General features: G+C 37.5%; 3 protein-coding genes and 1 pseudogene across 4 annotated transcripts in view; 3 read left to right on the forward strand and 1 right to left on the reverse strand.

Moving 5' to 3' along the window:
- The window catches only part of LOC117399928 (sperm-associated antigen 6), a 20534-nt gene extending 9184 nt beyond the window's left edge, over positions 1-11350 (forward strand). For both annotated transcript variants that reach the window (XM_033999384.3, XM_033999383.3), the window contains exons 3-11: positions 676-842; positions 1889-2072; positions 4939-5144; positions 6093-6266; positions 7283-7435; positions 8350-8541; positions 9693-9809; positions 10150-10295; positions 10997-11350. In XM_033999384.3, the coding sequence (XP_033855275.1) occupies positions 681-842; positions 1889-2072; positions 4939-5144; positions 6093-6266; positions 7283-7435; positions 8350-8541; positions 9693-9809; positions 10150-10295; positions 10997-11063 (1401 nt within the window). In that variant the 5' untranslated portion in view covers positions 676-680 and the 3' untranslated portion in view covers positions 11064-11350. The remainder of the gene's footprint in view (positions 1-675; positions 843-1888; positions 2073-4938; positions 5145-6092; positions 6267-7282; positions 7436-8349; positions 8542-9692; positions 9810-10149; positions 10296-10996) is intronic.
- Positions 11351-27323: 15973 nt separating this feature from the next.
- LOC117400329 (phosphatidylinositol 5-phosphate 4-kinase type-2 alpha-like) lies at positions 27324-111428 on the reverse strand (annotated as a pseudogene).
- A 12731-nt stretch (positions 111429-124159) lies between these two features.
- Positions 124160-136360, forward strand: LOC117400108 (armadillo repeat-containing protein 3-like). The gene is made up of 15 exons (XM_059023166.1): positions 124160-124187; positions 125742-125810; positions 126073-126248; positions 126931-127125; positions 127721-127904; positions 128633-128785; positions 129221-129329; positions 130268-130517; positions 130809-130945; positions 133712-133880; positions 133971-134071; positions 134159-134260; positions 134724-134918; positions 135082-135244; positions 135972-136360. Exons 1-15 carry the CDS (start codon positions 124175-124177, stop codon positions 136176-136178), a joined length of 2223 nt encoding a protein of 740 aa, XP_058879149.1. The 5' UTR covers positions 124160-124174; the 3' UTR covers positions 136179-136360.
- Positions 136361-139927: 3567 nt separating this feature from the next.
- Positions 139928-144179, forward strand: part of LOC117399603 (methionine-R-sulfoxide reductase B2, mitochondrial-like) — a 10653-nt gene continuing 6401 nt past the window's right edge. Inside the window, exon 1 of the mRNA XM_033998892.3 lies at positions 139928-140227. Coding sequence (XP_033854783.2) covers positions 140110-140227 — 118 coding nt within the window. The 5' untranslated portion in view covers positions 139928-140109. The remainder of the gene's footprint in view (positions 140228-144179) is intronic.

Raw genomic sequence — 144179 nt, forward strand, 5'->3', positions numbered from 1 at the left:
CAACTGTTAATATCTCAAATAGACTTCACATTTTCAGTGTTACAGAAACTTACAGAAGATGGCAATGTGACTTTTGTTTTCCAGATGATAAAGACTTAAGTCTTCGATATATTGGTTTCATACTTGATAAACAGCTGTATTCTTTGATTCTCTAAGTCAAGTTCGATTGAATTGTACAACAAAAATTAACCATTTCATATTAGTAATTTTACATAGCTGCAGCCCCCACAGTGTCGATACCTCATATCTCAGAAACCATTTGAGGTAGAGACTTTATATATGCAAAACTAAGCAAATTTCTATATCCCCTGGTTGGGATAAAAAGTATTTTGTATCTTACTAATAGCCCAGTGGTATCAAATATTGATTCTGATTTCTAGGTACTTTTTTATAAGTAAACTATTAAGTTATTATTTTGATAATATTTCCTTTTTCGTTTTTTATTGATTTTAACTGGTGTACACTGAACATATTTTAAAGAACTTTATATTTTGTTAATGATATGTCTTGGTTTATTATTGCAGGAATATCAATTAAACAATGACATGTAAAATAATGATTTGGTTCCGTTGGGTTATGTTTGTGTAGGTTTTTTGGGAAATAAGTCATAAAGAAGTATTTTCTTGAAGCCTTTTTTTCTTGCTCATGAGCAAAACCTTTCTTTGTTTGACTTAGGTGTAATGTCCCTGCTGAGGCCTCTTCTGTTGGATGTGGTCCCAACTATTCAGCAGACAGCAGCTTTGGCTCTGGGGAGGCTAGCCAATTATAACGATAACCTGGCAGAGGCAATTGTTAAGGGAGACATTCTTCCACAACTTGTGTACTCTTTGGCTGAGCAAAACGTAATAACTTTTTATTATTATTATTATTATTATTATTATTATTATTATTATTATTATTATTATTATTATTATTATTATTATTATTATTATAATAGAAAACATGTATACATCGTTCTTTTAAATAATTAGAAACATACAATACAATATGCAGTTACACTATAAAATAATACAATTTCATGAAAGAGAACATTAAAAAAAGAAGAAGAAAATACCAAGTGTTATGTTTAAGTACATTTGGGTAAATTTCAGGAAATGAAATAAAATATTGTGAGGTCTATTCAATTGTCAGATCTAAACACTGCCTGATTAAATCATTAAAATAAGGTGTCTTTGATACAACCAGCATCTCTGTCTGTATGAATCCTTCAAGATCTTTTTTTTTCTGAGGAAAATGCTAGGGGTTTGGTACTAATTTGCGGTGGTATTTAGATGTTCCACTGTTTTAATTTTATTAAACCAAAGGCTATATTTTAAAGCTGGAAATATGCCAATAAATGTATTTTGAAAAAGCAACATGTTTGATCGCTCGTTTACATGCAAGCCATTTATCATTACCAAGGCCCCTTAACAGCAGTGAGTCAATGTAAAGTACACAAAAAGACATTCTAACTTTGCAGACACTTCTTCCACAAAAAAACAAAAATAGATTTGCTAAACTGTTTATTTTAGTATTAAGGTTCAGCATTCTCTATTCAATGGTTAATTTTTAAAAATGTGTTTTTCTATTTGGCACGTTGAGTTGTGCATGCAACCTATCTACCTCTACGATACTGTACTAAGATATTATTTCTACCCCGTTATAAAAAGCATAAGGGATTCATTTGTCATTCAGTGATAAAAGTACTTGAGAAAAGGTTTTGCTACTGGTAAAATCTAAATGAACACAGAACCCCCTGTCAAAGGATACAAACACAAACATCAGTGTGAACACTGAAGTAATTGGTCATCAGATCTGTTATGCAATAGTACACATTTAGAAAGTGTAACATGCTAATTAACTGTATACATGTTAATTCAATATTAATCTTGTGTTTGTGTTCATTCAGAGGTTCTATAAGAAAGCTGCTGCATTTGTACTGAGGGCTGTGGCTAAGCACTCCCCCGAACTGGCCCAGGCAGTGGTGGACTGTGGTGCACTGGATGCCCTTGTCATTTCCCTGGAGGAATTTGATCCTGGAGTAAAGGAGGCAGCAGCCTGGGCTCTAGGATATATTGCAAGACACAATGGAGGTAAAAAAAAAAAAACTTACTAAATGAAAATGCACCTGTCTCTTAAAACCTCATGGATAGCTATTAACTCCATTTAAAATTGCAAGCTGTATGTTGACACACTTCTTGGCTTATGTGGTCACATGGTTAATCATTGGTATGATTGGTTGAGCAGATACTGTAGATGTTAGTCACTGAATAAAGGTTTTGATACTTAACAGTATGAAATATATGTGGTTAGAAAACATTCAGCTACAATCCAAAGAAAATTTAATAATAATAATTGCGAAGAATAACATGCTTAAAAATTTGATATAATGAATGTTAAAATGGGCAATAAGCAACTTGGAACAAGGACCTTTATATATCTTGGAACAAAGTTTGAAAAATCACCAGACATCACTAGTAATCAAGGGCTTAGACTTATACAATACAGAAATCTAAAATGAATATAAAATCCCCCGCCAAAGGACATAAACACAAAACTACAAAACTGATGTATACACTGCATTACACCTGTAATATGTGCATTTATATTATGTAAATGTAAATTATTTTCTAATATGTACTCATAATTTGTAATAGCATTTCCAAACAAAAACATGTTGGAATTAACTGTATATGTATACGGGCAGCAGTGTGGAGTAGTGGTTAGGGCTCTGGACTCTTGACCAGAGGGTCGTAGGTTCAATCCCCGGTGGGGGACACTGCTGCTGTACCCTTGAGCGAGGTACTTTACCTAGATTGCTCCACTAAAAACCCAACTGTATAAATGGGTAATTGTATGTAAAAGTAATGTGACATCTTGTAACAATTGTAAGTCGCCCTGGATAAGGGCGTCTTCTAAGAAATAAATAATAATAATAAATAAATAGTATGTGCTTTTAGAATGGTGTGATACTCTGTTGTTTGGCATAACTGTGGGTAAGTGAGAGTTCTCGGTGAACACACATTTTTGTCCGCTCACCCAGATCATTGATGAAAAGTTCAAGAACATTTTGTTCAGCATGTGATTAAGACAGCATACTTTACCAACGTTCATGGAGCACTTTTTAACCTTCATGGAGTACTGTAGTTTTTCCACAAATGAGGATAAATGAATACATGAAGTTGTGAACAGCCATCCTCATGTGTGAAATAATTACAGCACAGTTGTGAAAAAGAAAAATATATATGTTTAGACCTAAATTATTATAATTTGGAACAGTGTGATTAATCCAGTCATTCTGTCAGCATTCTGAATGAATGCAAGATAGATTTCAAAATGACATCTGGGCAACAAGATTTCTTTCAATTCTTGTTGTGCAACTGTAAAATACTGCATATAGAATTCCCTGGTGTTGTCCCAATAAGTCTATTTCTGGGAGCAAATTTTAATTAAGACAATTACTCTACTTACAAAACTAAATACTAATTTAATATAAAAATGAATCTGGCACAGACATGCAACTACACCCTTGCCCTGCTTTTGTAAATTACATAAGGATTAGCAAATCAAGTCCTAATAATAATTATAATTAATTAAATAATTACCATGACACATTTTTTTATATTATCTGAAATCCGCTCTCTTATTTTAGTTTTTCTGTGCCCCGTGCGTTTTCATTTCATTTAAACATATGTACAATGTTGCTTCCATGAATTACAGCTTCTTGTTTCTTCTTCCTAGAATCCTGCTGTCAAATGAATCAGGATTGTGTTTGGAAGTTTACCTCTTGATACTGTACACGATAATAGATTTAGTCCTCGAGAGGGGTGCTACTTTTCATCTTCATTAAGTATGTCTAGTGATTGATGAGTATCCTGTTGGAGCCAGATTGTCTTTGGATAATAGTAGTGTTTGCAGTTTCTATCTTTCTCTCTGAATCTCACATTTCCAGATCTCCCTTGCCACTGGAAACACAAAGAAAGGGTCTGGTGTATAAACAAGATGTGAGATGGCTAGATATTGGATAATTAAGCAATAATTTGTTTTTAATTGTAATGTACACAGTGATAAACATTCTATTTTAGAATATTCTTTTAGAATATGGTTATATCTGAGTTCACTGCACAGCCTGACATTATAGGGAATTATCATAAAACCCATTTTCATGCAGTTTTCTTCTATTTCTTAAATTATCTTTGTAATTCATTCTAGTTCTATTTCATACCATACTGAAATAAAAATAAAAAGTCGTGTGTCGTAACAAAATCTACTGCAACGGAACGATCGGATTAGTTAAAAAAACGTGTTATCCAAACTCTAACCATGTAATATCCCAGCAACATAATTACTGTATTGTTCAAACATTCTGTAATTAGTTTTCTAACACAACATCAAAATTATCCTAAAAGTTCTGTCAACATTTGGTTATACGCTTTTGCCTGTTATTTGTTATTTGTATTTTTTCACAGTAATTAAAAAACCATCAGTGTCGTTCAAAGATACATCTAAAATAAACATTTTAAAAAGCCATTAATCTGTACTGTAAACAGCACATAATATTGTCTAATTGGAATAATTGGAAAATCATTTTAAATTGGGCTGTACTGTTTGTTGTTCTTAGCTGCACATCGTCAATGTGTTTGCCTATTGACAATTGTAAAATACCCAGTGTTTAAACAGCTGAGATGTGCTCGCCTTCTTAACAGAATAACAAATTGTGGCAGCGCAATCTGCCTGAAATGTGTGCATGTTAATGGGGCCCATCCATTGACCTGTGTCCTTTTCATTTGATGATCAGTCCACATGCTGAATGAGGCAAGACCAGCTGATTTGAAATGCAGATGTGGTGGCGGGACGTACCCTTTTTTTCATTCGTCGCAGCATCTGTCAGGGTGAAAAATGGCCAGCACAAGGGTCATTCACCTCTACTCACTTCATTATTTTTCTTTTGGTCTACAGAGCTATCACAGGCTGTTGTAGATGCAGGAGCCATCCCTCTTTTAGTCCTGTGTATCCAAGAGCCGGAAGTTGCTTTGAAAAGGATTGCTGCTTCAGCCCTAAGTGACATCTCAAAGCACTCCCCAGAGCTGGCACAGACTGTGGTGGATGCTGGGGCTATTGCTCATTTATCCCAAATGATTCTCAACCCGGATGCTAAACTAAAAGTAAGGATATCTATATTTGTATTCATGTCTTAATTTACCATGCAAAGATTTGAATTATTTGTGAGCATTTATTTTATATAAACAAATTAAAAAAAAAAAAAAATTAGAATGTCATTTGTTATGCAAACTCAGGGCAGAGTTAGGTTATTATAATCTGTAATTACAAGTCAACATTTTTTTTGTATATATTTCAAAAACACACAAATCTTCTAGGAACATTAGCAATGGCTACATTTAGGGAATTATTTGTGTGTTTTCATAATAATGAAATCATATTCATTCTATAGTCAGATGCACACCATTTTTATACTTTTTTTTTACACCTTAGTTATAACTACTACTGACCCATCCAGTAATGTCACTGACAATTAGAATGCAACACGTGCCGTGCATGAGTGGTTTGAACCTTGGTTATGCCAAGTTTCTGATCTTGGCTAGAGACCAGTAATAAGTGTTGCATTGGCCTTTGCGCTGACACATGGTCAGGGAGGAAAAATGTGATGGGGCTTATTTGCATCATCATCATTATGTCCCTCCAGTGACCACTACTGGTCAGACACCCCACGAGTCTAGGCAGACTTCCAGGGTTTAGTAGCTTGGTAACATCCGCTGCTTAGTTTTGGCAGGTAAAAAAAGGGCTTGTCTGCAGGAACAGAGGTCAAGTAGATATTAGCTAGCCTGAAAGAGCAGGGGAGGTCTTCATTCAATGTGACGTCAGTTACCATGGTGCTGGCTAGAAATTGTTATTTCGCCCAGCACAGACCCGTAACCCTTCTACGCATTCCTTCAGAGAGTCTCTGCTAGAGGCGACAGACCTCTGCTCCGCTGGTAGAGTCAAAAGAATACAGTCATAGTGAGTGACTGTTATTGAGTTATGATAATATTCATCTACGTTTACTGTTCCCGTCTACCTGTTATCCTTTTTTATTTTTTATTTTTTTATTCCAGCGTCAGGTGTTTTCAGCCCTCAGCCAGATATCAAAACACTCTGTGGATCTTGCAGAAATGGTGGTTGAAGCTGAAATCTTCCCAGCTGTCCTCACATGCCTAAAGGATCCTGATGAATATGTGAAGAAAAACGTTGCAACTTTAATCAGGGAAATCACTAAGCACACTCCTGAGGTAAGTATTAGTGTAGAAAATAAAAGCACTATTTGTCTGTTTTAGGGCATATACTGCATTAGTGTGCTGGTGGTAATGAAATTGGTGCAGGGCTGAACAGTTTTATGAACAAAATGCATTTTATTTCAGAAGTGCTGTGAATTCCATTATAACTTTCCATTAACAGAGATCTGCTACAGACATGTAAAAATACTTTTTTTTCCCCAGGGGGTAGTTGATTTGAGAAGGTTTGAACTGCATAAATGAACAATCCATGGAGACTTCTAGCTTACAGCTGTGTGATAATGACAAACTTCAATATATAGTCCAACATCCTCTGAAGGAACTTGAAGGGATCACTGTAAACAGTTCATATATGTGAGGTTTAGTCAGAGATCCTGACTGTGGTGCTGTAAAGAGCAAATCTACTGTGTTATGGTTCATTTTAGATATGTTAAAATGCATGTGGTGATGATAAATTAAGGGGGATTACTGACTTGAAATGTAAATTACAATTATATAAATTCTAAATGAGTGATTAAGATTTTTAATGTGCTGATAACAAATCTAATTTCAAAAATTAGTTTTAAATTGCTTTCTTAACCAAAAATAATTATGTCTTAGAAAGTGTATATTACAGTTTCACAAATCCCTGTGCAGCACTTTTTTAAACTGTATTTTAAATAGGATAATTATGAAACTTATCTTTTTAGTATTACTTACAAATTAATCATTATAGACGTAGTTGTAAGAAGTCACATTATAATTTGTTTTTATATATAATTCAGTTAGTTGGTCTGCATGATATAATTCTTAACTCCCTACTTTCTGGTCACAACTCGAATGTATAAATATTGGTGTAAGAGAAATTGAGATGGCTTTACAAGTACAAATACAAGTGTCAGCAGTGTCAGCAAAAATGTATATTGTGCTAGAATATCTTTATTTAAGTGTGAAATTGAATTTTCCTTGTGATTGTCCTGTCTATGTTTTGTCTAATCTGTTTCTCTAAGACTAGTGTCTCTCACTTTTTGTAGCTCTCCCAACTCATTGTTAATGCTGGAGGAGTGGCTGCTGTCATTGATTACATCGGTGACTCTAGAGGGAATGTCAGATTGCCCGGTATTATGATGCTTGGTTATGTGGCAGCTCACTCGGAGAACCTGGCCATGGCAGTGATTGTGTCCAAGGTTAGTGCTTGCTTCATTATCTGCTGATTACCATTATAATGAGGGCCTCCAAAAGACTTAAATTAAACTTGTTCAGTGGGTATTGTGATTTTCTGCGGTCAATCTATGGAATAACCTACTACGTGTATTTAGTAATACAACAGTCCTTAGACTTCCAAAGATTCAACAACTGAAAATATTATTCTTGGGCCGGTAAAATTATTCTGTTATACTGTTAAATTATTTGTTTTAATCAGCTGCAGATTGAAGCAAAATATGTGGCCTAGTCTAGGTCACCAAATTTGCATTAACAGAAGCATCAAAGAAGTATTAATACAGTCCCTAGACCTAAGTTAAAATACGTTTTGCTTCATTGGTCAAGCCTGTCACTGGTGAAAAAGATCAAGCATAAAATAGTTAACAATACAGTATCATAATTTGAATAAGCAGTCTTTGATCATCAGTGCTGTATCTATTTAATGTAATGCAAATGTGTAACACAAAGTAGGCCTATTTTTCAGTAACAATCTTAGAGCTATTTACTATGGGGTTTGTTCTAATTAGTTTATTATAAATACAAATTGCAAAAATATCGTTCTTTCTTGATAATGTAAAATATTTATCACTAGTGTCTTTCTTTCTTTCCTGCAATCTATCCATTCCTTTCTTAACCATCTCACAAACCTGAAAAAGAAACAGAGGTACTGTCTCTATTATTTCCCGAATCTTTGTGTTTCTGTCATTCTGTCAGACAATCCGACCACACGGAGCAGCTGTGTGATAATCTGCTGCTCTTTAGCTTGCAGGAGATGTAGTGCAATAGGAAAAGTGGAAGTGTGCTTTCGCTAAACTTCCTTATTAGTATGAACCTATCAAAGATCTCCTGTCAGTGACTGGCATTGTGTGTGTGTTTGGTTTTTTGATGGGCACTGCAGGGGGTGCCACAGTTGGCTATCTGCCTGTCAGAGGAACCAGAGGACCACATTAAGGCAGCGACGGCCTGGTCCCTGGGGCAGATTGGAAGGCACACTCCAGAGCATGCACGTGCTGTTGCCGTGGCAAATGTTCTTCCCAGGATGCTTTCCCTTTACATGGAATCTGAAAGCTCAGAGGACCTTCAGGTTAAGGTAAAACAAGTAAAATGTGATGCCTTCTGATTCTTTGTCTGAAATGAGATGTGTCACTCGTGTGCCACTTGCCTAATAATGATACTGTATGTTATCTTTAAAAAACGTATTTATTTAGAATTAACTAGATTAGTTCAAAAGAAAACATTGGTATGGGAAAGTAATAATACTGTTTTTTTTAGATTCACTTTGAATCATTTTCTGTTTTAGGAGTCATATTATTTCTAAACTAAAGGTACATCAGGTACATCAGAGTCTAACCATTAACCAGTCCTCTTCAACACTTTGCTCCTAGTGTAAGAAATGTCACATTTGTTCTATGTGATATTTCTAACTGATGTATTAATTACACAGATTTGAGGCAGTGTGTTGCAGGGGGACAGATTAGTGGTTATAGTCTGGTGTACAAGACCTACTTTTAGGTCGAATGATGCCACAGGGGTGCTTAAATGTCTTGAGTTTTAAAAAGTCACATGAAACAGAAAATGATACAAAGTGAATCTTAACAAGAAGAGTAATACATTAGTAAAGATAAGTCTGATGTTTCAAATGGTATACCAAGTTGCTCTTTAAGACCTTATTGCTTTAGAGTTAAACTTCTTTTCACATATATTCCCCAATAATAGATATATTTCTTTACAATTCAGTTATCCATTACAAAAGATGTTTGGGTTAACCAAGTTTTTTTTTTTTTTTTAATGTATTCTTCTTTAATTATCTCCGTCCGATAGAATAAAATCAAAACATGTTGCTGGTAAACTGCCTGAAATTGATTCATTGGTATGGAAGCAGCTGTTTCATTCAGTTACTCTGTTGAAATGCCAGCTTCCTTAAGGCTGCTGGATATCATAAATACCTTAAATTCCATACCACATGTGCATTCTACTATTGTTGTTGTCATCTCTAATCCTGCATATGGAATACAGTAAACCATGAAGCATCTGAAGTGTGTTCTTGATCAGCTGACATAATTGGTATTTTGTTTCAGGCCGCTGTAGCTTTTTTGAAAATAGACACCAGTCTGTCTGAAGCAGTAAGCCGGCTCTCTAGCTTTCAAGGTCCAGGAATGCAGAACTCCATGGGCTGTGAATTCCTGTCATTGTTTTAGGCAGATGCCTAACAGTTTCCATTAATGTGTTTCACTAATACAGGCGAAAAAGGCCCTGAAGAGCATCCTGCAGAAATGTACATATCTGCCAGCGCTGGAACCCTTGTTACATGAGGCTCCTCCCAATATTCTAAAGCATGTAGTGGGGCAGTTCAGCAAGGTACGGAAAAAAATAATATGAATTCAATACAAAATGTGTTTTGCCATGAAATTAAAACATGAAAACACTGAAATAAGCTCAGTTGACTGGTTTCACTGAATCTGATTGGACAACTTACTTATTTACTGTAATTCCAAGATTAGTGCTAACCAGGGTTTGTGATACCAGTAGTAAGTGTTTTATAATATTTAATTGCCTTTTTCAAAAATAGTCTTGAAATGCTATGTTAAATAAAGTAATATACTGGTCTTAACAATATATATATATATATATATATATATATATATATATATATATATATAATGTTGTTTTTGATCAGTTATAAACCTTGTCTCTTAAGGTACTTCCACATGACAGTAAGGCTCGTCGACTCTTTGTAACCAGTGGTGGTCTCAGAAAGATTCAGGAGATCAAGAGTGAGCCAGGTTCAGTTCTACAAGAGTATATTAACTCAATAAACAACTGCTACCCAGAAGAAATAGTAAGGTAAGACTCACCAAGTGCCAAATGAATCTTCCTTTAGGGTTGTATTGAATTATGAAATGGCAGTGTTTTACTCGCATGTAAAGACAGTTATTCAAAGATCAATTGTCTGTTTTAACTTTATTACATGTTAATACTTGTGCTGTTTTTTTACTGGGTTTTTCTTTTGGAAAAAAAACGTTCCAAATAAAACATTGCATAAAGTCAACAAACAGGATCAACATGTTCTTACAAATGTCTTATTAAACAGTTACATGAGAAAACTACACTGGTTATTGAAAAATCAAATACCTACACATTATATATATCATTAACAGCTGCAGGTTTTCATATGACATATCCCAGCTCCTTTGCTGCATTGGAACACTGTCTAGTATTTTATTACAATACAGTATTAAAACCCTTCTCCTTGCTTATGGATCAGAGTTGATATTTTTTATTTATTAAAGCAGTTGAGATTTGTTTGCAAAAGCCTTAAGAACTGGACAGGGATACTAAAATGTGACTTAATACAAGTAAATAAGCTAATAATCAATTTCCTGTTTGATGGAAAGGTGTAGTTTTAGGCATCATTGATCAGCTACAAAATATGTTGAAATGCCAATTATGAAGTTCTGTTTATTGTACTTTATAGTAACAGTGATGTGTTCTAAGTGATAAAAAACGATTTAATCTCAGTACTGTAATAATCTTCATTTTTGTAGGTACTACTCCCCTGGATACTCGGATACACTGCTGGAAAGAGTGGATCATTATCAACCAGTCATGTAAAGCAGTTAAAGAGATCTGTACTTTGTGAATCAACTTTTAAGTATAGAAATGTGTTATTACTGACTGTTTTTCACAAGTTTAATACACATTAAAATATAACATAATAGAGTTGTTTTTTTTAACTTTATTTATCAATATATAAAATATGAATCCCATGTTTTATTAAGGCTATATTGTGTCATTTTTAGTAAAGAGTCTTTGGGAGTTGTTAGTACAGTTTCATAAAAAATGGAATACAATGTCCCTTTCATGTATTTGTATAAAAAATAACAAACATTTTACAAACACCTGGTCTATGCTTGATATAACTTTGGTTTTGCATCTTGATTCTTAATTGACAGATGGGAAGTAATACAATTCATTTTGGTTCAATAAAATCAGTCGAGATAGCAACATAGTAGTTGTATTACACAGAGAATTGTGAGGGTCTGGAACCAACTCCCCAGTAATGTTGTTGAAGCTGACACCCTGGGATCCTTCAAGAAGCTGCTTGATGAGATTCTAGGATCAATAAGCTACGAATAACCAAGCGAGCAAGATGGTCTGAATGGCCTCCTCTCGTTTGTAAACTTTCTTATGTTCTTATGTTCTTATGTATGGTGGGCTTTGATGCTATATTATGCTATTTTTAATATTGAGAACCGCTTTCGCCAAAACAAATGTGTCTATATTAAGAAAGTAGAAACGTGGTAAGCATAATGTGTTAATATGTGTAGATTTATGCCAAAAAGAAACACGTTTTTAAATATTTTTTTAAAAAGCTTGAACAGCCATACTTTCTTAAAAGCCAAGAATGCATGTTGTCACTTTTCTATTAAATTGTGCTGCTTTCATTTTTAGTGTTTGTTTCTTACAGCTAAAATGGTTCTCTGTTATTTCAAGTGGAGGAGCCTCCCTCTCGGCTCCACTTCTACATTCTGTAACAAAGCCCTCCTTTTAGCCTACGCCTTGTCTTTCATTAAGCTACTGCTTTAATGGCGGTCGCTGCTCCCCAAAATCTGCACGATCTATCATGCACACAGCTATTAAAAACAGTTCCCTTTTAAAACATTTCATAATTGATAGGGACTGCTGAACAGAGACTCATCGGTTGTATACTCTGCTAAGCAATACCTCTTAAACATCCGGGACTGCACAGGCTAAATGGTATGCCACGGTGAAATGGCTACACACTGAACCCGGGAAAATGTTCTTGTCTTATTCCAAATTAAGATACAGAAAAAAAAAAGAAAAGACAAATGACATTTTCCTGTCATTTCGCCTGAAGGTTAGCACGTGGAACTGACATAACTGACCAAAATGCTCGATCTGAATGATAAATCTGGTATCTCCAGCTGAATTATCCATTGACAGCGTTTAAAATATATATAAAGGGGGGGGGGGGGGGGGGGTGATAAATTTGAAGTCAAAATTATAATGGAACCTCGGTCGATCATGTGACGCCACCTACTGTGTCTCATCGCACATATAATATTGCTAAAAGTGTGTATTTAAACGCGCTCGTTCTTAGTCAATACGTTACTATGGTTATATTGCGATAAAACACGTTGTTGTAACTGCATTCTATTTCTTATCATTGGCTTATACAATACTGAGGAGCACACATTGTAACCATAATTGTATCTAATTTTTTTTTTTTTTTTTTTTTTTTGTTAGCCGACGCCCTTATCCAGGGCGACTTACAATTGTTACAAGATATCACATTATTTTTACATACAATTACCCATTTATACAGTTGGGTTTTTACTGGAGCAATCTAGGTAAAGTACCTTGCTCAAGGGTACAGCAGCAGTGTCCCTCACCTGGGATTGAACCCACGACCCTCCGGTCAAATGTCCAGAGCCCTAACCACTACTTCACACTGCTGCCTAATAATATAATGCTGCGTTGTACCATGATCAGCTTGTCAACGTATAATGAATCAAACAATGTTCATTTTTAATTAAAAAATGTTACCTGTAAATGTATAAATATTCCACAAAAAAAAAAAAAAAAACATACAATATAAGCTGCTGTAATGCAGACATGCCAATTTCTAATATTGTAGCCTGCTGTATTTGCTTATTTTAAAACAGAAACCGAGTTTATTGGTTCTGTAAGCTGTGTGGAACTGGGTATGACTGACATTATTTATAAAAATAAATAAATAAATACAATTCTTACTATTTCTGTTAAATACAGAACTACAGTGTGGTAAAGTTTTTTTTCTATATGTATATACAGACCCTACATACTTATTTAAAAAAAAAAATTACATTCATTTAAATTCAGTATATTGTGTTCAGTAGTTCTCTTTTAACAAATACAAATGCAATCACATATATGTATATATGAGAGGAATGGCTGATATTGAAGATTTGTAATTTCAATTACCGTTAGTAAATTATTAAAATAAATATAGAAGCAAACATTTGATAATTTAAACACGAACTAGCATTGTTTCTTAAACACGGATGTATTTAAGTCTGTGCTACATACATACATACATACATACATACATACATACATACATACATACATACATACATACATACATACATACATACATACATACATACATACATACATACATACATACATACATACATACATACATGAATGATTGGCTTGTATTTACCGATTAGGCTTTACAACAAAGAACTCTTATTCCTTTGTTCACCATACACTTATGTATTGCTAGTTGTTAATAGTGTGTATTAGATTATTTTTTAAAGATGTGTATTATCACGTGTAAACTAACTAGCATGCACATTTAAGATATCATAATGAGCGTTTAATAAAGCGAGATTAAAGGAAGAATCATGTGTTGCCAATGAAAGGATGGCATTAGGCCTTTTTCTGCTGATAAGAATAAATGATGCAAAATTCTCAATTGAGAGGCACCCATGTTTTTAAATATTACAACGGCTTGGTTTTAATATTAAGCATCCCTATAGCGATAGCAGCTCACATTTTAATTAATACTCTAATTCGTTCTCTCAAGGGGTAATCATTAGACATCATTTGTTTACAATATTAGAAAACAATAATAATACTAACTAACAAATACAGCAAAATTATATGAATTCTTAAAACATTCTGTAAACAAATTTGTTTAAAAAAAAAAATCGGTCTTTTTATTCCCTTTTTTACGACAAAGCACCCGAGCAGAATTGATTGACTACTGTATTGCCTTGCTCAAACAAACCTTCATCTCCCCCTTCTGGTAATATGAAGCTATAACACTCAGGAGACAAGCTTTGCATAGTTTCAAAAGTTATTTTTAAATAATTCGATTTTTTTTGTATTCGTTGTATGTTCTACAATAGTATACAACCCTGTCATTATTCTTTCAAATAAAACGTTCCTGTAGTGCACGTGCATTGCAAGATAGATTTCCCGCGGGCTGTTCTCTTATTCATTATTTATTTTCCAGTTTATATTTTTAAAGGATCTGGCGAGTGCACATACTCCTTTAGCTTTAATAAAATGTACGAGTTGCTTTTTGAAGTCTATTTAAAATCTAAATAGGCCTACATAGTTCAACTTTCTTTTACTCGGGATTTAAAAAAAAAAAAAAAATCGAACCAGGGCCCATCTCATAGCTGATAGATGTTAAAGAATCCAGGTGATTCTGCCTCAGCATCTTACCATACAGAGGTATTACCTCAGGTAACCCATGCATTCCATACCCTCTCTACACAGTTTCAGACAATGTATTTCATTAATCCTGTGACTGAAAATGATGATCAGTTTTACTGTACTAATAAAAATATCACGATGCTAAATGATAAAAAAAACACTACTTTAACGAATAAATACATAAACAAATACAGATAACATGTATTAATTATTACTTATTATTATTTATTTCTTAGCAGATGCCCTTATCCAGGGCGACTTACAATTGTTACAAGATATCACATTTATTTTTACATACAATTACCCATTTATACAGTAGGGTTTTTTACTGGAGCAATCTAGGTAAAGTACCTTGCTCAAGGGTACAGCAGCAGTGTCCCCCACTGGGGATTGAACCCACAACCCTCCGGTCAAGAGTCCAGAGCCCTAACCACTACTCCACACTGCTGCCCTCGATTTGTGTTTAATCTATTACAGAGAAATATGCGTGCGTCTTTGTACAGTCGTTCAAGAATAAAAATATCGACAAATGACAAGTACTTGCATCGTTGTACAAGAATGCAGGTTTTTCTCCTTGTCACGGCCCTTTGATCAGCTACATGTTCTTCAGCCATATGATTAGCGTATACGATACTAATTAAATGCATTTCATTTTAGGCTTAAACCCGTTCACAAGCCATGTTTTCGCTAACATAATTTCTAATATATTTATCATCGTCTGTTTTTCCTCAAAACACAATACACTCATCAGTGGAATTGAAAACAAAGACCTCAATGTATTATTTATGGGTCAGAGTTTACATTTGCTGGAAAGTTTATAAAAATTAGTGGAATTAAAAATACGTCAGTTGCGAATACAACTGCGCATCATAAGAGTTTATTTGAGGGAGCATGTAAGGCACTTTAAAGAGAACTATAATAAACACAATTACACTTTCAATTATATATATATATATATATATATATATATATATATATATATACACACACACACACACACACACACACACACACACACACACACACACACACACACACACACACACACACACACACACACGACATTGTTTGGCCTTTTTAAAATCACTTTGTAAGTGACTTGTATCAGGTTTTAAATCTGCGTCAGTTTTGTTCTCCTCCAAATTTAAAGTCTGTTAACTTGTGTTAAAATGTCTAATAGGCCCACACCAAAATCTATGTGGATGTCTCTGGAAGATTTTATACAATAAAATGACTACACTATGACATGCGGTTAACGGGTTTATCATCTCGTTTTATCTAATATCATAGAATACAAGTTTCCTACACCAGCTCTATTAATACTGGGGATTGCATCCAACCTGGATTTACCCAATACAAAGTGTAATACTATCAGCAAGCATATTGGCAGGAAAATAATTGCGTCACTGGAAAGAATCAAAACCTCTCTGTTGAAGAATGCTGGAATCATCTGACAGAAGAAGTGATAGGGTTTGAAAATATAGTATAGCAGTGACAAACCTAACCAGTTTACAAAATGATGGTCAAAAGCAATGGAGTAAATAAATACCAAAGCTTATCCATTAGATTAATGATCTAGCCATACAAACACACTTTGAACTCCTAGGTGTGGATACATATTGTTTGATCTTATCTGAACAGGAATAAGGGAGTGGTCAAAAGATGTAATCAATGAGACATGGCCTTACATTACTGGAAGAAGGCAGCTGTATTATATATAATAAAATGCTAAATGTATTAAAACCATTATTTTTATTTACTATTATGAACTAATGAATTTATTTTCTGCATACACATTAATTTTCCAAAACAATAAACTATTTTATTCACAAAAAAAAAAAAAAAAAAAAATCACATTGAGGAAATACTTTTGTGTTTGTTTTTTGCATCGGAGAGTGGCATGCTCTGTAATTCTTTAATGAAATACGCTTTCGCTTAATGTTACAAAGGCACAAAAACATATAGATTTTTTTTTTTTTTTAATCAAAGAAACGTTTTAGGCTTCGTCGGTTAAATCAAGTGATGTTTCAGTGGGACCACATGCATTCGTGGATAAGTGTTTCCAAATGCAAACAACACGGATGAAATAAAATAAAAAAAGGCCCAACAAGAAAGCCCATACGACTACCTTTTAAATGCTTCACTGTATGACCCTACCCGTGCACCACCACACGCTGTGAAACCAAACGCGTAGGAAACAAACACAAACAAACTTAGTGTTCCTTTGATTTGTAATGATAATATACTTTATCATAGGCACAAACGAGTTGCCAAAACGAACATTGCAATGTAAAGTATATACATGCTCAAGTGAGTTAAAAAAACAAACAAAAAAAAAACCGTTGCATGCGATTTTAGTGCATTGATTTATAAAGTAGCCTACAGTCGTATTTACGGCCTATAATGACCAATCAGTATGTTCTTTTATTTTGTAATTATTACTGCTGGGTTCAGAAAGTCATCCCAGTATCGCACACCCTTATGCAGCTAATAATTGGCACGTTGACACTTCACTGTAGTCCCTATACTGTAATTGGTCTGGTTATTCGCATTCACTTTCCCCGACACACTTCCAGCCATGTGTATTCTGAACTCCAGTATCATTCATTCAGAAGCTGCAGTAAATCAACCTGAGTACACGCAAGCAAGTATATATTTTTAAGAATAGCTAGATGGTGAATACAGCATGTCGGTCATATGGGTGTACTTTTGTAATCAACATTTTTGTCAAATTGAACTTCCCAACAATGCGTTGATTCGTTTTGGAATAATAAAAAATTAAAAAATTAAAAATCGTGGTTTGTTGGGGGAGCGGGTTAATTAGGTAAGCCTGTGCCTAATTGATTAATGCATGTAACATGGATCATTTAAAAAATGAATAATTAAATAGCAGATGAAGGTTACATTATAATATATTAATTATGCACACATGCACAAACATATAGCAACGGATATGAGTGCAGACTTGCAGGATAATCACATATTAGCGCATTCTTTTACCTAGAAATACTCAATTGCTGAAAGCCATTATGCCTATACTTTAAAATGATTAATTTTCCTTGATAACAGTGTAGCCGCATAGTGTGTAACCACTTTACTAAAAATACTACCCCCCCCCCCCCCCCCCTCCCTCCCTAGAAAAAGAAGACAATGAATTAAGTGTGTCTTGGTTATGAAATCTTCCAACATTAATTCACACAATCGCCCTTACTGTGCAATGCTCTTAATGCCAGTATATTAATTTAATGATCTTTGCTGATTAATGTCTCTGGGGAGCACTGGATCATTGCTCAACCGGAGTCACCAGCACGCCTGAGCCAGCGTAGTATAAATGTTGCCATAGTAACAGTGGGGCCCAAGTCCCAGAGGATTTCTTTCCTTTATTACATCACGTTGGAAAAGATATCGTCCATTGAGCAAGTCTTCGTTACTATTAGCCTATATTACATCCGTCTACAGCACACTATTGTCTTATTTAGTAGGTGCCTGTAATGTGTGAAAGTCGCACGTCAAGAAACCATTATACTGTTAGTTGTCACTGCCCGATTGAAATATGGCGAATACCGCCTTTTTAATCCTTTTTATTCAAAATGTAAAGTAAAAAAAACATACATACGAAAATCATTAAAACAAATACATTTTCAAATTATCTAAATATTGTATACATACACACACACTTATTGTAATATAAATATAGGTAAATATATCAATATTATAGTTACAATCATATTCACGTGGCTCTGTTCTCATTTTAATTCCGGAGGGGCATACAATAAAACAGGTGAATCATTTCTTCAGCCAAATTAAGGAGACTTGCCGGGTTTGTCATGGTGTGTTTATCCTAATAAATAAATGTCCAATACTTCAATAATATGTATACTACCAGAAAAACAGAGCTGTCAGCCTTTCATTGGACCTTAATTTGTCTCTCAAGTGTTTCCGATCCTGTTTAGACAGAGGAGAAAGATCTTACACAGCAGCGAGTTCTTAAAGAGGGAGGAGGGGGGGGGGGGGGGGGGGGGGGGCACACAGCTCTACATAGAACCCTGGTCCCTTGGGGAGATTATTAGAGAACAAGGGAGCACTTATAAATGGCATATATAATTACACAAAATAGGGGGAAATATGATTTCCACAGGGTGTTTTGCTTTGAATAGTTGATGGCATAGCATTAAAAAGGTTGCGCCATGATTCAGTGGTGTATATGCGATTGTATGGGTTTAAACACTGTTGGCGCTTAAATCGTTAAAATAGGACTCTGGCCGCCTATTTCTACAGGAATACATTCACAAAGGCTCCTGTTAGACAAAAGGCACGGTTAGATATTTAATTGTCATAACCTTACTTTATTATTATTATTATTATTATTATTATTATTATTATTATTATTATTATTATTATTATTATTATAGAAACATTTTAACACAAATTCCGGGGAAAATTACCCCAGAAAGGAGGAGAAACAAAAAACAAACAAACAAACAGCACAATTGAAAGACCACTGAATCACATAGTTCCTTTGGAATCAGTTGTTATTGTATTACTTTTGTAGTTCTCATAACCAGAGATGTGTGTCATTATAACTTTACAACCGTGTGGTTCTCACAGCAAATCATTTTTTTACCTTAAAAATGAACACTGTTGCTGAAACCACCTCCCAATTTGTATTTACCGCTATAATTCTAATGAGAGTTTAACTTAGAACACCATCTGGTGGCCAAATGTTGTATTTGTGGTTTCTATGAATTTGATTTTTTTCATAGAACACAGGCCAGCAAATGCCAAATGTTATAGTCCTGCTTCATGTTTTGCAGGGATCTTAAAGTAAATGTTAAATCCAGATTCTATTGCCCTAACATGTCTTTCTGACTTTGCACTGGTGCAACAGCACAATAACACAATACATTACAAAATCAACAGCTTAAGACATAAAGTACACGTGGAAGAAAAAATATATAACTTGAACTGAAAGGAAGAGCAACGTTTCAAACAAAATAGTTTTGTATATGACTCTCTCTCTATTGAAGATTTTGACATGATTCCATTACTAGTTTTCAGAATGAAAACACTACCCATCTGTTGCACACTGTAAATGACTTGTTGCTCACATGACTAATTAATTTGTTATGCAAATAGAACGTCTGAAACCATGCATAAATCTCCCCTTTGCAAAACAGTAGACAGACTTTGGTAGGGAGGTGATATTAGGCATTTGGTTGACCTCTGAAGGAAAGAGGGGCCATCATTGAGAAGTATGGACATGGATGGTATTGTAATGTTTGCAGAACTGTGTCTCATAGAGGGTGCTGTCATAACATGCCCATAAGTATTGATAATGAACAAAACACTACCCTCAGAGGCCAGGTGTCAGTCACCCTCATCATCCCTATTCCATTAATCATCTGTCCTGCCAAGCTTCACTGATCTACAGTGCATACTTTTCCCCTGCCATGTTTAACTGTGAACTGGTCAAGTGGCTTGAAGCACTCTGTTTATTGTCTCCATTGTAATTTGAGACAGCTTACACTCCTGTTGTTTTCTTACTTCCTGGGAAAGCACATGGAAGACATTTCCAGCCCCTATTTACAAGCCCGTGTTTGAAACACTAGAAATACTAATTACTAAATGTAGCGCAGCTTGCTTCCCCCAGGCTGTGCCAGTCCAATAGTTCTTTGAATTTTGACAGATTGTCAAATCAGCTGAATTAGCAATACTTGTGTGCAACCAATCAGTTTGAGCATCCTATGTTTTACATTGAAATCTGTAAATGTGTAATCTGTCATTCATTTTAAACCAGCCAGAACGGTTCCTGGCAGTGTGGCAGATAAAAGCTCCAGCTGTTTCAAATTAGGGGCAGGGCTAATGAGCCAGTACAACCCTTTCGATAGTAGTCAAGAGTGAGAGTTTCTTAATCTTGTAGGAATCATTAGTGGTGACTAAGAAAATAATGCATAACCAGTTTTTGAAATGTATGTCTTTGGTGAAAACTTGAAAATGTACATACCTCAGAAATCACATACTATGCTTACCATAGATTATGAAGTGACAGAGAAACTTCATTGGGATAATGTATTGTTAGTAGTTTTGCAAGACAAACTCTAATGACCAATGTGTCTAAAAGGCCAGCCAGTTTGGGGCTTTGATGAGATCTACAAATCACATGCCCAAGAATAAGTGGCGATGGTGGACATCAGAAAAAAGTAAGGCTTCCAAGTTTGGTACTAAGTTCATGCTTTCATGCTCTCAAAGCCACACATCCAGCTCAGTACTGTATGCTTAGTGACTGCTTAGGAAGGCATTCCTTGATCCTTTTCAAGATGAATGGTGCTGTAGGTTATAGTAAGACACAATTGTCATTAAGAGACAGTAAAAAGGGGGCCAGGCTTCGTGTCTGTGTACGTGCACAATGGTATTTTGTTACAAGCTGCTGGGTTTAATTAGAGTTCTTATTTGATGAATATACCCTAGAGAATGTATCGGGGTGTAGTCCTTCTGAAAAATATTACAAAAGAAGCAAAAATGTAATTTTTCTGCTGCCTAAGCTAGCAAGTGTTTGGCTCCAAATATGTTATTGTTTGTCAGCCAGTTTTCTGCTGGCGCATCAGTGATTATGGGGTGCAATGGGTGGGGATATGGGTGTATATCCTTGTGTCCATGCATTGTTCCAATTTCTGGAATAAGTACTAACTTTTCTTTCTTTCACTTACTGCTACTACTACATTTAGTCGTCCTATTTAATTAAGATTATTGTCAATGCATTGAACATGTTATACAAACAGATCACGTACACAGAGTGCTGTGTTTATCTCATCAGGAGGGACATTGGTTATTCATCTATCATATTTTTTTAAACAGCTACAGTACTTGATGAATGTTCATGGTGTAGCCCTAACCTTAGCTCTAACCCTCACCCTAGCTCTAGCCTTAGTCCCAGCTCTACTGCTAGTCCTAACTCTAAAGCTAAACCTAACCCTAGCCTTAGCTCTAGCCTGAAAGACTTTAAAAGTCAATTAAAATGTGTCATAATTTGAAACAAAAATACATTGGAAATGTGAAAAAACAGCAAGTTATCAAAAGTGCCCAGCCATTTAAAGTGGAGATAACAAAAACACAAGCCACTAACTTTGATGCAAGTTCGATCCACTTTCATTGTGCCTGAAAAACACAAGCCAAGTGTTTGACAGTTGTGCCTATTTGCTTGATGGTGGCCAAGGTTGCCCCAATTGTTTCTTCTAACTTAGCTTGTGTTTTTGATACAAGTTAGAAGAAACAGTTGGGGTAACCTTGGCCCCCATTGGTTTTACAGTTGTGTCTATTTCCTTTGTGCTGGACAAGGTTGCCCCAATGGTTTCTTGAAACTTGGCTTATGTTTTTTTATATCTCCCCTTTAAATGGCTGGGCACTTTTGATAACTTAGTGTTGTTTTCATATTTCTAATGTGTTTTTGTAAAAAATATATTTTTGCAGGCAAATGTTCCATTTTAAAACAGAAATAAAGTTCAGAGCTGGACTGCCTCCAGTCCCCAGGCTCATGCACCCCCTTATATAACCTCCCGTCGTTTCACGCCGCTGTCCGGCTCATCAACCAGTGACATCCATGCTCTGCAACCCCCGAAAACAACACACATTCTCCCCACTCATTCACTCACTCCCCTTTCCCATGCTAAGTAACAGCACGACCCGTTCCCCTTACAATACATGTAACATAAAAGACAGACTAGACAAACTGAACATACAACAAGTCATGCAACAAAGCAATTGTCAGGATCGTTACAATATATATACATTTTTAATTTGAAAGTAAATGTTCCATTTTAAAACAGAAGTAAAGAATTTAATATAAATGATACAGACGTCAAGATAAATGCATTCCCTAGTATATATCCATGTTGACCAAACAAGTTAATTGTCATTAAACTCGGGTGTCCTGTAATATACATATGCGTGGATAAAAGTGCCTGTGGTCTGCAAAAATGGAGAAGGAGAAGGCCATTTTTAACCTTACTTTGGTGACTTACTTCTCTTTCTACATTTCACCTAAGAGTGTTGGGAACTACAAATTAAAAGTGAAATGGTGCTTTTGGCTGATTTACTTTTGCTGCGCCAGTACCCTGAAAACACGTAAACTATCCTTGCTGTACAGAGAGAGAGAGTCTGGCAGTTCTCGCTGATAACTTGACACGAGGAAGTACCGTTCCTCTCAATCAATACTACACTCTTACTGTGACAATATACCATTTCCAGGTCTAGCTGACACCCTCTGCTCTCATTGGAATACTCCCCTTCCAAGTAGCCATATCATATTGGAGGGACCTGCATTACAGCCTACCTATCGTCCCTTTATGACAAAAATGCGTATGGTTCTTCCAACAATCTTTGAAAACGTCAACCCGCGGTACAGAATTCTGATGACCTCAAAACGCTCTGACCTCTTATATCACACATCATGTTTTCACTAACAGAATAAATATTTAAATAATTATGCAGGTGCTCCAAAACAAATTCTTGTATTTTGAAAATGTAAATTGTGCCAAATCTTGACTTCAAATCAAATTGCAAAATGTTACAATTAAAACATTGATTACTGCTATTCAATGTCACACTAGATTGAGAATATACCCATAAACACAAACTCCCCATCCCTAGTTGTACTGCTTTCCTAAAAAAAACATTTCGGGGTACCATTCTACTTGAAATGTCTTGCTCATTTAAAGAAGAGACGGTTTTCTATTCAGAGATACCAGGGTAGTTAGTAAGTAAGGGGTCTGAGTGAGGAGAATGGAAATACAATCCACACTCCTAGTCTTGCTGTAAATCACTAGTTGTTGCCATACTTTGTGCCGGTACTGTATATGCGGTACATATAATGAATGTATAGATGTATATTGAGTAGTGGGACATAGTGACATATACTGAATTTATGTATTATTATTATTATTATTATTATTATTATTATTATTTATTTCTTAGCAGACGCCCTTATCCAGGGCGACTTACAATCGTAAGCAAATACATTTCAAGTGTTACAATACAAGTAATACAATAAGAGCAAGAAATACAATAACTTTTGTTCAAGTGTGACAAACCACAATTCAATAATACAGCAGATAATAGTGATAGTTACATCAGGATATGATTAAATAGTGATAGTTACATCAGGATATGATTAAATACAAAATACTACAGGTTAAACACTTGGCAGATTACAGTATTCTGAAGTACAGGATTAAATGCAGTAAAATAGGGGGCAGATAAGAGCAAAATAAAGCACATTTAAATGAAGGGTGATAGTGTCCCAGGATACAAACAGAGGAGTTCTACAGGTGCTGTTTGAAGAGGTGAGTCTTAAGGAGGCGCCGGAATGTGGTCAGGGACTGGGTAGTCCTGACATCTGTAGGAAGGTCATTCCACCACTGCGGAGCAAGGGTGGAGAAGGAGCAGGCTCTGGAGGCAGGGGAGCGTAGCGGAGGTAGAGCCAGTCTTCAAGTGCAGGCGGAGCGGAGAGGTCGAGTGGGGGTGTAGGGAGAGATGAGGGTCTGGTCAAGGCATCTGTAGGCTAGTACAAGAGTCTTGAACTGGATGCGAGCGGTGATCGGGAGCCAGTGGAGCGAGTGGAGTAGTGGAGTAGCGTGGGGGAAACGAGGCAGAGAGAACACCAGGCGGGCAGCAGAGTTCTGGATGTACACTATATATATATATATATATATATATATATATATATATATATATATATATATATATATATATATATATAAAAGGGAGAAAGCAACATAACACAGGCGTTCAGGAAAACAGGTTAAAGGTCAAAGGACTTGGGTAGGTAATAAGGCAATATCTTTATTTTAGAATAGCAACATCATACATTTTGAATTAACATTACAAATTAGGAACTGGCTACTTTGAATACAGGTCATACAGTACCACAAGAAAACCCTGGTGTGAAGGGACTACATGGATCTCTCCACAGATAACTGTTTTACTCAAGGGCCGGTGGCCAGACAAGAATAGGCTGCATTGGTATTCGTGTTGGCTTTCACTAGCTCTTTGACATCATGGTCTATATTGAGCCACCACATGGTCAGCTTCACATTAAAGTTGGTTTGAAAAGTCTAGGTGATTTGGTTGCTAATTTCAAGCTTGCTTTTTCATCCCAGTTTGATAAATGCATCTATAGGATATTCTATTGATTTTCACAGATTATGTATAAGACTCACCGGTAAAGCAAAGATTGTGAAGATATTTACAACTGGTCAGCGTCACTTGAAAGTTGTTTTGAGAAAGGCAGGTGAAATGCTTGCAAATATCAAATGAATATAACTTCAAGCCAACTTTCCAATGGTTCTTACTGAACGCATTTGATAGTACCACTGCTTTGCTCAGCTTCGACATCACTGAAACAAGGTCATTTCTACCCATTGGCTCCAGTGAGGTGATTTACGGCAGACACAGAGGGTGTAAATAAAGCATGTGTGTTTTCAGGCATTTTCATTATGTATTTTTGTAAGGAAAGTATAGGACATAGTGGACTAGTAAAGTCTTCATACATCATTCTATGATTTCTTTAAGTGTGGGGATTTATGATTTGTTTTTTTAGTCTTGCATATCTTTTCCCTGACATCTGCTTTTACTGAAAACTCATCAGGTGTAGTACCTGCTTTATTGTAATGAGAGGGGTGCATGGAGTCCACGTTTTCTTCAGCTTCCCTATCTCCTTTTTGTTTCTGTTTACCTGTTAGCAGATTCACATTTCATTTTCAATATTTTGTGATGAGGCTCGTCATGGTGATGTTGTGTAATTATTTAATGGGTAGAAAGTGTACTTGACCAATCAGAAAGTAGCATCGCTGCCTACTGTTTTATCACACCTGTGTGATTGTTATTTTTTCAATAAAAAAAAAAAAAAATTTCAGAAATATTACCTCATGCTCCTTCGTTCGCTATGTCGATCAGTTTTGAAATCAGCTCATGATACAGCAAAACATGACTTGCTACTTGAAAAATGATAGCTGGTAACATTATTAAGGTAAACTAAGTTCTCCGTTTTCAAGTTGTATTTTCATCAGTCTGGTTAGGGGAAGAAGGAGCTGGTTGGTGAAAGTAAAGCATGCAAACTCAGAGCAAGATAACATGAAAATCCAGGTTTGCTATAACATTTGTTTCCTAAAACCTTATCTCACTTTGTAACTAAATTACGTTGGGTCAACTGCAGGTTGAACTTGAATTTACTTACTAGGGAACATTTACTTCAAGAATTGTATGACCTGCATTTTAGGAAGTCTAGTACAGAGTAATCAATGGAGAGAGTAGGTCTATTTTTTATAGTATGGATGTTCATTTTGTACCATCTTCCAAAATCAGGTAAACTTGCAAATACATATTTAATACCAACCAGGTAGACTTGCAAATACATATTTAATACCAAGAACCAAAAGAAAAGACAAACACTCTCTTCACACCGCATCAGATTTTTCAGTCACTGTACATGTATGACATATTTTCAATAAACCTATATTCTGCTGTAAGCACGGGCAACCCATTAGGCAGAATACAGGAGATTACACATCATTTGTTAAGATTTATGTTAGTGTTTGTCGAATAGATTTTCTGACAAACAAAAGAAAAGATCACTTTTCAAATAAGTTAAACTACCTGGGACTGCTAAGAAGATGGACGCTCTGAATTAATTCAGTGTGGTCTGGAAACACGAGGCTCAGTACAAGTGAACACTACCCCCCTTCCTTTGCTGTACGAATTTTAATTTAACAGATACCGTGATCTTCATAAGGGTTATAGAAGGGTAACAACTAGCGAGGATTCATCGGTAACCAGGGTTATCCCCAAGATTAGCACAAGCAATGCCAGACAACATTATGTATGTTTAAGGACTGAGTTACTGTATGTAGTGAAAAAAAAGACTTTTTTTGTACATTGTAACTGGTTTTACACTTCAGACACAGCAGTATAACAATGCTAATGTCATTCAACTTCATAAAACACCCTATTTTAATTGAAAATGAAAGATGAAGCAATACATTCAAAATGAGGTTGAATTATAAGCACATCGATTAGGTCATGGTACCAGGATGCTTTTGAAATACATGTTAGGGACCACATTCTTAGACATGCAGTAACACAAATGGGACACCCCACTACTCAACGAAATGGACACAACACATGTTTCCTGTGTTGAAGGAGCCATCACCGCTGATGGTAGAGGTGAATTCTGAAACTGCTTTACCAGACTGGAAGAGCGGATTCACGACTGTAATACAAGAAAAACTTACAAATGGAGGACAGCTCCAGGTTAATTAAAAAAAATCTGCATTCAGAGCATTGACACATAAAACTGCTGCCACATAAATGCTTTCAGTGTCGATTCTCCTCAAGACTCTGAAACAATATCTTCTGAGAATCGAAAAGTTGGTAAAAGCAGAGGCCACACCTTAAGGGGAATTTTTTGGTTTATTAACTATTAACAACTAGCTGTTCATTTTGTTTTAATTTATTTATTTTTTTAATCCGATTTCCTAACCATTACACGATCGTAACATTTTTAAAACTGGCCCCTTAAAACAAAGCAGAAACTAATTACTACAAATCAACTTGACCAAAGAATAACTCACATAAAAAAAACATCTGTACTGTACAAGTCTTCATTTTAATAAGATGTTGTGATAAGGTTCACAGGGCATTCTTTTTACAACTCCAGAATACAGAAAATATTTAAACGAATCCAGACACCAGGTTGAGCTGATAGCTGCTTTATTTTATAAAGCAATGCTTATGGATAGAGTGTGGCTGAGCACTAGAACATACCTGATGAGGCAGTGTCACCCTAAACAAACACATTATTCACAATAACGAACGACACAGAATGCTGCAGACAATAACACAGTGCATTTCTGAGCTGCTAAAAGCATTTCAAATACACATGCCAGGTACTCACTCCCCTTTAACCTTACAAATCTCTGAGCCTTTTACCATTTCCATACCGTGGTATGCTACAGAAAAATGAAGGGTAACAGCACAACAGTTATGAACAAAATAATAATAACGGCATCAACTGGTTGTTATGGTTTTCTTTTTTTTTTAAATACATAAAATACACATACTGTACATTTCCATTCTGGTGCTGTTAACATTACTATATCAAGAGTAACAACACAATGTTAACGTATTACACAGCCATGAGGATGAGCTTGCCTTTGGTCATTGAAGATGCAGTGGTTTGTTGCTGCTCACGTTATGTAATTATTATGCTACATACATTAAGTGTAGATGTAGTCTTAACGACACTCATATTAAATTACTGGGGACAACAAGGCATTCACGCACTCTGAGATTGCTTGGAGAAATTCAACCCCCACCCCACCAAAGAGAAGGACAAAACATAAAGACGAAAACAATACAAAATATTAAAAAAAGGAATAAAAATAAAAAGGCACAGCTGTTGCACAGTGTATACAGTATCAAGAATGTTTAGTAATATTCCGTAGAATACAGTAAAGAAAAAAAGAAAGAAAATTAAATGTAATGCTACACAATTATAGACGTTCCTGACAGCAAAGAAATGTCATAGTTTTAGGCAACTTTCTTGTTTTTACCATACTTCCGATATTTAATATGCTATATGTTTCAATGTTTTAATTATTATCCAAAAACGTTACATTTTTTTTTATTTATTTATTTTTTTTTAATAGTAGGAATCCATTTAAAGTGTTTACAAATAAATGTTTGGTACTATTCATTTTTTTTCTGAACTAATTAATGGAATGCATAACATGTTAAAATGTAGATCCTGTGTATGGATTTAATTTTCTATGTGTGTATAATACATATTCCTGCTTTGGAAAAGAAACTTACCTGCTGGCCAGAACTATGCATCACATCGTTACAGTATAAAGAATAAGGACTGTATTCATAAAGGTCAGCAGTCATTCTGAATGGTCTTTAAAGCGACATTTAAACAGGCCACCCTCTGACTGTATTAATAACTGGTTTCACCATGGGGGGGGGGGGGGGGACAGGGGGCGAGATTGACCACATAAGATTAAAGACAAAGCAAACGGAGTGAAACGAGGTCCCCTAAAGACCGTCTTTATACATTATGGGATGGCTGCTGTTAAATCATTAAAGAGACCCCAGTGTGTAATAGAAAGCTAAATATCGAGCACATTGCTAAAACACATGACATCCACACGTGTATCAAGGACCCAGCATTCAGATCAGCTGCTGTTCCAATCAGGGTGACACAATTCCCGTCGTCGAGGTCCGGAGCCCGTCTTGTCTTTGTTCCAACTGTACCCTAAATGACTATTATTTAACGTCATTTCAGGTGTTAAACAGTTATGTAAATGATACCTCCAAAACCCAGAAGACTCCGAACCCCCAGGACCGGATATGTGAACCCTGGGTTTAGATCACAACAAAAAGTCCTTGGTACATCCCTAACAGTATAACCATTAAAAAAAAAAAATGAATTGAGAAGCAAGCCACAAACGCGAGTCAAATAAGCCATTTAACATACTGCATCTTGGCAAAAAAAACAAAACAAACAAGGACAAAGTTTTAAATAGAGAGCAGTGTTATGGCATTAGTCTCTTGAAGAATAAGAGGAATATGGTATGCAATGAAGGTAATGAAGTGTGCCAGCGTGCAGAGGAAGAGAACGACATCCGTAGCATGAGCTGCACGAGCACTGTGATGCACCCTTCAGGTCAAGCAATAAACCGATCCACAGTTTCCAATACCCAGGGTTCTTTAAGGAGTAACGCTCAGCCTCTTAATCCTCTTCTTCTGCTCGACCTCTAGAAGTACCGATATTGATTGATTTTTTTTTCTGAGTAAAGCTTATCAGTGTTTTATTTTGTTTATTTGCAAAAAAAAAAGTTCAGCAATAGCAAGTAGTACACTGTGGGTATCAGGAAGCAGTTTAAAGCTAATTCCCCATGTGGGTCCCTATACTGTAAACAAATATAGAGCTGCTGCTGCTGCTGCTGCTGCTGCTTGGAGTGGAAGACGAGCACTACATCAAGTCCCTGCATTCATTCCCACGCTGGTGTTGCCCCGTCTGTCCACACTCCCTGCATCTGTCCTTTGTCATGGTGACAGGCTATGTCAGAATGTTGGTAATAAAGTCATACAAGCGCTTTGAGTACTGCTCTGGGTTAACAGTGGAGATTTCCGCACCAGCCTGTGAAAAAAACAAATCACAGCCCTCATTTCTCATATTACAAAACACTGTTAATGATGGCAGTTTTATGCATTCAGTTGCACCAAATTTTTTTAAATATCCATCGTTGTAAAAGCAGCGATTGATTGCCACAATGGTGTTGTTTCTTTTGGGAGCACAAGTCTAAAACATTTAGCACTGGGACATTTCTGTACATTAAACCTACAATTTGACAGTAATTCATATGAGGTAAAAAAAAAAAAAAAAGTTAAATTATTTTGTTAGCTCTGTGTGCTTTAATGCATGCTACACCTGGTTTTGTACAGGATAAACCAAACAAGGTTTTTAAAAAAGCACCTCCATAGAAACTGTAAAACAGAATGGAGGGGATGATGGGGAACGCTATCCCTTATAAAAGGAGGGGATGATGGGGAACGCTATCCCTTATAAAAGGAGGGGATGATGGGGAACGCTATCCCTTATAAAAGGAGGGGATGATGGGGAATGCTATCCCTTATAAAAGGAGGGGATGATGGGGAACGCTATCCCTTATAAAAGGAGGGGATGATGGGGAATGCTATCCCTTATAAAAGGAGGGGATGATGGGGAATGCGATCCCTTATAAAAGGAGGGGATGATGGGGAACGCGATCCCTTATAAAAGGAGGGGATGATGGGGAATGCTATCCCTTATAAAAGGAGGGGATGATGGGGAACGCTATCCCTTATAAAAGGAGGGGATGATGGGGAACGCTATCCCTTATAAAAGGAGGGGATGATGGGGAACGCTATCCCTTATAAAAGGAGGGGATGATGGGGAATGCTATTCCTTATAAAAGGAGAGGATGATGGGGAACGCTATCCCTTATAAAAGGAGGGGATGATGGAGAATGCTATCCCTTATAAAAGGAGGGGATGATGGGGAATGCTATCCCTTATAAAAGGAGGGGATGATGGGGAACGCTATCCCTTATAAAAGGAGGGGATGATGGGGAATGCGATCCCTTATAAAAGGAGGGGATGATGGGGAATGCCATTCCTTATAAAAGGAGGGGATGATGGGGAATGCCATCCCTTATAAAAGGAGGGGATGATGGGGAACGCTATCCCTTATAAAAGGAGGGGATGATGGGGAACGCTATCCCTTATAAAAGGAGGGGATGATGGTGAACGCTATCCCTTATAAAAGGAGGGGATGATGGAGAATGCTATCCCTTATAAAAGGAGGGGATGATGGGGAATGCGATCCCTTATAAAAGGAGGGGATGATGGGGAATGCGATCCCTTATAAAAGGAGGGGATGATGGGGAACGCTATCCCTTATAAAAGGAGGGGATGATGGGGAATGCTATCCCTTATAAAAGGAGGGGATGATGGGGAACGCTATCCCTTATAAAAGGAGGGGATGATGGGGAACGCTATCCCTTATAAAAGGAGGGGATGATGGGGAACGCTATCCCTTATAAAAGGAGGGGATGATGGGGAACGCGATCCCTTATAAAAGGAGGGGATGATGGGGAACGCTATCCCTTATAAAAGGAGGGGATGATGGGGAATGCGATCCCTTATAAAAGGAGGGGATGATGGGGAATGCTATTCCTTATAAAAGGAGGGGATGATGGTGAATGCTATCCCTTATAAAAGGAGGGGATGATGGGGAACGCTATCCCTTATAAAAGGAGGGGATGATGGTGAATGCTATCCCTTATAAAAGGAGGGGATGATGGGGAACGCTATCCCTTATAAAAGGAGGGGATGATGGGGAATGCTATCCCTTATAAAAGGAGGGGATGATGGGGAACGCTATCCCTTATAAAAGGAGGGGATGATGGGGAACGCTATCCCTTATAAAAGGAGAGGATGATGGGGAACGCTATCCCTTATAAAAGTTTACCACAGTATTTTTGCATTTAACATAGTTTATCCTGGATATGCTTTACCATATCCCACTCTTCTTTACTGCTTACTTATGCTTTACCATGTTTTAACTGTGCTTTATTACACTTCGCTGTGCTTTTAATGTGGGAAAACTTTATAAGGGATGCCTCTAGTTGAATGTGGTATAATTAGGGCTTCTGATTTTCTGTTTTACCACGACTTTTATACCCTCCTTTAAGAATTCAATTCATACCTGTTAAGCCATCCGTTTATCTCAATCACACACTGAGAAACGTGTTAACAGTAACATTGACTTAATTTACTGTTTTTTTCTGTGAAACAACTAAATGGGCTTTTAAATCGTCCAAGCCTTCATTTTTAATTGACAAGCAGAATATACAAATGAGATTGCAACATGTTAATAAGCGATTAATCTTTATTCAAGCTATAATGAAAAATAAAGTATTTTATGATGGACACACTATTAGTCATTATGCCTAGCTATTTACATTAATAGAGGATTCGCTTCTGCTTTGAAAAGAAAAAGTAAGGCAAGACAAATGCAGTTGTTTCACAGAAAAAAAAAAACAGTAAATTAAATCAATTTTACTATAAATGCATTTCTCAGTTGTGATTAAGATACATGAATGCCTTAACAGGTATTTAAGTCGAGGTAAAACACAGAAAATCAGAAGGTATAATCCAACCACTGGAATGACATCACCAGCTCCTACTTACCCCATGTTTGACAGTTTTGGCAGCGTGGGCAGCCTTCTTTTTTGCATCGTAATGTGTAAGGATATCAATTATTGCCATGAAGTACACTTCCTTTCTTGGAGCGTCTGTGAAACATACACAGGCATTTAGTGATGCACATCACTTTCCTCAAATATCAATTAACTAACCAAGGGCTATTTTTGAGGTTTCTCGCACGGAAAGCACTTTGAAAGTCTACCTTTCTTGTTCCTCTTACAGACATTCCCATTTAAAAGCATTAGACTGCTCACTGCAATTGTACACACAACTTACCAACGAGTCTATTCAATTTATCTCAACAGTGGCATATCTAAATACCGCCACTGTTACATTTTAAAAATACTTTAACATATTGGGAATGGTTTGTAACCAATTGTAAAAAAAAACATTATGAGAAGCCGTCCATTAAAATGCTATATGTATATGGAAAAGATATCAATAGTACTTTATAAATGTAGCTAAGCTCTATATTTGACATGGATATCTTTGACAATGGTTAAAAAACATTTTAGCGTCAAATGTTTAAACTCTAAACATCTGTTGCGCTGTAACATTTTGGTTTATTAACTGCTACAAAAAAAAAAAAATCTATAACAGAACAAGGATCTACATGACAGACGTAATACATTTAGAATAAAACGTTTTCTTTACAGCAGTTAAATTAAATTAAAAGTTCTAATTCTTTTTTTTTTTCTTCAAATGCAAGCACAAAATAAGTAACGTTGCATAACTATAGGGCAATTATTATTATTTTTTTTTCCCCCTGTTGGGCGTGGCGACCGAACCTATAGTTTGCTGCTAGCCTAATCCGATAATAATTTCATCCAGGACAGTAAGCCAAGACCAGTTCCTAAGGAGTACTTTTGTATAACTTACTGTCATGACTCTTTATGGCGTAAACGTCAATAGCTGGGTCAAACTCCCCGGGGGGCAGGGCTCTGTTGCTGTTGAGTGTGTTGCCTGGACTGTCAGGGGGTGTGCCCATGGGGTAGGTGCCGTCGCTCTCCACGTCCTCCTCACCCTCATTCTCCTCGCACTCCATCTCCTCCTGCTCCGCCCTCTCCACATCATGAATGCCAACCAGGAGGCTGTAGTCCATGAGCTTCAGCTGGGCCAGGAACTAAACACACACACAGGGTTGAAGTGTGCACCACAGAGCAGGGTAGGGAAATGGAATGCTATAGATAACAGCTGCATGTCATTTTCAGACACAACGGGTTAAAGAGGTCAACTGGAACACATCTGAAGTCCTGCTACTTTCATCATTCCACACAGCGGTGGTTGTAGAAGGCTTTTTTCTGTTGTTACAGAACTGCGTGATTGAATATGACATTTAGGCAATAACAGTGTTTTCTGTGCACGCTACAATTGCAGATTCTGCAGCAGTGGAATAAGTTCAAGATCAACTATTAAGTAGATTAAAAGAAAAATTAAACTGGCCATGTTTCAAAACTAGCAAAAACACATTTTCCAGATGTTTTGTAACATTAGAAGATGCAAAGTTCAACCTGGAGTTTGATAAACTGGGTCTGACTTCCTCTCAGGGCTCATTAGAGTGGCTACAGCCTATCTTGTCAATTCTTCTGCTAAGCTTTATTTAGCAGCTCTGCACTGGCTTAAGTAAAACTCTGAGTCAGCATGGGATCAAGGTCTGGAAACCTGCAGCATTCGCCACTATTTATTGACAAAGTGATTGTTCCCAGGATAGCCAAACTGAACGTCAGGCAAATCTCACTTCCTAAGATGTTGCTTCTATCCAGTGGCTGAGGTGACACAGTGAATAAGTGGCTGAACTGGGTCAAGCTGCCTGGATATCCAAGCTGTATGTTCCTCATTACAAGTTGCATCCCTTTCTAGTCCAGCAGAATGTAGTCTGTGGATTGAGACACCTCACTTTACGGCTGCATTTTTCAGAGTTGGTAGATGTTTCTAGATCTTGATTACACACAAACAGTGGTGGTTGGGGGTGCTGCAACAACTCAAACAGCGAGCTGTGCAACAAGCTTAAGAGTAGGTTATGTAGTTTCTTTAACTACTCAGTTCCAAGCACACTACAGGTATGTGATGCAACCTGTTAGCACTTCTGAAAATATAGCATTCAATAGTGCAGTAAAACTAGAGGTGAGAACCCACGCAGTGCTAGGCTTGTCTTGAGGACAGTTAAACTGGCCACAGTGCTACAAACATCAAGAAATCAAAGATTCTCCCTAAACGGGACATGTGCCAGATAATAAATCTGTTTTTAACAATCTGCTTTAAGACCACACAGTGATACAAAAAAGTACAACTCAGATTTTGGTTTTTGTTAAACATGTTAATTGAAGCTTTTGATTTTTCAATTTTCAAAATAAATGCTTTATCTGGAAAATGGAAGTTGCCAAGTGCTAAAAAAAACAAAGAGCCAGGTAACAGAATCCAAATGCTTCCCTGACCCATTTCATAACACCCAAAAACATTCAAAAACAAATGCTACGTGCCTTAAAGTAGCGGGTTCTGAATAATACAGTGTTATACATCCCCACGTGTTGCTACAACTGTTTAGATAATGTATCTGTAATTTTTCTTTTCATTGTTAACATCCTGACAACATTTTACACTTACAACTTTAAAGTCTGTTTCAAAGCTTTTTTCAAAATGTCCGCTCTAGTGCACTGGGGTGTCAGACCTGTTCTCTAAATCACTGCAGGAAGAGCGATTAAAACAACAACAACAACAAAAAAACATAACAAGTGCTCTGGCTTTTCATTTCAGTAACACATCATGAATTGTTATTGCTGTATTATCTGTTTGACAATGTGGGCAGTAATCCTATCAGTCCACTAGAGCGGCCATTTTGAAAAGAGCTTTGAAACGTTATACGTGTAAAAAGTTGTCAGGATGTTAACAATGAAAAGAAAAATGATCCTAGGTATATTATTTAAACAGTTGTAGCAACACGTGGGGACATATAACTCTATATTTTTCAGAACCCCGCTTCTTACTATTTAAGGCTCAATGAATCATTAAGCAAATAAACTAAAAATACAACAAACAAAAATATTTTATCCCGCACTATAAAAAAAAACTAAACTATCAGCACAGTCTCCACAGAAATCAAAGGCAGATGAAACTCGGAGAAAAAGAAAAGCAGCAAGCTAAGCCACGTTACCTCCACGTCTTTTTTTAATTTTTCAAGTAACATCTTTTTGTTGTTTTCATCGATGTAAATCTTTTGACCGTCGTTGATGAAGTCGTTGTCCTTGTAGGTCGGCAGTTCTTTGGCCTAAAAAATAAAAAAACAAACAAAAACCGGAAGCTTACAATCCCTTCTTAATGTGGTTTTCCTGTTGTCTGGGGAACACAAAACTAAAGTACACCAAAGAGCAGCTGCAAATCGTTTACAGGCCAGAGGGGGCGCTGATCAGCCCCCCTGTGCGATGCAGGAGATGACTTACAGTCAGTGGATGATGAGGGGGAAAATTCAGACTTCGAACAGGCTGTCAAAATACAAAAAACTGAAATGACCCTAACTGACTTACTGGTGAGTAATGGAAACATCACAGCCACTTACAAAAGCATAACACACAAAATGAATGGCTCTTTGGACACCTGCAAACAGATATCGATTCCTTTGGTGCCCAGGTCAGACAATACCTGAAAACTGCTGCTGTTATCAGGCATTGGTGCCTACTGAGCAGATCTCCTCAGTGGCTTTGTTTAGTTAGGATGGAGCAGACCTCCCTCATAGCCTTATAACATTATACACTTTTGCTAAGACGATAAAGTTTCCTTTCACTCACTTCTACTTAGATTTATTCTTACATTGGTAGTTCTTTACCAGTATAATTGCCATATTCTGAGCAATGTTACTGACCCGCACTTGCAATTTCAATAATTCACCCACTTCACCTTCATTACCCAACTTAGCTAAATATGTACAGAGAATAGCTTTGGTGTATGCTCATTAATTAACATGTGTCTTTTTTATGCATTTGATTCATATGTATTTGGGTGTACACTTTCTTGCTGTGGTATTGATGGCTCCTTTGTACAGCGGTGTTGGCGCTATGTTTTAGTGCGAGAGGTCCCGGGATCGCGCCTGCCCTCCGCCTGTGTGTGGACTGCCTCGCCCTGTGTGATGTGCCTGCCTGCGTTAACCGAGATCACTACAATATGAACAAATACTAAAAGGAAACTAACACAATTCTTTCACAAATTCATTTTATTTCTGAAAGGAGTCGTTATCAATGTCTGTAGTGTTTCTAGATAATGCAATCTGTATATTGTTAGGTATATTTTATATTTTTCTGTTTTTCATTAGTTTTCCCCAGTGTTGTTTTTATTTAATAAAAGGGCGCCCCTTGACTAAAGCATTCATTTTAAATCTGATTTATACGGTAAGAGCATCTTTCAACAGCCTCAAGTGGTTTTTATTCTACTGACACCCTGCTAGCACAGGGCTAAACAGCAGAGCTGAATATTCATCCACAAAGACACACACACACGCACGCACACACAGACACACGCACACGCACACGCACACGCACACTGTGGTTAATTTGGTTTACGAGTAATTCAAGGAAAACAACTCCGCCACACTATATACAATGTGAAGATAAATGTGACAAGCCAAGTTCAGCAGTGGGGCTACATACAGGATGTGCTGCAGACAGCAAAAAACGAACACACCACTGTATGAAAAAAACTCTCAGAGAAGCAAAGAGAATTTTCTGAATAAAAGAAAAGATTTTTATAGAGCGATATTACAAACGTTTAGGTACATATCCTGTTAATGTTTATGAGATCTGTTTGGTTGGTTTGTTGTGATCTGTTACCTTAAAAGTAGTATCTGCATCCCTAAATGAGGGGAGTGTTCATAGTAATCCTCATATTCATGTGCAATTTTCATAGTTTAATCTAGGAAGCGGTTATTTCTCAAGGTTTCTTAATTCTGCATTATTGTGTGTCGGGTTTCAGTTTTCTGAGTATATGTGACCTGAAGCCTGATGTGAAAATGGATACTGTGTGAGAGGAACTACAAATAACAAAACGCCTCAATAAAATTAAACCTGGAGCTTATTTTCAATAAACATGAACTGAACAGCACTGCCTCTCCCCCCTCACAAAAGCAGGATAAAACAGAGACTTCAACCTCCTCCCCCTCACACACACACACACACACCACCAATACCCAAAACGTTCTGATAAGAAACTAAACCACACATCACTAAGTATGTTAGTGACACACATATCCCACTACAGTCGACGATTCTGAATTAGACATACAGATACATAGACACATAAACCCCTCTATTACTATATGTAAGACGTAATACAGACGAGGGGCTTCAAAACACCATCAGATTCTTCTAAAATGATACGCATATGTAAATCTCTGAAGTGTCATACTCAGTACGTACAGAGTATGTCCACATGCATCCCCAGGAGACAATAAACCACCAATGAGCAGGAGCACAAGAATGAACCACATTTAAAAGCACAGCAGCAAATGCTTTCCATCCACTGTAGTGTCTTTCTGCTTCGAGTACGACTGGTTATGTCAAAAATGACTAAGTCAAAACTGCTGCATTAAGTTTGGCAATATTGGCCATCCATTTTACATTATTCTGAGATATGCACATGCGTCAGCGTTTCATTGCCTTTTGTCCGTGTGATTACTTACACTGTTATTAATGCATTTATCAATGTGGTTAAAACTTTTAAAACATCAAAACATCTCAAAATAATGCAAAATTCGGCATGACATTGCACTTAATTTTAGAGGTGTCGTGAGTCAGCATTTATACGCAGAGCAGCTGAAGATTCAATTACTTCCAGATTGGCTAGAAAATTAACAGCCCCGAAGTCTGTGCGCAGTGAAGTAAATATTTCGGTTTTGAGGTGGCTGATGATGGAATAGTAAAAAAATATAACAAGACCTTGTTTTTCTCCATGGATATTGTGAAGCAAAGCACCACTAAGTTAAAGTAAGCTATTGCTTTTCATATGTAGCCACCTGTTAATGTCTGTTATGTTATGTTTGGTATTGCAAACTTGTCATTATAATATTTCTGTGTTTTGGAAGACTAGGAATATTATTAACATTTTCATATCGTTGCCCACCACTATTAAGAAGTCACACAAATGCATTATGCCAGCCACCTTAGGTCACAGGTCAAAGTGAAGTAGGAGTTTCCAAATTTGAATCTTAAATGGCTTATGAACTATAAGCAGCTGAAGTAGCAGGCGAGTGGTAGAATGACAACTACATATAAACTCCCCTCACAGGGATGCTTAATGACAGACACCCACTGAAAAGTAATAACACAAAGGTTCAGTTTTGTCGTTGGCAAGTATGAGATATTTTCAGAACAGCCAATGAGAATATTGATAAAAACACTTTACTTTTCCTTCTTCTTTATCAGGTTTGCATATAAATAACAGGTTAAAATAAAATTCCTAAAGACCGTGACAATGATATTCACAATATTATCTGTATATACAGTGCCTTGCATAAGTATTCACCCCCCTTGGACTTTTCCACATTTTGTAGTGTTACAACCTGGAATTAAAATGGATTTAATTAGGATTTTTTGTCACTGATCTACACAAAATAGTCCATAATGTCGAAGTGGGGAAAAAAATCTACATATTTTTCAAAATTATTTACAAATAAAAAACTGAAAAGTCTTGATTGCATAAGTATTCACCCCCTTTGCTGTGACACCCCTAAATAAGCTCTGGTGCAATCAATTGCCTTCAGAAGTCACATAATTAGTTGAATTGTCACATGATCTCAGATTAAATACACCTGTTTCTGGTAGGCCCCAGAGTTTGTTAGAGAGCATATCTAAACAAACAGCATCATAAAGACCAAGGAGCTATCAAAACAAGTCCGGGATAAAGTTCTGGAGAAGCACCAATCAGGGCTGGGTTATAAAAAATATCCCAAACTTTGAACATCCCCCGGAGCACCATTAAATCCATTATTAAAAAAATGGAAAGAATATGGCACAACCGCGACTCTGCCTAGAGAAGGCCGTCCACCAAAACCAAGTGACCAGGTAAGGAGGGCATTAGTCAGAGAAGCAACCAAGAGGCCAATGGTAACTCTGAAGGAGCTGGAGAGATCCACAGCTGAGATGGGAGAAACCGTCCATGGGACAACTATAACCCGGACGCTCCACAAAGCTGGGCTTTATGGAAGAGTGGCGAGAAGAAAGCCATTGCTGAAAAAAACCCATATCAAATCCTGTTTGGATTTTGCCAAAAGGCATGTGGGAGACACAGCAAACATGTGGAAAAAGGTTCTCTGGTCTGATGAGACCAAAATTGAACTTTTTGGGCTTAGCGCAAAACGCTATGTGTGGCGCAAAGCCAAAACTGCTCATCACCCTGAGAACACCATCCCCACAGTGAAGCATGGTGGTGGCTGCATCATGTTATGGGGATGCTTTTCATCGGCAGGGACTGGGAAACTGGTCAGGATTGAGGGCAAGATGGATGGAGCCAAATACAGGGTAATTCTAGAGGAAAACCTGTTTCAGTCTGCAAGAGACCTGGGACTGGGGCGGAGGTTCACCTTCCAGCGCGACAATGACCCTAAACACACAGCCAAAGCTACACTGGAGTGAGTTTAAAAACAAGAACCTGAATGTCTTAGAATGGCCCAGTCAAAGCCCAGACCTCAATCCGATTGAGAATTTGTGGCAAGACTTGAAAATTGTTGTTCACCAACGGTCCCCATCCAACTTGACAGCGCTTGAGCAATTTTGCCAAGAAGAATGGGCAGAAATTGCAGGATCCAGATGTGCAAAGCTGGTAGAGACTTACCCAAAAAGACTCACAGCTGTAATTGCTGCCAAAGGTGCTTCTACCAAGTATTGACTCAGGGCGGTGAATACTTATGCAACCAACAAATGTCTTTTTTTTGTTTAATTAACTTTTGTGTCACAATAAAAAATATTTTGCACCTTCAAAGTGTTAACTATGTTGTGTAAATCAAATGGTAAAAATCCCAATTAAATCCATTTTAATTCCAGGTTGTAACACTACAAAATGTGGAAAAGTCCAAGGGGGGTGAATACTTATGCAAGGCACTGTATATCCACAGTGGATGTATTTCCTTATATAACCTCTTTGTAAATTATACAACCCTGGGGCCACAAAATGTAGTCTTGTGTAACAACACCACTATAGGCAATCCCCAGTACTGAATTCTTTCCATATAGACTATGTTCTAGCAAGCACTGGTACAATAATAATCGTTAGCTTAGAGCTATGCAAGTAAATATGATTACATGCACTGTTTTCACAGCCTCCCTATTACAGGGATATCATATTTTTGTTCTCCTCCAGAGATAAACTAAGACTCATCACTTGCACACCCCTGGCTGCCAATTATATACAGTAACACCTTCGCTGTTAGTATCGCAAGTCATAATGACCTTTATCCTCAGCATGTTGAACAGTATATAACAACAAACGCACACGCATAGTTTCATTAAAAACCTGATAAATGGTTCCTAAGATAGTGCCTTGGCAAGCTCCACCAATCAGGTGTCAGGTAGATAAATGTAACATACAGTACAGTGTGTGCACATATTCACACAGTACAGTGTGTGCACATAGTCATACAGTACAGTGTGTGCACATAGTCATACAGTACAGTGTGTACACATATCATACAGTACAGTGTGTGCACATATTCACACAGTACAGTGTGTGCACATAGTCATACAGTACAGTGTGTACACATATCATACAGTACAGTGTGTGCACATATTCACACAGTACAGTGTGTGCACATAGTCATACAGTACAGTGTGTACACATATCATACAGTACAGTGTGTACACATATCATACAGTACAGTGTGTGCACATATTCTTAATGGTACCTCCGCTATAAGACAAACGGGACTTCCACTAGATGACAGGCTTACATCTATCAATTCTGTAACCAGTTGTTTACCCACTATAACCACTGACTATGTTGACAAAAATATATTCCATCAGTCATTCATATTGGATGCCATACAGCAGCATAGCAGAGCAAAACTACATTTCTGCCTAGCAGCAGTGTCTTGGAAGTGCTAGCAGATTTGTTGATGTTAGTACACCCCAGAAAACCTGTTCTGTGAGTGGTTAGCTAAATTAATGAATTAATGGAGCGAACGTGGACCAGTGTTTTTATGGGTAAATTAACTAATTATCACTGATGTGTTTAATGATCGCCCATAATATTGGAATTTCATTTAGGTAAGGCAAGACTTCAGTTTAGACAAACCTGTGCTGTAATAAACATTCAACTTTACCTCTATCAAAAGCATCCATGTGGTCAGCTTGGTCTTTTCTATAATCACATCAATAAAACGGCTGGCGGATGATGGTAATTAGCAAATAACAAGGTTATTCGATGTGTATTACTGAAAATGCATGCCTTATGAGCTATTGTTCAGTACGGTTTCCTTACATTTTTGATGGAGCTGTAAAAACGCGCTGCAATCTTGATTGTTTGCAGCCTATGGCTCATACTGCTATGGCGCAACTTGGTGCCCTCATCCTGGAAGCGGTGCTGCCAAAACAGTGAAGGAGAAGAGTGGGCATTCATTCAGGCAGCGCTGCTAGAAAAGCTCACTTCTTACACAGGAGAACATTGTGCACAATACAGAGAGGCAGCCTGATCGTGAGCCATATATATTTCAGCCTGTGAGTGATGGTGGGTATGGAAATGGTTAGAAACCAGAGGGCTTGTGAACGCTTTATTAATAGATTAATCTTGTAAGTCTCATATGATAAGGATTACAGTACCAGCGATTAACTGATCAACAAAAAACGGCAATTTAAGATGTAGATTATGTACATTATATAAAACATTTTGTCTAATGTACTTTAAAGCAACCTCAAGTTACATTTTCTGGCACTTTAATAAACTGGAAACAAAACATTAACATTCCTGAAAAAAAGAGACTGAGACTATGATTGACACTGCCTTAGGTAAACTGCAAGCAAAACAAACTCGGTATATACTGTAGGGTTAAAGTTGATGTGCCATAATCCCCCCCCCCCCCCCCCCCCCCAAAAAAAAATTCCATGCAATTGGTAATTTAACAAATATATTCTGATAATGACTACTGATGCCTGACATAAAACAGCTATTGTGGGAACAGCAGTTGGGTTCTGTTCTGGCTGTTCTAGAATGATGCTAGTGGAACCTGTCTGGCTGCTTGGAACCTCTCCAAGGTCTCCAGAGAGCCCTGACAGTCACTGCTCCATTCTTGAAGCTCACTTATTTTTCCTTTCCTAGAACCTGGCAGCGAGCCCAGACTGTCTGCTTGACCAGCACAGGACTGCACTGAACCCAGTTTACTAATTTTATACCGTAACATTTACATCTGGAAACCAACGCCACCAGGGAGTCAAACATTTCTTTAAAAAAATAGGTCACCTGCTTGTCTGAGCCAGCTTTCACAAGCAGCTTTAAAAGCAGAGTCCTTATAACAAGTCAAATTGAAGGTTGTACCATGTAGCTATTCAAAACCAATTCAATGCAAACTGTAGATATTGTGACAAGTCATAAATAACAGGCTCTTTGGGTTTGCTATAAAACGATGTGAATGAAGACCCAGCAGACACTAAACGATATGAATGAAGACCGAGCAGACACTAAACGATGTGAATGAAGACCCCAGCAGACACTAAACGATGTGAATGAAGACCCAGCAGACACTAACGATGTGAATGAAGACCCAGCAGACACTAAACGATGTGAATGAAGACCCAGCAGACACTGCTTTTGCTTGGTTCTTGCTCAGTACCAGTCTGCTTCATCTCCAACAGATAAGATCAGGTAGCGCTGCAACTCCTGTTACATCACAACAGTGGGCAGGGCATATTTATTGGTATGTAATAGATGCAACTGATAAACATCTAAAAAGATGCAATACATAAAAAAAAAAAAAAAATAATAATATAATGTGAAATTGCTGCAGCTGAATAAACCCTCTCTATATGTAATCTATTTATTACATAATCATATGCAATTTCTTTTTAATTCAGTCTCCCTGAAACACCCACTGTGGCAACTGTACCAGTAATGAAATGCAATGAACTAGTAACTTCTTCTCAAGTGGGGAATAAAGTTGTATCCCATATAACCCAGCTGGCTGTGAGGAGACAGTGATAAGGATATTAGAAAAAAGGTCACAAGATATGAGAAAGAAATGGAAAAAAATAATAAAAGGATGATGATTCATGCCATTGTGAGAAAGAGCCAAATGATACAATCACTCCCGCAGTGCTTGCCTTCATCGCAGTGCTATTACAAAGGAAACTCCTGCACACACATACCCTTCATCACAGTGCTATTACAAAGGAAACTCCTGCACACACACACCCTCATCGCAGTGCTATTACAAAGGAAACCCGTGCACACACACACCCTTCATCGCAGTGCTATTACAAAGGAAACTCCTGCACACACACACCCTTCATCGCAGTGCTATTACAAAGGAAACTCCTGCACACACATACCCTTCATCACAGTGCTATTACAAAGGAAACTCCTGCACACACACACCCTTCATCGCAGTGCTATTACAAAGGAAACTCCTGCACACACATACCCTTCATCACAGTGCTATTACAAAGGAAACTCCTGCACACACACACCCTTCATCGCAGTGCTATTACAAGGAAACTCCTGCACACACACACCCTTCATCACAGTGCTATTACAAAGGAAACTCCTGCACACACATACCCTTCATCGCAGTGCTATTACAAAGGAAACTCCTGCACACACATACCCTTCATCGAAGTGCTATACATAAATAAATACATAGCCATATATGCTTGCCAAAAATACAATTTAATCTTGTTTTGTATCACTGTCCTTTATTCAAATATTAAAACACGACAAACATAAGCTGTTGGAAAAACTGAGAATTTAAATAAATAAATAAATAAATAAATACATCATGTATTACCTTTTCTTTGTCACTAGCTTCTCTAGCAACTGTGGAGCCCTGAAATACAAAACATATCAGCAAATGAATATACACTGAAACACAGGGACTTTCTTTAAACCCTTAAAAAAGCACAAACCAATGCTTTTTAAACATATACATCTTGTCTCTTATTAGCATTATTAATATTACCACACAATACATATAAACAAAGTTAAAAACAGCCCAAATCGCCCTTCAGAAAGTAACAGATACCTTGTTGTATGATGGATAAGATACAATTTTAACATAGTAAAATGCAGTATGCTACTCCTGCATAAAAATGAGGTGTATTCTGCATTACTGTGTCCAAAACACTGCAGGTCATTTTTGTAAGGGTTGCATGAATAACTTTATTAATAAACTGTAATGAAATGCCACTTATTATAGGATAGTGCACAATGCATATGAATGGCAATTCCATCAAGTTTAAAGGGTTTAATAATGAGAACTACATACAGACGTGCTCAAATTTGTTGGTACCCCTCCACAAAAAACGAAGAATGCACAATTTTCTCTGAAATAACTTGAAAACTGACAAAAGTAATTGGCATCCACCATTGTTTATTCCATATTTAATAGAAATCAGACTTTGCTTTTGATTTTTTATTCAACATAATATTGTAAATAAGAAAACAAATGAAAATGGCATGGACAAAAATGATGGGACCACTAACCTAATATTTTGTTGCACAAACCTTTAGAGGCAATCACTGCAATCAAACGTTTTCTGTAGCTCTCAATGAGACTTCTGCACCTGTTAACAGGTAGTTTGGCCCACTCTTCCTGAGCAAACTGCTCCAGCTGTCTCAGGTTTGATGGGTGCCTTCTCCAGACTGCAAGTTTCAGCTCTTTCCATAGATGTTCAATAGGATTCAGATCAGAACTCATAGAAGGCCACTTCAGAATAGTCCAATGTTTTGCTCTTATCCATTCTTGGGTGCTTTTAGCTGTGTGTTTTGGGTCATTATCCTGTTGGAGGACCCATGACCTGCGACTGAGACAGAGCTTTCTGACACTGGGCAGTACGTTTTGCTCCAGAATGCCTTGATAGTCTTGAGATTTCATTGTGCCCTGCACAGATTCAAGGCACCCAGTGCCAGGCACAGCAAAGCAGCCCCAAAACATAACTGAGCCTCCTCCATGTTTCACTGTAGGTATGGTGTTCTTTTCTTTGATAAGCTTCATTTTTCGTCTGTGAAATAGAGCTGATGTGACTTGCCAAAAAGCTCCAGTTTGACTCATCTGTCCAAAGGACATTCTCCCAGAAGGATTGTGGCTTTGTCAATATGCATTTTAGCAAATTCCAGTCTGGCTTTTTTATGTTTTTCTGTCAAAAGTGGAGTCCTCCTGGGTCTTCTTCCATGGAGCCCACTTTCGCTCAAAAAGCGATGGATGGTGCGATCAGAAACTGACGTACCTTCACCTTGGAGTTCAGCTTGTATCTCTTGGCAGTTATCCTTGGTTCTTTTTCTACCATTCGCACTATCCTTCTGTTCAATCTGGGGTCGATTTTCCTCTTGCGGCCGCGCCCAGGGAGGTTGGCTACAGTTCCATGGACCTTAAACTTCGTAATAATATTTGCAACTGTTGTCACAGGAACATCAAGCTGCTTGGAGATGGTCTTGTAGCCTTACCTTTACCATGCTTGTCTATTATTTTCTTTCTGATCTCCTCAGACAACTCTCTCCTTTGCTTTCTCTGGTCCATGTTCAGTGTGGTGCACACAATGATACCAAACAGCACAGTGACTACTTTTCTCCATTTAAATAGGCTGAATGACTGATTACAAGATTGGAGACATGTGTGATACTAATTAAAGAAACTAATTAGTTTGAAATATCACTATAATCCAATAATGTATTATCTTTTCTAAGGGGTACCAACAAATGTGTCCAGGCCATTTTAGAATATCTTTGTAGAATAAGCAATAATTCATCTCTTTCACAGCTTCTTTGCTTTACTCTATGACATACCAAAGGCATGCAAGTATACATGATAAAATAGCTTTTAATTTCATCACTTTTCAGGAGGAATGAAGCATTATTTCAATGAGCTGTAAGGGTACCAACAAATTTGAGCACGTCTGTATTTACTATAAGTTTCCTATAGGTTACTGTTTGTCATACACCAAAAATAGTGTGGAAACTCACATCTATACTGTGTAAGTGAGCTTCCAGTCTACTTTCAAACAGTTTGCTTTCTGAATAAGCACTAATTAGGCACAGTTAAGTGAGCACCACACTTCAGTGATGTTTCTGAATACGAGCGACAATGTTCTGTTTAATGCACTTAAATGTTTTTAAACTTAGCAAGCATTGTTTCTGTCATCCTTCTTTTTTTCCATACACTTAGTGTGTCCAATTATTATTTTCCTGCTGACTTTCTCCCAATTTGGAATGCCCAATCGCTTTTCCCCTCACTGCAGCAATTCCCCACATGGCTCAGGAGACCCCAAAGGTTCAGAGGGTGTCCTCCAACCCACGACCAAACCATCTTCCTTTTTCGCCCAGGAACTCGAGAGCGGATGTCAGCAAGCTACCGGCCTCTGAAGGACAAAGGCCAGCCCTGCAGGTGTCCGCTCTGAGCTCACTGGACGCCTGGCCAGCAGGATTCACTGTAAATAGGCCCCTGACGGTTTTGTCTTCGTAACCCACGGGAGTGCCAGAGCCAATGTGACACTCCCTTCGGAATCCACCATTCTCTTTCTCTATAGTCCTATAGGCATGCTTCTCTTGTATGAGCCTGTATGAGAGTGGAGACAGTTTGTTTGTGCTCTTGGGCACACTGTGTAAAAGATTTTGTTGCCAGGTAAATATTTAATATAGAAGACAAAATCCTTTGTGTGAGTTTGGCGAGTGTTTTGGACCTGTGTTGTGAACGGTTTTGTTTAAATGTAATGAAGGTGAATGCCGTGCCTACAAGTGATTTGTTCTGGTTTGTTTATTGTTCTTTTGTCCCCTGAGGGATAAATACTCACACAAAATAAACACGACACGAGGGGCCATAATAACAGGTTTAAACAAAAGAACAAAACACTTGTAGGCTGGGCATTCGCCTTCACTACATTTAAACAAACCCAATTGGGGAATGATCACACCTGTGATTGTTGGCAGGGGACAGATTTAACCCCATCCTGCCAACCTTACACTTATTTAAAACACAGTGTGCATTCGTTCCCAGTCAGTCTAAACAAAAAAGATGTCATGTGGATTGCTACATACTGCTTTGTTTGCTGAAACAAAAGCATTATTTTGTTGAGAAGGCCAATTTTGAACTGAAACAATGTTAAATATTGATATCAGAGAAGCTCTTTTCCCTTAAGCAAGGATTTGGTTTTCAGTAAATGCCCCAGCATCACGATTAACAGCAGTTTTGATCTCCAGTGGCTGTCAGCTGCACAAATGCCAAAAAAACAAATTATCACTGGCTCTCTTTCAAGGAACTTCCATAAATGAGAGTGATGTCACCCAATATGCTTGCAAGCTTTAACAGCAGTGGTTCTCATGTCAGCAGATGAGATAATAAAACAGGCTAAAGGCTAACTTTTATCCAGCATCCAATATCAACAGTCTGACATAGAATTCTCTCAGGGGTTAAACTTAGATTCTGTGAGTTAACAATGGCTTCTCACTCAAGTTTTCATACTGAGAATTCCTATGAATATTACAAACCTTTTGATATATATATATATATATATATATACAGTACTGTGCAAAAGTTTTAGGCAGGTGTGAAAAATGCTGTAAAGTAAGAATGCTTTCAAAAATAGACATGTTAATAGATTATATTTATCAATTAACTAAATGCAAAGTGAGTGAACAGAAGAAACATCTAATCAAATCCATATTTGGTGTGACCACCCTTTGCCTTCAAAACAGCATCAATTCTTCTAGGTACACTTGCACAAAGTCAGGGATTTTGTAGGCATATAGTCAGGTGTATGATTAAACAATTATACCAAACAGGTGCTAATGATCATCAATTCAATATGTAGGTTGAAACACAATCATTAACTGAAACAGAAACAGCTGTGTAGGAGGAATAAAACTGGGTGAGGAACAGCCAAACTCAGCTAACAGGTGAGGTTGCTGAAGACAGTGTACTGTCAAAGGTCATACACCATGGCAAGACTGAGCACAGTAACAAGACACAAGGTAGTTATACTGCATCAGCAAGGTCTCTCCCAGGCAGAAATTTCAAGGCAGACAGGGGTTTCCAGATGTGCAGTCCAAGCTCTTTTGAAGCACAAAGAAACGGGCAACGTTGAGGACCGTAGACGCAGTGGTCGGCCAAGGAAACTTACTGCAGCAGATGAAAGACACATCATGCTTACTTCCCTTCCCAATCGGAAGATGTCCAGCAGTGCCATCAGCTCAGAATTGGCAGAAAACAGTGGGACCCTGGTACACCCATCTACTGTCCAGAGAAGTCTGGTCAGAAGTGGCCTTCATGGAAGACTTGCGGCCAAAAAGCCATACCTCCGACGTGGAAACAAGGCCAAGCGACTCAACTATGCATGAAAACACAGGAACTGGGGTGCAGAAAATGGCAGCAGGTGCTCTGGACTGATGAGTCAAAATTTGAAATATTTGGCTGTAGTAGAAGGCAGTTTGTTCGCCGAAGGGCTGGAGAGTGGTACACGAATGAGTGTCTGCAGGCAACAGTGAAGCATGGTGGAGGTTCCTTGCAAGTTTGGGGCTGCATTTCTGCAAATGGAGTTGGGGATTTGGTCAGAATTAATGGTCTCCTCAATGCTGAGAAGTACAGGCAGATACTTATCCATCATGCAATACCATCAGGGAGGCATCTGATTGGCCCCAAATTTATTCTGCAGCATGACAACAACCCCAAACATACAGCGAAAGTCATTAAGAACTATCTTCAGCGTAAAGAAGAACAAGGAGTCTTGGAAGTGATGGTATGACCCCCACAGAGCCCTGATCTCAACATCATCGAGTCTGTCTGGGATTACATGAAGAGAGAGAAGCAACTGAGGCTGCCTAAATCCACAGAAGAACTGTGGTTAGTTCTCCAAGATATTTGGGCCAACCTACCTGCCGAGTTCCTTCAAAAACTGTGTGCAGTGTACCTAGAAGAATTGATGCTGTTTTGAAGGCAAAGGGTGGTCACACCAAATATTGATTTGATGTAGATTTTTCTTCTGTTCACTCACTTTGCATTTTGTTAATTGATAAATATAAACTATTAACATGTCTATTTTTGAAGCATTCTTACTTTACAGCATTTTTTCACACCTGCCTAAAACTTTTGCACAGTACTGTGTATATATATATATATATATATATATATATATATATATATATATATATATATATATATATATATATATATATATATATTTTTTTTTTTTTTTTTTAAAAGACAATACTTAGCAGGTTATTTGGTACATATGGTTTATATAACTGAGTAAGATAATTCAAAGTGTCTGGTGTGTCAGTGTGACAAATATGCAAATTTGAATGGTCTTTCAGTGAAAAACAAGTTGATAAACTGCAGATACAAGCACTCTGACAGAGAAGAGGAGACTGGGAAAGCTGTTCTGAGTGTCTATTTCTATACATTTCAAACAATAATGGGTGTTTTAACATTCTTTAAAGTTTAAAAGGTAGTCACATAACGTTAAATAATGCCTCCGCTCATGGAATTGAAAAATAAACTTCAACAAACTGTTCTAGCACTGCAGTATATCCTTCTGCAACCCCCACCCCCACCAGTACACTGTACAATACATTTTATAAGCACCAGGGGCCGCAAGAGGACACAGACCTTACTGTGCTGGCTGTTATGGGATGCAATGTTTATTCCATACCAGTAATTAAATGCAATGAACAAGTACTCTTTCCTCAAATGGGGAATAAAGTTGTATTCTATATAACCAGTTACAAATACGCCTATGTTGATTTCTGAGAGGAAGACAGGATACATTCTCTCCCACTGCTTACCTTCAGATCGTATTTCCGGTAAACAGACAGTCGATGCTGAATACGTTTCTTGTTACAATCATGTAGGTCTCAACACCGTCCACTGTAAGCCGGTACATGCCCAGGAACTGTGGCAGAAGCGTGTTTCCATGGCATTCTACAATGAACTGCATGGGGGAAGGTGAAACAGTGGAGTTACTGGAGGAACCCCACAGCACAGTGCCCCATGCTGAGCTGCTGCTTGAATTGGTGCCCAGACAGCCATCATCAATGGCTTTTCCATTGGATGTTACCCATCCATGTACTGATAAGCCCCAGCCTTCCTTACTGTGGCTTCTGAGAACTGATAAGGTAAGAATCCCAAGGGCAGGCATACTTATATACCTCGTTTCCATGAACACAGATTGACCGGCAATCCGAGCTGACCCGGGTTCTCCCGCATTCCTCCTGATCCCCCACCGATGGTCTACACGAGTTGAGTGAGAAGACTCCATGCAATGCGAGTTTGACGGATGTTGGCGGTTGTTTCCCAGCAAGCCTTGCGGCTAAGGTTGCATTCATTTGTTTACAAAACCAAAAGGATGGAGGCTATTGCTTTGTTTCTGATAATGCTGACAATTCTTTGGAGCTTTTTGTTAATAATAATAAATAAACACATACGAGAATATTAAAAGCACAGAGAAACCTGCTCCCCCTGCATGTGGATTCAATGTTTACACTCACTCACTCAGTCAGTGTTGTGTCGTAATTCTACCTATCCTGTTTAGCCCGCTTTGAGAAAGGCTCAGAAAAAAAAAAAATAATAATAATCAGGGGCAGCTTGGTGGCAGGCAATGCGGGCTGGCTAAATTAACAAGGCAATGCAGTGTCAGGGGCACCAAGGTTTCAGCCTCGGTTGAGTGGTGCATGGAAACTAGTAATATAGGACTAAGGGCAGAAGATTCAAAATTCAGACAATAACTTAAAGTATGACGTGGAAGTGAATAGCTTCCAGCATTAAATAAGCACAGGGACCACAAAAAGCTTCCAGCTAAGATTTTCTGTCGACCCCACAGGGGATCAGAATATTACAATGAAACCACTGCATAATCGAAAGAGCTGGCATGAGAGTCAACATTCAATGTTTTTAAAACATGCACTGCAGCAACACAATCAACACACATTGTGTTCTTATTTACCTGATGGTATTTCTTCAGTATATTGTGCATCTCTGCCACATCTTCACTTGTGATAGTTTTGACCACGTATCTCTTGTCGCACGAGGTGTGAAAGCGTGCGCCACTGCGTCCTTGTGAGTCATTTGTAAACAGGGAACTTCTTGTGAGCGAGTTCTGGAGCAAAAAAGGAAGACAGCGTTTTATACCACATCCATTTCACATAGTGAGTCTGGTGAACTGTGGACAAGCTAAAAAAAAAATAATAATGCATGTTTGATCGCAAGGCATGGTCTTTCTGGCTCAAATTTGACAACTGAGTTCAGATGCATCGAACATGTCATTGCAAACTTGAATCCTATTGATGCTTCCAGTACAAAGTTGTCTTTCTTATTCCAGTTACACAAGCACAGACCTTAACATCCTATCAATGAAACTGTATTCTACCCAGCTCAGGTCATTATTAGTTCATTTAATCTTGTTCTAGAAAGTCTGCATTTTTACTGCTGCATGTGTACTTATTTGGAATAAATGTCAGAACGCAATGGTGTTCATAAACATCTACATTTATTATCTCAACAAACATGAGCATTCATTAAAAGATACATTGAATAAGTGGAGTGAATGAGCTAACCTGTACACCAGCTACCTCTGCTAATCTACTGGTCACAAATTAGATTCTGCCTTGGCTCCAATGGACAGTAAATACTTCTAGATATGTGAGAAAATATATTTCTACATACAATTAAAAGTGCTGTTCTGGCAACACATGGCTAGCCTTTTCAAATAAGCATGTTGTAACCTCTCTTACCATCTCACGTCTCTCTCAATTATTGTGCAGCTGAAATTGTGCTTGGTGTATATTTTAAGCCTAGCTTCAGGAAACTTGCAGTTGTAATAAATACTGACACAAGTTAAAAGTGTGCATGTGACAGTTTTTATGGGCTGAAACAGTCTATAGTTTATCGGCCGAGGTCGGCTCTGAGGTAGCCCAAGTCCCAGGACCCAGGACCCTTGCTCTTAGGTGACCTATCCAGAGCCCAGCTGTCTCTGTTCCCTATTAAACTATTATCGTCTGGCTTAATAGCAGCCAAAAAGGCCATGTTGCAGTCTTGCAGTTATCCTCTAACTCCCCTGAGGTCTGCCTCCAGCTGAATCCAAATGAAGGAATCCACAGCAAGGATCAATACAGGACATCCGAATACCGTGTACTCAAATATATTATATATTATAAATACATGGTTTGAGGGACGGTGACAATTGCTCTGAACACAAAAACTGCACGAGACAGTAGCAACGTCATATGGAACGGCACTATTAGTATTACTAATAAAATCTACAGTGTACTAATTGTTCACGTTAAAAACCACTTCAAAACACATTCATTCTAGTTTGCCATGGTGTAAATGCTGTGTACATAGTTGCACATGCCTGGCCAGCTGTCTCCAGCCATGCAGAATGTGGACTGCTGAAGAGAACCCTGGGGATTACTGAAGCTTCTATTTCTGGACCCCAGCGTTCTCCACCATGTGTCCACGCATTTGGGTGTGCGCCTTGTGATTTCACAAACAGTTTGTTTACGCCGACAGGAATAGCACATCTAAGCCCCCTGATGACATCACCATATGGGAGAGTTCTGCATTTCAAATAACTTCTCGGAAATACAAATCCTGACACATCAAACAAATACACTGGCATACTGGAGTGTGATACTAGTCAAGCCCTTAACACCTTTGCTGGTTTGTGTTGTTACTATTTGCTTACTAACCATGTTAATGTCCCCGAGTAGATACTCTTCCCTTATTCAACAAAGGAAAAAGATGTTAATAAACGAGGTGCTGCTGCTTGGTGAGGCGTCTTCATATTTCAAGAGCAGCGTTCAATTCAGCTGTTTAAAGATATTAGTAAATAAGCAATTCAAGTGGTTAAAACAGGCTACACAATCCCATCCCCAAGCACCACAAACCTTTCCTCACAGACTGATTATTTTCACATTACCCACTTACAGCCATCACTTATCACAGTTCCAGAATAAAGCAAATATATGCTTTGGGTCTTTTTGTTATTTTCTGCTTTCGGAGAGTGTGTGTGTGGGGGGGGGGGAAGTATCACTATCAATGTAGCGACAGAATTTGAGAAAATGTCCCCACAAAGATAGTGACTCCTGAAAAACCGACGTTCTGGGGACGTCCCCACTTTGCAAAAACACCTTTTTAAGAACTAAATATGCCTTCAAAAAAATAAATAAAATTGCTAAAATATTTAGTTTGTTGTCGACTTTCACCCTGTGTGTAGTTTGTCTGACTGAAATAGTAAATAAAACATAGTGAGAGTCAATGAGAAGTCCCCACAAATACAGGAATACAAATGTGTGTGTGTGTGTGTGAGCTTTTGTAAACTGAAATCTCATACCTGTCAACTTTTGAAAATACAAAATCGAGAGCGCATGGTCCAGGTGTGTGGCTAAGTATGTGAACTTGCCTTGCGCACTGAATACAGTGCTGAATGTGCACTAAAGGCAGCAGTGTGGAGTAGTGGTTAGGGCTCTGGACTCTTGACTGGAGGGTCTCGTGGGTTCAATCCAGGTGGGGGACACTGCTGCTGTACCCTTGAGCAAGGTACTTTACCTAGATTGCTCCAGTAAAAACCCAACTGTATAAATGGGTAATTGTATGTAAAAATAATGTGTAAAAAATAATGTAATTGTATGTAAAAATAATGTGATCTCTTGTAACAATTGTAAGTCTGCTAAGAAATAAATTAAAAAAAAAAAAATTATAGAAAACCCGCCACCTAAGTTACACCTAGGTAGCCGCATTTTCTGTGTTCAATAAACTATGCAAAAGTTCATTTCTGCTGAAAGTTTTTAGAAATCATCCAGTTACAAAATAAATAACCAAGAGAGAAAGTGTGTCTGTGTCTGTCTGTCTGTCTGTGTCTGCATTTTAATTACATTCCAGTTTCTGTCTAATCAGTGCTTCATTCCATATTAATTCTGTCTAAAAGCAATTCATTTTGAGACGCTGAACCTGTGTGACTGATTTACTGATGTTCATTCATCTCCACTCTCCAGTGAGTTCAGCAAACCTCCCTCACAGCTTGTCTTACACACTGCAACAAAAATGTAGAGAGCAGTGCTGTTTATTAAAACAATTCAGTGCTGCACAGATTCCAAGGCTGCATTATCTCAAAGAGTGAGACTTTTTCCACAGGGTGCCCTTACATGTCATCTGATAAGCTCCACAAGTCCTTGTTTGGGAGGAACAGCACATATGAAGTGACACTGGGCAGCAGCACCACTCGCTCCTGCCCAAAGCACATTTTTTTTGTGCACTAAAATTGAATTTAGTATAAAACACACACGCACACGCACACACACACAGGTACTTGCCTTTTTTATTGACCTCTAGGATCACTCTATTATCCTCTATTCTACAGTGAAGTATGTGAGACACATTTTCCATATAACTTCTAAAAACAAGTATTTCTTTTTTTTTTTTTTACTTTTTTTATGTGTAAGATGAGCAAGACATGAGAGAGTGAGAGGACATGCAAATGCACAAGTCTCATGTAAGAATACTATTAAACATGTGCAGTCTACACCTGCTTTTAATATTTAATATTAAAGCAATATTAATGTTATAAAACAGCAAGAAGGAAACACCTCAGAAGAATAACTGCCCCTAATATACCTCTGCTAGTTTTACAGTATTGACAGAAGAAAATGAGGGTAAACTTTGCAACTGTAAGCCGGCACAATACTGTACCTGCAAAAATGTGTCTTAAAAATGTAGACATGTGGGCTATATCATTTGCATTCATGATCACAATCACTCCAGTCTGCACACTACTATACCTGTCTTAACTAAATCATAGTCAAACAGGATTGTTTTTTTATTAAAGGTGTAGAGTCCCATACAGCTAAAACTAAAACAAAACAAAATTATAAATATACTTAATGTAAAATGTTACTGATATAATAATAATAATAATAATAATAATAATAATAATAATAATAATAATAATAATAATAATGCAGTTTCTTTTTTGCTTTCAGAACGATATCAAGTTTGAATGTTTAATTGTAATCTTAGAAGGTAACCGTATTCACAGTTTTTTTTTGTAATTGCTCTTATTTGAAATCGTTCTTCCATTTATTGTGCTTACTGCTTGCTCTTAATGAAATGTACTCTTATAACCAAATATTTTTACTTTAAGTTTAACTGCTCTTATCGAAAACGCTCTGAAACATAACTACTTACTGTATTTTTCTATTTTCTCTTATTTAAATTTGCTCTTATTTACTACTGACTTTATTGGATTTTATAACTGCTCTTATCTGTACTGTGATATTTTGTAACATCCTGGATAAGGGCTAAATAATAATAATAATAATAATAATAATAATAATAATCTTCCAGGGCTGCACGTTTCAAAGAGTTATTGTGACAAGCCATTTCGTTGAAATGGCCCCAATTGATTACTTTCACTGTGAATTAATCCTCATCTCTTTCTTAGTAACTGCAGCAAATAGCTACACACTCCCTTTAGAAATCAATACAGTACATTCCTGAAAGCTATCAGTAATTCAGAGTGCAAAATATTTTCTTTTTACAGTACATTCCTGAAAGCGATCAGTAATTCAGAGTGCTAAATATTTTCTTTGTTCCCTAAAATTTGCCATTTTTTTCTACCCAGTAACTGAAAAACATGCTGATAAAGGAAACATAGTTCATTAATAATTAATTTTAAAATGCTTTGCGCTTGGGATGCTAATGCAGGTGTTTCACTGAAGCTAAGCCAGCTAGGGATGAAATTCGCTTCTCCTGCATTTTAGGACTGCATTGATTTTCCAAGGAGAAAAGGAGGAAACACTCGAGAGTTTGTAAAATGCCTGTTCTTTTTTAGTTTTTTAGTTTAGACAGATTGGATCCTGGACAGTAGCACTTCTAATACACACCATTTAAATTGGGTTTGAGCAAATGAGCTGTATATATCACTATGTAACACAATTTTTGTTCCTGGGTAGTAAGCGTTATTTCCTAATTGCTTATGCCTCAAAAGTATAGAAAATGGCTATTATTCCCCAGAAACTTTGCTTTTGTGACCAGGACAGTGATATTTTGAAATTTACCTATTTCCAATGAGAAAACGGGCGAATTTGTGTCTTTTCGTTCACATAAAGTCAGAAAAAAACAACATATGAATCCAAATTAACATGTATTTATACTAAAGTAATACAAAAATGACTACAAAAGATTTAGAAGTGAGTAGTTTTTCGAGATTTACGATTATACTGTAAATCACTTTCACGAATCAGCCCCCAAATGTAGTCTCCCATCATGTTCTCGTTATACTGTCCTTGGTAGCGGCGTTCAAAGTCCAGTATATCCTGGTGGAAGCGCTCGCCTTGCTCCTCCGAGTACGCTCCCATGTTCTCCTTGAATTTATCAAGATGCGCATCAAGGATATGGACTTTGAGGGACATCCTACAGCCCATTGTGCCGTAGTTCTTCACCAGAGTCTCAACCAGCTCCACATAGTTTTTGGCCTTGTGATTGCCCAGGAAGCCCCGAACCACTGCGACAAAGCTGTTCCAAGCCGCTTTCTCCTTACTAGTGAGCTTCTTGGGGAATTCATTGCACTCCAGGATCTTCTTTATCTGTGGTCCGACGAAGACACCGGCTTTGACCTTTGCCTCAGACAGCTTAGGGAAGAAGTCTTGAAGGTACTTGAAGGCTGCCGACTCCTTATCTAGAGCTCTGACAAATTGTTACATAAGGCCCAATCTGATGTGCAGTGGTGGCATCAGCACCTTCCGGGGGTCCACCAGTGGCTCCCACTTGACGTTGTTCCTCCCCACAGAGAACTCGGTCCGCTGTGGCCAGTCCCGCCTGTGGTAGTGCACCTTGGTGTCCCTGCTGTCCCAAAGGCAAAGATAGCAGGGAAACTTGGTAAAACCGCCTTGGAGACCCATCAGGAATGCCACCATTTTGAAGCCTCCTATGACCTTGATGCCATCTCAGAAAAATGCAGATATGTATCCACTTAGGCAGCTGGAACTAAACTGAACTGGTGGGCTTAAGGCCCCTGTACTTATACTACTATTTATATTACTGGAAAGTTCTAGAAGTTACTCCAAGTTTACTCAGCACTGAATCTATCTGGATTGTTCTGGAAAATAGGTAAATTTCAAAATATCACTGTCCTGGTCACAAAAGCAAAGTTTGTGGGGAATAATAGCCATTTTCTATACTTTTGAGGCATAAGCAATTAGGAAATAACACTTACTACCCAGGAACAAAAAAAAAAAAAGAATTTGTTACACAGTGTATTCAGAGCAATGTTTCCTGATGAGCCTTTTAATAAGCCTTCAGAGTCCTGAATTATTTTTGTCGAAAAGATTGAACTCCTTTATTGTGTATACATGAGAACAGGACAAACATTTTTTTTTTTTTTTAAATATATTGATACATTACCTCAGACTGGGACCTAGGAGTCCCGTGAGGTTCCAGCGTAATTTCCAATGGCATGTGTTAACATACAACACTACTGAAAGGGTTCGGCTGAAAGAAACTGGAATGAAATGTTGTCTTGCTTACTGTATAAAAAAACACCCCTAACACAATTTCACTATGACTTGGCACCCACATATATAACCACCATCATTAGAAGATGCACCCAAACACACACAATATCTGACTCTTTAAAGGAACTGTGTTATAATGAGTATGAGAGCACTCTTAATTTAAAGATCTCTGACAACCAAGCTATTCGTCAAAGACAGATATCAAGCCTCAGACACTTGAATAAATGTATGGCCTTTTCACACAGTATGAGCTGTATTCTTAATTTCAATATCCATAGTGGGAGACGTTGGATTAATAATCTTGGGCTCTTGAGGAAAAACTGCCTGAGGTCAATTCTATGAACTGGTAGCCATCATCACAGTGAGTCAAGTCTTTTAATGACAGCCCTGATAAATTATTCATTCTCATATCCACTGCAGGGCTAAAAAACCAATAAGTCACTTCTATTGTTACAGCAGCCTAGTTTGGAGACAGAAAGAGAGCATTATTATAGGGAAGAACAACAACAAACCAATCAATTACTAATGAGGCAAGCGCCTTCATAAGAACAATACAGGACATTGTTCGCATTTGTTACCTAACAAACTACTGTAGAAGGTGTCATTGCTTGTTATGCTGTTTGCAGTTTTCATTCCATTACAATCGTTTTATTCCTGAAAATGTGCCTTTGCACTTGCTTTAAATAGGGCCCATACCATTTTTGGGAAGGCAAATGGTACTCCAGAGTTACATAAAAAAAATTCAGACTCCCAAGGCAACAGCCTGCAATGCTGTAGGAGAATCTCTGATACTGCAGTGTGGAGCAGGCAGCCTACGCACAGACAAGTCAAAGAGAATGAATTCAAGCGTGGAAAATATGTTATGTTCACAGACAGATAAAGGATGTTGCAAGATGGTCCACTGCCTGATTGTGGAATATGAAATGGTACCTGTAATGTACTGTTAATGTTAATAGGTTAACGTTGTTTCATTACATTATTGAAATTGTGCATGACAGTGTGCACCCCTGCTCTTTGGATAAGCAGAGACTGCTGTCGTCGGTCATTAAACATTTTTAAACTCTTTGCTGCACGCTGGTCAAGCTTTTTTTTTTTTTTTAAATCAGTATTTATGCTTGAATTATTTTTATTTGATTGCAATCCATAACAGAGATATATATTCTATACATTCTGAATTTCTAAAATGCAGGGAAAAAATAATAAATGGCAAGTCCAGACTATTTGCCCTGGATAAGGGCGTCTGCTAAGAAATAAATGATATTTATATTTGACTAATGCATTTGGGTTGTGGGTCAGCCAATGTCCTTGCAATGCTGCTTTGAAACAACAGATCATGATTCCTGTACCCTGAGAGTTAACAGCTCCGTGATCGGACGTCACGCCTGGCTGATACAAATACAATTTGATATTCATGAAACTGTTCTACCATGTTGTTGGCTTCCTTACAATCTGTATGTAAGGTACATCAAAGACATATTCAGATATCCGCAGTCATTACATTACACAGGAAACATCATCATTGCCTCTGCGCTGTGCCTCGCGAAGGCAGGGGAGCGGAGAGAGGCTTTGTATTTGTAAAAAAAAGAAAAATTATTCAAATAATATCTAGTGCTTTGACAACAACATCAAAGTGGTGCATCTATGACTGTTATAACCTATTTCTGTTTCACAAAGTTGCTACAAAACAGTTATATTGGATAACTGGTGCTTTTGAGAGCTGGGTTTACCTGTGCGTTATACAGCATGTGAAGGACTGACAGACAGACAGAGAGCAGATTCATTATACTGCTCCTCTCTGTACGTGGCTTCAGAAACAAATAGGTCTTTTGGATATGAGAAGCTGAAATGGATCGCATTTCAATTACTTTCAGTTTGATTCATATTCTTCTTCATGCACAGGACTTACCGCTGAATCATTCCTGATTGAGAATACACAACTTTATTATTTAAAAACACTATTCATTTGTCAGCACAATTGGACTAGAAACAATATTAATATGTATTTACTGGACCACTAAAGGGCTACCTGGAAAACCTAACTGGCCATGGCAGCCACAAAATAGGGTTAACAATAACATGAGTGGGTGCAGATATTTTGAGGACCCTGACTGACTGATGCTATGCCAACACTGGGGAAACAGTGCTGGACAGAAAGAGCGACACAGGGTATTAGGGATTTAACTGCAGGTACTTCACTTACAAAGATTTTGAAAAAGAAAAACTCTTGAAATGGCATAGCAAGAGTACAGGCCGCAGTACAACGCATTTAATACATCATTTTTAAAGATCTTATACAAATTAAAGCTTGGTAAAACAGTAATAGGGCCTGTTGTTGCTTTATGGGTTTCAATACATAATGTGCACATTTGCTGAAGTAATTTATTACAAGTTAATGTATTTGTACTTTACTGTATAAAGCTATTTATTCTTTAGTATACACAACACAATGTATTCAAAAAACGAGGAACACATTCATGTTTGTAATGTTCTGTGAAAATGTGTGATACTCTGAAGATCCCAAGCTTGCAAAATATCTGCAAAATAACAGATCTACAGATCTACACTGATGAATAGCCACTGAGGAAATCAAAGACTGTGGTTGTCAGATATCGGTCTGCAGCGAGAGTATTAATCCAAGTGAGAGACAAGAATCATTAGAAGTCAGTCTTGAAGCAGCAGAACAGAGGCTGGTAGGTATTTTAAAGGCATACGTTTAATAGAAGCAGCTGTACTGCAGAAGCATCAGTGACCACAGGTGAGAGCTCCCCACAGCTCTAATGCTGTTACTCATTTACACAAACCAATGACATATGAAACAGGACTGTGGACTGATGAAATTATATTATACAGTACCATGTTTCTGTAGTATAATAAGGTGACAGTTTACTGTAGGTAACACTGACTTATTGTAGGCTCAGTCCTTTCATTCTGATTTCAAGAAGGAGGCTTGAAATCCTAAGTGGAAGGCTGGGGAGTATGGGGTCCTCCCCCAGTGTGGGTGCAGGTGGCAACACACCCCACCACCACCACCACAGATTTGGGGTCAATTCCATTTTTTCAATTCCAATCCCAGTTCCCTTTTATACAATTCCAATTCCTATTCCATTTTACGGCATCGTCTTTACTGAGGTTCATGCCGTAGGCTTCCTCAGGTTACCTGACAACTTCATTACGTTGTAAACAGTATTTGTTTGCTCAATAAAGTCTTTGTTGTAAAATGATTGGAATAGGAATTTGAATTGATTAAAAGGGAATTGGGATTAGAAATGGAATTGGAATGAACCCCAACGCCCCCCACCAAAAACGAATTTCAGGGTTTAATGTTTATGTAACACCCTGGAAAAGGGTTATTAATGTAGTTTGTATACACTATTGAAGATGTATACTGTTGCAGCTCAGTTTTGCCAAAATGTGTCGCCACAAGAGGCACTCGGATCGATGAGCCAACTATACAGCTGGTGGGTGTGTAGGAGTAAAAAGTTTCAAAGTGAAAGCAAACGCAGAGTTAACGCATTCATCAATGTCTACATTTTTATACTGTGCATCTATGTTTGCACCATGCCTTTTAGCACCCTAAAGGCCTGGACACGCCAGAGCTTCACTTTTTTTTTTTGGACGAGCAGTAGTAGACAGTGGAGACAGAAGAAGAAGAGATTCGCACTGTACATACATTTCCATTTGACTTGAACTTCTTAAAAAGGGATTTTAGATAGTCTTCTAAAATAAAGAACCTTTGTCTTTAATCATCTTTAGTACTGTGCCTATTTAAACACAGATAGATAACCACAGCATGTGTTCATGCGTATTTGTACGTGCGTGTGTGTACTTTTTATCTGTATATACATTTTGTGACTATGCAGCAAAAGATCTGACCGGTACCTTATGCAAATTGTACATTAAACAAAGTTAAACAATGTCATAACGCTGCTGTACAGTTACTGACTCAGGTATATGATTGTACAGTTCAGCCTTCATCACCAACATCGCTTGTAAGCTCGGAACGGATTGGTCCATTGAGATTCACAGTGTCCATGGAAACATAAGCCCGGAAACGAAATGCCCTCAGAGAAGGAATGTTTTACTCGACTTACATTCTTAACGAATTGTGGAAATTGCTGCTATTTTAATTGAAGAAAATTAACATTTTAAATAACATTCACTGGAACGTACGAGCACTTAAACTTTTTTTTTTTTTCTTTTTGAAATAACTATTTTAGGCGTCTCATCTGGTAAAGCAGACAGCAATTTAGCCGCTGGCTGGAAATGAGAAGGCTGTAGGTCTATTCTCCAATAATCTTACCTAACAAAATGTCAGGTCTGTTACACTGAATGGCTTTTCAAACCCCAATTTAATAAAAATGTGAATCCCAAGCATGAAAAATAATAACATCAGCTTCTTCAATTGGGAAAAGTTGAAAAGATTTATCTCCTTCAGTGACTCTGTTATTGCCCTCTAATGTCAATCAGATAACATATTGTTTCTTTAGGAGTGCAAAGGCTGCTCTAGGAGCCAAACAAATGTTCTTTTATTAAAAACAGCCGGCATATTTATATTTATTTAACCAACAACTAATGAGAAACTGAATTTACTGAATTTACTTCGTCTATCTCTAAAACAATATGATATGCCACAGAGTATTATCACAGCTGAGAGATGTTTTTTTTGTATTATTCTTATTTTTAAGCTTGCTGTATTGTTATACCTGTAAATCACCTTTATTGTGTGATGGAAATGGAAAACTAGTTCAATCTTAATATTCAATATAGGGTCTTCCTAGCTTAAGTGAGCCAGGAGGTTTAGGGCAGGGACACGCAACCCGCGGGCCGTGGGCCGCATGCAGCCCGTTTATCATGTGACTGCGGCCCAGTGTATTAATTCCATTTCACTTATGAATATATCGTCAATATTTTTTTTTAACTTTATTGACTTGCTCTTTCTCATTCTTTGTATAAAAAGCAGCACACCATTTTAATTTGTACTGCGGAGGGTAACTGCTTCTCATCAGCTTGTCTCCAACTAATAAATGAGTCTTCCTCTCCTTTCTTAAATGCACAAACCCGCTGCATTGAAAGAATCCAATCCCAACATAGGATGCTTGTTTCTACGGAAGTGACATCACTGCCCTGTGACTTTTGCTACACTGATGGCTGCTACAACTGAACAACTCGTCTACTAAAAAAAAAAAAAAAACGCTTCAGCAAGTAGACATTTAATTTGCTTTGTGTTACTGTGCAAAATCATGTGTATATGGTATAACAGTACGATATTAATGCTTTGTTTTTAATTGTTTTGTATATTTGTTTGTGATGTGTATTGTGCTATACAAAAAAAAATAACAGTAATCCTAAGGGAAATTGCCATTATACATATATATATATAAGAAAAAAGAAAAAAGGATATTTCAGGTACTTAAAAAGGTAGAATAATTTTTCTTTTTTCTTTTTTCTTATTGATCATTTTGATACACAGCAGTTTTCCTTTTTCTCAAACTATATATATATATATATATATATATATATATATATATTATATATATATATATATATATAATACACATATATAAAATGGTTATCGTATTCCTATGAATTTAGGACGTACCATTTAAAGTCATATTTTTCTTATAACAATAGCCCTGTGTAAGGGTGTTTAATACAGGTTTGAGTCCGTTGATGGGTAAGAGAATTGAGGTCGCTGGTCGCGTTGGACAGGTGGTCGCTTAATACAGTTAAATAAAAGCACAAATATCATTGGGAGGAATTTAAAGTGGTCACTTAGACCAGTGGTAACTTAGGCCCTGACAGCGTCCTAAGGAATGTCAAGAGAACGTTTCACAACAATTGTATGAGTGGTTCTGTAGATATGGGACAACCCCACTGGGAACAATAATAATAATAATAATAATAATAATAATAATAATAATAATAATAGCAATTTAATATTCTGGCACAATGAACCACTGCATTAATCGAATATTGCATACAGCCTGGACATGCAAATTGCCAATAAGAGAAGACTGTTTCTCTGGGATTTTGCAGCATTTCTGTAAAACACATAACGTTTTCACAGCCAGACACTTCTCACTTCAGTACATTTGCTTATCATAGAACGAGAATAAACTGTGAAGGTTACATTGTGTTTTATTGCCTGGCGTCTTGTTTTAAGTTGCTGTGAGGAGAATGTAAATGGTGGCTCAGTAAAGACAGCTTTAACAAGCACCACTGGGTGCATGTGTTCTACATGATGAATGATAAGAAGAAGTAGTATGAGGAGAGTCAATCACAATGAGCTGTTTCCACTGTACGCACATGTAAAAAAAGAATACTCCTACTTATCATACAGACTGTAGAACATCACGCTCTCTTAATGAACTAAAGAATAACCTTACCAAGTTCCATTAAGTGCTTAATAAAGGTTAATAAGGATGCATACAACAACTAGAGAAGCCAGCATGAAACCTCAAGCAAAAACGACCACCATCACAACCACTTTACCTTCCTGATAAACACTGGCATTCTTTTTAGACTTGCTAGAACATTTGAGAAACTGATGACAGCTTTGGCATTTAGGTAGCATTTACTACCAATGAAAGTAAATTACTGAATGTTTTTAGCAATACATAGTTGTCATTGCTGGTATTAAGCAGAACGGTTTATTAAATTGTACAGTGCAGCCCGGGAGGTGGGGGAGGAGGGGGCATTATTTTTTTAAATGTTACCAGTAGCAAATGTTTATGCTTCTTTTGTACCACCCCTCCTCACACACACACACACACATTGACACATACACTGTGTGTGTGTGGGGGGGGGGGTATGAATGCACCACGAAGAGATAAAAACAAGGGTACTGCACTTTTTGCAATTTTTTATTTGTCATTTATTGCAAAATGAACTATTTTCATTCCTGAAAAATGTTGTGTAGCTGCACAATGTCAATTGCCACGTTAGTTTAATAAACAGTAGTACTAAAAATACACACAGTTTTGACAAGAAGTCTTTGTCAAATGTCTTTCCTGTTATTGGTTTGATTGGAACATTCCCTTAATCTGCATATTTCTACCACCGCCTCCGGGAGGAAAATAAATCATCTGGAAATGTTCTAAATGACTTTTGGAAAACAAATGTTCTGCCTTTGCAAATTTGATTGTAGTTTGTTGAATGCCTAGCTCTTACTTGATGCCACTGTAGATCAAGTCACTATTGGTGGCAATGATTTTACAATTCAGAATTCATTTTATTAAGCCAAGACGAGATTGGGCCCACATACCTGGAAGTCTTGATCATCAATTGCAAATCTTTCTCTGAGATTTCGGAAGACCATTGGACAATATTCCTTCATCTTAAAGTGGCTTGGCATGTTTTCTCTGTAAAACACAGAGAAGGTAAATTTAAAAAAGCATCACCCTTTAAGTGTATTGAAAAGTATATATTTAATAAAGTAAAGTATGTGAATGTCCTTTTAATTGTATTTAAAAGACAGCATAAGAAAAGGGTACTATATTATGGGAGGGGAATCAAAAAATGCAATTTATAAAGCTTTTTTTTTTGCAGGTGGAAAAAATGTAGCTACTCTACAAACAAGTTTTTATTTGTTTTTTAGTTTGTTTTGTTGAATTAAAAAAAAAAAGTCCATGCATAATACGATAATAATAACTAATAATAAAAATGGGTTCTACATACATGGCTGCACAGTATAATGCACTCCAGTGGCTAGAAGATCAACATTAATATCCTTCAGTCTATTTAATAAGTGAGTCACAATTGCAGCACACTCACAGTATCCTTTTCAATTGTATCACTCAGATCTGCTTTATAATTATTAGCAATAAGCATATTGAATGCATTTTCCTCTCCGGGTTTGACTAACTATCGAAGTGGCACCTCACCTGACAAAGATGGTTTTCTTAATTTTAGGCCATGTAACATAAACCTCTTCAGGGCAATCTATCCTATCGGAAACATTTCAATGTTTTCTCTTCTGACACACAACAGTAATAGTCATCGGTCAATAAAAGCATATTATGACAAAAGGTTCAAGCTTGTGAGAAATATCATCAGCTGCTGCAAAATACATGATCAATACAAAATATTTTGCTACAGCTATTGGAAGAAAAATGCAGTATAATATCAAGCTATTTACTGTACTTACTTATTGAAAAGGTGATTATCCACCTTTATCTTGGAATAGGCTTTGAAGTCGTCTGGCATCAACATAACTGGGATCTGAACGTGACTCAATTCGTTGATCTGTTTGGAACACAAAAGAGGGGCTGGCTTTTTACAACTCATTTAAAACCCTCATTTTTATAACAGCCAAAAGCATTAGCCCAGCACTCAGTGAATGTCTTTCTATCAGGCTGATCACTGTAGACAGGCAGTCTTTCAATACAGTTTATTTTTATGTTTTGAATCATTACAGTAGGTACTGTAAAGGTCAAAGCGAAAGCCTGATCTAAATCTAAATGTGTGAAAAAAGTAGGTCAAGTGTAGCCAAAATGATGAAGGTATGCATTTCATGTAATGTTTTTGAATTTGGATTCCCATCTGGCTTCTTCTCAATGTGTCTGTTTCAATTCCCTGAAAATGGAATAATTCATATGAGTGATTTAAGAAGGGCAACAAATGCACCTCTTCAGTCGTTCTGCATTTATTATTGTGTCTCAGTATTTTTTTAGGTGCAGATGTCACAGGCTGGCACACAGATTGATACTGTGGGAGAGCAAGGAGGGGCAGTTATCAGCTTTTGATTGATAGGACAAGACTGAAATGATGTGGGATTAGTGTCTCAAGTCCTTAGAAAAAATGCTGCTGCTGTAAGAGGACTGCAACTCCTGTTTACAGAATCAAGACCTCAAGTAGGAGAAAGAAAAAATGAATCTGAATCTTAAAATGCCTTGTACTGTAAACAGGGGCATCTTCAGGACAACCTATTTTAAACACCTGCTTTGAAGTACAGTATTAACTTATTTAACGTTTGCACTTCAATAGGATCACAAAAAAGATTGCTTATAGTGAAAAAAAAAGCATATTCATCACAAGAATTTCACCCTATGCACTTACAGTGGGTACACACACACACACACACACTTTTATTCCAGCTATCCAGAAACTAGAAAGCTGCGTTTGACACGACTGCAGGAGTGTTTTTACAGTGCAGCAGCTATCCTGACGATATACTGTGGGGTCTGCCAACCTCAGGGCTGTCCTTTCCGATAACAGCACATTAATGACATTGTCAGCTATTCTTTCCCTGGCTATGACAAAAAAACTAAAACACTGTTTCCGGAGCTTCCTTTTTGGAGTGGAAAGTATGAAAGAAATACTTGATATGGAAAGTCTGCTAAAGGAAATCAGGGAAACTGATTACATGGAAGCCGCTATCGTTAATCGTGTTAGCTATCCTGTTAGTAAGAACTCCCACCAGGTAATTCTCCCCATAGGATAAAATTTCAGTATTGCAATTTCAGTATTTGGCCACCAGGCGTCTACAGTAAGTACATTCTTAATTTTGCATTAGTTAGTTTGCAATTGTTTTATGTTATTAAAAGTTGGAACAACTCCATGGTCAGCTTGATTTATTCTATATTTCCCAACTGTGTATCATCAAAGAAACTATTAAACAAGTCCACTGCAACCAACTCCAACAAACTGTGCCTTTCCTTTGTTTTTTTATCGTCCTGCATCATTTTTTTCCAGGGTTGTCAACTCCCATTTGCAGTAGTTGAGAACTAAAATATATTTAAATTAACCACATGGCAGACTGAAGCACAGTTTACCATCTCATCTGAGAGGTGTCACTTCCACACAGAACACTCTAACATGATGCTGGGACACTGGATGAGCTGCAGATGGACCTTAGAACAGCGTTAAAACTTATTTTCTCATAAAACCAAAAGGAATGTTAATTTCATTTTTTCACAACTATAAAAATGTGTCAGAGTGGGACTGGACCATTACCCAATATAACAACTAGATGTTAACAACTTTATGTAAAATACTGTAAAATACTTTCTGCCCGTGCCCAGATTACTCTGAGGACCACTGGTGTAGCATGATATACTGTATGTACATATAAAGACAGACAGACAGGTACTATACCTGTGTATATCTCCCGGTTCTTGATAATTACTTCTTAAGAATCACAAGGAATTACAGTTATCTAAAATAAAAGTTTGAAATGTGGCAAATCCATACACAGCCTCCATGTTGTTACCAGGGATTTGCTTTATCAGCCAGGGATAATAAACCCCAAACCCTGAGTTAGGGTTGGGTTAGGACCTTTGACACAGTGGTCACTCCGAGTTATTGTACATCCAGAAGCCACCATGCAAGTTGGTTAGGCAGAAGTATATTTCCTCAATTCTAAGGCAGTTACAAAAAAGTTACTAAGCAAACAATAAGCTGAAGACAAACTTAGATAATATATTGTTAGCTTTGGGGAACAATTTGAAGGTATTTTGTGGCATAGCGCTGTACCCTGGCTTTTAAAGTAAGTGCCAAACAAATAAAAAAACAACAACAACATAAACCCTATCATTACTCTCAATTACCTCCTCAAGCACCATTCAACAGTCAGTGCTGATTAGCACTGTTTGTGTGAAGCATTAGTGGAACCGTTTCAAAACTTTCCACTCAAAGTGCAATCGCTGATCTTGCCAAATGACACACAAATCTGCACTTCTGTCTAACAGCAGCAATGTTTATTTGGAACTGTAGTTGAATAACAATGACATAGGTATGCATTACTTATTTTAAGAACAGCAGAGCAATTACTGGTATAACACTATTCTTAAAAAAAAATATACAGAATGAAAGAGGAAGTGTTTTTATAACAAATGTAGCTGTCATAGTTGGTGACACTATGAAACAACAAAACTACAGCAACAAACGGATACAGTAGTACCCATCTGCAATAGAAACTTGAAATGGTCAATAATCTCTCCCAGGTTCTGGAGAGACACAATCCTACAGGCTTTCTGGGAATCTTTAAATCATCAATGGTTAAACACCTGGAAAAAGTTAGTGTTCACCAGTTAAGAAAATATTTGGTGCAATTAAGTACAGCAGAGAGTCTGTTATCTGATCTTTGATGAACCGTACTGTCTAATCAACCGAACGCACCTGTAATCACGTGATGCATTATGTGTGGTGTATTACGCACACAGCTTCTACTGCTAAAACAGCTACGAGATTTAACTGCCAAAAAAAGGACCAGCAGACTGAGGCAAATGAAAGTTACAGAATTGTTGCAGTTAAGCAAATTAAAACACAGTCACCTTGTTCTTGATTTTTCTTCTATTTTGTCAGTAAGGGCTGGAGATCCTGTCTATGTTATTGAGCAGCTAAGAACCTTTATTAATTTCAATTGCACGTTATTACAATGCCTTAACAGCAAGTATCAAAGTATAGAAACATTTTACTGAATTTCTGAAGTTTAATGATTCCTAAAGTTCTGGAATGTGTCAAAGTTGTACTGAATTCTTTCAAAGTTTGGTATATGGTATGTTTAATTACAGTATTTCATTACCTTAACTGTATGTGTTAAAGTTTTACTGAATTGCATGAATTTAATTATTTGTAAAGCTTTGTCATTTTGTATGCTTAATGTGATAGAATAGGTTACTTGCTATATATCAGCAGTAGGTACTTGTGTATGTTAACTTTATTCTATACATTATTGAAGGTACAGTAATTGTTATTAATACCTGTTTGATTATCCAGAATAACATAGGGAACAATTTAGTCAAAATATACAATAGTGCTGAGGCATACATTCAAATAAAGAGTTGAAAAGTAGGAGTTGTTATCATCAGATTTACCATGTGTAAACGGTATACTGGGCTTTTTGACATAGGCCTAGAGGTTAGTGACGGAGAATAAAAACCTATTCTCTAGGTTCAGAGACGAACACACATTTTAGATAAATAAGAAAACAAAATATTCACCTGAACTGTGAAAGAATAGTCAGATATTTAAAATGCAGTTTGTTCCAGCGCCTGGAAAAAGGAAACTATTACACTCTTTTAATCTAACTGTCAATTAGTTTCTTAAAGTTTTTTTTTATTTTTATTTTTTTAATATTCAATCCTCTATAACTGTAATAAAAACCTAGTAACACAGTCTCTGTCTGTTACTTACTGTAGGAAAATGACATTTCAGGATAAGAAAGAACCCTGGGATAGGCGAGTTAAAGGGTACATAAGGACCTTTTTGTTTTATTGTGTTACATGTTCCCATGTGTTGCTACAGCTGTTTACGTAAGGTGTCTGTATTGTTTTAAAAACTTTTCAGATATCTCCCCTTTTTTTCCTCGTTTCCCTCTTTACCTTTGACGAGCGTTTTGTCGAGCCTCACTATCATAACGTCTATTATTATCATAGCGTCTTAACGCCTATTATAATTATACGATTTTAAACCATCAAAAATGAAACCTGCCGAACCTCTGGTTGTGTTTCATTCAGCTATTAATGCTTTCAGTTTAACAGAAGGTTCATTCCCATTTATGATCTTTAGTACACATTTAGTTCTAATTGTTTCATTACAAACACTTATTTTTGGAAAGGCTTTTTTGGAGGCACGCCGTGTCATAATACCGAGCACAACTCTAACTATGCTTAGCCTAACATCTTTGAAATGAGTAGCCCTACAGGGAGCTTATTTTGTCAGCAAGTGTCAATGATGTAAAAAAAAAGAAACACAACTTACAAAAAAAGTGCAGTAAACTTGGTATTTTTCAAGAATTCCCAGATAACGTTATTATATATCTATATATGAATATGGAGTACTTTTTGTTCATTTAAAAACATGTGCTGCTGTTCTAAGATAAAGCGGCTACAGCTGTTCATTTCTTTAAGAGGAATTGCCATCTGTCTTCAATAAATGTTGGAGGATTGCACTTTCTACCCGGAAATTTTAAATAATCAATTTACAAAAAAACATTAACAAAATCAGGCTGCTAATTACCGTGTTTGTCCAACTGAATTAAATCTGTTCACCGCTTAGTAATGAGGACTTGATTGTTTAATTATTCAGAGAAAATTTGCTTTGAAGCACTTGAATGAAATGACAATCATTAATCCCCATTGTTGAGTTTGTCACACTGTTGTCTATGCTGTAAACCTTTGTGGTGCAGTATATTAATTAGTTCACTCATCTAATACCACATACAATCATGCCCCTATATAATGCATTAATGAATATATTCTGTATCATGTAAAGTTTCTACTATTTCATGTAATGATATGAAGAAGCAGTGAATTAACTAGACGTGGCATTGCAGTAACCAGTATACTTGACAGTAGAAACAACCTTGTAGCCATTGGGATAAGACTAGAAATGGGAGTTTTGTGAACAAAAACAAAGCATTCCTGGTAGAATAATCTAAAGGACATGTCCTATCAGATAGGATGGTTTGTAAAGACAAAGTTAGGTGGAAATGTGATAAAGATTGTGTCATTGATATGTCCAGAGGCGGCAGTGAAACGGTTAATTCTACGACACCACCTGTAATGAGCCGTTATTGAGAGAATCATAGAATACTGCACATCTTATAAAGGCACTGTCTGAAAGTGAGTGGTCTGTATCATTAATATGTTCATCAATGCATAGCATAAAGACTGCGTCTAGCCAGAGTTTAAAAGAAAGTAGCACTGAAATGGTTTCGATTTACTGGACGCCACCTTTTAATAGAACTTTACTGAGAGAATCACTGAATACAACAACTGTGCCCCAATTACAAAGACACTATGTCAAAAGCATGTGGTCTGTACCACTGACATGACCATGAGGTGCGTGATAGAGCAGAGTTTTAGGGAAATAACAGTTAGACCAGCCACTGTCTAGATTAAAAAAAACATCCCAAGGAGTGTGATTTGAATAATGCAGAAGCCTCAGAGAAATCAGTAAAGTTATATGCAAATTACAGTATTTATTTGATGCAGAACCGTTGTGAAAAATGCCTGCTAACAGACATTGCAGAAAGTAACTGAGCATGTGGGCAGAAAAAACAAACAAACAAACAAACAAACATGTAACATACAGTACGCTTGGCTATGTCAACACCGTCTTACTGTAACATTCAAATACAGTACAGTGTCACCTTTCTGTGTGCAGTGCAAATAACAGGTTTAAAGTTGCTGATAATAGCACTGAATGTATACTGTATCAAAATGACACAGTACTGTTTCTTAAAAAAAATCAGAAATTCTAAGCCATTCATAAGGAATTATCTGTGTGTTATGTGGTAATTTAGTTCAGTGCAATTATTTTTCTAATTTTCAAAATGAATTAAAATAAAATATAAAAATAACACCTACAGGCTTTTTCTGCTTCTGCTCTAGTCTTTAGTACATGCCAACTACTGTCTTATTAAAATGGAGACGGAGACTACCTTGTCCACTAAACAAATGCATCTATATAAAATCATACTGCAACTGCAAAGCCCTGTTTGAATGGCCGTATCCTTGATAACAATGGTTTGTGTGTTTCCTATTAGCTTTCATTGTTTTCACGCCCTTTCATTTGCAAGGCACTAGGGTATTTTCTGGATGTAGAAACAGTACAAAAGGTACTGTAATAGATTAGATAGATGTTGTAGATTTACGAAGCTTTGAAAACGTGATTATATCTAACGTAAGAACTTTGAAGCACTCTTTGAGCAGGCGTGAAAGGTGTGAAGAATAACACACAGCCCTTTGGATTTGATCTCGGACAGAGTCTTGACTTGTTCTGTATTTACAAAACATTTTGCAAGGGCTGTGTTACTGACAACGTAGTTCTTGAAACTTGTGGATTCATTTTGATAAAACATTAAGCTAGGTAACCACCAGACTAATTTCAAGATCTAGCAGTCATACAACAGGAAACCCTACATAAAACGCTGATAGTAATCAAAGCGGGCCTTGCCATTATATAGAGCAATGGTGACAGGAGGTCAAGTTGTTATTCATCAATTCCAAATATGTTTTATTATTACCTTTATTGAGGGTGGCGTAGTCGAAACATACAATTGATCATTTAACCTCTTGTTTGATTAATAACAAAATTCCAGTAACACACTACAGCAGGGATGCAGAGATACAACAATCAAGCGATATTCTTCAAAATAAAGTCACCGTCTGAGTAAGGATGCTTGGCACACGCTTTTCACTAAAAGCAGGCGTGAAAATACTGCCAAGAAACGAATTCAAATTAAAAAACCTGAAACTCTGACACAAAAAAAAACTGTCATGTGCTACTCTACCATCAACAGACTACAACAAACTATGGAAGAGAGAGAAGTGCAAATGTAAAACAAGCATTTTCTTTTTTACGGGTAGAAGGTTTTTGAAAACGGTCTAACCACAAATTTGCCTTTTTTTCCACTTTCTAAGTAACGAATGTGAATGAAACTTTCAGGACATGTACAGAAAGTTTAGCTGCACTCAACAATGACATTGCACATTACAAAAAAAAATTTAAAAAAAGATTCAGCCTTTTAGCATGACTTATTATAATGTCAAGAAACAACTTCCTGAATAAACAAAACTCTAATTTTTCCCTTTAAGTTGAAGCTAGTCTTGTGCACTGTACTGTAGCTAAAGCCCCAATCAATTTCAGCGTAGCCATTCAATTGCAATGCACTCCTTTTCAATTCATGTGTTTTTTATAGTCTGCAAAGCAGAATTCTAATACTTAGAATGATGCAGTCTCAAGAAAACAAATTAACAAACTAAAATTGCAAAAGTACAGAAAAAGGGAAACAGTAGCCCTCAGTACAGTACATCCCTGGCAGATTTGCTTTGACATGTTCTTAGTTTGCAGCGCACATTCCAGCTCTTATTTTGCCTGTTTTTTTGTGAGTCAAGTTTTCAAGAGGACATCACCATCACCATCACCATCATCATCATCACCATCACATATTAAATAGGAATGAAATGACTTTGGTCAACATGGATTACAAAATGAAGGACCACTTGAGGAAGAGCTTGTTTGAATTATCAGTGTAAAAAGGTTCACAATAACGTACGAACAACTATTAGGCCTACATCTCAACTATTTTATTTCGTGTTAGTGCTGAAGCGTTAATGACCTCTATGACTAAACCTTTCTCGCAGCTAAGGACCCGCAGAGGTACAGTAGGTCGGCCCACAGCTGCCATGCTGAGGGTGCTCAACAATCCCTGCCACGTAAAAGTGCTGGCAATGGACTGGCACAAGGTCATTAACTGCATTAGAAATGGTATTGTTTAGGTACTAAAGTATATCAAAACAATTAGGAACGTATCCAGAATAAGGGGTTAAATAACATAGCAGTGCATTTCTTTAAATATTAACCTTTTTGTTTTTGATATTGATGAGTCTTGTTAATTAAATGTTAATATTTAGTCCTATGTAAGCCTCAGCCAACAGCAGCATGAACACACGCACACACTCTGCTGAGCAAAGAAAGCAGCATCTATTAAGGTCAAAACTAACTATAGTGATACCATTTGGCACACCTACAGTACTGGGTGTACTACAGTCAGCACTCTAAAATTAAAAATTAAGCACAGATAATGGAAAATAAATATAGCGGTTTAAAAAAAAAAAAAAAAAAAAAAAAAAAAAGGCTGAATCACCTAACATTAAACATCCTATCCAACTTTTTAAGGGGAGAAAAAATCTAGTACTTCAAGATTTAAGAGTAATTCAGAATTCAGGTTTTAGTATGGAGAATTACAGTAATTAAAAACAGTTTTACCCACTGACATTTATGCATACAGTAAACTTGTGACCTCCAGGAAATATGTCAGATCATATTGCTAATGAATGAACTATGACATCACATATTCAGTATTCAACTAAGCTGCCCACTGACAGAAAAGTAATGCTTAGAGAAGTTTGTAGTCCGCTCAGTACCAAAAAAAATTAGAGGGAACATTGCTAGTAACCCAGACAAACAGTTATTAAAATCAGCCTGCTTCTGAAAATTGGTATTGTGCACTATTTCTATAGAGGCCAGACAGGTTTGCTGTAGAAGGTGGTAAAAATAGACCTGGTTGAGTCTGGTTATAGCCACTTCCTATTTTCAATAATAAGACCAAAATGAGTAACAACCTTGCAGCGAACCAAAAGAGATTATGTAGCAGAAGTGACAAAGTCATAAACAACAGGAATTAGGTCTCTCAGGCATCCCACAGAGCTAACACGGCCTTAACACATAAAACACATAAATACCATTGTTCAGCACCAGGGACCCTGCAAGAAAGGACTTCTGCAATACATCTGCAAAGAACTTTCAGAACACAGGAAGCGAGGGTGAGCAAACTTCCTGCTTCTGCCAAAAAGACTCCTACCCAGATGAAAAAACCGCGAGCGAGGCCTGTTTCAACTGCGGCCGCGGTTTCCATGCCATGAGCTCAACTTTGTGTTTAACTTCCTGTCAACCTGAGAGTTCTTGTAGCTGACAGCAAACCTGTGTTTCATAACTGTAGACAGCTGTCCAAATGAAATAAATAGGCAACAACTCTACTGTTGTGGTGTTTTCCCCTTTAGGGGCTAATTTTGGCCTCTCTAGTCTGACAAACTTTCACACATCATCCTGCTGCTCCTGCCTGTTTTTAAGTGTGTTTTTTTTCTGCAGTCTGAGTGATGAATACAAATAGTAAGTTGCTATGGAAACGTGCAACAGTTTGTCATGATATGACTGAACCTAATGTATACCGGTAGTTAGTTTTTAAGCATCTTTAAGGGATTTTGTGTAACCTGATCATTCTGAGCTCTAAAAAAAGCACCATTCAACTTTATTAGGCACTTCTTTCAAGGTAATTCACTGTAAAAACAGACAAGACTTTATATTTTGATGTATAAGCTATTTTAGCATTGTTTTATAACAGTATAAAAATTCACATGCTCTTTTGATAATAATACTAACACTAATCATCATCAACATCAAAAGATACACGTAAAAATGTAAATATGACATGCAGACCGAGACACCTCCATATATCCCGAAAATATGATACTACCAATAACTTATTATTTTAATATCAAGTTTGATTACAGTAAGTGGTTTTCCAGATATATGCAAAAATGTGTGACATACAGATAAACACATAAACGGACAGACAGACTTCGCCATGCACCATCAGAATCTTATATTCTCAACAACTTATGCTAAATAATGTAAATGCAGTTTTCCAGATACAGTATATGGATATTGTACATGCAGTTTTCCAGATACAGTATATGGATATTGTATGTACAAACACTACCAATACAGTATACTGTATCCCCATTGTCTGGGATTTCATCCCGTCCAGGGAACAGAGATCTTGCATATTTTGCAACAATCGTCTACAGTAGGTGTATTCACAGGTATTTGTTTGAGTGGAAGAATGTAGTGTCTATGATGGCTATGCAATGCTTTATTCCACTAGAATTAGTATTAAGAATTAGTAGAACTAGTATTACTTGCATAGCATTAAGATATTGTATTATGCTGCGAATCTGCCTTTTCTTTGATGATTTTTCTACAAATTCTTAAAAACTCTTACAAAATGTTCCTCTTCAGTGCTCTTATTCTGTATACCTATTTGCAACACAGGTGATTTTTTTTTTTTTTATATATTTGTACAGAAACAAGCACCAACATGCTAGGCACTAATGTTGCAGTATGCATGCACAAATACCTATCATATTTTCCTCCCAAAAGGCTGTACTGTATCCAAGCACAACCAACAAAAATAACGGTCCTTCTGAAGTGAACCGAGTCCTTTGTTCAAGTGAACTCAGTTCAGTTGGTTTGGAAACTAACCATATGTGAAAAGGCCCTTCAACTGAGAGGAGCGGGGTCATGGTATGGGAATTCTACATCCTAGCTTCCCAAGCAGCAGTGAAGCTGTGCTGTGTGATGTTAGCAATCCAATAGCAACTACAATCTGCAAGCAACTTTACGGCTTCCAAGGAGTTATTTCATTTTACTTTTAAGGTTTTGTGGCGGAAAGAAAAATAATAATAATAATAATAATAATAATAATAATAATAATCATCTTAACAACAACACTAGGCTTCCCCGCCATGGGCTTGTACGCCTAATAAACAGAATTCCTGGCAGTGAGTAATCATTGTAGCGCACTCCTAGGGCGATCAGTGTCCCCTGCCATCTTCACGTCACTTACTCTTCCATTATGCACCAATCACACATTATGTATTGGCTTTACACCTTTAAACTATTATTATTATTATTATTATTATTATTATTTATTTCTTAGCAGACGCCCTTATCCAGGGTGACTTACAATCATAAGCTACAGTTATATTGTAGCGCTATTTCAAGGCTCATATTCCTGCTGGGGAAAGTATAATGTAGAGCAGGGGTACTCAATTATTTAGTGAAGGTCCAAAAGTCTTGGTTACAGCAAGGTCAAGGTCCGGAGCACACTGTCACTCCCATCCCCACACCGACAAACAAAGAGCTACACAAATATAGTTTTTACACATGGTGTTGGTTTGAGAGTTCTTCACTAGGTTTAAAGGTGTTTTTTTTTAGGGGGAATCTCATTTTTACTAGTCTGCCTTCTTTGCTGATTTGTTACTGCATGAGTTCTTTCCCTGCCATAACCACAGAATTGTAAAACTACTGAGAGCCAAACACTGTGTTTCACCATTGAAAAAACAAAGCAAATTGCAGCAAACAAAATTGAAGCACAAGAAGAAAAAAGCTGAACTGAAATCACTGTGCTTTCTCTTTCAAGTGAATGAAAAACAAAAACACCTTAATAATACAAAATACAGTAAATTTCCATTCAGTACATTTATAAATCAGGTAATACTTTATTAAGTAAGTCCTTGAGTTACAGGTGAGCTCAGCTAGAGCAATACAGAGACGCAAAGATTTGCATCAGTCAGGACAGGACTCTGATATTAATATTAATAATGTTCGCCTTGGAGAACAAATATCCGTACACATAATGTGAACTGCACATACTTAAGACCGGAAACATTTTAACTGCATGTGTTGTAAGCCTGACTTGGATCGCAGAATTTGACAATTTTAAATCACCAATGCAATCAGCATACTCATTGCTAAGCTTTGCACATACAGCACATGGTGGATCGTGGAATGATGCGATATCTGTTGTGGCCGGGGTTCTGTACCATTGCTTGCAAAGTGAAGTTTCGTACACACGAGTAGTACAGTACGGTATCATACTGTGTGCGTTCCCTAAGTCAGGAGTACCAATAGTAACACAAATACACACCGACTCGTATGTGTTTTTAAAAAGAGCATTATATTGTATGTTTTACCGTTAATATATATATTTTTTTAAATCGGCTTGGAAAAGCTACTTAACAAAAATGGGCTTTGTAGCACCGGTACGTATCAATTTGTTTCTTTCGTCTTTGTGAAGTGCAATTTTCTGAACTCATACCATACAGTATGAAAATGGTATCTTTCTTGTGTACTTTCCAAAAAAATACTATTATTATTATTATTTGTTTATTTAGCAGACGCCTTTATCCAAGGCGACTTACAGAGACTAGGGTGTGTGAACTATGCATCAGCTGCAGAGTCACTTACAATTACGTCTCACCCGAAAGACGGCGCACAAGCAGGTTAAGTGACTTGCTAAGGGTCACACAATGAGTCAGTGGTTGAGGTGGGATGTGAACCGGGGACCTCCTGGTTACAAGCCCCTTTTCTTTAACCACTGGACCACACAGCCTAATGACAGTTGTTTTATTAGCCATACAGAAGGGATACGTTGACGTTTACAAAACAGGCCACAGCAGCCAACGCACTTTCACTTCATTTGAGCTGCCAATACTGTTGACTTGTTGTACATTTTGTTTCATTCATAGCTTGCACTGAATATCTGCTACGTACTATCACAGCAACACCTACTGTACCCTCGCGTACCACAGTCTGAAAAAATTCACAGCATTTCCAAGGTGAATGCAAGTAAAAACATAGATTGGCATATGACTTGTTGTGTCCGGTCAAAATGTACTTTTGGTCCGGATTCGGACCGGAGTCCGTGTATTGAGTAACCCTGGTGTAGAGTCAACGGAACATGACCTATCAGTTCAGCGGGTCAACACACCGCTCAGCTGGTGGGGGGAGAGGAGGGGAGGTGGGAGCCTCTGAAGTGGAACACATTTCGTTTTCTGTAGGTTCCTGCTCTGGCCATCAATGTAAAATTGGAAGTGAAGCAGCTTTTTAACAAATGAAAGGTGACAGAAAGCCACCTTGTAGCAGGGCGTAAGCCCTGCTCATGTAAAGTGTGGGTGTGGGACTATAAAGTTGGCAGGGATGGGATTACATTTGTCCCTACCAGCAATCACAGGTGTGGCCATTCCCTAAAAAATTAGGTATTTAGTGCTAATTGGGGAGTGGCCACACGTATAAACGGAACCAGAAATCCTGGAGGACTTTGGAGGTGAGTGCTTGTGCTGTTATTTTTGTAGTGGTGTTCAACGTGGTAGTAAAGGTTAATGCCCAGCCTACATGTAGTCATTCTTTTGTTTAAACCTTTCATTTAAACTGCAGCTTTGGGTCTCTTTCTTGCCGGTAACAGCTTGGGTCGTGATGCTGCCCTGTCACACACCTCTTTCGAAATCTGTCTGAATAAATCTGTTTTTCCCCAGACATTACTATAATTAGCCAGAGAAGGCAATTCCTTGTCTATATTCCAGCAATCTCTATTAATCTTACTGGGACAGCCTTTCTTGGCTCTGTATGAAATATGCATCTCATCTTGGCTCACAGTCAAAATACCACATTCCATTACTGCCAAAAGTGAATGAATATAAATATGAATAAATAAACACAAAAACCTGTGCACAGCCTGCTCTGTGAAGCATACACACACATTGCCAGAAGCTACAGTACCTTGCACACTCATGATATACAGCAGATATCCACATGTTACACATTTAGAATTTATACGTTTAAATGTTATTCAATTGTTAAACATTTAGAATTCTGTCTGAACTTTCTTATCAGGAATATGCATGTGAAATATATTGGAAAAAACAGGCAGGAGCTATTTTTACATTTGAAGAACTCCAAGTATTGCTTATTATACTTGTACTCTTAGTATGTTACTTAAAATTTACTAGCAAATGTGTTCCAAACTGCACTGAAAGGAACATTTCCTTAAAGTATGTTATACATTTGTTGAGGTGAGGTGGGGTCACAGGGAACCTTTTGAGTATCTTGAAGAATTTAGTGAACCAGTCTAGCTACAAGGCTAGATCCGCCCCTGTTAATCACCGATTGATTGATTGTGTTCACTGTTAAATAAAACCACAATCCTACAAGTTATATTCTTCTTTTTTGTGTCTGTTTTCATTTTTTTTTCGGGTTTGCTTCGGTTCCTTTCACACCAGTAAAAATTTAAGCGAACTGGAGTTTCTTTTAAAAGTGCATTTCCATGTGTTTGCCTGGTTCACTTGCAGCTTCATCCACGCTAGAGTTCTATTGGTTTCACATTGAATTTTTCCAAAACGCATTTTTGGTTTATTTGATGTTCACAACATTAAATCATTGCGGAAAAAAAAAAAAAGCAGCATGCCTAAAGAGATTATTTGTCGGATAAACACTGTCAATTGTGATTATCGATAATAATAATAATAATAATAATAATAATAATAATAATAATAGCTTCTTGTAAATGTTGTATGTGTGACAGTGTGGTGAGATACAGAAGCAACCGGAGCTGGTTTACTAAACTCAGGCGGAGCAGCGCAAATGCAAGTGTCTAATGCCTGTACAGACGGTACCACTTTGTATTGTTTTCCCTGTGAGTGTATATGGCAAAGTTATAATAAAGCCAGACGCAGTGCATGTGCTAAATCATTATTCAGTTGTCATTTCATATTTTTCATATGCCTTTTAATTTTGCCTTGTATTATGCTTAAATAACGTGCACGGGGGTAATAGTAAATCTCAAACATTGGTATATTCATGTAATGTCATTGAATGGCGCTGGTTGTTAAATCAGCCCCATAGTATTTTTTTTTGTGATGTGCTGTTATGTATGTGTGTGTGTTTTTTTTTTTTTTTTACTTTCCTTGGTGCTTACTGAAGTAGTGCGTCACTTCCACGATTTGCTTTGCTATTTGGAGTGGGTTGTTCCCACTTGAACTGGAATACGTTTGGTTTCACACTGCAAAAAGTTGAAACAGCCCAAAGTGGCAAACGTACCACGAAGACCATTTCAAGTGATCTCGGTTCACTTGGTTTGATGCGCATCCTGGTGTGATTACGTGGTTCTCAGAGGTTTCACATATCACTCCAAGCAAACCGAACTGCACTTAAATCTGCATTAAAGGGTCAAAGGAACTAGGTGTAAAAGTGCTCTCAGATCACCAGTGGTTTGTTGCTGTATCTTCCATTCTTCTTAATGCACTTGCAGATGCAAGGGTTGTTTGTGCGAAATGTGATTGGATAAAAATGTCACCAGACACACCCCCTTCCCGACTGCAAAACAAACATTCCACAGCATCAACACAGCACGCACACTGACAGAGCAGACTGAAAGAAACCCCACAGAATAGTGGGCAAACCTTGACATACACAGGTACGGCATGGTATTGCAAATACTCTGTCTTTTGACGTACCTCTAGAAGTCCTTGAGCTGAAGTGGTTAAGCACATCTAAATTGCATTAAGAAAACCAGCAATAAAACAGTTTTAATAATTTCCAGAGAGTGGAAATAAATTTTTGGTCTTCCAAAGATGAACTGTTACTACAGTACATGCAAATGATAAGTAACAATGTAGTTTTAAAGATGTTTTTGACGTGTTTTAAAGGGGTGAGACTAATGCAGCACAAATAAGAAATCACAATACCCTGAAATTGCTTGACTGCAGGCTGTTGGCCTCAACAAGGCCGAGCTAATGCCTCGGGTTTCACACACAATGGAACACTGGGAACCAAATTCTGTCAAGTTTTCCAAAACAAGTGGCAGTGGTTAAACTCAAGCAACACATTTTTAAGGCCTGCAACCTTTGTTGTCTTTGGCAGAAAATGAATGAATTTTCCTCACTCAATAGTTGTGATGCCCAACCTTTTTTGAGGCACCAACTTGTAGCGATTTATGTAGAATAAAAAAAAGGAATACTCACTAAAATGGATCTTTATTTACATTGGACAGTACTGTAATTGGTCAACTGCATACTATTTATCATATTAAATGTAGTGTCTCTTACAGCTACAGTATTACCTACAGTGCTGCCAAAGAAACTTACTGCTATTATTGCTGAAAAGTATAGGGCTGGCCTCATTCAATCAAATTCCTTCTGACAGCAGAGTATGTCTAAAAGATAAAGCCACAAATGCCCTAGAGTGCTTTTTGGCTGCCCTTGGCAACCATGTCAATGGAATTCCTCCAGCCTCTTTCATAAATCTACTTACTTTGCTAACACTGAAAACAAGGCTTGTATGATTTATGTAATCTTCCCTCCTCGGTAGCATTATAGGGTTGCACTTGATTTAATACAGTTACAAAACTCTGGTCCTCAATTGTACTTAAGAGTATCACTTCAGACCTTGATACCATGCAGTGTTTGCTGTAATCCATGGATAAATTAGGCTGACAATGTAATGGTTACCTACAACCACTCAGGACTGGTAGAAAGTTGGTATAACGGATTATGCATAAGAACAGTGAAAAAGGATCTGAAAAAGACATATTTGTAGAAACAGGCCTATTGCTTGAGTGCGTATGTCCGACAGTAGCTGATGCCATGAGAGAAGACTGTATACTGTATATTGCAATAGGCCTGTTTTTGTTGGTCAGTCTGTAGTCATCAGAGTTATACTTTTGCAATTAGCAACAACACTTTGATTATTATTTACTGCTCTTAGGGATGTGTACAGTACATCCAAAATAAAAACTGTTACAGTATACATGTTCTGGTCAGTTGTGCCCACATTATGATACAGTAACACTTGCATTTATTGGATTTTTTTTAGGCAAACTAAAAATGATAAATCATTTCTAATACAAACGGTGGTGTCAGCAGGATGATTTTTTGAGTACAAAGTGTAAAATGCCTAAGTGGTGTAGCAATAATAGTCTGTGCGATCACTGTATATAATACTGTGCTAGTCTTTTTTTTTTTTTTTTTTTTTACTTTAGTGTTTGAGATTTGAAAAAACCACGGGGACTATGACATGGCAGTGCCACAGTGTTAGACTTTCTGTGGCTGCTGCCAGTTTACAGGAGTACCCAATCCCTGCAGATTAAAAGCAGCTTTTAGAAAGAGGAAGAAGCAGCTGTCAGAAGGGTGCACCCTGGCCTTTGACATTCAAATGTTTTTGAGCTTAGTAAAATAACCACAGAATTTTCCTTCAGCAGTTACCTCACCGCTCAGTTGAGCACTGCTTCCTGTATGCTACAGTATGTAGACCGCAGGCTATAGTAGTTTTCTGAAGCAGGCACTCAAATGTACTTTTATTTAGTGTCAAACCTACTTCTTAAACTCAGTGGAGATACAATTTTGTATCTTATTGTCTTTTTTTTCTGTTGAAAAGCTTTTCTGTTTCTGAATCAACCCTTTAAGGTACAAGGGACATGTGTGTCCCACAAATAAAATGATGCTAACTTTCTCATTTTTGCAATGAGGTGCATGGAACAGATTTAAAATGTACTGAGAGGTTAGATCTGGTCATCCAAATGGTCAGTCCCTCTCAAATGTGTTTTAACCCTTTCCTGTCTAAATAGAATGACCACATACAGGCATAAATATGACCAGTTTGTGTTTTAGCATGTGTAGTTTGGCAACCTTAAATCAGAAGTGTAATATATCCACAGAAAGGCATTACAAAGCTGTTTCCAATGATATCATGTATTTTGTTGTGGATTGTATATTTATATTATATATATATATATATATGCCTCACCCCCCCAAAAAAATCATAAATTTATAATAATATTTTTAAAAACTGCCAATTTTGGCCCCTTTAAGTTAGATATAGAAAACAAAGTAGGATGTTAAATTTTATGAAGATTTCAAATAAAAAATCTGTACAAACAATGTCCAAGACGAGATTTCTTTGTTCAAGTTACTTGGTTTATTCAATAACCTGTAAATAATTCAAAACAAGGAACATACCAGGTTGTACAATGGTCAACAAATGCTGACGTTACTCCATCCAGTCATAGAAAGTCAACATCAGATGTTTTACATAGTTTTGCAGTCCAAAAACTACTGCTGTTTTCTCAGTCATTGCGGTGTTCTGCTTAGCATTTAGTATGTCTTTATATTCAACATAAAGCTAAATTAGCGTTCTAATTTCAATGTTACTAAAGTTGCACCTGCTATATCCATTTGTTTACAAATTTAAAGTTAGCCGGTGCAGTGCTCCCGAAAGCTGTTTCACGACTGCCTAGTGACAGCGGCTGCTTGCAGTCATTACAGGGGAACTCAAGCAGGGGATCTGTTAACATTAGCTGAAAACAAGGCAGCAAAATTGGCAACCATTTCAAACAGAATACGTTTACTGTAGAATGTTGCTGTTACAAGCATTGCATTTTTAATTAGAGTCGTTACGTCTAATATGCCAATCTCAATCACATAAACGCACAGGGTTTAACACTGACTTTGAACACTTGCCAAGCGGCAGCATTTATTAAAAAAAAAAGTTTTTTTATTTTTTATTTTCGTGTAATCGACTACACTGACCCATCCCTAATAGAAGCAGTAATCGTAAAGATAATGATGTGATGCAATAAGCGTGGCCACCACTGTAAGCAAACAAACAAACAAATACACGGCTTATTATTGCTGCGAGGCATCCTGGAAAACAGACTGCGTCATCGATGCTTAAGATCTGAAAATATAGTGGTGCGGAGTGTTGGGGTTAGAACAACAACCACTCAACTCCTCGTGTACCTTAAAGGGTTAAACTGAAGTGTGCTAAAATGGCCGTTTTGCTTAAAACAATCAAATTTCCAAACACTGGGCTCAACATACTTATTGCAAACAGAACTCAGGCACTGCAGAAAATGCAGATATTATCTAACTGCATCATTGGTGTGTTTGGTTATTTCTCCCGTCTCAATTTTAAGCCATTAAATTAGATTTTTACCGCCTTATTACAGTATGTTGGCATATTAGGCGAGTTTAAAGATAAAAATAGCACTAACCTATAATAAACGTTTAATCATAAATGTATACATGCAAGGTAAATCAAGGCTGCAAGCAAACATTTTTTATATTTTTGAGGTTATCATCTTTTCGTCTTTTTGTCCGACACTGCAAGTCTTCTCTTATATAAAAGCTAAATGTTTTGTTGGGAGGGGAGCCACTCCAGTACAAACGAATACTTTTACATGAACTTGTTGTTGTTAGTTGCCTGGCCCTTTATAAATCCAATAGAACATCAGTTACGAACACCTTAGTAATGGAGGTTGTTCGTAAATCTGAAATGTTTGTAACGCTGAAAATTACTTTTCAATGATTTAATTAAATGTGGACACCTGCTACCTACACCCTCAATCTGGCAAATAATACACGGATTCAGCACAGTAATGCAATACTCATATTGTTATGGTTCTAAAGTCTTTAAAACAGTACTATAAATGGAAAAAAAACCTACATTTAAATTACCACTGAAATCGTAACTGTAACAAAAACACAGATTTACACGTTCATGAAAACCTGGGTTAATGTCACGCTTGTTTTAAACAAAATGCATTCGTGCAGCTTGCCTCCTTGGCTTTGAAAAAAAAAACTGTGCTTTGTTTAAAACTAAAATGTCCCAGTAAAATTACCTGTGCAGTACCCGCTTTGAAATCTGCCCCACCTTTCTGAAGACATTTGCTGGTTCAGTAATTGTGCCATCTCCATGACCAGCACGCTGCTTATAGGAGCGCCTATGCGGTTGCATTGCACTCATGGTTGAGTGACTGCGTACTTCCAGTTGAAAGTGGGGTGTTCGGTAGACTGGTCAGTTTGTAACTGTGGTGTTCCCAACTCTGGGTTACTGCACTGTACTAACACACAGACTAACAGTGACCTGCAAACCACAACACTGCATCAATGACATACCACTGGAATGGGAAATTGGTCTGATAATTGTAATGTGAATAAAAGCTTTCAGTTTCTTCAGCTTCTAATAACCAATACCACATTTTTAAAAGTGACTAACATTACAGTACTTAAAAGTCTTAAATGATTGTACACAACAAGTGTTCAAAGATTTAGTGGTGAAGATCTTTAATATTTAATGCATAAATACATTTTTCTTTTTTTTTTTTTTACTGGGTCTCTGAAGCGATCGAAGTGGGTGAATCACACTCTTCCAAACTGTGCCACGTTGCAAAGCAGATGCAGAGATTCCCATTAGGAAAGTGGTTTCCTGATTAGATTTGAACACATGAACGTACTGTGTTTATTTCACTCATGAGGGTGGCTGTGATGAACCGAACGCCCCTCTTCGGGAGGTTACTGAAGTGGTTATTCAGTCCTTCTCACTTGTGAAATAACCACAGCGCTTAATGAACAGGACTCTCTTCTTTTCAGTTCAGTTCTATATGAAAGAAAGAACTGACACATTTCCAAATCTTTAATGCTATAAAACACACACACACACACACACCTGCGAGTCAGGGGACTGCATCCACTTGCCACCTTTAAATAAAGTTTAAGGAGGAAGCCCTGCTGCATACATTTTAAAATGATCTTTATTGAGATGCTTAAAGTTAGGTATTAGTTCTGTAGCATACAGTATAATGCAGAAATCCACAGTGCAATATTTTCAAAAAGGAAGCAGACAATGCCATTGTACAATGAATGATACAGCAAATGACCGATCATGTGCAGAGTTGTGTGTGCACACTGCGTGAAACCTTAGGGTTTGGTCAAACAGAAGGATGAAGTTGCTTGTTGCCAACTAAAGAACATGCAGAAAAGATGTGGACCTCGGATACAGTATAAATCATTAGCTGTGACGACGCATACTGTTCAGTATGAGCGTACTGCAGCAGGCAGCCTGTTTTATTTATGATGAGGACAGTGAATATGTCTCACACCTGCCAGCCTGTCTGCCAGCCCTCTGCTGCAGGCCAGAATTGACAGCCCTATAGTATATCCTACTGCCTGCACTGTACAGTAGCCAGGTGAAAGTTGTGCTTGTTTCATAACCACTCTTCAACTGAACCAACAAGTTTCACAATTTATTTTTTTTTTTAATTTTTTTAAACTGCCACCGTATTTACACTTAAATAAAAAAAGACTGGAATGTGCCAAGCTGAAGTGAAAATTGCACCCTAGTATTTTGTACTGTTTCGAATGACTGTACAGTACAGGCAATGTGTAAACTTTATACGTAGAGGATACTCCACGAACGTTCATGGAGTACTAGTTATTAAACAAATGAGGACGAGGACAAGGGTTGTTTACAGCCACCCTCATGAGTGAAATAACACATGGCACTCTGCTGCATGTACAGTATGTTCATGTGCTGTAGTATTCTGCGTTTCTGTAAGAAAGTCTGCTGTTGGATTTGAATACATGAAAAGAAAAAGGTTATAAAGAACCACTGCATTTTGTTTTTAGCAGGAAAAACAAAATTGGCTGAGAAAAGTGATTTTTAGTCTTAATGCAAAGCCACCACATTTAACTAATGACAACAGGACTGTACCTTGTATTATTATTCCTACTATTTAGACAATGCACCACTGCTACTGTGCCTCACCAATTACAAGAGAGAAAAGCCAATTGTATTTAACTATTCACAAAGCAGAAACATTAATTAAAAAAGGCTGCCTCTGTCTGTTTACATCCAGCGCTTTCACAGATCATTATGCAATGACCAGGGCTCTTCTAAAGGTAGGTCCACACAGCTGCTACTATAGGGCTCCAATACATGTTTGCAGTCCAATTATCTTTATCTGGCAATTGAAAAGCCAGCATGCTCTGTACTGAGCCTCGAGCTTTGGTAAATTAAACATTGCCGGCATTCTACGCTACTCTATAGATCTGAAAACCTACCATTTAGATTTGTATGTCAATAATCATACTGCAGCAGCATAACTTTAAGCCTGCTGAAAAAGAGAAAACTGTTGCTGGTATTTAGAAATCAAGCATCAAAAGAGGTACAATTCTGAATACAACGCTGAATACTAAGGCAATGGGAGACTTGGTTGATAAACTGAGCAGCACAATCAATGACACATTCAGGCCAGAACAGCACAAGATGGCACAGCATCAATACACGTCCTTTCAGCTGCTGCATGCTGGCAGGATAGCGTGCAGTTCACTGCAAGTTTGAATGTACATTTGTGGTCATGGCAAGGGCAGGACACTCAAAACAAAGCTGAAACCTAGGCTAAATGGAGTGTAAATGTCATTCTGTGTTGCCAGTGGTGCCAGTAATCCTGCTGCATCTTGTAGTCTTACTTTTGGGATGTATATATTGTTTTACTTTAATACAGTGTTACATATAATAGCTTTTATTAAGTTTTGCAAATAATTGAATATTCGAATACTTGTCTGAATTTTGATAAGGATATTCGAATATGAAAATGCCACGTCCGTCCCAACACAAAGTCTAAACGTATCTTACAGAGTCTGAGGTTTGCATAAATAATTACAGCCTAAATTATAAATGGAAGCAACAGGCTTACTGTAATAACCCAACAACTACTTAAGATGTGATTGAATGCAATTTATTTGGTTATTGTTCAGTAGTCGGTAATGCATATCTTAATGTTCATAATCATTCAGGTTTCCACATTTGTGTCCTTTACTTTATGTGGCAAGTGTAGGGTGCATTTTACTGTGTGTAATACACAGCAGAAAGGTGCTACTGTACTGCAGACACAGTAATCAATGGCTTCAGTTGGAACACCATTCTACTCTGTTAATACCCATCTACTTTAAAATATTTAGCACGTTGAGTAGCTAATTGGGACTACAGTACCTGCTGTAGCTCCTAATACACAGGGAAGCTCATTAACAGCACTAGTGTAGCAACAGCTTTTAAGGATGTAAACCCCATTCATACAATTAGCAGAAAAGCATGAGGATAAGCGGAACTGTTTAAGGGCTGAAATGAGTGAGGACAGGACGGTCCTAACACCAGCTCTAGATGACAACCCCGCCAATATATGAACTTGTGAACTACACCCCTGGTCATTCATATGTGAACTGAGGCCAGAAGGGACTTTCTGTGTTGATCCATTTATGAAGGTATAAAGTAGCAGTGAGCAGCAGACATGGCACATTTATTCAGTGTCACGGACAGCCTACTATTGTAATGTCTGGAGCAACAACAAACAAAAGAAAAAAGTACAATATCAACTCAGATGTGCAAATGCTCTCAGGGGGGGGGACTTTTCTGAAACCCGAAAAAAAAAAAGAACGGTCAGCTTGTAGAAAATCCTGAACACTGAAAATGTGAATGCTGTCTGCTGAACAATTCCAACATGCAAGACAAAATAATGTAACAAAGTTCAGGCAAAGACAGCAGTACAGTATATGCTCCATCATTTAACTTGGGAAAATATAAATAAATCACAAACCAAAACAATTAGCTTTCAATACAGCAAACTCATAACATCTGGATTCGAAGTGAGGCAGCTTTGAACTGCTGAGGACTTTCTTTTATCTTTTTATTTTTTGTTTGCAGAACGAAGGCTTTGACAGTCATTTCACAGAAGCAGGGCTTGTAGCTCTTCACAGAGTTTCCACTCAGGATATAATTATACGATATAAACTTGGCTCTGGTCCGCTGGCCCACTGGAAGGTCACAAAAGAAAGAAGCAGAACTAAAACAAGAAAAACAACCCACAGCACTCAATGGTCTTCTTTAACATTTTATGGCTTCCTGATTTCAAATTCTTTAGAAAAACTCTGCAGATAGAAATCTTCTCAAACATTCTACATTGTAAATGTGTCTTTTATTGTATTAGCACTGAACGTGTCACTGGTTTTGTTTTGTTTTTCCCCTGTTGGACGATTTTTTTAGTTTTGTTTCCAACCTCCATCTGCTGCACTGCATCCCAAAGATTAGAAAATATCAGGTTGCAGATAAAGCTTTAGGTAAAATGTAAATGTATTTTGCATAATACTGTAAGCTCTAAACCAGCACACTTGCCTTACTAAATGGTTGGTGCCACCTTATTAGCGAACAGTGTAAAATATGACAGAAAGCTTTAAAAGAGCCACCCTTTTCATTCCAGCAGAACAGCAAAGCAATGATAAAGCTACTGAGTGTAATACAAAGAAGAACATCTGAAATTTCATTAAAGCAAATATTATTGTAATTATTAAGCACTAACTAAGAATCACGTGTTAACCCACATTTTCTTTTTATCTTTAATGGATATTACAGCACATCAGCAAGGGGTGAATCTATTGTGGTGTTAACAGTTCCTATCACACATTAAAGACATAAAACAATACACACTTTCTAAAAAAAATTAAAAAAAATAAAAAACTGAATATTGAGTAAAATTGAATAAAACAGAATCCTACTTGAATTTCAAAGCTTATTACTGTATATCCCTGGAAGCTTTCACAATATCAGTGGCTTTCTTTTCTTGTCTTAAGAAACGTTGTTCAGCCGCAATAATTACTCCCACTCACTCGTTAATCGTGCACGGGGCACCCTGTACTTACATCTACTAAAGCATTGCATGCCCATATTGTTAATGGAACCACAGTTTCACTCAACCGAGATCAGTGCAGATCCTACCAAAGAAGTTGCCCAGGAATGTTGCTAAGCAATCATACTCCGATCGCTACAGTAGCCTCAGAACAAGAATGCAATACAACTCTCTGTTTATGAAACAATGCCTGGGGCAAGTACTAAAAACAGACAATGCTGAGAAATGTTCTGCACCATCATCTCTCGGTAACAGGACTTCCAGTTTTACTGTTGGAAACCCAACACAAATAACCCAGTACAGCATATCGGTGAACATGAAGCAACAAACAAGAGATAGATATAGTGTATGGTTTAAAAAAAAATAATACAAATAAATAAATAAATAAATAAATAAATAAATAAATGAGAAAATCTGAAAATATAAATACTACAACATTAAAACATATTTTACAATGTATTTATTATTTTAATTCACAGTAAGTCTACTTAAACCAAAGCACACCCCTCATGTCTACAGGGAATGCTGCATCCCAAACATTGACTTACTTGACCTTAGCTGGGTTATATGTCACTCTACCTTTTTTGTGTCTCAGTCAGTTAACTCGTCAGTGACCTGTAAATTCACTGATTATATTTGACACTGGAAACTGATCTTCAGTACGACTTTCCTAAACAATACATTTACTATGGTCAGTAGAGCACGGGCAGAAAGTCCCATCAGGAAAGGAGATCAATTTAAATGTTTTGACAGCGACAAGGCAAACTCCTGTAATAACGCACTTTTTGTTTGGCTCTTCAGCTCCTTGCAACCTTGGAATGAATATAGATCCGGTCTCTAATTAAACAAGTTGGGTTGTCTCCATTTAGAAAAGTAGAAGCTGCATAAAAAAAATAAAACAACCAACACACTTTGTTCAACTCCAGGTCTGTAGGAGATTGTAGACTGACAGACCCTGTCACAGTGGAGATTATAAAGCACTGCACACTGCTTCTCTAACCCACCAGGAGCACTCCAGAGAACACATGCTTGGATGCCCAATGTCCCAACCAAGGTCATGCACTAACAACATTAACCATGACCTTCAAAATGTAAAGGGCGGGTCTAGATTTATTTATTTATTTTCCTGAAGTAAAGCTTTCTTTTTATACACTGCCACTTCCTTTATCCCCGCAAGATACGGCTTTTACATTTTGTACAAAAATAACTTTGTCCTTGTACTGAAGATCGCTATTGTGGTACAGTATAAGAAACACCACTCAAAACAACAGACCTCTGAACTAATCTTGTATTTGCCATTATACACCACATATTTTTATTCCTTTTTTGTGTAAGACACATAAACTATTTAATTAGTTATCTAATTAAATCTTTCACATAGTGGAGGCTCTTTAGAGGAGGCAAAGTGAAAACACATATATATATATAAGTCTCCATTATAAACTCCTGCTATTAACCACAGTACTATCAGCAGCAGATCACGCAATCCGAACACAGGTTTTAATTGGAGGAGCCCAGAGAGTTTTTTTCTTCAGGAGACAAACCTCCGTTACAAACTTCGATCTGCTATAACCACACACAGTACAGTACTAGCAATGGCAGATGCCGTTCTAATACCTGGTTTTAATTGGAGGAGCAACTCAAACCCTCCCACCCCTGCTGAAGCACTGCTTTACTGATATGCTGGATGGGGATTTTGTTCCGAAAAAAAGAAAAAAAAGGAAATCCATCATAACAGTAGGAAAAAAACACACAACATCTGGGACAGTAGACAAAAAATAAACTGCATCCCTGCTCGATAGCGTGGAAAATCCCTTGACTGTTTAGTCCCATTATACCAAAGTTAATCGAAGCCAGCGTTGTTGACTTGTGTGGATTACGTTGATTGGAAACACCTTTCAGCATGTACCAGATAAACTACTATTCCCAGAAGACAGTGCGCGCCCGTATGCCCACTGCATTGTGACACTGGTAGCATCTACAGACGTCATATTTACATTATTTGAACCCGTCCCAAGTGCAGGCAAAACTATATCAGTATTTTGTTGGTCATTTATTTAAGTTTAGCAAATTAAGTCGATATGATGTGCTTAATTATGTGTCTGCCTTTTTCTCCTGCCTTATCAACTTTGTTTAGAAAATATTGTATGCAAAGTATGTTAGTGACGTAGTCTTGAAATCTAAATGCTATATATTTGTTGTATACAGTGCATTTTTAAACATATGCTGGCAGTGTGTAACAGTTAAGTATGTTATAATAATAAACTATGACAGGCTTCTGTTTTCTTTTCTCTGTTGGTTTCTCCCTACCTGTTCAAATGGTACAGTGAAAGAATCATGAGAGGCCGGCTTGAATGAGATGAGAGAAGGAGTGAAAATAGGAGGAAGAAAGCTTAACAACCTGTGTTATGCAGACAACACCACCTTATTGGCGGACAAGAAAGAGGACCTACAGACCCTGCTGGAGTCTGTGAAGAAAGCAAGTGAGAAAGCTGGCCTTTTCCTCAATCTCAAGAAAACAAAGGTGATGTCCAACTAGAAGATGGAGGATTTCAGAATTGTGAATGAACAGATAGAGGTGGTGAAGGGTTTTTCCTTTCCTGAGTCCACGATCGATGAAAATATAGATTGCAAAGATGAGATCAAGAGGTGTTTAGTGTTAGGAAGAGCAGCGATGATTGATCTGGTTAAGGATTTGGAAAGACAAAGATATAACAACGGAGACTAAGAAGAGGCTGGTGAAAGCGATGGTACTCCCTGTAACTTTGTCATGGACGATGAGGACAATCGAAAGAAGGAAGATCAATGCGTTTGAGATGTGGTGTTGGAGACGAATGCTAAGAGTGGCATGGACTGACAGAAGAACGAACGCTTCGATAATGGAACAAATTGGAGCAACCCTACCATTGGAGGCCATGATTGTGAAGCAGAAATTATATTACTTCGGCCATGTGATGAGAAACGAGGGGTTGGAGAAAACAGTTATGCCAGGAATCAGTGAAGGCAGGAGAAGGAGAGGCAGACCGCGGACGAGATGGTTGGACGAGATCAAAAGCATAACAGGACTATCTCTCTATGATCTCCGAGATGCAGTTATGGACAGAAATAGGTGAAGGGTGTTCGTCATGGAGGTCTCCAGAGGTCGTGTCTGACCCGACAGTACAAGGTTACAAGGCGAGTATTATTTGCACTTACTGTAAATTATATTGTATTTAAATATGAATCTTGCATTGTAACCCTGTACAGTACTGCCCTGTAACACCTGCAAGTCACCTTGGATAAAGGCATCTGTCAAATAAATTAATAATAATAATAATCATAATAATAATAATAATAATAATAATAATAATAATAATAAATAGTCTACTGTTGCTGACAGCTTAATGAGACCCCCCAAGCCTTCTGCCTTTTTTTTATCAGACAATGACCACTTAGACAGTTCCTAATTCTAGGGGTTGCAGCAAGACATGAATGGTCCAAGGTGTAAATCATCAGCCAGATACAGCAATAGAAACATGATATATTTTTCTGAAATATGCAGATAGTCTTTCTTTTTCCCACTTACTGGCTGATAGGTTTGCCTTTTCCAGGGATGCTCTAATTTATGGCTGACATTACCTCAATCGGAATTGGCAAGTAGAAAGCACCTCTTATTGAAACAGCAACTGCTGGTATTTCTTAACATTCACTGAGTGAGCATCCAGACCGCCTGGTAAGATATAGTCAAGTCATTGCTTACTGTCACAGTGTGTGCTCAGTTCATATGTACCACACAACTACAGTAAATGCACCTGGGATAAGCATGCTACATGTACTGGGCAGCAGTGTGGAGTAGTGGTTAGGGCTCTGGACTCTTGACCGGAGGGTCGTGGGTTCAGCCAGGTGGGGGACACTGCTGCTGTACCCTTGAGCAAGGTACTTTACCTAGATTACTCCAGTAAAAACCCAACTGTATAAATGGGTAATTGTATGTAAAAATAATGTGATTTCTTGTAACAATTGTAAGTCGCCCTGGATAAGGGCGTCTGCTAATAAATAAATAATAATAATACTGGGTTTTCTTCTGAGCAGCCATTGTCGTGACTGAAAGCTACAGTAATAGATCATATTACATTTCAAATGGTTATACTTTTCCATCTTATTGATGCAAGCCTGCTACTGATTACTTTTTAAGTTTTATAAGTTCAATGCAACCAACTGCTGTGGTTTTTTTTAGAAAACTGTTTTCAATTAATCAGGTTTACAGATTCAAGACAAAGCTACTGTAGTCAAGGTAGACTTGAAAATTGTTTTAAGGAAAGAAATTACTTGTTAGGAAAACATACCCTAACCAAGCTTTTTCATTTGTACTGGCAGTCAGAATGATGGGATCACCAGCCTTGATCAAGCCATCTCTCACGCGCAGTGGTATCCCTAAATCTTATCCATTTTTAGGAATGTAGATCGACCAGTGATGGGGCTTTGATCACCCATTTTTTAATATATGCAAAGGATTTTAAATAAAAATCCATCCCACAGGAGCAGTGGCCACATTCTGCAAAAACATGTGCAGAATGTGGCCAGGTTCTAATGAACTGATTGATTGTCAATTAGACCTGACCACATGGTATGAAAGAGGAGCTAGGAAACAGCTCCGGGGGTAAGTTACAGTAGGAATACATGCCAGAGCTACAAGCCGTGCTCTGGGTGTTACAACATTGTGACAGCCTCAGCTTGGGTGACTTTTGATTTGTATTTTTGTTTGTGTACTTTGTTTCAAATTGTTTAATAAAAGTGGTATTAATGGTATTTAATGCAGTTAGTGGAGTGAAATAGCTTTCTATTGCAAGAGGTCATGTGATGGAACAGCAAGCACTGAAATGCGTGCACCAGCGGAAAACCAGTCAGTGCTTACACAGGGCTTCTGATTAGGGTTTTGTTAAAGGAAAGAAGCAGCAGATTGAGAGAGGAAGAAGAGTCATAGTATAACTTTGAAACACTTCTAATCTCAGAAGCCACAGCACTTCTCTCTCCATAACCACTGGCTGCTTTTTCTTATGACTCGCGTGTTTTCAATGCTTCTGTGTTCCGTCATGTGACCTCTTGAAGTAGAAAGGCTAAGATAAAAACTAAAAACAGTGGCCAGACAATTTTACTTCACTAACCTAAAAAATACCATTACAAAACATTAAGAAGTACTGGAATTATTATTTTAGCTCCTATTTTTTAATACCCTTTAAGCAAGACATGATCTACATTGTACCAATATATCTTTCAGCAAACAGACAAACCTTGCAAGCAGTTTTATTTAAGCAATCAATATGATCGTTATCTACTCTCAAATGAGATAACCCTACCTTCTTTCTTATACAATGAAGACATTTATATTTTTGCAATGCTTTTTGGAAAATGTAGATATATTTACTGCAGTCATAAAGATATAGTTTATTTGCATTCTGAAAGATGTTTTCTACTGATACAAATCAAGCATGACAAAATGACATATATAATTATTTAAGATCTAACGTTCATATTGGTGGTTTAAATGTATTTTAATTCACTTAATAATGACCTGCTGTGAATCTTTTCATTATGTGCATGCTTGAAAAGCTACAACTGTGGCCCTCTCAGCATGCCACCAGGCAATCACAGTGAAGCTGATTGAATAATCTTGCCTTGGAGACAAGTCGATAGAAAAGAAACTTCATGTAAATCAGGTGCTGCTTCTTTCTAGTGAAACAAAAAAAGTGATATGGTTTGAGTTTAAAATTAAAAATTAAAAAATTAAATGAAATTGCAATGAAAACAAAAATCAGTCATTATACATTGTATCATTTGTTTTTAAAACAAGTACTATATTTTGGGTGTAAATACCATAAAAAAAAGATCTACATCCTTTTTTTTTTGTAAAGTGTGCTTACAGATGGACAGATTCCTCTAACATATTCCCATATTCAGATATTCAACACAACAAAAAAACTGCGTTTCTGGGAGTCATTTTACTGCAGTAAGACAGAAAAGATATGAATGAATTATAAAACAACATAGCAATGATTTTTTTAGAAGCTGGTCCACTGAGCTGTCACAGGGGTCATTTCATAATAGAGTGAATGTCTGGCCCTTGCACCGACCTGCGCAGCGGGGGGGGGGGGGGGGGGGGGGGGGGGGGTCCATGGAGGCACCAGATGGCCCTCCACTATGGGTCAGTGCCCTGCACAGTTCTACAGCATCTAGGGAGGACTGAGCTGGAGACGCAGTTGGCGGTTGACGGCTGACGGCAGCTTCACGCGCCTGGTACAGTAGTGGGGGGGGGGATGACCAGGATCAGAATCTTATTCTTACCGGTCAGGTTTCTGAGGCACACTTATCCCTGCCACTCCACCACGCTCCCACACAACACAAACACTTTTGCTCCAGAAGGCAAGCAGACATTAAAAACTGCACAGTTTCTTTGTGTTGAGTACATGCCTATGTGCATGAAGACAAGCTGACCGTGTTCTTGTGTAACTCAACCTCATAACGATCTGTCTGTATTTTAACTAATAGCTATGCTGTCAGTGCTCAATTATTTCCTTTGACAAGCTTTTCAACATCTCTAGTGAAATGCAAAGAGTAAGGCAACATTAGTCTACTAATCCTATTTACTTTGAAGTGTCACCCCCACCCCCACAGTTTTACCAGGAGTGGGCAAGATTTAAGTGTACAGCAGTCAATCACTTTAGACTACTGTGGCCTAAGGGGAATCTTTTTGAGAATGATGAAAAAGCCAAATGATATCATAAAGAACATCCTCCTCATTAGTTTCTTTTTTAAAATGTATTTCTTTTTTTATGTCGAACTAGCCAGTGCTTTTGCATGGTTTCATATTGGCTATTATGTTAATCAAGAATGGCTTGTTTAGCAGACATCTCATAATTCTGGTTCCGGTGTACTGAAATAAAACAGGCTGCTGCATAACAGCATGGAAGTTTGAATTCAGACATGGCTCCTTACTAACATTCAACTAATCTCTTTGATTTTATCTGGTGCAAATACAGTGCTGTAACCATGAAACTGGCTCTTTCCTTCCCAGCTTCTTGCTTCGCTTATTTTATTATTAAATGCTAACACCACAGATGTTTCACTAGTACAGAAGAGCATTTATGCCTAAGAGGAAGACAAAAATATTTTGGCAACAGCAGCACTTTCATCTGCCATATGGATACTATGAGATGTAGAATAGCTGGCACTTTAATTTTATTTTTATTTTTTTTGTGCTTAATTTTCTACTTGGCGCACACTGAGCAGATTCAGTCGATTCTGGGAAAGGCAGGCATGAGGTATCGATCAGCTAGGTTTCAGGTTTGCTGGTGGAATCTGAAATAAGCCAGATAAAGACCTTCCCTTAACAGGATTTCCATGGAGAGTGTAGGTTCTGGTTTGGGTTATAAACTCACACATGTACTGTACACAAGCTAGGCCCGTGCTGTGCCTTATTACATATCTGTGATGGAATCATTTGCATATAAAACTAGGGCTGTAAATGTTTCAAGAATGAACACAAAATGAAAAATGTAAATAGTATATTAATGGTCTTGCATTCATTTTCTCATCTTTTTAAAGTCACTTGTATTTGTACTGTAGCAGTGGGACTTTTGAGCAGTGAACGGTTAATCTATTAAAACATAGATTTCGTGCCTATTTTAAATGGCTCATATTTTTACTGCTTGTGCATGTAGAATTGACTCTGCATGATGCTTGCTGTCAAAATAATCTGAGTAAAATCAACTTTCCAGCCTGACAACTGTCAAAGGCATGTCCTGTTTGGCCAGGATATTAGCTTGGATTAAATGAAAACACTACAGACTTCAAAATTAAACTACAGCAACAAAGTAAAGAAAAAGCACTAAACACGTATGCTGTGTGAAGTATGGTTGTTGTTATCTGTGAAGGCTGCACAGGCAATCTTTGCCTAGTCGTTTAAGTTGAAAAGGGTAACAGTATTAGAAAATGTCTGGTTTGTTTAAACCTCTGAACTGCTCAAGAAATCATCCTGGAACTGCTGAAGATTCACACAAATAATTGTCAAAACTGGCATTGCAATCTTTTAGATGCTACTGCACAGAACATTTCAAGTCTATACTGTATTTATTATGGCAGAAATTCTACAGTGCAGCACAGTACACGCATTTTTAAATGCAATCAAATCATATTACTACTGCGTCGAAGTTCAAGGGTTCAAGATTCTGCAAACTGTTTCAGGATGTTTAATATTAATGAGGTCATTCATGGTAAATTTGTTCTTTAAATGTGATGTCAAATTCAGTGTGAAAATATCTTCATACTTTCATTTTAATTCTGCTCCAAAGTTCTGACCCTGATACTATTAAAAACTAGACCCAATTAGAGTACTTCTGGATATGATAGGAAAAACTACTGTACAAACCACCCGAAAAACTAAAAATTCACAAGCATCAGCAAGTTTCTGGCATTGATGCATAAAATACACTCCACACAATCTGCCTTTGGAATTGTAGTTGGGACGGATTGAGTCCATGCTTGCCTTCAATGGTTATCCAATGTTCTGGTGTTTTGCCACTACGCCAAATGAGATGTAGGCTACTGTATAAGACTGAAAAGTGCTGAAACCCCTGTGCATCATGGAGTAATATTGCAATACAGGGTTTATGTACTGTGATTCACAATGGCTCTTGAATGACAAACACACGTCAGCTTTTCAAACGTCTGTTTTGATGAATTAGGCCTACCTCTTTCAACACTGTAGACCTCTTCAATAAATCTGGGATTCTCCCTGCCATTTACTTCTATTGTGATTCTAAATCCAGTTAGCCAGCGACACAACAGCATGGTACAGATTGGATAAACGTCATAAAGAGATTGACAGCACACTGTAACAGCAGCCTGTTGCTAACTTACAGTAAATGACTGATTCTGTTGAAGTCAGACTCAGAGGGAATACAACGGAAGTGTCCTAGTTCCAATTAAAAAAAAAAAAAAAGCAGCTCCTACATATGACTTTATACCTCCTACGTAGGGCCTTTATATCTCCTGCATAGGGACTCTACATCTCCAAAGTAGGGACTCTACATCTCCTGCGTAGGGACTTTACATCTCCTGTGTAGGGACTTTATATCTCCAACGTAGGGACTTTACATCTCCTGCGGAGGGACTTTACATCTCCTGCGTAGGGACTTTACAACTCCTACGCGGGACTTTACATCTTCAACGTAGGGACTTTACATCTTCAACGTAGGGACTTTACATCTCCTGCGTAGGGACTTTACATCTCCTGCGTAGGGACTTTACATCTCCTGTGTAGGGACTTTATATCTCCAACGTAGGGACTTTACATCTCCTGCGGAGGGACTTTACATCTCCTGCGTAGGGACTTTACAACTCCTACGCGGGACTTTACATCTTCAACGTAGGGACTTTACATCTCCAACGTAGGGACTTTACATCTCCTGCGGAGGGACTTTACATCTCCTGCGGAGGGACTTTATATCTCCTACGCGGGACTTTACATCTCCTGCGTAGGGACTTTATATCTCCTGTGTAGGGACTTTATATCTCCAACGTAGGGACTTTACATCTTCAACGTAGGGACTTTACATCTCCAACGTAGGGACTTTACATCTCCTGCGGAGGGACTTTACATCTCCTGCGGAGGGACTTTATATCTCCTACGCGGGACTTTACATCTCCTGCGTAGGGACTTTACATCTCCTGTGTAGGGACTTTATATCTCCAACGTAGGGACTTTACATCTCCTGCGGAGGGACTTTACATCTCCTGCGTAGGGACTTTACAACTCCTACGCGGGACTTTACATCTTCAACGTAGGGACTTTACATCTCCTGCGTAGGGACTTTACATCTCCTGCGTAGGGACTTTACATCTCCTGCGTAGGGACTTTATATCTTCAACGTAGGGACTTTATATCTTCAACGTAGGGACTTTATATCTCCAACGTAGGGACTTTACATCTCCTGCGTAGGGACTTTACATCTCCTGCGTAGGGACTTTATATCTCCAACGTAGGGACTTTACATCTCCTGCGTAGGGACTTTACATCTCCTGCGGAGGGACTTTACATCTCCTGCGGAGGGACTTTACGTCTCCTGTGTAGGGACTTTATATCTCCTGTGTAGGGGCTTTACATCTCCTGCGGAGGGACTTTACATCTCCTGCGGAGGGACTTTACGTCTCCTGCGGAGGGACTTTACGTCTCCTGCGGAGGGACTTTATATCTCCTGCGGAGGGACTTTATATCTCCTGTGTAGGGACTTTACATCTCCAACGTAGGGACTTTACATCTCCTGCGTAGGGGCTTTACATCTCCTACGCAGGACTTTACATCTCCTGCGTAGGGACTTTACATCTCCTGCGGAGGGGCTTTACATCTCCTGCGTAGGGACTTTACATCCCCTGCGTAGGGACTTTACATCTCCTATGCGGGACTTTACATCTTCAACGTAGGGACTTTACATCTTCAACGTAGGGACTTTACATCTCCTGCGGAGGGACTTTATATCTCCTGCGGAGGGACTTTATATCTCCTACATAGGACTTTATATCTCCAACGTAGGGACTTTACATCTCCTGCGTAGGGACTTTATATCTCCAACATAGGGACTTTACATCTCCAACGTAGGGACTTTACATCTCCAACGTAGGGACTTTACATCTCCTGCGTAGGGACTTTATATCTCCAACATAGGGACTTTACATCTCCAACGTAGGGACTTTATATCTCCAACGTAGGGACTTTACATCTCCTGCGTAGGGACTTTACATCTCCTGCGTAGGGACTTTATATCTCCAACATAGGGACTTTACATCTCCAACGTAGGGACTTTACATCTCCAACGTAGGGACTTTACATCTCCTGCGTAGGGACTTTATATCTCCAACATAGGGACTTTACATCTCCAACGTAGGGACTTTATATCTCCAACGTAGGGACTTTATATCTCCTGCGGAGGGACTTTATATCTCCTGCGGAGGGACTTTACATCTCCTGCGGAGGGACTTTACATCTCCTGCGGAGGGACTTTACATCTCCTGCGGAGGGACTTTACATCTCCTGCGGAGGGACTTTACATCTCCTGCGTAGGGACTTTACATCTCATGCGTAGGGACTTTATATCTCCAACGTAGGGACTTTACATCTCATGCGTAGGGACTTTATATCTCCAACGTAGGGACTTTACATCTCCTGCGTAGGGACTTTACATCTCCTGCGTAGGGACTTTACATCTCCTGCGTAGGGGCTTTATATCTCCTACAAGGGGGCTTTTTTATTTTTAATTAGCACTAGGATGCTTCCGTAGAATACAGTACTTCACATAAAAAATGTTTTATTAAAATTGTGGACTGTTATAGTTTAATAATGCACAATTAAAACACACTTGTCCTGAATGCAACCTGAATCATTGTTTTTGTGAAAGGGAAATGTAACTATTATTGTTACAAAACAACACCCGAGGGTCATCCAAGGCAATAAAGGTAAGACAGGTGTTTGTTACCAGTTTAACAACATTAACACTGGAGTTTAATTTCCCCCAAAATGGTGCCACGTCTACTACAGCAGCAGAATAGCCTCAGCATGCCTTATTCTTTTGCAAGATGGTCGATTGTGTTTGTTTTCACATTTGGCATTTCAACATCTGCATGGCATTATCCCGAGACAAATTTATGAATTGAATTTAAAACTAAAATGCTCATGGGCATTTCCATGCTAATGGAAACTTTACACATATGTAAATGTTTGAGTAAATTGTCAAGTTGCAGCTTGATTTCTTTGAGATGAAAAATTAAAATTAGATAAAACACACACTGGAGATATAGTGTAGATAACTTTGTTTGAAAAAACGACGTTGAAGAAATCGTATCTGGACATGGAAGTGTATACTATTCCTCTCAAACATGATCCAAACATAACATGGCAAAACATGATGACTTACAGGGTGTTTATAAACAATATTGTCACATTTATGTCTAATTCAATTGATTATTCTAATCTAGAAAACTTAAAATATTATCCTGTTTTTTTAACACTGTAGCAAGCGATTATATATTCTAGATCAGTTTTTTTTAAAAGTGCTACTTTCATATCAGTTTCTGTCCACACTGTTACAAACATGAAAGTTATTATTTCAGCTCTTTAGAAGGAATAATACTCAGTTTTCTTTTTTGGGAGCCAACTTATACCTGTATATTTTTTATTAAAATGTGTTTTTTGGGGAAGCAGGATTTTGTTAATCACTAATAAAGAATTTAATCTTGTGTCCTGAAGTCTGTCCACTCATTTCTACGTTTGTAACAACCAGGAAGTCATTCATTATTCATTATCCGGAACTTTGACCCATGCCCTTTGACTTCTGACTGAAGAGAGTCGTCATCTTGCACCATAGTGTTATTATTGTTATTGATCTGTTGGTGTCGGTCCTTCGTGTTGCGAACGTGATTGTGGTTAGGAACTATCACTTACTTGTTGAAGTGTATAATTATTTCGTGGATTACATCTTCCATCTCTCTGGATTAATAAAGAAGGTAAGTTTCTTGATTTTTACAGCAAATTTGACCGAGATTGATGAAGTGTGTGTTTCAGTATATCTTGCAAAAAAGCTGTGTGGACGGAAGCGCATGTCTTTCCATGTAACCTTTCCATGTAATCATAGTAGTAATAATAATAATCCACTTGTAGGCAAAACATCTTCTGCCTTGATCTATTTATTTATGTCATGCAGAGGTGTTGTTTATACTACACATTATATATTACTGTTTGATAAGCACTGTAAGTTTGTGATGGAGAAATGTAATTCTCTCTCTGACTGTGTTAAGAGATGCTGTTTTTCCATCACTCAGCCAGACAGCGGCTCTCCGCCCACAGTAATGGTTTTGCTGGGGGAGGGACCTACCTGAGATAAGGTATAAAACAATATGAGGAGCTCCGGGTGGGCTGGTGGTTAGTACCTGAACTCTGTGGTAGCCTAGGTATATGATTGTGTTATCTGCCAATGTTTTTTTTTTGTTTTGTTTTGATCCAGGATCCAGGTGTAAATAGTTATTTGTTGAAACAACAAGCTTACTTTTGTTCACAAATAAAGTATTTGTTTCTTTTAACTTTTGGCTGTGCATCCTCCCTGTTTAACATCAGCCACTCGGCACACCCTCACAAAGTTGCCTTGGATAAAGGCTTCTGATAATTGTGTGCAAGCAACAAAACTTTGATTAAAGCATCATAAGGAATACCTTGGACTCCCATATTTGACTGTTTTTCATAATAAAATGTCAATAAATAACAAGTCATGCACAAAATTTTAACACAATTGTATTTTTTGGGGCTCTTTTCATGCCTTGTGTCCGTCCTCATTCGCAGCGTTACCATGCAGGGAGTATGAACTTCATGTGCCTGCAACATGAAAAGTTATCTTCCCTTCAATAATACTATGTCATTGAGACTCTAGAGTAAAGCTGAGTAAAATGTGTTCTCCTCTCAGACTTGGCTCATATCCCTTCCATTCTTAAAGATAAACCTCTTATCATCTAGCATCGCTAATGGAACAGTAACCGCCACCAGATAATCTCTCCACTTCGTCCGCACATCCTTCCCAATGAAATATTGCAGCGTTTTCCCTTCTGGTTACTGCTGTAAAAAGCTTGCTTGTTTTGCCAACAGCAGGGATTGTGAAATATGCAGATGTGGCGGCACATTTATTGTACAAGTTGAAAAACTCCTGAATCTGCCTTGCAATCACATTAAAGGCAATAACAGAACTGCTCTGCATTCCCATACATTAAAACAAATGATGATACAGTACTATCCTTGTAGACATGATCATTGCTATACTCCCCAAAGACAAAACACAACAGAAGGCAATTTATCCTTCAGACATGTGTGTGCTTGTTCCACCTTATTAAACAGTGGGAAGCAGCTTAACTGCAGGAGAATAGCCTGACCACCTCTCCAGTGCTCATTTCTTACACACCTTTTTAGGCTCCATCATTACTGGTCAGCTTGGTTTTGTAGAATGTATTTGTGCAGAAGTGATACAGCAACACTTATGCACAAATACAGCAACAATGCTGTATCACTGCTACATGTACAGTAATACCCAGTTTCCACTGCCAGCTGCAGCCCTAAAAAAGAGTGTTTCCACTGCTGGCCACGTCAGCCCTGGCCAGCCGCAGACGCTTGGCCTGGTTTGCTATATCATACCCGATGTGACCACATAGCCCCAGCCCGGAGTGGAAATGAGGCAGAAGTATTGAACTGTATTCAACTGCTCATACCATTTTGATCAAACATGGTAAAGACATGTTATTAGATGTGTATCATGTCATTAGATGTGTATCATGTTATTAGGCGTGTATCATTTTTAGGATACTGACTGATACAGCAGCACTGTTTTTATTTACAGCTGCTTCAGGGGTATGTTAGCAGCTTTTTGGTTTCACAGTGCCAGCAAATTAGCGACCCTCATCACTGCTAAATCCTCATGGGATGCTGCAGTACATACTGAAGTGAAAAATAAAGAGTATTAAGGAGCTACGGCAATGCTTTTGTCAATCAAACTGCCATTCTGTGGATAGACTGAGAAACAGCTCATTAACCTGGACCTTCTACTTATGCAAGCCTAGTGTATGTTCTGTCAGTAATATCCACCATGGTTAAAAAAATACTGTAAGTCAGTATTATAAAAACACAAGGAGCTATAACCTACATCCCCACTGTGCCTAATCTCAAAATAAGTTATCATGCATAACACTGATTAGCGTATAAACATGTTGGGTTAGATTCTCAAAGCTTTTTACTCCAAATCGCCATTAATTAGCATGTTATTTTCAGAAAGGAAACAAACACATCCAATTAAGTTATCAAACCAGATATAAACAACTCTATTAAGTTGGCTTCAGCTGTTTCAGGCAATTATCCAGTCCGTCCCGTCCAAAACTCCTCGCGATACAGCGGTGGTATTTTGATTTGCCGCTTACTTAAATAAAGTATATTCCCAGGTCTTTGGACCCACAGGAAAGTTCAGTTTGCACATCACTGGACCTCAGCATGTGATCAAGGCAAAATCGGAGCTGCTGCTCTTATCGAATGAGGTGGGACTCTTACAGGAGACGTCATTTCCACAGAGCGCATTGCAAGAGCAATCATTAGATTTTATTCACCTACAGAAAGAGCCTGGAATTTGCCTTAAAGGATGCAGCTCCCTGCATGACTGACTCTGCTTTTCTGTGATTTGTCTTGAACAGTACTTGCTGGTGTTAGGCATCATTGTATTAAGCTTCAGTAGGTGCATACAGCATTGTTCACAGGAAAGCGCACAGCTGAATTGAACTGTATATATACTGGAACACAAGGCACTTGATGCACTGGCACGACTGAAGTATTTTGGGCTGTATTCAAGTGCAAAATACATTTTACTTCCGAGTGGCGCATCCAGTAAAAGCACTCGAGTGCAGGATGCACTCTATAGTCTGTACGTCGCCGGTTCGAGTCCAGGCTATTCCACAGCCGACCGTGGACGGGAGCTCCCAGGGGGCGGCGCTCAATTGGCTGAGCGTCGTCCGGGGGGAGGGAGGGTTAAGTTGGCCAGGGTGTCCTCGGCTCACCGCGCACCAGCGACCCCTGTAGTCTGGCCGGGCACCTACGGGCTTGCCTGTAAGCTGCCCAGAGCTGCGTTGTCCTCCGACGCTGTAGCTTTGAGGCGGCTGCATGATGAGTCTGCAGAGTGTAAAGAAGCGGGCAGTTGACGGCACACGCTTCGGAGGACAGCGTGTGTTCATCTTCGCCCCGCCCGAGTCAGTGCAGGGGTGGTAGCGGTGAGCTGGGCCAAATTGGGGAGAAAATAATAAAAACTAATTGGCAACTACTAAAAAAATAAATAAATAAATAAATAAATAAATAAATAAAATAGAAATTGACTGGCACACTGTACTGTGCAGTAAGACTTATTAACAATGTCTCAGATCTGAGCGACAGATCCCTGCCCTACTACAGGCACGTGACATTCTTAGATGTTTAGAAGTATCAGTGGCAGGTAATATGTCACTTTCTGCAATAGATTTTCTGAAAGCACTGTGACAGACTGAAGGACCACAAAATGTTTGCAAGCATATCTCAGAAGGAAAAAAAAAAAAAAAACACATTTTATTCTCAGGCTTATTGTATTGTGTGTAGTTCCGTCACAGTATTTACATACAGCATAAAATCAATTCCCTATTGCCTAATTAGTTTCTAAACAAAGAAAAAGTTTGTGTTTGCAATGTTAGGTTACCATTAACACACACGCCACAACAATGATAGAAGCGTTGTGCATACTCTCAGTGCAAAATCCCTGCTGTGAAGTATCCTTCTTTCTGTTGTTGTGAGTCAGTATGGTGAGGAATGCATTCAGAATAAGTTCAAAGCACAGGAAAAGGTTTTCAAGGTTAACATTCATTTTAGATTATATGATCGAAATTGTATGTTTTTTTTTTTTACTTTTAAAACCACCTCGACCACTTAAGTATATGTTTATATGTGACCAAAGTGTTTATATTTATGCTTATTAATACTATAAGCCATTTTTTTAAAGAACATCTCTTCATTAAAAACAAAACGTTTGCATGTTCATTCTAGCCACGTCTCAACACTGTTTACTGCAAATCAGCAAACCTTGTTATTGCTTATATTCAAGCAAGGGGATCATTTGAGCATTTTTTCCCCCAGAGATGTTACAATAACAGTCGAATGCAACACTTGCAATAAAAAAATAAATAAATAAAAAACTGTTTTAAAACAAAATTGTTTTGGAATGCTTTCTATAGCAAAATTGACTTTGGCAAGGTTTTCTTAGAGGCGGTCGATTTGATAAGAATTTTAAACAGCTCATGTACTGTATGTTCTCCTTCCTCTGAATTATTCTAGCGTATAATTCCTTAACCTATTAAATATAAAACAGAGGAGGACCACATTTTATTGAAACCACTACATGTGGTTCATGAATGGGTTTAACAGCCCTTTTAGCTATCTTAGACACATTACAGTGTTAATCTACCAACGCTGTGTGCAAAGTCAGAGGGGAGCTCTAGCCCTCATGCAACTGTGCAATAGCCATACTGATACCCAGGAACATCACTACAGTAACTACTGAATGTCTCAGAAAATAAATGACATCTTCACCTGATATCATTTCAAGGCTTTACTATTCAGGCTTATAACAGGTAACTATCACCGGGTCTATTGCAGCCGTTTCAATCACATCAGTGACACCAGGAGACTCATTGTTATGTTGGAGTGGACTGTCTATATTTAGAGGCAAACCATCAATAATAACAGACTGTAATTCTAGAAACAGCAACAAAAGGTTAAACCCCCTATTGAGGGGGGTTTTCGTATTGAACTAATGAATATTACACACAAGCACTTTTAAATGGTAATGATACACACAATCACACAGGTAGGTTTCAAATGATTTTAATAAAACTCACATTGAAGCAAAACGTTACCTGCAGGAATGGAAATAAGACACACATTGTTTAATAAGACAAATCAGAGCTTGTTGTTACAGTACCTATTCACTTCACCTAATGAAGCATGTATTAAAACCTGGAACGGATGAACTGCTAAGCAATAGGAGTCTTATTTCCACCACTGAACTAGAATACTAATCAATGTTATCCCCCCTGAGAAATACTAACACTAAGTATCATGCAAGGTACAGTAATGAGAAAATAGTTAGCGCTCTCTCTCTCTCTCTCTCTCTCTCTCTCTCTCTCTCTCTCTCTCTCTCTCTCAAATTCAAATTCAAATTCAAAAATGCTTTATTGGCATGACGAGAGCGCTCAGGCATTGCCAAAGCTTTTATAATACAAAACAGAAATAATAAAACAGAAATAAAATTACAGAACATAACAAACACAAAAGCCATTGTCCCCTTCCCTTTGAACAATATAACTACCTCCCTCCCTCCTCAGAAGCTCTAGGGAGGAAACAGATTAACTTAGGCTGGCAGGAACCCTCATGCGAAGAAAGGGTATTGTATTTAAAAAAGGAGGTATCAAATGAGCCAAAGAATTTGCTTACTATCCGAAGATACCTTGATAAATGATGGAAGATATTGCTCAGTCTTCCTTCTCTGCCACCACATATGCTTCAAACCCTAATAAGGGATCTGTTCACAACACCTATTATGCAAGATTACAATGACGTTGCCCCTTCCGGTTTAATTTGTATTATTACCTGATGATCAACATTTTGAAAATATAGGCTGAAATGTGTACAGACCGATGCACAGTAGCAGCAAACGTGTTTCACTACCCCAAGCTCCCCCTGGGGTATGTATACAAACGGAGCTGATCGCTGTGGCTAAACCATGGAAGAATGCAGTAAACCAAAACATTTTAATATTCAAACAAACACTTCATGAAATGTGTCCAGAGGCAAAACGGACCAGATTCCTGTGTGTGTGCCTGTAACAGAACATAAAGCACTGGTGCTACTGTGCAAAGGAAATCATTGCACTCATATCTAAGTAAGTGCTAATTTGTGTGTTCAGAAGGTAATTTGTTCAGGTACTGTACCAGGTTTATCACACTACTGGGGATTTCATACTGTAATACGGCATTACAGTATTAGGCTATATGAAGAAAGGCTATTGTGATAACAGTTTCTACAGATTCACTAATTGAAACAAGTATATATAAACCTATTCCTATGCTTAGTTGAGTGACAAAGTGGCAAGAATGCATTAAGGGGGAGGCATATGTGTGGCTGCAGCAGAGACTACCTTTAGGGTATATAAACAAACTGGACAGCCAGCAAAGGCATACTGTATATTAAAATATGAAAATGGACACTGTGGGAAACGTCAGCTTAAAGAGGCTCCAAAACAAAATTGTGAAATCACTTTTCACGAGGGATGGAAACAAAGACCCCCACTCCACAGCAGTAAAATCAGTTCCAGGTTTCAGCATTTTTAATGACTGTATCCACCAACTACAAGTACTGTAACAAGCTAAACAAGAAAAAATGGAATGGCTAAACCTATGCAACTAAAACCATACGTGCCTGATCCTTTCTCTGAAAAGGAAACACATCTCTAGAGACTGTTCTGCATATTATGCATCCAGCACACCTGTGTAATAAAACAACTCAAATAAACACCCAATTCTCTTCGCATCCTGATGTCAGAAGACAGCCCTCCAACAATTTCTAGCTGACATACTGATGCCTGATTGGCCGACTGGTTTTTTCTGTTCGATTCAAAAGCCTTGTAATGCTGTAATAGGTCGTGCCGCATGTCTACGGTTAGAGTATGCCATCTCTTGCAGTACAGTAACCAAACCAGAGTTCCATCAGCAACCACACAGCCACATAAATGCAAATGCTGCATTCCTTACTCTGCCTGTACGCCTTCAAAATCAAAGAAACGCAGTGAGCCTAACTGCTACGCCGAATGAATTACCCTTACCTTACCTATAAACCTCATGACGAATTCTGTATAAATAAGACAGTATAGAATTAACAGAATCGCACAAAAAGCACTACAGTGTAAAATAACAAACATGCAGCGAGTGCTTCGTTCTATGCCAACCACACTTATGTTTCACCACACTATGTCCCAATAATAATGTATCGGAAAGGGAAAACCTACTGTACTTTACAAACTGTACATGCATTTATCAATCAACAAGTCACTTAAATGACTGCAATATAAATGGTTCATATACTGTAATGTAATGCGCATTAATTAATTAATTACGCGTGTTACTCAAAACACACACACACACATGCATCGTGTATTGTTTTATATAATTGCGACATTATTTTCTTGCATCATTTTCTTGTTCATAAGACTGGGCGAGGTGTCTGGTTCCGATCTGGCAGGTAAGATAAACGCACTTCGCGTGTTTTACTCACCGAATGGTTAACTCCCCACATTAGCACACTCAGCAGAGGGTCGCTGGCTCGGAACAGCTTCACTTTCTGTGCCACAAAATGTTTCTTCTTCGTCTTCGTTTTACTCGCAATCGACGAGGAAATGCTGCTGGTCGTAGCCATTTTTCTTACACGTTTATGCAATATTATTAACAGTTCTCTTCCAAACAATACTGCTATGTGTATTGATTCTGAAGTGTCAGTCAGAACCCGCTGTAGCAAAGGTATTTATTTTTTATTTATTTTTTTTTTTTAAAGCCCTGCTATGCTTGCTTGCACTGACAAATCACTAGCCCAGTCAGACAAGCTTTTTTTTTTTTTTTTTGCAGCAAAGGCAGCTGGCTATGTTCTGTGCTTACAACTAACAGTAATGCACCAATGTTAACCACCTGGACTCACGTCTGCTAAACCATGCTATCGATATTCTACTGACACATTAAATGACAATCTTATAACTGAAAATGCGTGTTTTAAAACAGCTGAGGTTTCTTCAACTACACTCACAAGACAGCCCGACTGTCAGTACCGATGGGCTTCCATGCCCCTGCACACCCCTCCTCACTGCGTTCCTTCTCCAAGACGTTCGTTTTCGCTTTTCTTTTTTGCACTTTCAGGAGTCCCTGACGGTTCACCTGGGTAGATGATATATATACAATAATAAAAGAAAAGATCCGTATTGCATTCGTTTAAAATGTTGAATCTTAAATGTTAAACCCGCAGCTTCCCAGCGCTTCCGGCCGGGTGCTGCTGAGGTGACTGACAGTATAGAGGGGCGGAGGCGAGGACTCCAACAACCAAAAAGATTGGTATTAAGTTTCTCATATAGGATTTTACAGAACAGCATCGGGTCGGTTAAAAAATTACCACACAACATGTAAAAAAAAACATACATATCCCACGCGAAAGTTAAACAAATACAAAATGTAAAATAGAATGAATATTACTATTTAAATGTTTAGTCTCAGGGCCCTTTTTTCAGCAGCTGAATGGAAAAACACTGTTTCAACTGTCGACACAGAGTACTCAATCTGCTTTATGGATTCTTGCTTATTTAATAGTGTTACTATTATTGCATTTCTCTCAGAAAACGTGCTTTTTGCTTGCTTCAAAAAAGGCCACGCGACTCAAAATGGAACAGTTGGACTTTAATAGAACGTAGTTCTAAGATATGCATTTGATCTGAAGTCACTCACGGGTCATTGCCATAAGTACACTCTCAGTGTGTAGAATATCTCAAATGCCCGTGCATGGATTAATGCAAATCAGATATTAACAATGTGAAGATACAGCGGAGACATTGGGGCACCTCAGAATAACAACATCCCATCCTCCAACATTTCATCACGTTCTGTTATATATATATATATATATATATATATATATATATATATATATATATATATATATATATATATATATAGTGCTTGTTATATTCAGGAAATGAACAAATTAGCAAAGAATAATTTTCTTAACTTTACCCTTAATTATACTAGCAATGGTAATTTAATAAAGTAATGGGGGGAAAATGACATTAAAATGAAAAACTAAAATGATTAAAAATACATATTTAGAAAAATAAAGCACAAAAACAAATTGGCCAGAGACTAGAAACTAGTTATATTATTTGTGTGTTCAAAAAAATGACACCAAAACGTGGGTCTTTAATGATGGGCAGGCCAATTTAACCAATCACAGGTTCGCTAATTATGAAATAAAGCAATAAATATGAGTCACCAAGCTGACAGAGGTTGGCATGGAGAGATGAAGTGCTGAACTTGAACGTGACTATGTGTCGTATGCGCAACGCGCGTCTTTTTCAGCAGCTGAGTAATTGAAAAGGTCTGGGATCCTATGAGTCAGAAGCACCCCCTACAAAAACGAGTATTGCACTGCTTTGACGTAGCTACTGTAACATTTTGGCACTTTTTACGCCTCTCAGAAATTAGACCAGGTTTACGCTAATGCTTACAATACATAGTCATTTTTTTTAGCGTGCTGTTTTCTTAACATTGATTAGAGCTTAAAGCTGTAACAGGATAGGGTAATGTTTTGATAATAAGGCTCCGAAAGCTTGTGTAATATTTTCCATTGCCATGACCTGTCAGATTTCTAACAGTCTGCAGAGGGAGTGAATCAATTACATTTTTTTTTTCACACGCTGAAAAGGTGCCATTATAATGTTTGAAATGACTTTATTACTAAATACATTGATGAGTGCTGCTCTGTTCTGTTCTGTTTTTCATGAACTCCAGAAAAGTCCAGTAAAATAAATCAATTTAATTTGAACAAGTCACAAAAAGTTAACTGAATGTTCAGTTTTCAAAATATTAAGATATTTCTTCATATAACTAACTCACTGGTATTAGTAACCCAACGGTATCTTTTCTGAAGGGCTGTAAATGTATAATGTGTTGTACCAAATATTTAAAAGCTAATAATTGTCATATTGTTTCTGTCTAGCAACGAATAAACTAGGAAGTTGGGGAGGACTCAAACCAGCAACCGGTGAAGCACCACGTGACCTAACACTACAGAAGAATACTACGCTAAAATGACAATTTTCCAAGTGATGTAACAGTACTGTATTACAGTAGTATTTTTAAAGCCCTAAAGCAATGTTGAGTTGTACTCAAAAACGATGCCAGTGGGAGTCCTACATTCTTTGGGGGGGAACGTACATTGGAATTCTCAAGTCTGAGATCGGTTTCCATTGCCGCTGCTGCTGCTGCTATCTTTATATCCACCTCAGCTGGAAGTTCCTTGTGCTGTGATTGGATGCACCCACAAGCTGCACCCAATCAGAAGTCTGAATGGAATGCTCAAATTCCAATGTGCATGGTGTCAGTACAGGTTCATATTGACACAGCATGAGAGTATCTGCATGTTTTACAGTTGTTGAAATACTGTACACTATTCCACAAACACTTTAACCCAACTGCAGTTTAAAAATTGTGATACTCTGGGGTGGAGAGAGTTATCTACAGTATCTAAAAATCAATAGAGGCAATGCTATGCAAATGAGTCATATGCTATATGTAGTATGTAAGGCCTAAGGCAGTGCTGTTTGTTAGTTCACAGTATAATGAATATAGAAGCAACACGTTCTAGGTGTTGGAAAGCAGGGAATGTTACAGTGTGTCTGCATTCCAGTCTGCAACCTCATAATAACTCAAACACAGAATCCAGGCAGTGAAGTGATTAAACTAGCAACCACAGGTGTATGGATGATGTCTGTGTTTAAGTGCTTTGATCTGTCCCTGTTGCCTGTCATACATCCTGATTTTCATTACATGAGAGTAGCTGTTATCTACTTTATGCTAATATTGGGCTCAGCTTTCGCCAGCATGGTGGTAATATAGGAGCCATCATTGCTTGTCCTCCGCCAGGTAACGTGGTTTTCCAATTGACCCAGTGTTGATGGCTGAAGTGTAATGTTGGTTGCAGGGATCAGCCTGCTTGTGGCCTCCCTGGCGCATCAGCACACACAACAGCGGTGATGCTGGCTCCGGAGATCAACCAAAGTGTAGCCTCCCTAGCGCCTCCGCATGGCAACCGTCTGGAATGGGCTGGATCGGGCACTTCGCAGGGGTCATCAGGTGGGCATATACAGTACTGCATCTATTGAGAAGATATGAAGGATACAGTTTTATTTTTTTTATTGCTGCCTAAAGACAGCAGTGCACTGGCTCTTACTAAAAAAATAACACTTTGGCTAATCTAGCCAGGCCTTCATGTGTCTATGGCAGGCAACTAGAACAGAAGTGCAGCTTAAAACAGAGTGTTCTGTGCGCTGTACTGTTTGTACAATGAAACAGTGTGTTCTGTGCGCTGTACTATTTGTACAATGAAACAATGTGTTCTGTGCGCTGTACTATTAGTACAATGAAACAATGTGTTCTGTGCACTGTACTGTTTGTACAAATGCAATAGGATATACAAAATGATTCGAAACAGCAAGAATATATTAGTTCAGATTACTGAGATAATTCAGACCTGTACCGAGCTGCTCTTTAAATATTAAGCTGGTAAACTTCCTTGACTGCTGGTTAGCCAGTATGGCTAATTGTAACTGTGTAAGGAAGACCTTGTCATTGGTGGGAATGTGTGTACATGCAGCCTCAGATTAATGCTGTTTTGCCTCTGGTTGTAACCACACAGACATAAATGAACCCCATTGTATTTGAAATGGCCTCTTTATCACTGATCATTAACAGTATCATTAAATTGCCTCGTTATCTCATAAAGAACATAAAGAAATCCACTCATCTGACTGCTTTATATATGAATCCTCTTGACAATGCTGAAACATTGAAGAGTCAATAAATACCATTTCGGTTATAATGTAAATCATAGTATTGGTTCTCAAATGAGCTTAATGTGCTTTCTATCTGTTTATTTTTTAAATTGTATTTATCATTCATTCATTTAAAATAACAGTAGTGCTGCAATTTCCCAATTAGGAGCTGTAATTTTATAACCCTGTGTAATTGTAACTGTAAGTGTAACATTGTTTACTGATGAATAGGCAATTCCTGACCTTGGACAGATAGCTTGCATGTCATGCCTTTCTGTGTTGAAGGTGCTGGTGCCGGGCTAGGTGGTGTCATTTAAGACAGTGAGTTACCATTATGGCTTGGAATTAAACCAATTAAAAATGTGCTCTGATGAATGTGAAAACCTCACTTGGAACAAGTCCAGGCATTCATAAACTATTCTCTAGTGTAGTTATGCACACATCAGCTTTTGCCCCACCCTAACATTAACAGGACAGCCCTTGTGAGTTTGTGATCAAATTAAAAAAAAAAAAAAAAAAAAAAATACAGAGAGGTACACTGGCAAAGTCTTGAAAACAGACAAACTTCACAATTTACCATGATGTCCAGTTTATCCTCAGGATTGTTAACAATGCCTCAGCCATGCTGGCAACGTTCAGTGGATCTCAACTTTGCCTGTGACAATGTCAAGCACTAACTCATTCCAGGCACATTCTGTGTGTGCTCAGAGCAAGCACATGAGCTGGCAAGCAATTTGTAACAAGGAGAGCAGAGTTATTACATCTGTCATTACTATTACCTCGATTAACACAGCAGAAATATCTTTCAACAAAAGAAAATAATGAATTAGGAAGAGCCCTAGAACATACATACAAATACATAATGCTGCACTCTTAAAAAAATGGGAAGCCCTTGCTACAATCTTGACAACAAACTGGGGGCAAAGTCATAAAAGGCATTTGATTGCCTGTGTTTGTCAATAAAAGTAGGCTGTATGCCACCATACTGAAAGTTTATAACTAAGCAGCCTATTTCATTGTTCAATGTAACTAATGAACCCTTCCACTCCATACCTGTGAATGTTTACTGCATCACTGTGTTAAATCTGAAATGAATACACTACTGAAGCAACAGGCAACAGTGTGCCCTTGTGAAAGGGTAGCGTCACGGCCCAGGCTGTTACCGGCTGGAATGAGACCTAGAGACAGGAAGCTGGACTTTAAGCACTGGTGCACATGTTTATTAACAAAACAAACATAAAAACAGGAACAAAATAAACTGGCACGAGGGCCAAAATAAAATGTTCAAACAAAAGAATACATCACTTGTATGTAGGCTGGGCATTAGCCTTCACTGCAGATAAAACAATACAAAAACCACAAACATCTCCCCCTCATGAAGGATTTTGTTTCCTTTTGTACATGTGGCCACTCCCCAATTAGCATAAATTACCTAATTGGGGAATGGGCACACCTGTGATTGCTGGCAGGGACAGATTTAACTCCATCCCTGCCAACCTTACATCCCCCCACACACACACTATTTACAGCAGCAGTTTACAACATTGTAATGTTTGGTAACCCTTTACATCAAGTGTCTCTAACAACACTGTAGTAACTCTGTAATTGCATGTGTGATTACATCCTAATTGCATTGTTAATGCACACCCATGTGTGGAAATAGGGTGCAATTGGATAAGATGCTTGCACAAGATGATAGATAACCTTGATGAATGTTAGATAATAGGAACAAGTGCAGCACCTCAAGGATGTGGCTGTATATCACAGGTTTAGGAAGAGGATAGATCACCCTGATGATCTGCAATCTCTTCTGTCATAGTTTAGCTTTATTCCACACACACACGCACAAGCACACGCACGCGCACACACACACGCACATGCACACGCACACGCACACACACACACACGCACGCACATTTACAGTTTCTCTTCTGTAAATAACAGTGTATTCTGTACATTTCTATCACATCAGAGCAGATGTGTTCATTGCCTTGTTCTGTGGCTCAGAGAGTGACACACACTATTAGAGAACAGTGGCTATGCAGTTTCTATAGTTAGATGAGGAATGACATCGCAAGTACAAATACACACACATTGTTCAATCACACCATCATTTGTTCATTGCAGTGAAAGACGACCGCCAGGTAGATTTAGAATAAGATAGAGCCTACATTGGTCTATTCTTTCTACTGAGGATGTCCACCTTATACTGGTTATTCACTTTTGTCACATATTAGGGGCCATAGAAACCACCCAATTGTCTGGCTATTTGGCAGAGTAAAGATTGTTGTATATCCCTTCAGGCCCATAGTCAAAAGGCAGCAAAGGTGCTAAATAAGCCTCTGGTTCAAGTGCAAGACAAAAAGAAGTATTGAAATAAGACTTCCATAATATGCCAATAAGTCATTATTTAGCCTACAGAAAGACAATCCAAAAATAACCACTGAAACAGTGTTGGGTTCTTGTACTAATACAGGTTGGCTTACAGTAGCATGTGCTGTATTAGTTTAGTGGTCTGCTGTTTTGTGTGGCATCATCTTTCCTATACTGCAAAAAAGGGTGTACTGTTTCCTGTCCTACACTTCTATTGTAATGAAAGAGTTAAGGCACAATGGACTAGGTGCACAATCGGTACAATATCCTCTTGGATAGTTCCTATTGTGAATGCTAAAGGCATTATGCAAACACTCCTATGGAGTTATCAGATTTGCAAATGTTTACATACTCCAGGTCCCTATACTAGAAGAAATGCATAAACAACGGTGAATAATGTCCTTACTGTTACATGAAAATGAGAGCTAGCAAATAATTCATTTCATGCCGTTCTGCTTTCTGGAGAAAACACCTGCCAGCCAATCATTTTCCCCTGATAAAGGGTTACGGCCGCATATCAGTGCATTTCAGTTTATAATATGTTTTGCATAACTTTCATATATAAAACATATGACAATATAGGTATAAATCACATAAAAGTATAGGGTCATAGTGTAAAGGCAACATTTCTCAAAATAATAAATCAGTCTTACCTAAATAATACATTCTTATTTGTTGTGTGGTTGGTGAAATAATTGAAGTCTGGTATTCATGACACTGTTATAGAATGATGCTGGCCGTTTCATGCACACAAACCTGTATTTATTCCTTCAACACACTACATAAACATTCTGTAAATGAGTTAACGCTTTGTGAATTGTAACCTACTGTATGTTTCACAACTCAATTACATCCCCTCTGTTTAGCCACAGTAGGAAGAACGATGTTGCCCCCTGCTGGTAAGGCAGGTTGGCTGCAGGCATGAAAAGTGCGCACTGTAATACGCCCCCTGCTGGTCAAACAAGGTAATGTGATCCTTTTTATTTATTTATTTATTTATTTATTTATTTATTTATTTATTTCTTAGCAGACGCCCTTGTAACAATTCTTATCCAGGACTTACAATTGTTACAAGATATCACATTATTTTTTACATACGATTACATTTTTTTTTTTTTTCTTTTTACAGTGGTTAATACACTGGCTTGGGAAGTATGATACCTTATATATATATATATATATATATATATATATATATATATATATATATATATATATATATATATATATATGAAGTATCACCACTGTGTAAATGCTCAGAAGATATTTCTTTACATTACACTCACTATACACTGAAATTTCTCTCTGTATTCTGCAATCTATGTATGTTTACTACTATCTGACAGCTGCCAGTAACAGAAAACCAATACTGTAACTGCAAATAAATTCTTACACAGTACAAACCAAACAGTATGACTGATGGATCATTTCATTTTGAGGACCTGATGGGAAAATATAGTTATTACTCCATCAGATTTCATTAATGTCTTAACATTATTATTAGTATATACTAACTAAAGTTAGAGAAAATATTGATTTGTGTATATAATCTGCCAGTGGGTTTATCTAGTTCATACAGCATATTTTAATGATTAAACACGGGCATGTGCGCACGCTGTATATTTTCTTTTTTTCTCTTTAATTCTTTTGATCTCTGTGCATATTTATTCCATTGTAACAGTATCAAAGTGGTAACATTTTTATTAAACCATTTCAGTACTAGTGTTCTCCCGTATTAGGCCCACTGTAAAATATTTCTTCCAGATTCACTGTGTTATCACTGCTGTTAATGTTGCAATCATTTGTTTTTTTAGGGCAATACACCATCATGAAGCTCTATCAATAGTATTTTTCAACCTTTTTTTCTGCAGACTCCCAGAACATCAAGTTAAAAGGACAATAAGCCAATACTCTCCTCCTAATCAATAGTTTGCATTAAATCGGTATTTTATCTTTTAGAGCATGCCTCAGCAAGACGTACATAAATACATTGTCAGCATAAATAATCTGATGCAGCCATTAATTCTCAATCTAAAAACAGTGCCATGAAAATATATGTCTGGGCTCTGCAAAGCCATTGAGTGCCATGATCAGCAGTGACTAACACTCCAGAGATTGACACTGATTACACCAAGATGAACTGCATGCGCTGGCTGCAAACAAGACTACACAGCAAAGCCAGACAGCAGGGATCTAGAAAGATGCACCCATTGAGAATCACTGCAGGAACTACGCAGCAAAGCCAGACAGCAGGGATCTAGAAAGATGCACCCATTGAGAATCACTGCAGGAACTACGCAGCGAAGCCAGACAGCAGGGATCTAGAAAGATGCACCCATTGAGAATCACTGCAGGAACTACGCAGCGAAGCCAGACAGCAGGGATCTAGAAAGATGCACCCATTGAGAATCACTGCAGGAACTATGCAGCGAAGCCAGACAGCAGGGATCTAGAAAGATGCACCCATTGAGAATCACTGCAGGAACTACGCAGTGAAGCCAGACAGCAGGGATCTAGAAAGGTGCACCAATTGAGAATCACTGCAGGAACTACGCAGCGAAGCCAGACAGCAGGGATCTAGAAAGGTGCACCAATTGAGAATCACTGCAGGAACTACGCAGCGAAGCCAGACAGCAGGGATCTAGAAAGATGCACCCATTGAGAATCACTGCAGGAACTACGCAGCGAAGCCAGACAGCAGGGATCTAGAAAGATGCACCCATTGAGAATCACTGCAGGAACTCTGTTAACAAGAGAAGCATTGTGATTTTCATTTGTTACAATTGTAGCTTTTACAAAGTTTCATTACAGGAAAGGAAGTTATGTTGCATACCCTCTCATTTCTACAGTATTTATCTGAGTACCTAACACTTCTAGTCCAGACTAGTTCTAGTTCTGAATCCATTGTCAGACAGTCTGCAAGTATAGAGCAGTTGGCTGATCTATTGAGAATAGTGGCAAAAGACACCCCAGACTTAGAACTATTCTCTACATAAGCAGCTAAAAAGGACGTTTTGTCATTTAAAGTAAATTCTGTATTTAATGAACTAGTGACAATCCAATCAGACAGCTTAAAGGTACAGTCCAATAAACAGGGTAACATTGCATACAGCTCTCAACTACATGGCATGGTTTCCAATTCTGTTTTGTATTACATACTTGAAACTTGTTTTTATAAAGTTTGATGTCAGCAGGTTATTAGCAATATTTTCTCTTCTCAAGATAATATTCCTCAGATTAGTACCCCACAGGGGTGTTGTGCATCTGAGTGTAAGAAAGTGAGACTAACTGGATTATCTCACTTTATAAATGTGTGCCAACTACCCTGTAATAATAATAAAGACAACACGAGACACATTACATGTTATTAGCAGTAGCAATCAACAAGTGGTGTCCTTTATACATTTCTTTCCTCTGTATATCGCACAGAACTTTCATTCACCAATAAGGAAGCTAATTTGTGAGCAGTACCTCATGGAGGTTGACCACAGGAACATTACAAAATACATGCTTTCAATAACACATTATTACTGGTGGAAATAATCTGCCTTTGGTAAATATTATAATGTCACTTCTGGAATCCTTCAATTCAAATCGGATTTAAGATATTTCTCCAGCAGGGAGAGCCTGTATCTCATGCTAAACATTATAATACGCTAGACTTTACTGTGACAAATGTTCTCTGTCATTGCGCAGTTGCTCATGAGTCCCCTTGTGTATTCATTATGCTGCACTTACAGTGCTTTGTGGTGCTTTTACTATTTACATTGTATTTTATTTGTTGTTCCTCCATGACCATCTTGTATGATTAAGCTGTTATCTGAGTTAGATAACGTCATAAAATGTCCTTGTATGGACTGTGTGGTCATTTTGTCCATAGAGATATTTTTTAAATATTTCGCTATTTTAATATTTAAGTAAATCATTTTCATGCAGCAGCAATATTATACTATTCCAAAGAATACCGTTTTGAATGATCAGGTGCATGGCTGATTAAACGTGATTGTTATTAAGCGGAGCCTAATAACCAAAGTGATATTATCAAGAGCATTGACTCTGCATTATATTCTGTCAATATGCGCAGCGAGACATTAACAGCAGTGACTATTTATAATTGGTCTAAGGACCAACTTAGAATATGGCTAGCGTAAGCGTAAGAATTGTTGAATTCAAAGTCGAATTTAAAGATGACTTTTTAAAAGCATTGATAACCCTTTTGATGGAAAACCCAGAGAGCACCGCTGTGTCGTTTGATGATTTTAAATGGTGATGCTGGTTCAAGAAAAATAGGTCAATTATTAATTAATTAATTAATTAATTAATTAATTAATTAATTAATAATTAATTAATTTTAAAAAACGTAATTGTAACGTTATAAAACTCCACTATGTTGTAGTACATACAAAATACGCGCCCAGTAAATAATTGTTCTCAATGGGTAGGCCTGAATCAAAAGGGGTGAGACTTTAGTTACGGGTCAGGCTTTTCATTGACGGGCCAGCTGAGATAACCTGAATACTGAGTTTAAGACTTAAATCAATTCTTAACTCTAAAAGCAACAGGTCAGAGAGCACGTTTCATATGTTTGAAAGAACGTAGACCAGCCCGTCTTTCTGCACCAGGTAAAGAGCGTGGCCCGTCTTTCTTTCTGCACCTACGCCCGTAATCATGTTGAGAAGAAAAAACTGTAAACCATAGTAATAACCAGTTCGGTTCTACAGTATTAACCGCTTAATACTCAAAACACTCATTTTGACTTATTCATCTATAAATCGACATTTTTGGATGTAAACCCAAACAAACATTTGACATTCTGACTTCTCGCTTTATTTTTTGTTTTGTTCTGAAACGCGTGCTCCGGTTTCTTAGCAACCACTGTCAACAGAAACAAGGAGTCCCGGTCACTGCACAGTTCTGCTGCAGAGCACGGTGTTGTATAGTACAATTAAGGTGAGCAAAATATAAATGATCTATGTGTGACATCTCCAGTTCAGATTTCACGTCCACATTTTAGTTAAACAACATTGCCTTTACCTCAGTTTAATCTTATGAATAAATATCATGTTGTATGTAATGTAGCTAATGTTTACAAAACGAAGCAGTGTTCCACCAAGCCACTGTGCTAATATAGCAATTCAGATACCGATGGGGGGAGAGGGAGGGGAATCAATAAATATTTTAAAGACTTGCTAACTAAAGTCTTACCTCTTTAAGATTTACTACACTTTTCCCCACGTTTTCCTAAACTTGCTTCTGTCCTGCCGGCTGTGTTGGCATAATGTAACTGATAGCTGCCCTTTTCAATGGGAGTATTAACTGAATAGATCAGATTGTTGCTTTAACCCACTGTGTTGAAACCCATGCCATTCTGTAAAAATTGTTACTTATGTCAAAAACAACATTGTTTCCCTAGATGAAGAAAAAGGGAAGGAAGATGTTATAACTAGCCACTGTCTTCACCTCCATCGGAAAAGTTTCCTTTTTGATTTATATTATATCTATATTTTTTAGTTTCTATATACAATTTTTAAATACAGTTTTCCAGTACAATATTTATTCACTCCACAAATGCAGAATATCTGAGTATGGTTAATGAAATTATATCTGTACATTGTTTAGGATGGGTAAGAAGGTGAAAAAAGAAGCAGAGCCTCTTCTAAAGAATGTGGTAAGAGTTACTCAGAAAAAAGATTCTTCTAGAATCTCAGCAGGGGTAGAAACAGCAGTGAGTGCTTCTAGAATCTCAGCAGGGGTAGAAACAGCAGTGAGTGCTTCTAGAATCTCTGCAGGGGTAGAAATAGCAGTGAGTGCTTCGCTCACAGCATGCCAGGGCTCTTAATAGGGTTAATAGCTTTATCTGTATAGTTTGTAATGAGCAGAACCATCTCAGCAGAATATAAATGTCACGCACATAATTCAAATGATACTGATTTACAACAATAACATATATAGCAGATGCATGTATAGTTATATGTTTATTGGGGACCACCCCCAATGGTTGAGTCTAGGATACAACTCAAATTCATAGTTTTGACAACATCAAGTGAAAATAACAAACAACTGAAAAACTGAGCCTTCAACTATGACCAATTCAAAGTTGTTGGTATTACTGAAGCTCATTAAAAAGCATTATAAAATGCTGTATAGTTTCATTGTTAACATTTTCAAAAAAATAAATACATAAATAAAATAATAAATAAATATACATATTTTTGACACATGGTAGAGAGAGCAATATCCAAATGTACAGTAGTAATATATACTGTGAAATAATGTATTTTTGTAAAATGTATACCGTGATAGAGCTTCAGATTTTGGTAAATACATGTGAAAATAGGCAAATGTTTCAGGGGTTTCAATCTACTGCTTCCTTGTTTGTACTCTTAACATTACTGATCAATGTAAATTGTGCCCTGAATACAAAGCCATGATGTATATTTTCCTTTAATAAGTTGACAGTGAAAGTCAAGATAATTTATTGTGAAGTCAGGGTAATTTATTGTGAAGTCAGGGTAATTTATTGTGAATTGTTATTTATTATTATTTATTTCTTAGCAGAAATATCTTAATGAAATTATATCTATATATTGTTTAGGATGGGTAAGAAGGTGAAAAAAGAAGCAGAGCCTCTTCCTTATCCAGGGCGACTTACAATTGTTACAAGATATCACATTATTTTTTTTTACATACAATTACCCATTTATACAGTTGGGTTTTTATTGGAGCAATCTAGGTAAAGTACCTTGCTCAAGGGTACAGCAGCAGTGTCCCCTACCAGGGATTGAACCCACAACCCTCTGGTCAAGAGTCCAAAGCCCTAACCACTACTCCACACTGCATTGGGAGTCATGGCTTCCCACAGTAAGCATAAACTACGTACATTGCGTAAGAAAAATAATTCAGGACGGCTTAGTACAAAGGTATAAAGTATGTGAATGAAAAGAGAGTCCCCACTTTAAATCTTCAACATACTTCTTCTTCTTCTTCTTATTCTTTTACTCCTCTTACACCTTTTAAGCTAGAAACGCCGTTTAAACTTTAAAACGTGTAGAACGGTCTGGAATAGTGTGCTATACAACTTTTTGATATCTTTTATACTTTTTAAACTATTAAGCTTTTTGTCCTTTTTTTGTCCATCTTCATTCACTTTAATGGGACTTTTTTCAACATTCTAAAGCTCCCCATTGTTTAAAAACTCCCAGACTTCCAACATTCTATTTACTGTAAATGATGTAACTTTTGACACAAATCAGCTACTTTGACCACTTTCCCAAAAGTAAAACAAAAAGTTAGAGCATATGGAATCTTCCTCTACTTCTCTGCTATTCAAATCTGAAATCAAAACAGAAATAACTTAATAATAATAATACCAATCAAGAGGTACAACTAGTAACCACACCAACTAAATTTTCTCTAACTTTTTATAAACAACTGAAATTTTGACCACTTTCCCAACAAGCTAGACAAAAAGTTAGAGGGGATGACATATTCCTCTACTTCTCTGCTATTCAAATGTGAAATAACTTTTACCAATCAAGAGGTACACCTGTTTTAGTAACCGCACCAACTACGTTTTCTGTGAACCTTTAGAAATAACTGCCGTTTTTACCACTTTCCCAACAAGTTAGACAAATAAATGTTAGAAATTAAATCTTCCTCTACTTCTCAGCTATTCAAATATGAAATCAAAACAGGAATGGCGTCTACCAATCAAGAGGTACAGCTGTTTTAGTAACCGCATCAACTTCTTTCAGTAGGCTACTTCCCACTGTTGAATTAACTGTCATAGAACTTTGAGAAATTTCAAATGAGCACATTCTAAGCATGAGACAATTAGTAAACAGTGTGACTTTTGATACAAATCAGCTACTTTGACCACTTTCCCAACAAGTTAGACAAAAAGTTAGTGTATGAAATCTTCCTCTACTTCTCTGCTATTCAAATCTGAAATCAGTTCAAAAAATATCTTCTACCAATCAAACGGTACATGTCTGATGAAATGTGTGATCTAACTGCCCCACAGTCCAAAGTAATAAGGTTGATATAGTAGTCTATCAAAGTAATCAGACCAATTATTTTACTAAATTTAACTTTGACTGTATGTAACTGCTTTGCTTTAAAAAGTAAAACTTTTTAAACTTCTTCCACTACCATAAAAATACTTTTAAAAAGCTAAAGCAAGCCCCACAACTTTACTTGTAAAGTTACCATCTAGTTCATAAAATGCAATTTGACATTCATGAAATTATTCTAGACTTAATACTACAGTAATAGTAAACACTACTAGCAACATGGTACATTATTTGTTTATATGTATAAACACTGTAGATATTAGAAATAAAGTTATTGTATTCATGCTTTCATTTATAGAATGTATTTATGGTCAATAAACAAATGTTATTCTTCTTTTTGTAGATGATGTTAAGAAGCTGTTGAAAAAGCTGGATGTTATACCATCCATTTTAGCAAGACTTGCACCAGCCGGTACGTTTCTCTTGACATTAGCAGAATCATTTTCCTTTGTGCCTTGTTTTAATGTGGATCCCCGGGGACAGCTTGCATATACAGTAGCCAGGGAAACTCATATGCTTGACGGTACTGGGACAAAAAAAGTGCAGTAATACTAATGTGTTTGTTTTCACAAAATAAATACATGAATACATCCTGCTTATAACTGCATCAACAGCAACACAGTAGTTGTTAAAATGTATTATACAATTTATTGTATGTTTGTTTCCTCTCACAGAAGACACACTTATCCATGAATTTGCAAGTCTGTGTCTGGCCTACCTGTCTGTTGAATACACAAGCAAAGTTCAAATATTTGAGCTAGATGGGTTAGATACTCTTTTCCGCCTTCTTTCAAGCCCTGATCCTGATGTCAAGAAGAACTCCCCTGAGTGCATTTACCAACTTGTTCAGGTTGTAGTTCATTTTATGCATTTAAATTTGATGTAGGCAAACATTATACATTTAATTGAAAATATACAATTTATATAAATGCATATGCAGCTATTTTCCTAAATTGTTTACAGTTTCACTGACCTTTTGTATAAATACAACAGCCTAGGGTCAGAAAGGCAAGTGGATGAGCCCAAATAGAAAGCTCTAGTCCTATTGTGCAGCCACTCAGTGAAGTATAAGGAGAGGAACAATCTTATTTGAAGTAGCATTCAGTTGTTAAAACTAAACTAAAAATCTTAGGTTTTTAAATGTCTTGCATTCTCCTCAGTCCTGGAGCGGCTTTTCTGTTCTAATTCCCTAGAGAAAGTAACATAGCGCTAAATCATCCAAAGTGTCTTTATAAAAGTAATAGCCAGCACCATTTGTTTTGCTGGCAATACACTGCTGTGCACTAGATGGCGCTGGCTCTGACACTTTGGCTAAACTGGCCTATATTACATATGCCTGTCGCAGGAAGTTGCTGTAGGACTGGAGAGCAACTCCTGAACTCATAAAAAGGGTAAGGGGACAGTAAAAAAACTAAGAACACAGTCCATGCCTACAGGAACTTTGACTGCATTCTGCCATAGGGTAATAAAGAAGTTGTGGGTGAGTGACCTGTACTTTGTTTTTGTCCTTTATGATAACTGTGTTTGTACAGGATTTCCCAAGCCGTGCTGCCATTCGGGAGCTGAATGGAGTTCCCCCCTTGCTTGAACTGCTCAAGTCTAAATATCCTGTTATCCAGAAGCTAGCGCTGAAAACTTTAGCAACAATTACCCACGATGCAGAAACCAGAGTGGCACTCAGAGAGAATCAGGGATTTGAACAGCTCATTGAAATCCTGGGAAATAATGTAAACAATACATAGATTTATTATGGATAACATCAATTATAAAACTACTATATAAAGTAAATACAAATACAATGAGTAATTTGATTTAAAGCATTTTGACTAATTTCCTCCAGCCTGATTTATGTGTGTATATGTATATATATATGTATAGGCTGTTGTTACCTTAAAACCTTGAGTTTTGCTTTCCTAACTATAACCAAACACATTCCTTGTTGCAAGTGGTAGCAGAGCAACAACTGTTTGGCTCACAGAGGAGGGTAGCTTAAAACTACCCTGGGAATTTAAACAAACTCATCTTTCTGATTTGGTAAAGAGCACAGAAGGCTACTATATATGGAGGAATATTGTGAACATAGATTTTTGTGAAAAATATAGCCTTCTGAGATACTGCAGGTGTCCGTGTCAGCTTCCCTGGATTCCTAAATTGTTTCACATACAAATTTTAAATACATTTTATAATAATTGTACAATTAAAGCACCCACCTTAACTAAGATGATATTAGATAGAAATATGTCAGCATTTTCCCTGTGACTGCATTAGCATTAATTAGCTCACTTTGGCAGTAATTAGCTCACTTGTTTTGCTTCCCACCAGGAATTGAATGACCTGCATGTAGAAACACTTGTGGTGGTTTCAAATTGCATGGAAGACATGGACACAGTGCAGCTGATTCAGCAGACTGGGGGTTTAGACAAACTTCTCCAATTAGCCGAAACATCCACCCTTCCAGAGGTCCAAATGAATGCAGCTAAAGCCATAACTAATACAGCACAGAGCAGTATGTCAAAATTGGAATTAAATAGTTATGGTAGCAGCAGTGGTCTGTGTTTCAGAGAATTGCATTCAGAGTGATATGTTGCCTCTGTTTGTAGAGAAATTCTGCCACCTAGAATGATTTATAAGTGAAATCAGCTGCGTTCATTTTCATCAGCAGCAGAATTAAAATCAAAGCAACTTCACCTGTGACTGTCTGCTCCAGTTAAGATTATGGCATGACCTTTAATTTTGACATGTGGTTATAAAGTGAATTGTAGAGGACAGATGGAACTGATGGCATCTCTTATTTTGATATTGGAACACGGTGAGATTGAGTTTTACAGCTGAGTTTTATACTGCGGATGGAAATGTAGCATTAGTCAGCAGAAAAAAGCAGATGTTAATATTTAATTTGAGTCACAAGTTAGTTATAGTAGATGTTCCAAATGGGCAATATAGTTCCTCTCACCCAGTAAGCCTCTTATACATGTATGAAGCATACTGAGCTTGAATCCCCAATAATTCATTACAGCATTTTTACAAAAAAAAAGTTTGTTTTTCCCTTTCAAAAAATTCAAAGAAATGTTTTGTGAATTTAGCACATTGTGGGAAAGTTTAGACAGTTTGAAGCTCTTCCATCAATACCTAGCTGATGCCACAAAGCACCGGGTTTGCCTTTGAAATGAACTTTTATGAATGTGAAATGTGTGCATTTGTGCACCAAAAGCTGTTTTTACATCTCTTTGAAAGATGAAAACAGGAAAATTCTGCATGAACAAGAAGTTGAGAAAACCCTGGTAACCCTTTTGAGAATGGACCACGAGGGACTCAGAACAGCAACCTGCCAGGCTATAGCCATTATGTGTGAGAACTTGGCAAGCAAGGATGAATTCAGGAAGCTTGGTGAGTGAGATAAAACAGTAAAACACAACAAAGAACTATAAGGACTGGCTTCCCTGTTTCTTTAACAGTAAAGTATAGTTTAGAGCTGAAAGAATATGGAAATTCAAGTCATTTAGTTTAGTTTTGTAAAATAATATGTTATCTGTAGTTTACAAATGATTTGCCTTTGACTGTTTCTCACTTTAAATGATTTCAATAACAAAAATAATTTTTATTACTATTGTAATTAACTGGACAGACACATTAGGGAGCTGCAGGACTACTGTTTTTATAACGGTTTTGATATATGTACTGCTTTTTCATTTAATAGCATGCTCTTTTTTTAATATAAAGCCGTGGTTTCTTTGTCACTTTCTTTCTGCTTTGTCTTCAGCACAGACAGTATAGGGGTCACTTTTTCTGTGAAGGTAATATGCTATGAATGTTGGTTTACAGCAGGAATTCAGCCCATTGTTCAGTTGCTAAACAGTGAAAATGCAGAGGTGAAGAAGGCTGCAGCCTTGGCATTATCAAATCTGACAAATGCAAATCACCTTAACGCTAAGTAAGTTTCAGTATGTAAAACTCTAAGCAGAAGATAAATAATGTGTTTTTTGTTTCAGTATTATCTGAAATACGATTTGCTGATTCTACTTTAAGGATTCAGATAATAGTGGAAACAATGTACGCGGCATTTTAATGGACAGAAGCAGAAATGAGGTGCCTTTTCTTTTGAGCAAGCAGTTTAACTGAGAGTTAAATCTTTACAAAATGTGTAGTAGCAGCATTTTAGAGATCGATTTAAATGGTGTAATGATCTTAAGCAGTTTCTTTGGCATGACAGTATATTAAAAGCATGTTCGGTTTAACAACTTGTGAACCCAGTAATGTAATATATTGTATTTGCAATGAAACCTACTTAATAAAAGAGTGCTTAGATACTATCAGCTTGTCTGTGAAAAATAGTCTTAAGTTGCCTTCTGTTGGACAGATAAAGGTATAATATTTCCTATTAAAATGGAAACTACAGTGTCATTCTTATGGAGTGTTTGTACAGCACACACTTTGCCCTGATTGAGGTAGCATATTTGAATAAGGTTGTAATCCAAGGTTTGAATGAAGCTGTATGTAAATTGATTAACAACCATGTATAATTAATGCTTAATTACTGCTATCAACAGTTAGTCAATATGATGAAAATGTTGCTTTTTTTTGCTAGGAAACTGGTCAAACAATACATATTATAAATGCTTAGCTAGCACTCTTATGGCTGTATTTATAAAAGTTAGTGTGGGTTTCTGCAATGTGATAAACAGTGTTTTTTTTTTTTTGTAATATGGACAAGGAGTTAAAAAGAACAATTAGCAGAAAATCTGATTCTAATACAATCTACTACTTTCGTACGGAAGGAATTCCAACAGTATGAAACGTTCTGTATGTGTATATATATATATATATATATATATATATATATATATAAAATAAATGTGTGCATTTTAACAGTGCCGTTATTGAAGCTGAAGGCACTGAAGCTTTAGTACAACTGCTGACTGATCAAATGGTTGGAGCTGTGGCTTATGCTGCTGATGTGCTCACAAACATGTGCACCCAAGAAACTTTGCGCTCCAGTATCCTGGCTCAGGGGGCCATGCAGGCTCTGACAGAAGCACTGTGCTCCATCGACAGTCTTGTATTAAGCAAAGTGGTGCTGGCAGTGGCAGCATTAGCTTGTGATTCAGATACAAGAACAGAGGTAAGACATTTATTGTTAATAATAATAATAATAATAATAATAATAATAATTAATAGGTTGCTTGATTTTAATAAAGCAATACATTAAATAAACAGTAAATAGTAACCTATTTACTGGAAATGTATGTTCTGAGAATACTACTATATTATACAAGAAATCTAACTACAGAGCACATCTTAACTAATTATACAGAATAATGTTTATCTCAGAACTATGACTGTTTTAATGTTACTAGACAAATAAGAGTGAACAGGTGATTGACTGGATCAGTCCCTTCTTATTCATTTACAGCTAAGAAATGTGGGGGGGTTGGTGCCACTTGTGAAACTGTTGGATTCCAAGAATGATGAAGTCAGGCGTAATGCATGCTGGTCAGTCCTTGTCTGTGCCAGTGATGAGCCCACAGCCATAGAAATGTGCAGATTAGGGTAAATATGTATTTTAAAATGCATGATTTCAGTTTTGTATAAGTACTGAGTTATTGTGCATGTCTGTTGTCTCAATACTTATTATGTTCCAAAATTAGCCTGTACATTTAAAATTCTGAGTTTACTATATTTCTAGTTCATGGATTGTTAATATACATGCAGTATGCATGCTATAGTACTGCCAGATATAAGGGGTCTGAGTTATCAAGGTCTTAACACCAAAATCATATTTAATGGTAATGTTACAAAATTCAAAACAGACCACAGTGATAACTGAACCTTCTGAGTTGATTGTGACTAGCTTTGTAATATTAACAGTTTGATTTTCCTTTATTATTTATTTCTTAGCAGACAAAAACCCTTTCACAACAAAAGGTACAAATTTCAATTGGATAAATACCTCTATAAATCAGACCCAAAGTAACTATACAGCCCAATTCTTTTTAATGATCTTTTATTCTTTATTTACGTTAACTTTGCTAGAAAGCTAGGATGAAATGTTGACAAGCTAAGGAAGCTGAAACATCAGTTAAAAACACTGGCCTAGTAGTACAGTATCCTGTACACAGCCCATTTAGGAGCATTATCTTTCTGTTCTAGTGTTCAGTTCCCAGTTGATCTCAAGCTATTTGGCTAAGTTCCTGCTTATTTAAAGAGTGCTTTGTAATTACATTGCAATATTTTACTCTTTAACTACAATATACCCATATATGTCAGCTTTAGCATATTGCTATTAAGATTGATATTTTAAGAGTTTTCCATCGTACTACTGCTGACTAAATTATTCATTGGTAGCCTTGCTTTTCAAGATGCTACTCTTGCCATACATATACAGTCACCTCCAAAATTATTGGCACCCTTGATAAAGATGAGCAAAAAAGACTGTATAAAATAAATAATACCAGTACTGAGCTATATTGTAATTTTCCAACATGTGGAATATATTTGACTTTATTAATGATTCAATGGAATCAACCAAAATTACACATTTCTCCTCAAATTATAAATTTATTTCCCAAAAAAATGAAGTGTCACAATTATTGGCACTCTTGTTTTCAGTACTTTGTGCACCCTCCCCTTGCAAGGATAACGGCACTGAGTCTTTTTCTATAATGTTTAATGAGATTGGAGAACACATTGGGAGGGATCTTAGACCATTCCTCCATACAGAATCTTTCCAGATCCTTGATATCCTTCAGTCTGCGCTTATGGTCTGCCCTCTTCAATTGAAACCACAGGTTTTCAGTGGGGTTCAAGTCCAGAGACTGAGATGGCCATTGCAAAATGTTGATTTTGTGGTCAATTAACCATTTCTTTGTGGATTTTGATGTGTGCTTGGGGTCATTGTCTTGCTGGAAGATCCACTTGCGGCCAAGTTTCAGCCTTCTGGCAGAGGCAACCAGGTTTTTGGCTAAAATGCCCTGGTACTGGGTAGAGTTCATGATGCTGTTGACCTTAACAATGGCCCCGGGACCAGTGGAAGCAAAACAGCCCCATAACATCAAAGATCCACCACCATATTTTACTGTAGGTATGAGGTTCTTTTCTGCACACGCATCCTTCTTTTGACGCCAAACCCACCGCTGGTGTGCGTGGTCAAAGAGCTCTATTTTCGTCTCATCTGACCATAGCACCCGGTTCCAATCGAAGTGCCAATGCCGTTTAGCAAACTCCAGGTGCTTATGTTTGTTGGTTGCTCTCAATAAAGGCTTTTTTTCTGGCAACCCTTCCAAATAGCCTATTGGCATTTAGGTGGCGTCTAATTGTAGATTTGGAGACTTGGTGACCCCAATATGCAACCAAGTTCTGTAATTCTCCAACTGTGGCCCTTGGATTTCTCTTTGCCTCCCGAACCATCTGCCTCACTGTGCGTGGGGTGCAAGATACACTTGCATCATCTACAAGGCAAGTTTACCACTGTTCCAGTGGTTTTTAACTTCTTAATTATTGCCCTAATAGTGGTAAGTGGTATATTTAGCTTTTTAGCTATTGTTTTGTACCCATTGCCTGATTTATGAAGGTCAACAACTATTTGTCTCTTTTCATTTGTGAGTTCTTTGCCTTTCCCCATGGTGATGGATAACAAATGGATTTCATATGCGTGTTACCTCATTTTTATACCCCAGTGAAACAGGAAGCCATGGAAGGCCACAATACAGTTCCTTAAGACTGAGATGAACTTAAAGAAGTAGAATGTTAATGCAGATTTCATTTTGTTTGATTTTATTTATAAGAATCTTTAGGGGTGCCAATAATTCTGACACCTATCTTTTTGAGAAAATGTTTTATTACTTGTTAATAAAAAACATTTTTCTCTGAGCAATTGTATTAGAATAAAAGAATATGGTTTTCCCATATATTTGAGCATAAAATATAGCTCATTACCTGTGTTGTTTATTTTATACAGCCTTTTTTGCTCATCTTTATCAAGGGTGCCAATAATTTTGGAGGTGACTGTATATAAAGAGTCTACTATTTATTACATAAGGTAATTTGAGTCAGTGGCCAGCCGCTCTGACCACTATATGATATTTTACATACTGTATATACTAAATCAGGCTGGTTTGCTCATTGGATGGTGTGGTTACTGGAAACCAGAGGGACTAACATATAGTATGGTAACCAAATATTCATCCATGATTAAATGAGTCAACAAATGAGTTTAAAATGACATGAAATTATAACCCACATGATAGAAAAACACTGTTTTGTGTGACCATTCCTAGCTTCCTCTGATTGTGTTATTTAATTTTTTTTTTTTTACAGGGCTCTGAACATTCTTCAAGAAATACATTTATTAAAAAGTCGCAAAAATAACTTCAGTGAGGCTGCTCTACAGAGACTGTTTGACAGCAACCTATCCATTAAATACAGTTTTACTGGTTGCTTGTCATCCAGCAACAAAATCACTGATGGGTTTTATGACTATGGACAGGTATGTAATAAGTTTTAAAAAACAATCCATCACTAATACCAAAAAAAGGTTGAATTAATTTTATAATTGATGATCTTGTTTTTCTTGTAGGTAAAACCAGACCACAAAATGATTATATTAGAAGAACTGTATAAACAAAAAGTAAACCAGCATCGTCCAATTGTATTCATTAATGCCAAACCACCTGAACCGTAAGCTGGTTTTTTTTTAAATGTAGTTTATATTGAGTTTGCCATTTTTCACACGTACAGATGATATGATTTCATATTTCTATATAGAGCCTTAACGGAACTGCCTCCTGTGGAGAACAAATCGCCAGACAGTCCCGGTGGCCGCTCTCCAACTCCTAGCAAAAATAGCAATAAAGACAAAACTCCAAGGTGTGTTTGGAAAGAGTTTCTATTGAGAAAACAATTCCATCTAGCTGATATTGCTAGCCAACGCTTTTATTTATTATCTGCTACAGTACATGCAGTGTCACTAATCCCATCCCTGGAAATCTGAATTGACCTGTACTCTGAACCATGCTATCCTAGAGCAGGCTGATAGCAGCTAGAGAAAAGTGTGTTAAACATTTACAGTTGTCATTTCTATTCACATGGTTGTTAATGATTTTTGGATTACTGTAAATAGAAGTATCAAAAACATAAAACAAAGACTAGACAAGGGACTTTTAGTATAGTACATTATGATGAGTACTCTAATCAGTGTTTTTTTTTTTATTATTAAGGCACTGTACTGATTCTGATAATATGGGAAACCTTGGGGTCAAAGCCAAGTTTAGAGATTTATGAGTATATTTTGAATAAATATTGATCAAATGTTTAAAACCTTGGGTTACAGCAAAGGAAAAAGTAAAGGCAAAAAAGAAGAAAAAACTAAAGAGGAAGAGGAAATAAAAATACCACAAGAAGTGATAGTTGAAAAGAAGCAATGGCTTCTTCCATATGATCCCATATTTCACAGCCTTATCACTAATGTTACCAAGTCAGTGTTGCCTTTACCCAATACAAAGGAACAGGTGGTGGCCCTGGCAGTGTAAGTATTTAGCTTTACCAGCCATATATTCACTACTTTGTGTTTGAGTCTGGTAATGTTTTAAGCTTCCATCAGTCAGGCAAGTTTTTATTTATGTTTTTTAAAATTGTTAACAGTAGTGGAAAGAAAAAAAAAACACTTACAATGTTGCTTGAAATCACAGGTTTGTTGCAGAGAAAATGGGTGGACCTATAGAAAGAGATAGACTTCATGAATTTTTCTGGGAACTTCATGTCAGTGAGCTCAAATTTCAATTGCAATCCAATGTCATGCCAATTGGACAAATTAAGAAAGGAACCTTCTACCATAGAGCTTTGCTATTTAAGGTAATTTCTGTTTTATTAGGTTTAACTATGCCACACGTCATATTGACAATAATCTTGGTTGTATAACTATAAGTAATGTAATATTTAACTTTATTACTGTACTTAAAGAGTAAGTAGCGGGGTTCTGAAAAATATGACGTTACACGTCCCCAAGTGCCGCTACAACTGTTTAAATAACATACCTGTACTTTTTCTTTTCATTGTTAACATCCTGACAACTTTTTACATTTATAACTATAAAGTCTGTTTCAAAGCGCGTTTTAAAATGACCACAGCTGTGCACTGATAGGATAAGGATTATTGCCCACATTGTTAAACAGGTAACACAACAATAACGAGCCATGATGTGGTACGGAGCAGAAAAGCCAGAGCACTTTTTTTTATGTTTTTTTTTTTTTTTTCTTCCTGCAGTGATTTAGAGGACAGATCTCAAACCCCAGTGCACTAGAGCGGCCATTTTGAAAAGAGCTTTGAAACAGACTTTAAAGTTGTAAGTGTAAAAAGTTGTCAGGATGTTAACAATAAAAACAATATAATGCTGTATTTTTCAGAACCCCGCTACTTACTCCTTAAGTAACAGGAATAACCAAGAAATAGGCTAATTGCTGTGTTAATGACTCCTGTTAGCAATTACTTAATCAAGTTATATAAATATATTGTAATTGTGTTTGTTTACATGTTTCAAATTGGACAATGTATTAAACATATTTTCTTCTGTGTCCTGTAGGCTCTAGCAGACAGAATTGGCATCAACTGCAGTCTGGTTCGAGGAGAGTATAACAGGGCATGGAATGAGGTCTTGTTAGCTGATGAAGTTCCTAAGGCTCCAGGAAAACTCTTTCCCCCCAAGGCATATACAGTAGATCTCATGCACAGCCCTGGACACTTGATGAAAAAAAATAGCCCTGAGGCCATTCAGTATCAATGCATATAATGGATTTCCTAAAGCAATAAATGTATACCTTAAGTAATTCTTCTAACCAATTTGCCAAAAATGTATAACCATAACCAAATTGCATATGCATAAAAGATGTGGCCAACATAATTGATACCTACAATAGAGTATTTGTGGATTTCTGATACCTTCATGTATAATTTAATATAGTGTAATTAAGTATTGGCTATTAAAGTATTACCTTTTTAAGTAATTTTGGCAGTGTTGTGCTTTGTTTCAGTATCTAACAAGAAAAGGAGAGGTGATCCATTTTATTGCACTAACTAAACAATAATGAATCAATAATTAATATCCAACAAGAAACAAAACAACGTATTTAATTATGATGACACTTTCTAAGGACCCTCTTTAGAAATTCAGTATTTTTAAGTGTGTCATAATATGACGGTGTATGTCTGTCTCACCACCACACTTACATTTTTACATTTATCCAGAGACATTCTTATACACAAGTTATTAAGCGTATCAGAGTCTGGGTATATGGAGACGCCCTGTCTGTCTGATTGTCTGTCTGTACCTCACACTTACATTTTTAAATATATCTAGAGAAGTGCTTTCTCAATTTTGATGAAACGTAATAATAATAAAAAAATTATAGCGGTATAAGAATTAACATCCACATCTTAAATAGGCTTTGTACAATATCTCTTAGCATACATATAGTTGTCCCAAAATAGAATCCAGCCATCTGGAATGCCTTTGTATCGGATAGTGTGCATCAGATGATTGGTATCAGAGAGTCTGTATTGGAGGGAGCAGGGTATTCTATAATTCAAGCTGATTTCCACCCCACTCAGTCTTATATGAGCTGGAGGGATGACAACCCTAACGTTTCCACCAGTCAGAACTAGTGTTTTTAAATAACTCCTGCAGTAGAATATAAAATATCCAGCAGAAGATAGGCAAGGACATACCTAAATAAGAGTTAAAGTATATCAGGTTTTCAATGAGACCAGTACCTCACTTTGTTTTTAATTAAATGCTTACATGTTGTTTCTAGTTGCACGCGGTGGCGAGCTAGTGGAAGAGAACGAACACATTGCTTTGACTGACATATGGAGATTGTTTACACACCTGGAAAATATATAAATTCTGCAAACCAGTTGCATTTGTGGAAGGTTAATGTATCAACAATTACTCAGGCTGGGTTTTTTTATCAGCAGTTTTTTCTCTGTTTTTTTTTTTTGGCAATAAATGAGGTGCATGAACTAGTTATACAAAACTAGCTCAGTAAATATGCTTCAGTCTTGACTTCCAAATCAAAATTTACATATGCTATAGGTCTATTTGCACTCACTTTTGAAGTTCTCTCTTTTAACTGATTAATTTGATAAAAATGTGATTTATAAAAGCTGAATGTCCTTGTTAAAATTCAGTTCCAGACACAATTAGTGCAATTATAGTGGTGCCATAATTAAAATGGAATCCTTAGGGATCAGTTTTCAGTGTTTTACTTAAAAATGTAATCTTTTAATTATGCAGTATTAACATTGCTTTTATTTTTTATTTAGCATAATCTGTAAATACAGCATGCTATCAAACCCAGGCATACTTTGGTGCATGCTTATTATCTCCCTTATGGGAATCATCCCCTTGCAATGGTAATGTGTATATGTAGAAAACATTGATAAAGAAATCCTTTAGCACAAGTTCTTAAGTATCTGATTCTGGAGGCATATGGAGGCATCATGTCTCCCCATCAATCTGTCTGTATATCACAGTTGTATCTAAACATATATGTAGAAAAAAGTCTGTCTGATTGTATTTAAACTTGTTAGGGACATTCTGTAACATATTGAGAAAGTTAATCAGAATCTGAGGGCATAGGGAGGCAATGCCATTTTACACCTACAATATTTTTTAACATAGGTGCATATGGTGGAAATATGTGTTCTAGTTTTTCATGATACTGATTAGATAGCTCTAATCCTATATTTAAATATGATGTGCTAGTGCTTTATGAGTTTACAGCCATTGCGAGGGATGTGTATCTCATAGATACTTGTCATAATGTTCGAATTATAATTCTTATTAGTGAGACAATGTGCAAGTTGTTTTTTCCTTGCTGGCAAGGTCATTTGTAGGTTTTTTTTTTTGGCCTTTAGAAAAGACTGGACTGCATTGGAGCATAAGCTTAGTAAATCAAGCAGTAAGTTTCACCCCTTCCATCCAGCAGGACTTTGAAGTAAGACTTTGAACATAGCATTGCAGTGCTGGTTACAAACAGAAGACAGACTGCAAACAGTGTTGACACAGCCAGGTTAAACACATCAGGAAATGACAGGTATGTTCTCAGCTAAATGGATTGGAACCAAACATGCATTCTGGTCATATAACTGAATCTAAGGTCCAAACGTCTGTATAAATGAAGATAAAAGAAAGGGAGAGGATTCTTGGAAATCAATAAAAAGGGACATTAGTCCTATGCATTTATTGCCATGGCGTGTTAACAATGCATGAATATGGGACTGACTTTTAAACATTTTAGAGAAATGCCTATAGTATGCCTATAAGAAGCCAATCATTTGCAATTCATTACTCATAGATGATCAGATACACACATTGTTTTAATATACTACACTGTCTGTTTTGCCATGATACAGAACTTTACCTTTAGTTCTTGAGTTTTTTTTAATGCTTTTTCATCGATTCTAATGCATCTTTAATGAATTCTAATACATTCCAGCTGTTTTCTTTTTGTAAATAATGGTCTCATTTCATGGTTCACAGACAACCTTCATTTGACCCGACTTGTCATCGATTGAAGAATATGCTTGAAGCGATCAATAGGGGATGGTTTCAATCAACCTTTTCACTGACAAAACAAGAGAATGAAACAACCACATAGGCCCACAGCTCAGACTGATGAGATAATGATGGAAGGATGCTGCATCTTTCTAATCAGAAAGGTAATCAGTGCTGTATCCATTTAGGTCAGAATGTGAGACTGTGGCAGTCCCTTGTGACACACACACACTGCACTGTAACATGTGCATGACAAAATAAGGTTTTTGTCAATAAAATATGTACACTAACTGAAACATCAGCTTTACAGTGGTTATATCCACTTGTGAGGGAGACTGGCTCCACTGAAGTAGTAGTTAGAGTATCTGTTTATTAAATGTCCCTCTAATAAACAAGTGGTAGAATACCATGCTTGATACAAGACTGTCCTGGATCACAGGCAAGGCCACACACTACTCAGAGATATGTTCCTACTGGGTATTTGACCTTGCTTGTAATTGTTGTCATCCACTGTGACTGACCTGAATGATGCACCACCTCCTACCTGGGACTACACAAGGCCTGTATGTCATTTCCTTTCCCATTTGTTATCCTTGTGGATCGACATGCTAAGACTCAAGCTCTTTGCCATTCCACTCATAACCCTAAACAAGTCCTACATAGGAGGTAGCACTTGAGATTTTTTTTTTTTCTCAAGACAACCTAAATTACTCTGGTGTTAACTTGCCAAGCACACTGTTATTTATTATTATTATTATTATTATTATTATTATTATTATTATTATTATTATTATTATTATTATTATTATTTTATTTCTTTAAAAAATGTGAATACAATAGCAAATCGAGACGATTTAAAAATGTTAGTGTTTCTGACAGGGACAAAAACATTAAGGCTGAAATCTGGGACATGTACAGTACTTGCTGTATGTAGTGACAGTTTACGTCAGGGGGCGGAGGCAGCGCTCGAATTTGAAGAGCTGCTTCAGTGGTATGCTCATCGAACCAAAACAGTTGCCTGCTCCCGTCCACGCAGTTCTGTCTCAGCGGGGGTGAGACACTGTGCGCTTATACCAACAGTGACACAATAATTAGCAGACCTTTGCTGCTCCAAAACACGAATATTTTGCAGGTAGGCTAAAGGAACCGTCTTATCAAAGAAGACATGGCTCGTTTACTTTCTCGATTTTCTTCGCTTCTCATCAAAGCAACTGCACCTAGAAGAACGTTACCTGCTGTAAAGAACAGTTTAAAATGGGTTAGACCATTTTACACGAACTCCGGTATGTATCATTGTAAATCTGTTCTGTTATGTTAGACAATTGGGTGACTTTATAGAGTGTAAGAACTAACTGTACGCCCGTTTAACCTTTCCCTGCACATAAATTATGTAAATGCGAGTGTAGGTTTAATTCACTTATGGTCGAGTTCTAACAAATCAACGGCCTTGTTGATACAGTAGTACAGAGCTGTATGTATGTGCTGTAACAATTTTTGCTGAAGCGTTTGCCTAGCGCTCAGTGGAAATTTCCACTTACAACAAGTGCACATCTGTGATTTTTCAGGTTGGATTGAAGAAGCTAGAAAAAGTCTTATGTAACTTACAGTTGGTTCATAATTAGCCCATGGGTAGTGAAGTGTTATTTATCCTGTTAACTACAACACAGACTGTTTTCGTGAATACTGGGTAATTACAATACCTAGTGCATATTTGGTGCAGTGTAGTGTACAGTACTGCAGTACCAAGGCTCCGGGGATCCGTACTGTAAGGTGTTAACTGTGATGTGAAACAATAATCCCTCACAGAAACATCTTGCTGTACTCCTGGGCTGTGAGATTTCCCAACAAAGAACTTTAAACTTTGTATTCATGAGCATACAGGGTTAACTTGATTCCCTACACCTAAAACGGTTGAATGCCTTGAAAACCACAGCACGATTTATTATACCGGGGGCTTGAATTTCACTTGAGGTATTGTTTTGAAAGGAATTGTTGTCAGAGGTAACACTGTGATAAATTGCACCAACGACATTGTTGTTCATGGACTATGCAAATTAGGTATGCAGAAAATATTATAGACCCGCCTTGCAAATTACTGTAATAAACTGCTCTAAAATGCAATAAACGGCAGTGTACTGCAGCATGTTTTAGCTTTTTGCTAGACAGGTTACTACAGCATAACACAGTTTACTGCTGTACCTTGTTAAATACTGTAATAAATTATAGTAACCATAATAAATAATGCAGTGTTATTCACAACACAGAGCTGTAGTGAATTTGACAGTATTTACTGAAGTAAGATGTCGCCATTAAGTATAGTGTCATAATAAATGTGTTTATCAATTGATACAAACGTTTTCAGAATCTTCATAACATTTGTATTAACACTTTCAAGCACTGTTGAATCAGAATGTTAGCAGTGATTTAGAAAATACGTTTTGAGACAAACAGCTATTCACTCCCATGACTGTAATATTCCATTGATACGACCTGCCAAGTTAAACAGTTTTGAGTGAGTGAGGTAAAAGTACTATAATTGCAACTGGTAAAATAACTGTAAACACTAGGATAAGAACATTCTTTGTAATAAAGAACTGATTTAATGGTGGGATTTATTCCGACTGGGTGTTTCTGTCTTAACTAACAGCTCTGTTTAAACAGAATGTAAGGCAATAAAACACTGAGACGACACACAGCCACCCCCTGTGCATGATCCTTCTAGGGGTATGGGTTATTATCAGACCTTACACATTAGACAAGGCTGCAGCAGCATTCTCAGTAAATAAGACTTCTGAAGTGACTGTCATATCCTGTACACCACGATCTCGTGAAAACATACTATACACAAATGGACTGGAGTTGACACATATAGTGGAAAACTATTGTCACACTAGCTAGCAGAGAAAAGAAAACAGGAGCCCATCATAGTTTATTCAAATAAATGTAACTCTTACACACTGCCCGCGTATGTTTAAAAATGCACTATATACAACACTAATATAGCATTTAGATTTGAAGACCATGTCACTTTAACATACTTTGGTTTAAATATTTTCTAAGTTGTTAAGGCAGGAAAAAGGCAGACACAAATCAAGCACATCCTATCGACTTAATTTAATAAAAACGAAGCAATTCAGCCAATCTTTAATTCCGGACAAGGTACATTACAATTGTAAGAAAGAAACAGTACTCTTATTATAATAATACAAACAGAGTATTACAATTTAAATGAATCAATCTATAGGCATTTGCTACGTTCTTCTGAACCGTGCTTCGTTCCTTTTGCTCTGGTCAGTATTAGCATACGAGGTCATCAATGTGGGAGGGCACACGTCTGGTGATTGGCTGAAACATAAAAAAGGGGAGGGGAGGCATGCCACCCTTGGATATTTTTTAGATGGCTTTACTCAGCGTTCCATGCAAGCCAGCTGAAGAAATGGAAGAATGTGATTGGCATCTGCCTCTATGAACATACAGCGGTGTGGAAAATTTGGATCCACGTTAAAGCTATGTATTTATTATTGCATATTACATATAAATAAATAACTAATCACTAATCAACAAGGACAGCAGTTTTCTACATATCTGGTCCATATATGTCTTATTAAACCTTGAAAGACAGCTTTATCTGCATTGGGTTTCTGGACGGCAGTGCAGAACTCTCGCAGACGGTTCAAGTCTTGATGCTGATATCTCTCCATGACTTCTCGAAGTCTGATGATTTTGGAGTGGAGACTTTTATGAAAGGTGGCAGGTAGACGATTTTGTTATGTGTTTTCAGCATCTTTTTCGCTTAGAATTTGTTGAAGCTCACCTTTAGAAAGCGGAGTAAAACACACTCCCACTCATTTTTTTCTTTGTGATGTTTGTCAGTTTAGGTCAGAGAGGTTGCTATGAGTACTGTTGCTATGGAAGAATTAATGTATATGTACCCAGCGCTCCAGATAAGCTGCATACCTGCCGCTTTTACACATTAAAAAATCAGAAATACGCACTAAATTTAAATTTAATACGTAAAAATATGTATAGCAATTTTGCTGCATAGCTTGTCTGCCTCCCCTTCTGCCTCCCCTAAAACTTCCACTAACAACTACATCTCCCAGAATGCAATGCCTTCAGTTACTAGGAAACTGTAAACCAACCCAACAAACATTATCCAATCTCCGGCTAGCCCTGTTGTCTTTACAGCCAATCAAAGTAGAATAAGAAAAATTCGAAGCTACACAGGTTGAAGCGTAAACACCCCAGTCATCCCAACTGGAACCATCGTCTAAAAAAACAATGCGCAGAGCCGATACAGAACCTTGTAGAACACACACGTGGTTGTACAGTAGTTCAAAGTAACATTGCAGTTAAAATGGAAGGCTCTTTTTTAATGCCTACCCCATTACCATTAAAGATTGTACAGTATTTATCGAGATTACTCATGACTTCAAGGTAATGTTGCATTTTACCCCCGGAAAATACATTTTAGTCTCTCAGTGTTAAAATGAGAGGGTAAGTTACTCCCAGACCCACAACCTTATCTGGAGCGCTGTATGTACCGTTGCTTCGAATATACAGTAGGCCCTTGTTAGGAAATTGGAGGCTATACTGCAAACTATAAACTTTCACGTGATGGTGTTTCAACGAATCACAATATGGATTTTAAAACCAAGGTTTAATAATACTTTATAGGCAATATATAACAGTTAGTAAAACACTTTCCAGTGTGCATTTTGTTTTAGTTTAGCTATTTCAAGGACTTAAGGGATAACCATATCTATTTTTCACTTCCCATTATCATCATTTTCTAGAATTTATTTTCACTTTGACTCAGGGAATGCCTATTTATTCTGACTATTATGACCCTGTAGAATACTTGATTAAAGCCTTTAATCACTTTTCACTGTTCTGAAAGACTTAGATGAAAAATGTCTAGCCTGGGATAGTTACCGTGATTGATAAGCAAAGCAGGAGGTACAGAAAATAGGAGGCACTTTTTTACACAGAAAATTGTGAGGGTCTGGAACCAACTCCCCAGTAATGTTGTTGAAGCTGACACCCTGGGATCCTTCAAGAAGCTGCTTGATGAGATTCTGGGACCAATAAGCTACTAACAACCAAACGAGCAAGATGGACCGAATGGCCTCCTCTCGTTTGTAAACTTTCTTATGTTCTTATATTACTGTACATAAATCGAGCTTCACCTGTGTACAATCATTTAAACTCCAACTAGCTTTGTAAATATAATTG

The sequence above is a fragment of the Acipenser ruthenus genome, chromosome 4, assembly GCF_902713425.1.
Source record: "Acipenser ruthenus chromosome 4, fAciRut3.2 maternal haplotype, whole genome shotgun sequence".
NCBI lineage: Eukaryota > Metazoa > Chordata > Actinopteri > Acipenseriformes > Acipenseridae > Acipenser > Acipenser ruthenus.

Coding starts and splice junctions, on each gene's coding strand:
- LOC117400108 (XM_059023166.1), top strand. Junction 125,811..126,072: donor AGCAAGACTTGCACCAGCCG/GTACGTTTCTCT, acceptor TTCCTCTCACAG/AAGACACACTTATCCATGAA. Junction 134,072..134,158: donor AATGCCAAACCACCTGAACC/GTAAGCTGGTTT, acceptor ATTTCTATATAG/AGCCTTAACGGAACTGCCTC.